The sequence below is a fragment of the Daldinia loculata genome, assembly GCF_022478755.1.
Source record: "Daldinia loculata strain CBS 113971 unplaced genomic scaffold F4817scaffold_27, whole genome shotgun sequence".
Classification (NCBI taxonomy): domain Eukaryota; kingdom Fungi; phylum Ascomycota; class Sordariomycetes; order Xylariales; family Hypoxylaceae; genus Daldinia; species Daldinia loculata.
This window is the reverse complement of record NW_026054881.1, coordinates 247-130153: the sequence shown is the minus strand read 5'-3', so window position 1 is coordinate 130153 and position 129907 is coordinate 247. Positions and strand designations below refer to the sequence as shown.

At 43.0% G+C, this 129907-nt stretch overlaps 43 protein-coding genes across 43 annotated transcripts in view; 20 read left to right on the top strand and 23 right to left on the bottom strand.

Annotated features, from left to right (window-relative positions):
* F4817DRAFT_359009 (formamidase) overlaps window positions 1–2852 on the bottom strand; it is a gene marked incomplete at both ends in the record, with an annotated part of 3743 nt that extends 891 nt beyond the window's left edge. The window contains 8 exons of the mRNA XM_049306096.1: window positions 1–419; window positions 478–535; window positions 592–610; window positions 665–748; window positions 1510–2242; window positions 2303–2475; window positions 2536–2642; window positions 2726–2852. The exon at window positions 1–419 is cut by the window's left edge and continues 204 nt beyond it. Of these exons, the coding sequence (XP_049158618.1) occupies window positions 1–419; window positions 478–535; window positions 592–610; window positions 665–748; window positions 1510–2242; window positions 2303–2475; window positions 2536–2642; window positions 2726–2852 (1720 nt within the window). The remainder of the gene's footprint in view (window positions 420–477; window positions 536–591; window positions 611–664; window positions 749–1509; window positions 2243–2302; window positions 2476–2535; window positions 2643–2725) is intronic.
* Window positions 2853–3209: 357 nt separating this feature from the next.
* Window positions 3210–5029, top strand: F4817DRAFT_118455 (RTA1 like protein-domain-containing protein). Its single transcript, XM_049297589.1, has 5 exons — window positions 3210–3328; window positions 3414–3531; window positions 3702–3861; window positions 3925–4071; window positions 4133–5029. The coding sequence occupies exons 3-5, from the start codon at window positions 3743–3745 to the stop codon at window positions 4908–4910; spliced, it is 1044 nt and encodes a 347-aa protein (XP_049158617.1). The 5' UTR covers window positions 3210–3328; window positions 3414–3531; window positions 3702–3742; the 3' UTR covers window positions 4911–5029.
* Window positions 5030–7474: 2445 nt separating this feature from the next.
* Window positions 7475–9043, top strand: F4817DRAFT_118404 (uncharacterized protein). Its single transcript, XM_049297588.1, has one exon. The coding sequence runs from the start codon at window positions 7885–7887 to the stop codon at window positions 8896–8898; it is 1014 nt and encodes a 337-aa protein (XP_049158616.1). The 5' UTR covers window positions 7475–7884; the 3' UTR covers window positions 8899–9043.
* Window positions 9044–11907: 2864 nt separating this feature from the next.
* Window positions 11908–15702, bottom strand: F4817DRAFT_365502 (PAS domain-containing protein; the record flags this gene model as incomplete). Its single annotated transcript, XM_049306875.1, has 2 exons — window positions 11908–12862; window positions 12916–15702. 2 exons carry the CDS (start codon window positions 15700–15702, stop codon window positions 12530–12532), a joined length of 3120 nt encoding a protein of 1039 aa, XP_049158615.1. The 3' UTR covers window positions 11908–12529.
* Window positions 15703–17123: 1421 nt separating this feature from the next.
* On the top strand, window positions 17124–19506 carry F4817DRAFT_118362 (uncharacterized protein). Its single transcript, XM_049297587.1, has 2 exons — window positions 17124–17468; window positions 17709–19506. Exon 2 carries the CDS (start codon window positions 17797–17799, stop codon window positions 19399–19401), a length of 1605 nt encoding a protein of 534 aa, XP_049158614.1. The 5' UTR covers window positions 17124–17468; window positions 17709–17796; the 3' UTR covers window positions 19402–19506.
* Window positions 19507–20871: 1365 nt separating this feature from the next.
* F4817DRAFT_316281 (glycosyltransferase family 25 protein) lies at window positions 20872–22255 on the top strand (the record flags this gene model as incomplete). The annotated part of the gene is made up of 2 exons (XM_049300654.1): window positions 20872–21287; window positions 21511–22255. 2 exons carry the CDS (start codon window positions 20872–20874, stop codon window positions 22253–22255), a joined length of 1161 nt encoding a protein of 386 aa, XP_049158613.1.
* A 230-nt stretch (window positions 22256–22485) lies between these two features.
* F4817DRAFT_338691 (large subunit of L-aminoadipate-semialdehyde dehydrogenase) lies at window positions 22486–26517 on the bottom strand. The gene is made up of 3 exons (XM_049303455.1): window positions 26155–26517; window positions 25092–26044; window positions 22486–25038 (listed from the first exon to the last, which is right to left on the bottom strand). The coding sequence occupies exons 1-3, from the start codon at window positions 26437–26439 to the stop codon at window positions 22746–22748; spliced, it is 3531 nt and encodes a 1176-aa protein (XP_049158612.1). The 5' UTR covers window positions 26440–26517; the 3' UTR covers window positions 22486–22745.
* A 220-nt stretch (window positions 26518–26737) lies between these two features.
* F4817DRAFT_365498 (FAD/NAD(P)-binding domain-containing protein) lies at window positions 26738–28169 on the bottom strand (the record flags this gene model as incomplete). Its single annotated transcript, XM_049306874.1, has 2 exons — window positions 26738–27260; window positions 27327–28169. The coding sequence occupies 2 exons, from the start codon at window positions 28167–28169 to the stop codon at window positions 26829–26831; spliced, it is 1275 nt and encodes a 424-aa protein (XP_049158611.1). The 3' UTR covers window positions 26738–26828.
* A 984-nt stretch (window positions 28170–29153) lies between these two features.
* Window positions 29154–31440, top strand: F4817DRAFT_338689 (MFS general substrate transporter). The gene is made up of 3 exons (XM_049303454.1): window positions 29154–30068; window positions 30238–30501; window positions 30647–31440. The coding sequence occupies exons 1-3, from the start codon at window positions 29469–29471 to the stop codon at window positions 31211–31213; spliced, it is 1431 nt and encodes a 476-aa protein (XP_049158610.1). The 5' UTR covers window positions 29154–29468; the 3' UTR covers window positions 31214–31440.
* A 782-nt stretch (window positions 31441–32222) lies between these two features.
* F4817DRAFT_316277 (uncharacterized protein) lies at window positions 32223–33547 on the bottom strand (the record flags this gene model as incomplete). The annotated part of the gene is made up of 3 exons (XM_049300653.1): window positions 32223–32809; window positions 32873–32962; window positions 33013–33547. 3 exons carry the CDS (start codon window positions 33545–33547, stop codon window positions 32223–32225), a joined length of 1212 nt encoding a protein of 403 aa, XP_049158609.1.
* A 1077-nt stretch (window positions 33548–34624) lies between these two features.
* Window positions 34625–36907, top strand: F4817DRAFT_118222 (cytochrome P450). The gene is made up of 4 exons (XM_049297586.1): window positions 34625–35183; window positions 35233–35765; window positions 35817–36051; window positions 36111–36907. The coding sequence occupies exons 1-4, from the start codon at window positions 34954–34956 to the stop codon at window positions 36784–36786; spliced, it is 1674 nt and encodes a 557-aa protein (XP_049158608.1). The 5' UTR covers window positions 34625–34953; the 3' UTR covers window positions 36787–36907.
* On the bottom strand, window positions 36907–40667 carry F4817DRAFT_118179 (Frag1/DRAM/Sfk1 family-domain-containing protein). The gene is made up of 4 exons (XM_049297584.1): window positions 40414–40667; window positions 39850–40350; window positions 39672–39795; window positions 36907–39206 (listed from the first exon to the last, which is right to left on the bottom strand). Exons 1-4 carry the CDS (start codon window positions 40505–40507, stop codon window positions 37028–37030), a joined length of 2898 nt encoding a protein of 965 aa, XP_049158607.1. The 5' UTR covers window positions 40508–40667; the 3' UTR covers window positions 36907–37027.
* Window positions 40668–42359: 1692 nt separating this feature from the next.
* On the top strand, window positions 42360–43965 carry F4817DRAFT_118126 (U3 small nucleolar RNA-associated protein 6-domain-containing protein). Its single transcript, XM_049297583.1, has one exon. The coding sequence runs from the start codon at window positions 42506–42508 to the stop codon at window positions 43730–43732; it is 1227 nt and encodes a 408-aa protein (XP_049158606.1). The 5' UTR covers window positions 42360–42505; the 3' UTR covers window positions 43733–43965.
* F4817DRAFT_118114 (DUF55-domain-containing protein) lies at window positions 43756–44979 on the bottom strand. Its single transcript, XM_049297582.1, has 4 exons — window positions 44602–44979; window positions 44325–44526; window positions 44096–44230; window positions 43756–44044 (listed from the first exon to the last, which is right to left on the bottom strand). The coding sequence occupies exons 1-4, from the start codon at window positions 44800–44802 to the stop codon at window positions 43779–43781; spliced, it is 804 nt and encodes a 267-aa protein (XP_049158605.1). The 5' UTR covers window positions 44803–44979; the 3' UTR covers window positions 43756–43778.
* A 254-nt stretch (window positions 44980–45233) lies between these two features.
* On the bottom strand, window positions 45234–45748 carry F4817DRAFT_316272 (uncharacterized protein; the record flags this gene model as incomplete). The annotated part of the gene is made up of 2 exons (XM_049300652.1): window positions 45234–45416; window positions 45461–45748. The coding sequence occupies 2 exons, from the start codon at window positions 45746–45748 to the stop codon at window positions 45234–45236; spliced, it is 471 nt and encodes a 156-aa protein (XP_049158604.1).
* Window positions 45749–47931: 2183 nt separating this feature from the next.
* Window positions 47932–49971, top strand: F4817DRAFT_338668 (uncharacterized protein). The gene is made up of 5 exons (XM_049303453.1): window positions 47932–48478; window positions 48532–48721; window positions 48775–48826; window positions 48885–49429; window positions 49484–49971. The coding sequence occupies exons 1-5, from the start codon at window positions 48289–48291 to the stop codon at window positions 49554–49556; spliced, it is 1050 nt and encodes a 349-aa protein (XP_049158603.1). The 5' UTR covers window positions 47932–48288; the 3' UTR covers window positions 49557–49971.
* Window positions 49972–54459: 4488 nt separating this feature from the next.
* On the top strand, window positions 54460–56018 carry F4817DRAFT_118039 (uncharacterized protein). The gene is made up of 3 exons (XM_049297581.1): window positions 54460–54743; window positions 54960–55601; window positions 56011–56018. The coding sequence occupies exon 2, from the start codon at window positions 54975–54977 to the stop codon at window positions 55494–55496; it is 522 nt and encodes a 173-aa protein (XP_049158602.1). The 5' UTR covers window positions 54460–54743; window positions 54960–54974; the 3' UTR covers window positions 55497–55601; window positions 56011–56018.
* Window positions 55814–57482, top strand: F4817DRAFT_118003 (uncharacterized protein). Its single transcript, XM_049297580.1, has one exon. It carries the CDS (start codon window positions 56131–56133, stop codon window positions 57163–57165), a length of 1035 nt encoding a protein of 344 aa, XP_049158601.1. The 5' UTR covers window positions 55814–56130; the 3' UTR covers window positions 57166–57482.
* A 3671-nt stretch (window positions 57483–61153) lies between these two features.
* Window positions 61154–62440, top strand: F4817DRAFT_316269 (uncharacterized protein; the record flags this gene model as incomplete). Its single annotated transcript, XM_049300651.1, has 2 exons — window positions 61154–61364; window positions 61908–62440. The coding sequence occupies 2 exons, from the start codon at window positions 61154–61156 to the stop codon at window positions 62438–62440; spliced, it is 744 nt and encodes a 247-aa protein (XP_049158600.1).
* On the top strand, window positions 61899–63616 carry F4817DRAFT_365494 (uncharacterized protein; the record flags this gene model as incomplete). Its single annotated transcript, XM_049306873.1, has 4 exons — window positions 61899–62703; window positions 62773–62863; window positions 62924–63457; window positions 63581–63616. Exons 1-4 carry the CDS (start codon window positions 62477–62479, stop codon window positions 63614–63616), a joined length of 888 nt encoding a protein of 295 aa, XP_049158599.1. The 5' UTR covers window positions 61899–62476.
* F4817DRAFT_338653 (GroES-like protein) lies at window positions 63497–65331 on the bottom strand. The gene is made up of 4 exons (XM_049303452.1): window positions 65131–65331; window positions 64587–65040; window positions 63949–64518; window positions 63497–63874 (listed from the first exon to the last, which is right to left on the bottom strand). Exons 2-4 carry the CDS (start codon window positions 64920–64922, stop codon window positions 63683–63685), a joined length of 1098 nt encoding a protein of 365 aa, XP_049158598.1. The 5' UTR covers window positions 64923–65040; window positions 65131–65331; the 3' UTR covers window positions 63497–63682.
* A 344-nt stretch (window positions 65332–65675) lies between these two features.
* F4817DRAFT_338651 (catalase) lies at window positions 65676–68400 on the bottom strand. The gene is made up of 2 exons (XM_049303451.1): window positions 67845–68400; window positions 65676–67790 (listed from the first exon to the last, which is right to left on the bottom strand). Exons 1-2 carry the CDS (start codon window positions 68064–68066, stop codon window positions 65796–65798), a joined length of 2217 nt encoding a protein of 738 aa, XP_049158597.1. The 5' UTR covers window positions 68067–68400; the 3' UTR covers window positions 65676–65795.
* A 1042-nt stretch (window positions 68401–69442) lies between these two features.
* On the bottom strand, window positions 69443–71143 carry F4817DRAFT_316265 (uncharacterized protein; the record flags this gene model as incomplete). The annotated part of the gene is made up of 4 exons (XM_049300650.1): window positions 69443–70291; window positions 70343–70426; window positions 70480–70605; window positions 70655–71143. The coding sequence occupies 4 exons, from the start codon at window positions 71141–71143 to the stop codon at window positions 69443–69445; spliced, it is 1548 nt and encodes a 515-aa protein (XP_049158596.1).
* Window positions 71144–73030: 1887 nt separating this feature from the next.
* F4817DRAFT_338650 (general substrate transporter) lies at window positions 73031–76376 on the bottom strand. Its single transcript, XM_049303450.1, has 5 exons — window positions 75730–76376; window positions 75275–75588; window positions 74468–75201; window positions 74279–74405; window positions 73031–74146 (listed from the first exon to the last, which is right to left on the bottom strand). The coding sequence occupies exons 1-5, from the start codon at window positions 75846–75848 to the stop codon at window positions 73764–73766; spliced, it is 1677 nt and encodes a 558-aa protein (XP_049158595.1). The 5' UTR covers window positions 75849–76376; the 3' UTR covers window positions 73031–73763.
* A 941-nt stretch (window positions 76377–77317) lies between these two features.
* Window positions 77318–78039, top strand: F4817DRAFT_117881 (uncharacterized protein). Its single transcript, XM_049297579.1, has 2 exons — window positions 77318–77840; window positions 77912–78039. The coding sequence occupies exon 1, from the start codon at window positions 77374–77376 to the stop codon at window positions 77740–77742; it is 369 nt and encodes a 122-aa protein (XP_049158594.1). The 5' UTR covers window positions 77318–77373; the 3' UTR covers window positions 77743–77840; window positions 77912–78039.
* Window positions 78040–78710: 671 nt separating this feature from the next.
* F4817DRAFT_338643 (glycoside hydrolase family 55 protein) lies at window positions 78711–82012 on the bottom strand. The gene is made up of 8 exons (XM_049303449.1): window positions 81350–82012; window positions 81214–81300; window positions 81112–81166; window positions 80968–81057; window positions 80745–80908; window positions 80461–80680; window positions 79100–80296; window positions 78711–79037 (listed from the first exon to the last, which is right to left on the bottom strand). Exons 1-8 carry the CDS (start codon window positions 81641–81643, stop codon window positions 78874–78876), a joined length of 2271 nt encoding a protein of 756 aa, XP_049158593.1. The 5' UTR covers window positions 81644–82012; the 3' UTR covers window positions 78711–78873.
* A 1589-nt stretch (window positions 82013–83601) lies between these two features.
* Window positions 83602–85242, bottom strand: F4817DRAFT_338642 (uncharacterized protein). The gene is made up of 3 exons (XM_049303448.1): window positions 85076–85242; window positions 84098–85020; window positions 83602–84007 (listed from the first exon to the last, which is right to left on the bottom strand). The coding sequence occupies exons 1-3, from the start codon at window positions 85094–85096 to the stop codon at window positions 83938–83940; spliced, it is 1014 nt and encodes a 337-aa protein (XP_049158592.1). The 5' UTR covers window positions 85097–85242; the 3' UTR covers window positions 83602–83937.
* Window positions 85243–85273: 31 nt separating this feature from the next.
* F4817DRAFT_338640 (uncharacterized protein) lies at window positions 85274–86505 on the bottom strand. Its single transcript, XM_049303447.1, has 2 exons — window positions 86483–86505; window positions 85274–86413 (listed from the first exon to the last, which is right to left on the bottom strand). The coding sequence occupies exon 2, from the start codon at window positions 86267–86269 to the stop codon at window positions 85439–85441; it is 831 nt and encodes a 276-aa protein (XP_049158591.1). The 5' UTR covers window positions 86270–86413; window positions 86483–86505; the 3' UTR covers window positions 85274–85438.
* Window positions 86506–90979: 4474 nt separating this feature from the next.
* On the top strand, window positions 90980–92625 carry F4817DRAFT_338630 (putative short-chain dehydrogenase/reductase family protein). The gene is made up of 3 exons (XM_049303446.1): window positions 90980–92056; window positions 92115–92390; window positions 92446–92625. Exons 1-3 carry the CDS (start codon window positions 91452–91454, stop codon window positions 92564–92566), a joined length of 1002 nt encoding a protein of 333 aa, XP_049158590.1. The 5' UTR covers window positions 90980–91451; the 3' UTR covers window positions 92567–92625.
* A 43-nt stretch (window positions 92626–92668) lies between these two features.
* On the bottom strand, window positions 92669–94396 carry F4817DRAFT_338628 (uncharacterized protein). The gene is made up of 4 exons (XM_049303445.1): window positions 94011–94396; window positions 93829–93936; window positions 93469–93778; window positions 92669–93410 (listed from the first exon to the last, which is right to left on the bottom strand). The coding sequence occupies exons 1-4, from the start codon at window positions 94294–94296 to the stop codon at window positions 92732–92734; spliced, it is 1383 nt and encodes a 460-aa protein (XP_049158589.1). The 5' UTR covers window positions 94297–94396; the 3' UTR covers window positions 92669–92731.
* F4817DRAFT_117737 (uncharacterized protein) lies at window positions 94379–95408 on the bottom strand. Its single transcript, XM_049297577.1, has 2 exons — window positions 95136–95408; window positions 94379–95082 (listed from the first exon to the last, which is right to left on the bottom strand). Exons 1-2 carry the CDS (start codon window positions 95259–95261, stop codon window positions 94540–94542), a joined length of 669 nt encoding a protein of 222 aa, XP_049158588.1. The 5' UTR covers window positions 95262–95408; the 3' UTR covers window positions 94379–94539.
* Window positions 95409–95839: 431 nt separating this feature from the next.
* F4817DRAFT_358995 (uncharacterized protein) lies at window positions 95840–97834 on the bottom strand (the record flags this gene model as incomplete). Its single annotated transcript, XM_049306095.1, has 5 exons — window positions 95840–96583; window positions 96637–96916; window positions 96969–97219; window positions 97271–97571; window positions 97632–97834. 5 exons carry the CDS (start codon window positions 97832–97834, stop codon window positions 95840–95842), a joined length of 1779 nt encoding a protein of 592 aa, XP_049158587.1.
* A 2601-nt stretch (window positions 97835–100435) lies between these two features.
* F4817DRAFT_117645 (uncharacterized protein) lies at window positions 100436–102321 on the top strand. The gene is made up of 2 exons (XM_049297576.1): window positions 100436–100923; window positions 100976–102321. Exons 1-2 carry the CDS (start codon window positions 100551–100553, stop codon window positions 102286–102288), a joined length of 1686 nt encoding a protein of 561 aa, XP_049158586.1. The 5' UTR covers window positions 100436–100550; the 3' UTR covers window positions 102289–102321.
* Window positions 102322–103494: 1173 nt separating this feature from the next.
* F4817DRAFT_338605 (rotamase-domain-containing protein) lies at window positions 103495–104911 on the bottom strand. The gene is made up of 2 exons (XM_049303444.1): window positions 104427–104911; window positions 103495–104315 (listed from the first exon to the last, which is right to left on the bottom strand). Exons 1-2 carry the CDS (start codon window positions 104427–104429, stop codon window positions 103788–103790), a joined length of 531 nt encoding a protein of 176 aa, XP_049158585.1. The 5' UTR covers window positions 104430–104911; the 3' UTR covers window positions 103495–103787.
* Window positions 104912–105092: 181 nt separating this feature from the next.
* Window positions 105093–106412, top strand: F4817DRAFT_117566 (uncharacterized protein). Its single transcript, XM_049297575.1, has 2 exons — window positions 105093–105376; window positions 105440–106412. The coding sequence occupies exon 2, from the start codon at window positions 105444–105446 to the stop codon at window positions 106182–106184; it is 741 nt and encodes a 246-aa protein (XP_049158584.1). The 5' UTR covers window positions 105093–105376; window positions 105440–105443; the 3' UTR covers window positions 106185–106412.
* Window positions 106413–106896: 484 nt separating this feature from the next.
* Window positions 106897–107934, bottom strand: F4817DRAFT_117555 (50S ribosomal protein L14). Its single transcript, XM_049297574.1, has 3 exons — window positions 107694–107934; window positions 107547–107631; window positions 106897–107474 (listed from the first exon to the last, which is right to left on the bottom strand). The coding sequence occupies exons 1-3, from the start codon at window positions 107706–107708 to the stop codon at window positions 107179–107181; spliced, it is 396 nt and encodes a 131-aa protein (XP_049158583.1). The 5' UTR covers window positions 107709–107934; the 3' UTR covers window positions 106897–107178.
* A 795-nt stretch (window positions 107935–108729) lies between these two features.
* F4817DRAFT_117551 (uncharacterized protein) lies at window positions 108730–111284 on the top strand. The gene is made up of 2 exons (XM_049297573.1): window positions 108730–109001; window positions 109074–111284. Exons 1-2 carry the CDS (start codon window positions 108903–108905, stop codon window positions 111087–111089), a joined length of 2115 nt encoding a protein of 704 aa, XP_049158582.1. The 5' UTR covers window positions 108730–108902; the 3' UTR covers window positions 111090–111284.
* A 448-nt stretch (window positions 111285–111732) lies between these two features.
* Window positions 111733–112712, top strand: F4817DRAFT_117532 (carbohydrate-binding module family 50 protein). The gene has a single exon (XM_049297571.1). It carries the CDS (start codon window positions 111990–111992, stop codon window positions 112509–112511), a length of 522 nt encoding a protein of 173 aa, XP_049158581.1. The 5' UTR covers window positions 111733–111989; the 3' UTR covers window positions 112512–112712.
* F4817DRAFT_117540 (NAD(P)-binding protein) lies at window positions 112713–114141 on the bottom strand. Its single transcript, XM_049297572.1, has 4 exons — window positions 113905–114141; window positions 113400–113851; window positions 113190–113349; window positions 112713–113132 (listed from the first exon to the last, which is right to left on the bottom strand). The coding sequence occupies exons 1-4, from the start codon at window positions 113966–113968 to the stop codon at window positions 112915–112917; spliced, it is 894 nt and encodes a 297-aa protein (XP_049158580.1). The 5' UTR covers window positions 113969–114141; the 3' UTR covers window positions 112713–112914.
* A 1832-nt stretch (window positions 114142–115973) lies between these two features.
* Window positions 115974–116704, top strand: F4817DRAFT_117519 (uncharacterized protein). Its single transcript, XM_049297570.1, has 3 exons — window positions 115974–116141; window positions 116209–116315; window positions 116394–116704. The coding sequence occupies exons 1-3, from the start codon at window positions 116108–116110 to the stop codon at window positions 116559–116561; spliced, it is 309 nt and encodes a 102-aa protein (XP_049158579.1). The 5' UTR covers window positions 115974–116107; the 3' UTR covers window positions 116562–116704.
* A 372-nt stretch (window positions 116705–117076) lies between these two features.
* On the bottom strand, window positions 117077–117346 carry F4817DRAFT_316248 (uncharacterized protein; the record flags this gene model as incomplete). Its single annotated transcript, XM_049300649.1, has 2 exons — window positions 117077–117104; window positions 117168–117346. The coding sequence occupies 2 exons, from the start codon at window positions 117344–117346 to the stop codon at window positions 117077–117079; spliced, it is 207 nt and encodes a 68-aa protein (XP_049158578.1).
* A 490-nt stretch (window positions 117347–117836) lies between these two features.
* Window positions 117837–118828, top strand: F4817DRAFT_316247 (uncharacterized protein; the record flags this gene model as incomplete). Its single annotated transcript, XM_049300648.1, has 4 exons — window positions 117837–117914; window positions 118043–118178; window positions 118246–118408; window positions 118498–118828. 4 exons carry the CDS (start codon window positions 117837–117839, stop codon window positions 118826–118828), a joined length of 708 nt encoding a protein of 235 aa, XP_049158577.1.
* Window positions 118829–118927: 99 nt separating this feature from the next.
* On the bottom strand, window positions 118928–120627 carry F4817DRAFT_338596 (glycoside hydrolase family 43 protein). The gene is made up of 2 exons (XM_049303443.1): window positions 119197–120627; window positions 118928–119128 (listed from the first exon to the last, which is right to left on the bottom strand). The coding sequence occupies exons 1-2, from the start codon at window positions 120170–120172 to the stop codon at window positions 119025–119027; spliced, it is 1080 nt and encodes a 359-aa protein (XP_049158576.1). The 5' UTR covers window positions 120173–120627; the 3' UTR covers window positions 118928–119024.
* Window positions 120628–129907: the final 9280 nt, after the last annotated feature.

Below are 129907 nucleotides of genomic sequence, written 5' to 3'. Positions count from 1 at the left end.
GCAGGGCGACCTGTCTCTCAAGTTTATTAGCCGAGATAAGCTCTGCCTCGCGCTTATTCCAAGTCGCTAGGACCTCGGCCGATGGCGCACAGCCCAGGATCCCCGGGTGGATTATTCCTGCGAACTTGACGTGCGGGATGTGGCGCGACGTAGCAAAGATGCCTTCAAAGTCCCATATAGCCTTTGCGGCCGACGGGTAGATCTCGTCCAGAAATCCGCCGCCGTTGTCTTTGTGGAAGACGCCGGTGAAGCCCCACGGTTGGTCTTGAAATGGCTGTACGTCCATTATTTCAACTAAGAGGATATCGCCCGGCTGGGCGCCTTCAATTTCAAAAGGGCCTGTGAGGCAATGGCACCTATTCAAGTCAACATTGCGGATATCGTCCGCACTGTCGTCATTTCCAATTTGACCTCCTGTCCTGTAATTACAATTAGTTTTTATATGGAGGATATAGTTTAATAGGTAGTGAGACTTACCAGTCAAGACATTCAATCTTAACTGTCTCCCCGTCCTTGATAGTACCAGCAAACGGGACTATGTACGTATTAGTAGGTAAGTTCCTAGTAATGATATTCGTCTTGGCGTTATACTATCAGGATGCCATCTATTCTTGATACGGTATTAGTTAGGAGGTATAGCTTTAGTTTACCTAATTTGACTTACATGAATGTTTCTATGCTCTGTTGCCGGCTTATCGAGGCTTACCTTGCCAGCAGTACGAATCGCGGTTTTACCCATAGTGACTTTCTAAGATTTGCTATCTTTGTCAATGGTGATATCACCAGGGCGGTTGTGACTGTTAGTACCAGCGAAAGTTCTGTATCTAGCCCTTCATACACATCCGAACGAACATCAATGTTCAATAGAAACTACATGTTAAGGTTTACATGAAGGTACCTTATATACCTCTTATAACGGAACTTATTTGGACGTACCCCGCATCGCGGTCTGCGGAGAGGCACCTATCGCAACAGGCATTATGATATCACAGACTGGGAGATATCAAGCAGCCTGCGTCATGTTAAGTGACAGCAAGGACGTTACAGCTCGGATATGTCTAATAGTTATCCCTAGCGTAGGTTGTCGTATCAAAACCTCCAACTATTCGCTCCCCCACTTAGGAATCTACCTTATCATAGGTACCTATCAAAGTCGACGAACGGAAGTGCAGGTATATGCATCCAGCTGATAAGGAACCCCAAGCAGTTGTTTAAGCTGCCAGATAAGGGAAAACATCTCCGGGAAACGTAATTCATATAGAGAACCCGGGTATAGCTTATCTTACTATTCTCTTGGCTTGCCTGATCCGGGTATAAAGTATTTGGTGTGATAATAGAGATTATAAACTATTTTAACTAAAATATCTTCGTATTTCAATGGTAAATACCTCTTAACTTGCAGTCGGTCTAATTGGGTTACGGAATAGTGAGTACCCCTTACAATCTAGTATTTGCAGTCTTTGGCAATAAATAAGACCATTATAATTCTTTCCTGCTTCCCTGCTTTACCGACTCGTCGTATGATGGCGGCTCATCTCCATGGATAGCATCCAAGTTCGCTAATGGGAGGTTGAGGAACTCATGCTTGTTCTTCCAGACTTGTTGGCTTGCTGCAAATTCCCGTATTTCGGAACGGGGCGCATTCGGCGATGGAGGGGGGTCCGTGATCTTAGTGATGAGGTACGCGGTCGATGCTTCGGCAATGCCATATATCAATACGCCAAGTAGCGGGACCCGGAGAAGCGTGTAAAAGCCAATGCCGAACCCGAAAAGAAGTCCTTCGCGGCTCCGGAACCAATTTCGCTTCTGCTCCTTGGTGAAGTAAATACGGGCAAAGTAAAGCTCGAGTAGTTCACGCACCAGGCTCCGCGAAGCGAAATAGGTCTGGAGGAAAATGACGAGGTAGCGCTTCGGGAGAAAAATTCCCGTACCAAAGATGACCGCCGCTGGCCCCAGGCCAACCGCCTTATTGAAGGTATAGAAACTGGCCGCTGGAAGTACCAACCGGCCGATGTATGGGACGTACGATAGAGCAAATACGGCTAGAGAAACGAGCGCCTTTCGAGCAAATTTCCATAAGAACATAGTAACGGCCTCGGCAGTGCTTCCTGACTGCGTACTCCCATCCAAATGCTTGAGTTTGCTGAGGTTCGGATAGTACATATCACGGAGTGTATCGGGATTCTCGTGCTTATGCTTGTGGACATAGGTCATATCTACCCATCGTAACGAGTCCATGAACCTGGTAGGTTAGGAGTTAAATGAGCACAAGCCGTGTTTTTATGAAGATATAACGACGTACAAATTGTCTAGTGTTGGTGTCATATGCCTCATGAGAGTCATGAGAAACAAAGGAACTTGAAGGACATGGTTGGCGATCAAGTCAAGGCCGTTTACCAGGGTGTCGTCCCACGTGGCTTTGTCAAGATCGAATATTAGAGAGAGGACGCCCAGAAGAACTTTGATCCCGATTATCTAGTGTTTAAGATGGTTACTTAAAAGTTGACCCAAGTAGATCAGGTCTTGGGTTCTTACTGGGACGGCAATAGCCAAACGGATCGCGATGCCGGCACCGACGGCTATGGCGGCTTGCCTATAGTGATCGTTCGTGAATATAGCGGGGTTTTGTAGAGCCCGGTGAGCTATAGGAGATATATTAACGACCTTATAGGAACAATTGAGTTCCTTGTAAAGTATAGATAGAACAAGTATAGATAGAACATACCACCAACGAGTGTCAATTGTACGCCACGTATGACGGCATTTAAGTCGAAGTGGGAGAGGTCGAATGCTTTCTTGAGGTCTTCCTTATCTAGCTTGTGAAGCTTGTCTAGCTTGGCTGGTTTAGACATCTTTAGTTTGGATGCCGTTTAATTCTTAGCTGTGAGAATAAAAGTAGAGTCGGAATTAATAATTGAGTTAGAAGAAATACAAGACCCATAGAAGCCGGATACCCGACTGATGAATGCATTGGTGACGACATCTACGTACCTAAGCTTTATGTTATCTAATCTCGACTTATTGTCTATCGATAGGAGTTCTAAGCCACATTTCTATCATTACGGCGATACGGCGATACGGAGACACGGCAATACGGGCAATACGTTTGAGTGCTACATCAGGTAATCTCTCCACCCCGCGTATTTCGCGAATGGTTTTGATTCGTCATTCTACTTTACTTCGTGAACACTGCCACAAGCTTTATACAGAGGATATGCTTATTCTTCCTCGACTTGACTTCAATGAAAAATGAAATACACTAGAGCTGAGATTCCGCCTATGTAGGCACTAATGAAGGAGACTAATACAATTTCATACAAGCATATAGGTAGGCCGAGTCCAGCCGCACGAACTTAGGTGTGCAATAAGATGGTGGAAGATATGGAAGTTTATTAATCTAGTGGTTATGCTAGGCCACTCTTCGTGGCGCGGCGTTGCATTACTTTTACGCCGTATTCCTATAAGCAATGCGATTGGTCGATTGTCGTCTATGAGGCTAGGATTGCTTCACATTCAAGAAATACAAAGCAGGTAAGGTATATTTCTATATTTCTGCTCATGAGATAGTTGTATATATAAGAAGACATCATGGACTTCCATCAGGGCCATGTAGATTCAGCATTCCGGATTCAGCGTGGACGGATCAATAGGAAAAATAGCACCAGTTGATCATCAAGTTATATTTTATTTTACCTACCTAGGTACTTATCTTTCCCTAAACGAGGACGTGCTGCTAGTAATCATGGAGGACGGGAAAAAGGTCGACGGCAGCTTCTATATATACGCTCCAAACAAGGGAGCGCCGGTGTTCTTCGCAGTCGCCTTTCTAGCTACCGGCGGTGTTCACCTTTGGCAAGCAATGTAAGTATTCTCGAAAGCGACATCCTAATAGTCTATCAATACAACTCTAACAACACGGACAAGTCATTATAAGAGCTGGAAGCTCACCGGGTTATATATTTTATGCGCGCTTCTATTCGCCTCGGGTTTCATTGTGAGAGAGTTGGGGGCTTTCGAGTATACGAACCTCGCCTATTATATTGCTAGCCAATGTCTCATTTACTTTGCACCGTAAGTTCAAAGCCCACCTACCTATTAGTCCTCGTAAGTTGCTTATCGAATTATGTACTAGGCCGCTGTACGAACTCTGCAACTATTACATCCTCGGCCGCATACTTTACTTCGTCCCCTATTACTCTCCAATCCATCCTGGACGAGTACTGACGACCTTCGCCGCTATTTCCATGGTCGTTGAGGCACTGAACGGCAATGGTATTGCCTATATGGCCAATAGGTCATTACCGGAGGAACAACAGCGGACGGGCGAGGCGCTAATGAAAGCCTCGTTGATATTGCAGCTCGTAGTTGTGTCGCTTTTCGTTGTGCTCGCCGGCGTATTCCAAACGAGGTGCCGACGAAACGGCATCAATCACGTCAAAGTAAACCAAGCACTCCTAACTCTTTATATCAGCACAGCCATCATTATGGTCAGATGCATATATAGAACAGTCGAGTACTTCGGTTCTACGAACGTCGACTTTTCGGACCCAAACTTTGACTTCTCGGCCTTAAGTCCGATTGTTCGCTACGAGTGGTTCTTCTACGTGTTCGAAGCGACGCTTATGTTATGTAACAGCGTGTTGTTGAACGTCCGCCATCCGCGCCGCTGGTTGCCAAATTCCACCAAAGTCTACCTGGCTAAAGATAACGTGACGGAAATCATGGGGCCAGGGTACAAGCAGGAGAGGAACTTTTTGGCCACCCTCCTCGATCCTTTCGATATCTACGGCATGATCAAAGGCAGAGATCAAGCAACGCGTTTTTGGGATGACAATGAACTCGAGGGGAGGAAGACTAATGTTGATCCAATGCTATCGACCGCCGAAAGACAGACTAACAAAGCTGTCTGAAAATAGAATGATTTGAATTTGGAGTTTCTGGAGCTTGGTGCATTCCGAAGGCTTCTGCATATATCCACATGATTAGTTTAGACGGCACAGTTAGTTGTGTCAAAGAATAGCAACAATACGTTTTTCAGAAAACATTATTGAACTTATTGAACTTCCATTTTGCTAGAAACATATGTATTATTTAGCATTCGCCACATTATTTCGTAGGAGTTCCGAATAAGGAGGATTGTCAGTTGGATGCACCGGGAAAGAGAGCCACATACACTTAGGAAGGCACTTTTATGCTTTTTGTTTCCGTTCTATGTATTCGAAACATGTCAAAACATACTAAACATTCAATCGTCCCCCGCTTGCGGGATGAAACAATCTTATGTGATGTGTCAAAACCCCGTGCAATCCACATTATTAGGGCTGGCATTGGAAGTTGAAGAATTCGGTGTTTCAACAATACGCCGTTTTGGGGAATCGCTTACGAGCGAGCTCATCTAAAGTGACCTGTGCCTTAAATGTTATGGCGCTATCAACGACCTTCCTCACGATTAACAAGCTAATTGGCAAAAATAGGATAACTTATTCGACAGCTTAATTGCGCTGACGATTAGTTCAAAAGTAATTACCTGATGTGTTAAATTATTTCCAACATTGGTATTTTGTTGTAGATAAGCGCCTGGCGCTAGAGGAAGCAAGGGGTTCTTCGATCTAAACGATAGCGAGAAGAAGTGGACAGGCATGTTAGGAGGTTAGCCATAGTGCAACATGTCACATGAGATGTTTAGGTAGGTTGAGAATTATGTACGTTTAAGCCACGTCACGGTGGACAATGCAAATAAAACCCGACTTATACCTAATTAAAAGTATGATGCTGTTTGTTTTGCTATGTACATACTGCTCTTCCATTTTTGTGGGTGGGCCGCGGCATGCACATGCAATGCGGAGGGGAAAGCTACATGATAAGCTGCATACGCTAAGCTCTGTGCGAGACCAGTGTTTCTATTTCCAGAAACATACCACCGAAGGCTATGCATTTAAGGCATGTACGCAATATTGAAGGTAATATTTAAGGTAAGGTACGTATACGACGGCAAATTGCAGTACACTCATATGCACATACCATATTCGGGTACATAGGCACCTATGCATTCTAGTATTGCACTGGTAACAGTGGAAGATAGTGGCGTCTCGGTAGGTTGTTTCTTGTTTAATCTCCGAATTTTTTGCAAAGCGTCCGATATTTCATTCAATATCTCCTATACCAGTACCTCGTCATCATTAGCATTATCTTATTATCCAAACCGAAATGGATGATGAATTAATGTTTAATATAGATACCTAGGAACAAAAGCCTCCCGAGGATCGACGTTTGGTAACTTTAAAGTTGCTTACGATAAGAGGCATTCCCAGATCCCGTCTTATGATTATATTTGGAGGTGTTGGTCGAGTTAAAGTAGTAAAAGGCGAGCAAAAAGAGGTCATAGCTTCTACGTAATGCGTATTAGTCGCATAGCACCGTACCTATGTATTACTATGCCGGTCATTCTTCGAACCCGGTAGTCCGCAAGTCATGATAATGTGGCTCGGTTCGGTTGTAGAACCCAACGGCTATTCCGAACGGCGCCTCATTTACCATCCAAAGGAAACATCTCTATTAAATACTAACCTAGGTACCTAGTTAAGGGGGAGAGCTATCATCTCCATATTGTCGGTAGCAGCGCTAGTCTATGCTCTAGAATCGCATCGATAATTTCCGACAATGTACTCAAGTTTTATATGCGGTAATAGTCTTCGCTATGAAAGCTAACGATATAGCTACTTTTATGCGAGTTTAGATCAATTGACAAATGATAAACCAAATGTTAAATACAGCCGCAGGGATCAACATCCTTCGAACTTGCCATTTCCGCACCAAAAACTGTCAGTTCAAGGGTCATTTCCAGGGGTCATCCAGGCGGATCTTCTAGTATTTTCCTTTTGGCTGGGGGTGAGGCGGAGCTGGAATGGATGTACATATTAGCATACCAACAATACATACATACCTATGTCAGGTATGCTACACTACGGAGGCAGAGAAGCAAGGAGCCATGGCACACCATGTACATCTCTGGGGATCGCTTCGCCATACAACATGATGTACATATAATACTAACCTACGTCTAACCGTCGTACACATGCTTGGATATGCTTGGACACCGCCGTTCGTCCTGTCAAGTTTCGCCAATGAGCTTGTTTGTCTAGACTAACCCGCTGCGGATACAGCAAATCATTTCGTCGTTCCGCCCCTCTTCACAGGTTACTGGCAGGTTAATCATTCTTATTCTTCGATTCTATTTGTCGTTTTCTTGCTCATACGTTACCGGCACACTTCTCTCTACAACCCTACCTCAACAGCTAGCCACTCACGACGTACACGCACTTCGACTAACAGCAGGATTACCTATCACTTACAACTTGCACATTGTACCTGTTCCTCAACATCTCCTTGTACGCCACCGTCTTTAAACCGTTCGTCTAGCCTCCGAACTACTCCTAGCGGCTTAGACGAACTTGGATTATTGGATTCTCTCCTGGATTCTTTCTCGAGGCTTATTATAATATAATACTCCACCGCACACCTGCTCAGATCATCTTAATTCCTCCTGTTACTTCTCTAACTAGAGGGCGTCGCATATTAGAGGAACAAACTCCACTACTGACGTTGGAAAAGTACACAATTTCAAGGATTTTTGGTATTTTTGGCTGGCCACACCCAACTGCCCTTTTCGAACGTCTCGCGTTGAGGGCCTTGGCACGCTTCTAGCGGCTCGCCCGTCATATTCTGGAGACAAAGCACCCATAGCCGCAGGTGTGCTCCAGGCTTGTTTCTCATCGAATCCCAACCAACCCTTGTCAGCCGAAGTGGTAGCATCCTTTATTAAGAACCGTCCTCTCTTTTTATTTCCCTCCTCTCCGTGTATTGCGGAGGCCGGTACCTAGCAACATGGATCACAATCGGAACAAGGCGATACGCAACGAACGTAACAATCTTTCCAAGCCGCAGGTTTTCGTCCAACTCGCATTTGGCGTATCTTGGTCTCAACGGCATACACCACAGACGCATACGATGACTTACATGTCTCGTAACTTGAAGAATGCAAGGGATTCCGGAAACTTCCCTCGCCAAGTACCCCCGCCGAATGCCAACTTCTTAGGTATCCCGGAATCGCGCCAGCAGCGGAGTCGAGAGCATCCAGGCCGACATCATCGTCAACATAATCACACGCAAGCCCGAGAACCCGGACGTTCCCGGGGTCAGAATGGTAATCAACCTGGCGAACAGGTAAGACCCCGGCCGAGGCGGAGTTCAGCGAGTGAATCTCGAGGGGAAAGGGGAAGGTCAGCGCCGCCACTATTTAATGACAGCCCGTGGGATGCTCCTTATGTATCTGCATCGTTGTTCCCACAACGTTCACAGACGGCTGGAGAGGAATCTTGGAAAGCATTGCCTGCAGCACCGAATCAGTATCGACTTGGTGAAGAAGGGCTACCATGGTCTGCATATGCATGGCCAGGGGATATCCACGACGATGGCGATGGCGAGGAATTACCTTTTGAAAATCGCCCAACGACCATCCCTCTCGACACGGAGCGATCTCGCGGCGAGGACCCCGAAAGAGTTAGGGAACTTGAGTCGCTGTCTACGGCTATGATGACGGTGGACAACGGATTTGAGCATCAATGGTGGTATCAAGGTCCTCGGGAGTCTATGGAACGTTGGTGGACGCAACGAGCCGCAGAGGAGGCGGACGACGCACGGTCGGCCGTTAGTGCCGAGGCGGTGCTATTATCTGACATGGCACCGCCGTCGGCCTTGGAATCTGGAGAGGATAATATTCCGAATTTTAGTGATATCGTATCGCCGATATCAGAAGCGTCAAGCCCGCCCCCGAGTTTCAACCAGCCTCTCCACAGATCATTAACGACGAGATCGGACGAACTATGGCTGGGAAGTTAAGGGTTGGACGACGATAGGTGTAAAGGAGTTTGGGTTAGAAGAACGGAGCATTGCAGGCGATGCTTGAGCATTGGATATGCCATGAAGCAGGCGGGACTACTACAAAGCATTTGCATACTATTGGGCGTTTGGATTCGGGAAATTACTACTTTAATAATACTATAAAGGGCATCAAGTGGAGGATATTCCCACGGAGCGCAATGGATTTAGCATCAAGCATTATAAGGAAATTTGGCAGCAGCCAGTGTGCCCAATATTGAGCATTAATCACTTCTTCTTTCTATGGGTTCATGATCGTGGTTGTTCATTCGTACCTAGGTTTACAATACATACGTCTAAGAGCTTTACCACTCATCACAACGACGACTTCCGCTACGACAAATCGGGTATGTCTCGTAACAGTTATAGGGGAGTACCTCAGCTACATATTATATCGTACAGGACAGGCTTAGCAATCAACATTCAATAGTAGTACTATTTAATATATTGCGATGTCGGTTAAACGGAACAGCTCTATTAGGAGTTAAGATAGGCTTTAAGTTATGTGGAGATTCTTATTATAACATTGCGTTGGCTTTTGTAAAGTGAGACGACTTGCTACGGTGATTTACAGCATGATGCGTTAAACCCCATTGTTTTTTTTCTTTTTTGCTTGATGCCTGATAGAACTAGGTTAAGTGACAAGCACCAGCAGTGACTTTCTTAGCTACCTTAACCCAGGTAGTATTTACCTCAGTTATATAAAAAAAAAGGGAGGAGGACAACTAGTTACCCCTTTCAAAGTATACTACACTTTACATAATACGACGATGAGACCCCTAAATATTGTCCATTTATTAATTATGCGCTCGTTAATAAAAATCTTAGTGGAGCTGCCACTAGGGGTAGCTTTCACCGAGTCGAAATAGGATGAGATCTGGGGTTAGTCTGTTTACGAGCGTTTTGATCCTCGAACGGCGAGACGGCCAATGTAACGTTGAACCTGACCCATCGTCGGGTGCCACCTCCACCTCCACCTCCACATACATATTCATATATTATGGGGGGGGGATCATTGTTGTTAATATGGATTGTGACGATTAGACCTGCATAGAGGAGGTCTACTTTAAATCGACAACTTTATCTAAATATAGGATGTGATGGCCTGCTTTGTGTACCTAATGCATTATATATACCTAGTATTTGTATAAAATAACGGAAACAACTGATAAACAACAACAACAACAATGATAATAATAACAAGGCCGAATTGTACATATGCACATATGCCGCAGCTGTCGTCATCACGAGTACATACGAAACATTGTGCGTCTCTTACACATATATATGCATAACAGGTACACATCCAAGCCCCTGGAAAAAATCAAGATCTACAAACTGTCCCAGGGGGGTTATCGACTTATCGACTTATCGACAGGGTCCCATCCGAGAAGGGACCGACGACGCTGCCGATTCGACAGCGGGCGCTTGTACCCCATCTGATCCGTAGAGCCGCCAGGGGTAATGCGTCTACGTCTTGTCTCCGCGGTCTGCGTCTGCTGAAGCCGCCCGCGCGCACACACACACACACACACACACACACACATCCTAGCAAGCTGAATCGGTGTCGTGGGGATCTACCTAAGACACACCATCATCATGAAACGATCTGTGTGCAATCGTCAACGTCGGCGACACGTAAAATGTTTCTCGGCGGTAATGAATACAACTTCGGGTAGGTAATCTGAGATTCCGATGAAAATTGCTGCGCCGCACCGACGTTGTGGTAGATATACATATACATATCTTGGATCGACAAAACTCATCGCTCGCTACCTTACCTTACCTTACCTTACCTCAACAATGCTACGGTGGTACCTATGTGTGATGCAGGGAAGTAGACTAATAATACAACGGTTTGATTTATATATTTAGATCATACATACCTCTATGTATATGTCCCCTACATATGTCCAGGTTCGATATGTTCCACCGAGCTCTGGGTGACAGAGGCTGAGGAACAACGTGCCAGCAACGTGCACTTCACATCCCAAGTACCTACCTAAGCATTGTATAATCTGCTCATCATCGCCTTGTAGTACTACGTAGGTAGGTAGTAAGGAGCTACTTCGGCAGTCAAGTTCTTGGTACGACACAGCATACATACTTACATACGTGCAGGGGTACATTTTAAAAATGCTAGTATATCAACTTCAAGGCTAGGGTTACAACGTACGGTCGAATCAACCGAAGAGGTAGGTCCCTAGGTAGGCTATGCGGCTTTCAGATACCGTCTGAACTTACAAAACGTCCCAACTATCAGGCCGTTAAAGCTAGGTACATCGTTTCCTGTACGTGACGATGCATGGGGTTGGTATTTGAGTTCTGTGCCGCACACATAAGGCTATAGTCCTACACACTACTACTATTTCCACTCCAATACCCCGTTGGTGCGCCCCACGCTTACTTGCTAGATACGCCTTCAAGTATGCCCCGAGGCTATCAGTCCTCGACGATACCTACCTACCTTGCAGGTAAGCAGCATGTATTATGACGAGCAGTTCTGCGTATTATATTCTGTATCAATATCTCCCGATGACGAAATAGAGCAGTAATATAAAGCAATGCAATCCGACTCATATAGACATGGCCCTGCTTACTCCCACGGTTGTAAACGAGTATAGAAAGAAAGCCGCGAGTCGGGTTGATAAATTAATTTACGCACTCCGGACGCAAGCACTCAGCCCCACGCTATTTAATGTCCCTTTTCGACTTATAATCCGTCTATAATACTACGCGTGGAAGAGCTGACTAACAGACCGGATGAAAGTTCTCTCGATCTGAGCGCTTACTACACTGCCCACTTCAGGTGGTATGCCTATATTCTCGCTACGCGCGGTGGCAGCGTGGGAGACATGCTACTTGCTTTGCTATCGAGTCATATGATTCTCCAGACATTACTTTACTACCCCAAGGCGCCATATATTGTCAAAATTGCTTTTTCATATTCGTATACGTCGTCTCAACATAGCAAAGCGCGCGGCTAACTGGTACTCATCGTGCGAACAAGGCAGAACGAGATCCATGACATGTGCCCTGCTCTGCTCGTGCTCCACCAATGTAACCGTATATTCCCAGCCAGATTCCCTAGCTAGACCTAGCAACATGTAACTCGTCCCAGTTTTCTCCCATCACATCATACCATTGCGACCAACCTAGCCGTCTTCCGAAACTTAATCTGTTGATAGCCCCGGCCCCTTTCACCTTTGCTCAACTATGCTCTCCAGATAGCAGCAGTTGCAAGGCCTTGATAATCTCGAACAGGGCACGATAGTTCTTAGCAACCTCATCAAGCCGAGAAGAGAACCAAAAAAAAAAGCAATAAACACCCAACCAGAAAACAGCCGACGCCGCGTATATGCATCCCCCTCTTCCATAACAGCCCATCAAGGGCACCCAGGTATCTCTGCAGAAGCCTCCACACCAGTCTATCAAATACTTGCATCGCGTATTACCGCTTAGGAAAGTAGAATGAGAGGAAATATAAAATCATGTAAGAAGTGTGATATGGTATATTTGCATAGCCGTGATTTGGATCGAAAAGAGAAAGAGAACCGAGATTGCTAAAAAGAAGACCAATAGAAACCCGCTGCTACATGCTGACCTCCCGCTCTTCCTGGATAGCTGTCATTTCGCTGCCAACGATACCGCCCCCAAGGAGGGGTAGGCTCGGCGGAGGCATCGAAAAGACCCGGGAGCTTGATGGTGTTGTACTAACGCTGCCGGCGCCAGTAACCACCTTCGAACCCGATGACCTGTTTGCCGTCGTGCTCGTACCTGTCTCGGAAGGCTGCTCGATGCCGCTCATCTCGCTCGTAGGGACTTCTCTTTGCAGGGGAGAGGAGTGCACAGGCGAGTTGGATTTCTTACTTGCACCATCGCCGTTGCCCCCACGAGAAGAATTTCGTGGAGAGACCCTGCCCGTCTACTACAGGTAAGTAATCCGCACGAAGGAATATGGAAAAGGGGTTCGCCAACCTGCTTTGCCCACCTAAGGCCGCAGCTGTTACACAGATCTCTTTGACCACTCGGGCCTCTCCGCCACTCAGGCGTGTTGCGAGTATGACAGTTAGCACAATCTCGGACGAAATTCCCAATTCCCTTTCTACGCTTGCGTTTCTTTTTGTTGGAAAGGAGGCCGTGAAGCTCCTCAGCTAATACCCGATTTACCTTTTCCATTTGTCTCAATTCATACTGCCAGCTAGTGCATCTTGTGGTCTTGAGCTCATCAAAAATATTGTCATCTGAGGCGAGAGCCTTATCTTGGTTACCAGGAGCCATGCCGCCACCTGCTGCAGCGGATAGGAGGCCATGACGTTGGTCGTCTGGAGTCTGAATACCTTGTACTACGGCGAAGCTGGACACTGGCTTCGGTTCCGTAGATGAATGGTTGGTAGAACTCTGTCTAGTAGACGGGGTAGACGAAACTGGCCCAATTGCCCGGGAGGAGGCCTTAACTAACTTCGTCTGGGCAAGCAAAAAGGTTGGTTTCTGCCCCTTAGACGCATCACCCGGATACATAATGGTATGAGCTTGTAAAACCTGGCCTCGACGATTTTGAACCTCGTGTTTGCACGTGACTATACGTCCTCTTCTAGCTTTCTCGATCGAACGCCCGAACTCGGCACGCGATTCCTTACGCATCAACTCCTGGATGCTAGTCCCTACAAGGTTTTCTGGTTGTAAATCTAATAGAGACCGAACGTTTGCGGAGACAAATAGAAACATCCCAGATGTAGAGAGCTTTGTCCATAACTCGCTATCACCTATGCCACCGTTAAATTCCAACTCACGTCGACTGAGCGTAAAGACCGGGCGCTTCCGACCAACAAGAATTATGCATTTCCGACCCTTTCCTTGCTCGACGAATAGTGAACCGTGGCTTTCGAACCAAGTGTAGCCACTTTGCTTTCTTCGTATGCGAAAGACTATATTCACCGAATTTCCATTGGTAGCATCCTTGAGCTCTCGGGTAACTGGAACAATATCGGAAGGATGTGATATAGATGAGATAGAATTTCCAACGAGCTCGGTAGCATCATATTCGAGTATGCGCTTACAGGACGGCGACAGATAGAGAAACAGCCCCTTCAAAGAGAGCACGTGGACGACATCATCGGTATTCTCGAGAAGCATCTTGTCCCAGGATTGCCGGTGCCAGTCAGAGGCAGACCCCTTCGGATTAAATTGCTGCAGTAGCGTAGATACGTCGTCAACCCCTAATGTTTGTCCGTTCTCCGGTTCCCACTGGCTTGAAGACGGCGGTGTCCAAATATACTGTCCGATATCACTGTGCTTGTAGTTGACTTTCATGGTTCCAGGGCCTTGATGTGAGGCGATGGCGTCGGGGCATTCCACCAGATCGATTTGGAACCCAATGATATATCTGATCTCGGAGGTGTCCCATGGGATAGGGATCATGGTTAATAAGTTCAAGAAAGGCTTGCCTCCTTTCCGGTAATTGATTAAACTTTGCTGCACTTCCTTGCCCTCAGCAATCTTTTGCTTCAGGTTATAGACGGCTCCATTGTCAACGAACTCCCGTTTCGTACCTGCTTCAACTTTGCCATCCGGGGCTTGGAGAAAACGGCAATTCTGACCAACGATGTCGTGCTGACTGTAACCAGTCAGGTTCTGAAAATTGTCTGAGACGTATATGATTGGACAGTCATTCATCGTAACATCGCAGACGACGAAAGCACAGGACATGTCGACGGCGCCGAGATTGACCTGCGGGTTTTTTCGCGTAGCCACAAGCCAAAGGGCCCTTAGCATATCAAATCCACTTTTAGAATATATAGTCTTCTCCTTCGGAGGTTGAGGATTGATGACGGCTGGGATGGACGGCTGGGAAGGGGCGGCACTCTCTGGCGCTGTTCCTGTTGTAGTCGCTATGGGTGACTCGTACGAGGGCGTAGAGGACACGAGGGTTTGGGGCAGAACCTGCGGAACAGGTTGCGGCGAAATATTGGATTGAAACCCGTTCATAGCAGTGTCCAGGCCGATATTTGTCTGGGGGTTAGTTTGGCTGGGCGGAGAGAACTGTGGTGAATTGGTCATAATGCTATCCTCGCCAGCATCCACGGGCATACCGGTGCCAGGGTTGTTTGCCACAGCATCAAGAGCACTGCTCTCATTCGACAGGTCCATACTAAAGTCGGCTGGCAACCCATCCATGGAATTTGATGGAAACGGGGTAGACATTGCATTTGCCGATGAGAACATGTTCATGGAAGGGTCCGCGCCCATCGAGTCCATGTTCATATTAGAGAAGGCAATCATGTTCCCTACCATATCAGGGGAGAGTGCTGAAAAGTCATTAACAAGCATGGTTGGGGAGGTGAACCCCGAAGTTCCCTGAAGGGATATATTGGTGTTAAGGGTAGGAAACCCGTTATGCATAGCATCAGCAGAGTTTTGCATAACCCCAAACTGATAGTCCCTAAAGGAGTCATCGCCGCCACCAAATTCCATCATAGACATTCTTCGATCAGCGTCTACTTGGGATATCTGACCTGGAAATCGTTGTGGTAGACTCCGTCGTCGCTGTAGTTCCTGAGAATTGCTACAAATAATATCATCGAGAGAATCAGCGCCCACCAAAGACGGATCTGGATTTGCAGCCGTAACAGGGACATGACTATATTGTGGCGGTTGAGCGGGCTGGCTTAGAGAATTCGCAACTAGGCGTCTCTGGTTGCGCTGCAGAGAATGGCGGCGCTGCAGCTCCTCTTGGGAGAGCCGGTTGCCGAAGAAGTTGTCCATTTCGACTGCATCTGTTACAACTGTAGTAGAACCGAGGTTGGATATTCGATGGCTACCGTATCATCCGACACAAGTTCCCTCACAATAAATAGTATAAACTAGGTACGGAAACAGGAATCGATTCGAATGATAAATCGCGGGAGTATCAAAAACGTTGGATAATATCGTCGACGATCAAATTATCATATGCGAAGAGTACTGGCGTTTGAGGTTGCATTAAGACGTGACTTGTAGGATGTATCATGCGTAGACGGCTGGAAGACGTTGGGCAATATGCTACGAGGGATAACACCGAGACTCGTGCGTCTGGGGTCGATTATGAGGGATAACGAACTTTGCTCGGATAATGCAGGAAGTAGACGAGGTATTTTAGGAATGCCGGGGTTCTATACAGTCGATTACTATGGCTCCATCGGATGAGTCAAATGTGTATTCGAGGCCGACTCCCAAGATGTTGCCGTGTAGGAAATGGATACTAGATGATGGAAAGCGAGCGGGTATATTCGAAGGGAACTGCGCGCGTAGTATGTAGTAGCTTCGCAGAGACACGAGAACATCGGTCGCTCCCCCAAGAGGGATATATTTGAGCAGTTGGCCGGCTTTCCGAGGTTGAAAGGCTTATCGCAGCAGAAACATGAATGAATGGGAGAGATTTCGAAAGATGGCATCCAGACGGCATCTAGATGGCCTGGTTTGGCTAGCTCTCTCGTTGAAGGTGGGAGGGTCGAGGATTGAATTCGACTGACCAGGGTCAAGTTGAAAAGAGGTACCTACATACATACATACAGGTAGTATGTAGGGGCCAAGTAATAAAGTTGTCGATCAAATCCATTTGATGGAGCTAGTGCAGGCGTTTCCTTTCCGTTGGGTCTCATACCGTACTTGCCACCGTCTGATACGGTTGAACCAGAGCGGGGGAAAACGGAACGGTCAATAAACCACGCAGAAACGTGCCTACCAGGTCTTTATTATTTGTGTGTGTACAGTAAGATGCGGCCGTTCCAATATGCGGTATGCGGAGGTCGTTCCTGGCTGCTCTCTGGGGCAGGTACAAAATGTTACCCAGCCTAATAAATTCGTATCTCCAGATGGTATTTTTACGAAATTCTACAATCTGCATCCAAACGTGAAACCCCGCCTTACCCACAACTCCGGCAACTCATTTACGTATGTACAAGTATTGAGCAACGGCTGCGGTAGTTCCTGGTAGCCAATGCATAAACCTAACGAACATCACATTAAAACTTTAGGTACCTTAGGTACCTAAGCAAAGGAAGCTCTAAGACAAGATTGTTGCATACATAGGCTCTTATCAAAGCATATTAAATAGATCTCTTGTAAGGCGTTGAGACACGTGACTTTATACTTTACTCCTCTTTAAAAGTACATGTACTTCGTACCTAGCATAGGTATCAGCTAGTGGAGACCGCTAGCACCCTAGGTTGAGGCTGACTTTTTCGCCTTTTTCGCCTTTTAGAAGCTTACCTAGGTACCCAAGTACCTAACCTACTTTATAAGTACAACGCCTCAACGCCTCCCCGGCAATGTTCGTCATTCATTCCACCATGAAATTGCGACCTCTAATCCGAAAATAACTACCATAACCAAATTTAAACACCGCTAGGTTTCGTCTTCTCGAAAGCCATCCGGTTGCCGTATCTTTGGCCTTTCAGGATTTTCCCAATAAACCTCATCTCGTACAGAATGGACGAACCTACAGAGCTTGTCAATCCATTACCTCTGCAGTCGATCAACGTCCTTATCTCGTAAGTCCTCTTGAGTCTTAGCTTTGACATCTAAAGTCCCCCCCGTTTCCTCTTACCTCGTTGCACTTACCGTAAAATTCATTTTTCGTTCCGAGATAAATATAAACCGGCTATTCAAGTTACTTGAGGTTTTGTGATCTTACGGCTGCACGTCAATACCTTTCCTCTTCGCACCTAACCAACTTCACTCCCCACCTATTAGTCACTTAACTTCGATAACACACCACTAATATCTATCAGGCTCCCGTCTCTGAATTCACAATTAATTAATAAATCACCAGAGTCTATACCCTGCCTCTTTATGCGATAGTCTTGTCCCCTTCTAACAATGGCTCTTGACATCACACATGACCAAGACCTTCGTGTGTCGAGAAGGCCTCCTATCATGAAAACAACTCCTCAACGACCTGGGCCTAATGGCCCGCGAGTCATCAAGAAACGGTCGTCACCTCAGCTTGGTGATGGCCTTTGTGATGTCCTCGCAGTTACAGATGATTCTCTTGCTTGGACGGAAGATACCTCCATCTCTTCTATCGATCATGAGACTAGTAGCTCTGTATTCACGCCATCAGAGAAGACTTCTATTATTATGTCATCGACGCCTGATTCGAGCACTGGATCCTTCGACTTCGATCTCCGATTGGATTCTAATGAACACATTGAAACACCCAAGTATCCAGCCTCTAGCATTGCGCATTGCGAGTCGTCTCGAGCCACTTCATACACGCCTAGCGGAGTGGAACCAGCATTGCACACGCCATCTCCAGTGTCTCTAGGTGTAAGCACCAGCGCGCTTACCAGTCCATCTCCAAAATTACTACAGCTTTCACAAATACTCGACCCTCTGGGATATCTACCTTATGCCACACCTCCTAGGATACCCAAAGAGCAAACTGCCAAGAACCCCCTCGTAACCGAGACAACTGTACATAAGGTCGACTCGTGGTTTCCTGATGGGAAACTACCGCTTTTAGAAGCCAAAGACTTAGTTGGGTCATCTCAGTATTTGGATTTATTGGACGCTCTTAATGTACAACAGAAGCTCCACGAAGGAGACCAAGTCAATGTCAACCAGTTGCCTCACATACCCCAATACTCAAAACTACCTCTGTCGAATCCTTTATATCGCAATGTTCAGTCAATATCTACATCGCCGATCGAAATTATGCGTGAACAATTCTATGCGAAGTTGAGGAGTCATACTGATATGAACCATACTAATTCATCCTTAGCTGAGGCTGACGTGCACATTTTTGTGGACATGTCTAATATCTTCATTGGATTCTGTGAGAGCTATAAAATCTCTAGGCAAATCCCGCTTACTCGCAGGATAAGCATGCCTCCATTTTCGTTCAAAACATTGGCACTTGTGATGGAACGAGCAAGGAATGTGCAGAAGAGAGTGCTCGCCGGGTCAATATACGGCGTAGCAAACAACAATCCTCAAACGTCTTGGCCACCTTACTTTCTAGAGGCAGAACAGCTGAACTATAAGATGAATGTTTTTAGTCGTGTTCGAAAGCGCAAGGTCTCACCAAGCAAGTCAAAGGGAAGGGGCCGAACACCGACCGAACGCCCTGATGAAGCAGGCGACATTTCAGAAGATGTCACGTACGAAGTGAGAAACGGAGAGCAGGGCGTAGACGAGAACCTCCATCTGAATATGATGGACAGTATGTGGGACAACATGTCACGCCCTGGCACGATGGTGTTGGCCACCGGGGATGCAGCGGAAGCTGAGTTTTCTGGAGGATTCTTGCAATACGCCATTCGCGCTCTCGAAAAGGGATGGAAGCTTGAGCTGGTAACATGGAAGCGACCTCTCTCATCCGCTTGGACCGACCCAAAATTTCTAAAGAGGTATAGGAGCCAGTTCAGCATCATCTTCCTAGACGATTTCTTGGAAGAGTTACAGACCGGCCTTCTTGCGTAGGATATTATCACATTTACATATGGCTAGGAAACTACTCCTAGTATGTTCTTAGAGAGATTTTCGGCTCTCTATTGCATTCGGCTACTATATTTCGTTGCCTACCTGTATTGCGGCACATCTCAAAATCCTTTTTTTTCCCCCTCTTTTCACTTCTGGTGCATATATGCATTTAACAAGCAGCATTCGGCGCACTACGGTCATTCGATTCACTACTTGTTGTTCAGACTACTTGATCTCAAGATTTTGTGGAATATGCCCTGCCGGGCGAGCTGGAACCATCTCGAAGCGATGGTGGAGGTTTGAATTATCTGGAGAATCGTCACATTCGACGTTTCCATCCATTTGACGGTAAATATTTGCTTTACGGACGGAATTATAAGGACTAGATGAGACAACGGCGAAACGACACATAACGACGTGGAAGGTTCCGGATATACAACAGACCTCGGAAGGATAGAGCTATGTTTTCGCATTCTGAGATCTGGCGTTTTTCACGAATGGGAACAGCTTTTCCAAGTTAGTCCTTGGTGATTGGATCCGGGTTGGTCCTTCGATATACCCTCCACAGCGCGGGGGTTTATTTACGTCACAAACTGTTGACGGGCGAATTAGGCGATACTATGATTCTTTGCCGGGGCGACCCTACGCATATGTGGAGTTCTGGTTTGCATAGCATTATTTACATGGATATCTCGAGAGTTGGGAACCCGGCTTAGAGGTACAGACCGGAAGACGAAGTTGGTGCCTATTTAGGTATCCCTGAGCAGCATATTGGAGCTTAGTTACTTGAGAAGTAATTAGCTTTGTTTTGATAATACGTTTAGTGTAATCCTACGAAGTATTAATGGAAGCGTTGCCTTGACAAGAAACACCCAAGTTAATATACAGCTTAAACGTAGGAAAATACAAGCAGCCTTTGACCTACGAAAACTGACGTCATGGTGACTATGCTAAATAGTGTAAATTGAGCTGATAGAAAATAAATGCTACCCTACCAGGCCTACATACCCACCGGACAGCCCACCTGGATTATGGATTAGGTGAAGTAGGTACCTAACATGTAATTTCTACATCAAATACACTACCGAATCTACCTCCTACACGCTTCATAACGTACCTAACCATAATAGCTGCGAGGCTAAGGTGTTAGGTAGGTACTACGTATGTAGGTACATGTAAACTATGTGATATATAATATGGAAACCTTTCAGTCTCGGTCTCGGTCTCGCTCTATAGCTGAAATGCTAAAGCTGCTCTTCCTCACGCCATGATTCGTTTTCTTGCCATTTGACCAATTCTTCCTAAATTGCTTACTCGATACCTACTTCTTTTTGCATTACTTACCTATTCCTAGACAGTTACCTACCTACCACTTCCTTTTCTGCCGATCGTGATTAACACCGATTTCCGAACCCGTACATAGAATTTATGGGTGCTCGGGCCCGGCCCGACGGGTACACCCGATCAAGCATGGCAGCTCTTATTCAACCGCCAAGACATATAATCATTGGCGTCGTCGCGTTCTTCCTCGTAGCCTGCTTCGTGCTGTTCACGCCGCGGTCGACATCATACCACACCCCGTCGTCGTCGTCGTCGTCGTCGGCTTTTCCCTCGAGGATCGACCGGTCGTCGCCGGCCGACGTCAACCGCGTGGCTAACGGGACCCTGGGCTTCGAGAAGATCTTCGTCGTGGGCCTCCCGGAGCGCAGCGATAAACGCGATGCTATTGCGCTTACGAGCACGCTGACGGGGTTCGCGGTCGATTGGGTCGATGGGGTTAGAGGGGAGTCGGTGCCGGATAAGGCGCTGCCGTTTGGTGCTGATAGGAAGAAGTTGTGGGAGACGAACTTGGGGAGCTGGAGAGGACATATGAATGCTATTCGCAGGTACGTCGAGTGAGGGGTTTAGTAAAGGGGGGCGAGTCTCGAATACCCGCGTGCGCCCTTGTGCACGACAGGGGGGCAATTCTGCTGGTAGCCTACATGCGTTGAGTAGGCTTGGCTAGAGTTAGATGCGACTCGCGAGCCATAAGAAATATTGGGAAACCCAGGAAAATAAAATACTATAAGAGAGGATAGTTTCGATATGGACTAACCTATCAATTCATAGGATCGTCGAAGAAGACCTTGGATCGGCTCTCATCATGGAAGACGACATGGATTGGGACGTACGGCTCAAACCCCAGCTAGAAAGAATCGCCCAAGGCGCCAGGGCTCTTCTCTCCTCCGCCTCGAACCCCAACTCTCCCTACGGCGACGATTGGGATCTCATGTGGCTCGGACACTGCGGCGAGGTTTTCCCCGAGACGCTTGATGAAAATAAGGAGAAACCCGCGGATGACGCTGGCATCCAATACATGTCGCGCAAATTCGTCATCGAGAACGACTCAACCGTGCCTCCCAGAGACAGAATCACCGGCCTCGTCGACTTCAAAAGCCACCCCGAGTTTACCCGCTGGGTCCACATCACCGGCGCCCCCATCTGCACCTTCGCATACGCGCTCTCGCAGAGGGGCGCTCGGAAAGTCCTCCTAGACCTATCCGTAGACCACCTAACAGGCGCCTTCGACAACGCCCTCGCCGGGCTCTGCCGCCGCGCCGTCTCAACATGGGGCATCCAAGACGTCGCGAAGGCCGGCGACCGCGGGCTCGACGCAAAATGCATCAGCGTGACGCCTCCCGTGTTCTTCCACCACAAGGCCCGCGGTCTTGTGAACGCCGACAGCGATATCCAGACCGTCCAGGACGGCGGGCAGGTTCGGGAGAAGGGCAGGACGGAGAATATTGTCTGGAGCGCGAGGAATAATATTAAAAACATGGTTATGGGAGCTCAGATGGAGAGTCAGTATGAATAGAAAGGAGTTCGACTGTGGCGTTGGCGTTGGCGCTAGCTGGGTTTGTAACACTTGGGTTGCGCATGGAATATATATTGGGACGGAATGATACCTACCTCAATTCGAAATATGAGGACTATAAACGACGGCGTTGGCGGGATTCGGCAAATTAAGAACGTGGCTCCTAGTGCAGATAGAATACTTGCGATAATCAGTACAATTATACGGTTCGGAACCAAGTCTGCTTCTTCTGTACCGTATGGGCTAAACGACGGTATCAATTATATTGTCGAGGATTGATGATATGTTCAATAAATGCTTCATCTCGCGAACACATAACTAAACCGATTCCCGTTTCGGAGGTAGTAACCCCCCCGATTAACTGTGCTATGGAAACTCAAATGACTTTTATATTTCCCCTTTTCTCTACCAGGTTAATCTAACGCCTAGAAAAGCATGGAAATTCAGCCATACATGCAGGTATCCCGGTGCACAACCCGAGAGTGACAGATTAGGAGGCACCACCACGACCTCCTATGCCCCCCACAGCCAGTGCTCGCACAATATCCGCACTAATATCGGGTAGCGGCCGACCCCTTTCGGTCGGCTGGCCGATGAACTTGATTTCGGCTAGATATCGCAGGTACCTTCCCACATCGTCCCTGCTAATGCCATAGCCAGAGCTCTCGTCTACGCCTGTCCATTTATCGCCGTCTGCTTTCAAAATAGCAACAGCGTTCCTGTCATCCAACTCCGGCGCTCGGGTATTGGCTGGGAGGTCGTTCATGCAGAAATGTGCTAGCGGCATGAGCGCATGCTGTTCTTGGTCCTTCTCGAGGGCACCTGCGGACACGAAGTTCTCCAGTTCCTGCTTCCAGGAATCGTAGCTGACTTCTGGAGTTTTGTAGCCGTAGTACTCTAGTATCGATAGATACTCATTCATGCGGAGACGCGGGTGGCCGGTGACGTGAACTACGTGCACTCCACCTGGGAGAGGATTTAGGGCAGCAGCGACGACCACCCTCGCAACGTGGTTCACGGGGACAGCGTTGACAGTGTTGATTATGCGCGGGCGCGCTTCCAACTGTATGCAACCTTTCAGCATTCTGATCAGGAAGTCATCGACATTGCAGACACCAGTCTGATAATCACCCAGGATATATCCAGGTCGGATAACCGACCCCTGGAGGCCTCGTCTTCCGGCCTCTCTAACGAGTTGTTCTGATACCCACTTGGTTTGTCCGTATCCCGTGCCCAACCCGGTACGGCTTCCATTCATGTCATCACTTTCCATTATCGAACCCTCTCCTGTTCTTGTCTGCTCCTCTGACAGTTTGATATAATGGTCTGTGTCAAGGACACTAGTCGAACTGACGAAGCAGAAAACCTTTGCCTTCCCTTCATTGCACAGCTTCATCGCATCAATAGTTGATAATACGTTCGACGCCATCATATCCTGGTACTTCCGAATCCAATGGACGGTGGCTCCGTTATGTATCACCACGTCAACTTCATGCGATAATTTCTGCCAGGCTGAATCATCAATACCGAGCTGAGGCTTTGATAAGTCGCCCACAACCGCACTTAATCTCTCCTGCCACTCATCCTTCCATAGACCATATCCTTGAAGAGAGCGGCGAAGCCGTTGTAGGGCTGCTGCTGAGTCCTTGGCGCCTCGCACATGTGCGATTAACTTAACCTCACGAGAAGTCCGGTCAAGGACATCCTTCACAAGGTATGATCCCAAGAATCCAGTTGCTCCCGTAAGAAATACTGTCAAAATTTTAGTGTCGTCGAGAGCTTTGAGATCGGCGGATTGATATTTGTCAGCTAACTGGCCCGTCAATTCGTCAAGAGACTTCGTGTAAGCCGGGGTGGCCTCTTGTGCATCGCTGGTGGTATCGGTACCGTTGGCGTCCCGAAGTCTCTTCTCTACGTGAGCGCTGAAACTCGCTAGGTCTGGATGTTCGTAGAATGTGCTGATAGAAACGTCTGCCCCAAAACTCTTCCGAATTTCCAAAAGAAGCTGTTGGGCCAACAGGCTGTGTCCACCCAGATCAAAGAAGACGTTTTCTCGTCTAATAGTTTTCGGGTTGAGACCCCGGATGAGATCAGCCCACTTCTGGGCCACCTTCTGCTCTGTCTCCGTCAAGGACTCCCAGCTTTTTAGATCCTCCTCCGAAGCGTCTTCAACGCGTTCGGTAACATCTGGGAAAGGAAGATTCGGCTTATCAACCTTGCCATTGGGGTTTAAGGGGAGCTTCTCGAGAACTATATATATGCTCGGTACCGAATAGGCCGGTAATCGAGACTTCAAGTGATCTCGTACCTCAGTTTCCATGCTTCGATATTTCTTCAAGAAGACACGTGTAGGTCCCATCTCAACACCGTCATCTTCGACTTCTTCTATCCCCCGAGCGGCAACCCATCGCCGCCACTCAGATGCTTCAGGGACTAGGTAGCTTACTAGTGTCGGTTCTTCATTACGATCTCTTCGTACAAGAGTCTTGCAGTCTCGGATAAGTGGGTTTTGGCTCAGATTGCTGTCGATATCGTTGAGCTCGATACGGAAACCGCGAATTTTGACTTGGTCGTCGGCACGACCGGTGCATTCAACGTCTCCAGATTCAAGGTAACGTCCTAGATCGCCCGTCCGGTAGAGCCGATCCCTCGGGCCCTTGTAGTACTGTCTCCAAGGTTCATTTTTGCTCGCCTTCGCGTCTGCCTCGACCCACTTCTCATTATCTACGAACCAATTCATCAAGAACTTCTGCTCATTCAAAGATGGGTCCCCAAGATAACCCCTAATAGCAACATAATTAGCACAAACGTGAGAATGTCGAGAAAATAGACTCACTCAGCAAGACCTGCGGCCCGAACGAATATCTCTCCCACTTCACCGACCTGGCATAATCTAGATCGGTTCTCTCTGTCGACAACTAAAAGTTGGACATTTTGCATTCCCTGACCAGCTGGGACTGTGTCCTTGAGCTTATCTAGAAAGTCCGGATCCCTCGCTCGGCTCGGGACTTCAAAGTAACTGACGGCTCTCTGGGTCTCCGTAGTGCCGTACATATTGATAATGTTAGCGTTCACGGCAAGTTGCCGGAGGGACCGGCATTGCCTCGTCGTTAGAACGTCGCCGACGAAAAATACGTGTTCCAAGCTAGGAAATTCAGCGGTAGCGCCGCCAACTAGAATTTGACCCATGGCTGGGGTAAGATGAGTAACAGTAGGTTTCATTTCACGCATCCACTCAGCAAGTTTCTCATGCTGAATATCCTCCCTAGACGGGACGAGGAGTTGGGCGCCAAGGAATAATGGTGTGAAAATATCCCTCTGTACGGGATCGTGAGCTAGACCAGAGAGAAGTGTAAATCGACTCTCGGTCGATAAATTGAAGCGCTCGGCCATCCATCCAAAGTACCTGGTCAGACTGTAATGTCTACCAAGGACTCCTTTTGGTCTTCCTTCACTCCCCGAGGTGAATGACAGGGTAGGGTTTGAATCAGGACCCACTATCACATCAGGGGGGGAAGATGCAAGGCTTCTAAGGGGCTCGAAGATGTCTTGAGAATCAACCTGGCCTCCAGACAGAGTTCCGTCATCAAGAAGGCGGAGTTCAGGGACTTGGGCCTTTAGCTGAAGCTCTTGGTCAATATAGCCTTGCACCAGATCGGCCAATGGGCCATTCTCATCAGTTGCGCGGCCAATTTTGATCAGAGCACGTGGCTGAGATACCTCAAGGTAGATCTTCTGCCTAGCTGGAGGATAGGCAGGATCCAGGACCGTCATCGTAGCACCAGAAGCCTAATTGGACAATTAGCGTTACCTGAAATTAGATGACAGCAGTCTTCGTATATAAAAGTAAAGTGAATTTAAGTCTAAAGTGAGTCTAAGTTTAGAAATCAACAACATACCAGGGTACCCATCAAGGCGATGACCAAGTCAACAGAGCGATGGGCCCAAATCATCACTACATCTCCATTGGTAATGCCAGCATTGTGAAGGTACCGGGCAAGGGTATTAGAAGCTTCATAGATCTGACGGTAAGTGAAGCGTCTCTCTGGATGCGTCGAAGACTTAGTTTCTAGCACACAAGTCCTTTCGGGATATTTCTCAGCAGAGGCCCGGAAGCGCTCATGGATTGAACCGACATAACCTGACCAGTCAAGGTCGATCGTCGGGTCGGGTAAGTCGCCCATGACGGCAGTATTCTATATCCAATTCCACACGAGAGTCAAAGTATGGAAGGTAGAGATTATTTCATCGTCTCTACGAACATTTGAAGTATTAATGGAAATATTAAAAAATTACGTTGGTGGTGGGGTACATACGGTACATGTATTCAAAGTACCAGCTGCCAATGTGCGATGCGTCATAGTACCTTTTACCGTGTAACTCTTCCGAGAGCGGAGCTACATATGTACCAAGTACATGTACTAAATCAAGTACCTTATGTAGGTACCTAGGTACATGCCTAATCTTCTCCTTTTCCTTAGATTATCACGAGAAGTCATACAGATACAAGAAGATTCATGGAATTATATTTTCATGTACTTGAGTGATATGGGTAGGTACCTAGAGACAGGAATCAAATATCCGTATCAACTGCCCCCTTAAATACAAAAACTGCAGCTTCAACATGGTCATTCAAGTCGACTTCATTTGTATACATGCCGCCCTCTCTCATTTGGCTTTTCATGCTCTGGATATCTCTCTCTTCCTCGTCTAGACTGTAAAGTCTGCCGAATTGCCTCGTGATATCAACTACCTTCTGGCTTCTTGGTCTACGAATCTGGTCGAAGGCTTTCAAAGCTGTGTCGATATGATCTTTCGACTTGACCTCAGCAAAGACTCCGGCGAGGACCGCCGCATCCTCGATGGCTTGGGCGGCACCGTTGCCAGCGTGAGGAGCCGTGGCATGTGCCGCGTCGCCAACTATAGCAACGTGACCACGGTAATAGGTGGATGCGTGGTCATGATCCAAGATTTCCCAATAATCATTTGGATATTTTTCGAGAAGCTAGAACGTAGTGATGGTTAGTTTATGATTCTTATATCTAGAGTAATGTGATTATATTTAACCTACCGATACTAGCGAGGTGACTTCAGGGCAGAAATCCTTCCATTCGTCTGCATGAAACCCAGCTCTCTCACGGTTACGTCGCTTGCTATCCCTCTGGTAGCAGGAGATGCTGTATGTCTTTCCTAGATCCACAGGAAGGCCGTTGACATACCCAATAGGCGTGCAGAACATTCGGACATTCTCGATTGACTCCTTAGGAACCACCTTCTTTGCTTCTATCATCGGGACAAGGATATTGAAGCAATGCCAGTTATCATGATTGACTGCTTCCGCTGTCGGGTGATCAGGGCCCAGGATGAATTTTCTAGTAATACTCTTGACGCCATCGGCGCCAAACACCAAGTCGAATTCCTCAACCGCGGAATCTGCAAAGGTGACAGCAACCTTAGATGTATTGGTGCCTATGTTTCCGTTCTCTTCCATGCTTACCGCGCGTTTCCCAAAATGAACGCGGTGTTCAGGGATGATGTCCTCGAGAAGGCCCTGGATAAAGTGTGCCCTATGAATGGTTCTTCTTCCTTTTGCTCTGCCCAGTTCTGCCACAAGAGTTCCAGCATTATGCCCGCTCCCAACGATGATCTGAGTTGCCATCTCTATGTCTTCCTCGTTGGCCATGAAATGGGACTTTTTGAAGTATGCCTTCTTGATCTCCGGTGAGATTGAGTCCATTGCTTTGATGGCATTTCCGTGAAGCGCAATGCCTGCGCCGCGAACACTAACATCTGGATAGGCCTCATAGAGATGTACATCAAGTAACGGGTTGCGGGAGAGCCCTATAGTTAGACAGCATCCCGCGATGCCAGCACCGACCACAGCTACCCGGAGTCTGGGGGTTTGGGTTTCCATGTTGACTACTATTGCTGTTTGATGGACGAAAATTCTGATGGGATCACTTCACTTTCCTATATCAATGAAATTATGGTGTTATTCGAAAAAAAAAAAAAAAAAGGGTAGACAAAGATAGGTGTTATATAGACCTTGAATGGATGAAATTCCACAGGGATGCTATCTACGACTGGACAAAGCTCTTGTGACTGTCAGCAAGACACTGCCCTTGCTAGTCAGGAAAACATTAGCCTAGCATTACGACTTTACGTAGCGGACTTTTCTATCCCTTGCCTTCCCCATTCAGACAAGTTCAGCTTGGTCAAGCAAACTCGCACCTCTGTGAGGGGCTGGAAGAAACCGACTAACGCGAACTCATACAGGCATATAATGCCTCACGATATGAGGCTCACAGGAAAGCGCCCTTGTTACTTTGGAGGTGAATTTAGGGTATTTAGTGATTCAGCTTGTGAGACGACAATGATATTGAATATACATACGATTTAGAGTAAAACTAGTTGTTTCCATTTACTACAATCTCCCTCACCTGGAGAAGTATGACTTGCTCTTAAGAAATTTAATGAGTTGTAGGACTATGACTACTTCGACTTATGTGCGAAGTCGACTCTTTTTCGAAGGCGTGATATCACGATTTCTTATGTGTTGTAAGCTCCCTTTACATCGATGCACGGTTGCTTTCGGGGTCTTGTGTTAAACTCTGAATCGCAAAAATACCCCCGTTCCGTCTGATTTCGTCTATTTTACCTATGGCTTACAGTTTTGAACGACTAGGTCTCAAAAATTCGGCTATTGCTCATTGAATGGTAATGTTCTTCTTAGCCTTACTGCGCTTCTTATATAAATTGTGAGATGGGTTGAGAGTCTGGGGGTTTAAACAGCTTTATTCTTAAAGCGGTACCGAGGCATACACACGAGCTTACTACATGTAGAATTATAAGCGTTCATCCTCTTGATAAACCTCGTTTAATAATAAATATGTTACTGAAAAGAGTTGAATGTAACTTACTGTAAATGATCATTCATATTTTATTTGTAACCTTTCAAAGATCTTGTAATTCTGATTCAATTTAGTTAACAGAGATGGGGCTTTATTTTTGCCGCCAAAGACAGCCGAGGGAAAAGTCACCGAATGTATCAGGGATCTTTACCGAAATCGCCGTATTCATAACGTAATTTTAAGTGCTGTCACGAAAGCACGAACCCAGTCAGAAAATTATTAACTTCCACACCTTATTCTTTGCCAAGTTCTCTTCAAGCATTCATCTATGAGCTGATAAGAGACTCAACTAACTACCTGTAATGGCAGCACATACCCAAGCAATCCCGCTTACAGCCCCACAGGCCGGATCCGAGTCGGACTCAACTCCAGCACCGGCCTTGCCGCCCATCTCACGCAGGAAGCAAGCCTCAGTCCTCCTCTCCGCCTTCGTGACCATCGCTCTTACGATAGGGTATAACCAAACTTTTGGCGTCTTCCAAGAGTATTATCTCTCGCCGGATCAGAATATTCTGGTGCCCTCCCCGGCCTCACAGGCCACACCGCCGACAGCACTGCTCGCCTTCGTAGGCACGCTATGTTACGGGCTGACTTGGGCGGGTGGCATCCTTGTCAATCCTGTGATATCGCGTATCGAGAATGGAACTTGGGCCCTAGCCACGCCTTCGAGTCGGCGATGGCGCCGTAGGATCCTGCGTTTCTTAACGCCAAGGACGATCACTATTTCAGGAGTGGTCATGATGTCTGTTGGCTTCGCGTTGGCTTCCCTCGCCAGTTCCATATGGCAGCTTCTGCTTACACAGGGTTTCCTGGTTGGCCTTGGAATGTCACTCTTGTACTTTCCGCTCCTTGCACCCGCGCCTGAGTACTTCACTAGCCATCGTGCAACCGCCATGGGCTTCGTAAGTGCTTCATCCGCAATTCTATTTCTATATTCTTTGGAACCAGGGCGTTGAATTATATTATACATCTCGGTATCCCGATGAAAATCATATCCGGCCGTTCAGACAATGTGGCATCACCCCTGAAACTCTTGAAGGTATTGCCACTAATCCTTGGTACTCCTCCTAGATCCTAGCCGGTGGCGGTACTGGTGGTCTCATACTCTCGCCTGCAATCCGCGCACTTCTTAGCTCCCTCGGCGGTCGTTGGACCCTCCGGATTTATGCTATCTTCAATCTGGTCGCCGGGCTACCAGTTGCCTGGGCTGTACCGCGGAGTCGGTTTGCAACAGTCCCAGCCGCAGAAAGACCTGAGAGGCGAAATACCCACGTTTCACGCTCCTTGGCCATAAAACCTACATTCCTCTTCTCTGTTGTGGCCGCATTTCTCCAGGTTAGTACTCAAGAGATCTCTGTCTTGCCAGTGGAGCACTATCAATTGTAACCATGGGATAACTTACCTCTGACATTCATACTTTAATCCCCCAACCCTAATCTATCGCATCCATCTTTCAAGATTCCGTAGCTAACCCCTGTAGTCGGCCGGTGCCCAACTTCCCCTCTCCTTCATCCCTTCCTATACAGTAATTCTCGGTCAAACCGCCTCTAATGGCGCCAATCTCCTCGCCGCCAGCAACGCCATAAATGCCGTGTCCCGTGTCGTCACCGGCTACGCTGGCGACCGTCTCGGCCGACAGAACACACTTTTATTGACACTCTTCCTTGCTGCATCTAGCGTATTTGCCTTTTGGCTTTCTAGCATTCTCGCAACTGCCTCGTCGTCGTTCTCGCTTTGGTTAGCCTTCATTGTGCTCTACAGCGTCTCAGCCGGTGGGTATTACGGGCTGTTCCCGGCACTTATTGCCGAAGTCTTCGGGATCCAGCAGTACGCTGCTGTGAACGCGTTCATACTTTTCGTAAGGGGGCTAGGGACTATGTTCGGAAGTCCTGTTGGCGGACAACTGTTGGGAAGTTCGGAAGAGGGAACAGGGGCATATGCTAGTATTGCGTATTGGGATGGCGCACTGTTGATGGGTGCTACAATATGTTGCGTTGGGGTACGATGGGCTGACGGAAAGGGGAAGGGGTGGAAGTGGATTGCTTAACGTCGACATGACCTAGACGTGTACAAGATGAAGAATGACATTCTTCTACTTGCACACTGCTCAATTGGAGCATCCGAGTAGTCTAGACTGAATGGTTTAAAGTCACACTAATTTTGGTATAACTAAGCCATGTTACTCCTAAGGCTTCTTGTATTATAGTAGTACCTTAGTAGTTTACTTACCACATTGCCGACTTTTAGGAGTATATTTTCTATAATATAATGCTGATCTAAAACCCTCTACCTTTCTAAACATAAGAATTGGAATAGACCAAGCCTTTTTACCATGGTTTGTACAAGCAAGGATTAAATATGCTCTTGTTTCCCATTTTGACTACTGACCTTTCTACCAACTTTGGGTGGTCGAGAACAGCAGTCCTATACAAAATAACTCTAGATATTTACTGTTAATCACATTTAGAGATATAGAACATGAAACAGGGCGAATAAAGAAACTGGCCTAGAAGACGGATGAACTACTTATTGAATAATACATGAGTAATATTATTATTTATGTACTCTTGGCTACAAAGGGGCGGGGTTAAGGGGGTTCGCTCCTCGGCCTCATCAGCTAGGTCTATAATTCAACAATATTGAAATAGCGTGTAATTTACCGATGGCGAACTTAAAGGTTTCTATACACTCATCTATACAACTACATCAATATTGCTATGTTATATTTAAATGGGAAATTCCAATTGCTTGTGCTCGGTGAAAGTTGGAACATATGATAATTCAGCCGTTCGAAAGCATCCTCTCTCGATGCGTTGGTAAATCCGATTGGTTGCAATGAATTAATTTAGACAAATAAGCAACGTATAACTCTGTATAAAATCCATGCCCTAGCCCTATCTATCAAGTAAGACTACCCAAACTGCAAAAACACGAATATAAATTGAGAACATAACTCTATTAATGCGTAAACTGCGAACCTATCAAATGCTGGTCTACTTATGAGGTAGCCCGAAGCTCCTTATGCTAGGTGCCCTAGCGGTCTCGTGATCAACTGGTCAGGCGGCGCCTGACGGCTGACCATGTGGTAGGTTGTTGTCACTGTCGGCTCGGTGTTGTATTTTAAGGGCTGTGTGATAGTCTGCCTCAAAAGCATCGCCTACAGAGTCTAGGGTAGCAAATGTAGCAGCGCTCACGCCAGTCCGATTGTTTCTACGAATGAAAGTTCGCAAGCCAGTGAAAATCGGAGAGGGTATCCTGGGGAGTTTGGGAATTGAGTTGTCTGAGCCTGATGTGGATTTCTCGTTGGGCTGCGCTCGAGCCAAAAATTGGAACGGAGTAAAGAATTTATGGAAAAGGCTCTCTACCGGGCTGCGAGGTATTGTATCGTCGGTACTGTTTGCCTGTTTGACAAAAAGCGTACGAAACGCCGTGATTGATGCCATTATGACTGAAACTGCACCTTCAATATGTTGCCAGAAGAACTCCCAGGTGTCATCCTCAAGCCCCTTGTAGTGAAAGCCAGCAAGCCTGACAATAGCGCAAATTACCATGAAGATCGAGAGACAGAGGAAGATTGCCAAACCAAACTTGGTAGACCGGCTGAGGAACGAGCCTCTGAGGATGATAATGGGGATACTAACGACTAACACGACGTGAGTTTTAAGGACAACGAGCTAGCTAATGCGCAAACATAAATAAAACGTACCCATTATATCCGAAAGAATGTCTAGGACCGTAACAAGCGCGACAAGACCCAATGTCTTTTTCTCATCTATGGTCGAACTGAAGCATTTAACTATAAGAAGGTTAGCCTCGGTCCAGCGTTGGCTGATAAGTTATACTTACTTCCTTCTAATCCAAAATATGGGCACACGATGAATGGTTCTGAGACGACAAACGCCCAAGACAAGATACAGAAACCCGCTATGAACCAGTAGTACCAATTTACTCTTCGTGATATATGCCATACAAGCGGGCGCATGAACGCCAGAAAGCACCCCTTGACGGCGAAAGTCGTTGTCCATATTAAGGCCAAAAGCGGGTATAAACTCTTCTGGAGGTAGAGAAGTTCGTCATAATTGGCAAGGAGGTAAGGTAGAAGTTGAGGGGCTAGTAAAGCAGCCGTATGCAGGTAGACGAAATAACAGATATAGTACAGAATGCCCGTGGCAGCACATAGAGAGGCGGCAGCGATGATTAAAAACGCATCGTCCAGATGTAGGCGCTTCTGGTACGTAAGACGTACAGCCAATCGACCGATGAAGCAGCAAAGTGCTAAGCCGGTCAATACTCCAATGGCCACTTGGAAGGCACGCATATGAATCTGGCTGGATGACTCGATGAGCCTTGTAGCCTCTTGAGGATCCAGAGAAGCATCCATGTTTCGCGTCGAGTTTGCCAGGTGTCGACTAGTGATGGTCAATCTTTGAAGAACAGGCCTGGGAAAGGAGGTCTTGGGGATCTTGGGAAGCTAAATAGTCATTTTTGTGCTGCAAGCCCACATGCCCGACTACAGCATTTTCACCTCTATTGGGGCCGCTTTGGGTTTCCATTTGCGTGAGATGCGTTATCTTTGAGCCTTTCTCTTGTGATACATGAGTTGGATCAGAATCTCACGGCGAGAGTGTTCTTTGGTGAGGTTAGGGTCGGTTGGGGGCTATCATACAATTAGAGATTGTTGCATTGGTGAGAAAATGTTTGGGGTCCAATGTAACCCCGAGCCCCTAAATATCCAATATAGTATACGTCGTACCTTCTTTCATTGTACTACTCTCATCCCGTGTTATGGCTATTCGTGACCTCCATGATAACTATACTTAGATCCCGTGTCTCTTTATATTCTTCTCGGTGCAGATGCTTTCTTGGGGTACCAAAATTGCAATATTGGTTGTGGGCCAGCGAGTCCAACAAACCAATTAAAAGCTTGACCTGACTTGGGCCTGATTTGACCGGGTTTGGGTAGATCCTTTTTTTGGCATATTTATACAAGTTAGGTATAAAATTTTTTTTTTGGTCAGTAATAAGATAAGTTGAACCTATATAAACCTACTAATAATTGAATTTTAAGTGATATGATTGGTTTAAAACAACCGGTAATGTATGATTAATGACGTTAAAGTAATGCGATTAAATTTTTTCTATTTAATTTGAAACGCGTAATGTAATATACGATATAAAACGCGTTAATTATACTACCACGCGTAGTATTTCGAGTTTATACGTACTGAGGCTGGCGGTAATCGTGTTTTCGAGACCACGATGATATTTTTGGTGTTTTGGTCAAAAAGTTGTATGAGAAAAGATTTAATAGGTGGTTTAGGTGGGGCTAAGTGGGTATGATGCTATCCCACCCCTTGTATTGACCAATTAAATAGCAGGAAATATGTACCCGAAATTTAGCCGGTATTGCCACCAGTGGTGCCTCAGGCCAATCCCACAATATGTATGGCCAGGTAAGCCTCAATTTACAACATGTTTGACTTGACTCGATAAGGTCAGATATATACGATTATTTGACTTGATTCGGCTTGTTGGACTTGCTGGTTGTGGAACCGTGACGGGAACTAATAATAGTAACAGTTGAGTTACTTAAAGGAGGTAGAGGTACCTACTTATCTGGAGAGTGGCTGTATTGAATACCGACCTTAACTCAGTCAACAGCCCGTGTCAACCTGTTCAGTTCAGTTCAGTTCTAATCCTCTTTGCCGGGGGCGAATGTGACAGTCGTCAATCTTACTCTCTAAGACATATTATTATATTAAGCACCTAGATAAATCGTTTTTAGAGATGCTCTTCAATCTTCTTCCACTCAGCCCGGCTAACCTGTTGGCTTTTTGTTTGCTGTTTATCACTGTGCTTTGGCGTCGGTATGCTACTAAACACGCCCGTCTCGTGGCGTACGAGAAGCGCGACGATGTAAAAGGTATCCCTTCAACGTTCCCCCATGTCTTCCCCTTTCTGGGAAGTCTACCCATTATGTACTTACGGAGCCCGAAAGACTTCGTATTGAACCCCAAGTAAGCACTTCTTATACCATTATCTATTGCAATAACCAACCCATTACAGGAACTTCTTCCAGAGCGCGCACCCAGTTCTAGTCAAAATTCTTACTCAAGAGTTCTACGTGATCCAGGGTCCAGAGAATATCAAAGCCCTCTTTAAGAGCTCTTCGGTGTGCACATCAATTCCCTTCGTCAAGTTCGCTCTTGGGTACGCTTTTGGCTTGCCAGCTAAGGCCCTGAGTTTATACGACAGGGACGACTCCGGCAGTAGCCATGTGCCTCATCCAGGCAGCACGGTGGAGGCTCGCAACCGTATTGACTACCGCGGGCACCAGTCTATAATCCAATTTCTAGAAGGCAAAAAGCTTCTGCCTTTCTGGAACAGGTTCGCAGACGATATTACACAGCAGTTGTATAGTTTGCATGATCGCATGGGGCCTGACTGGGAATACCGCGCTGATCTGATGAAGGTCATTGGAGATGAAGTAACGGTCTCAACCCTTAATGCTCTTTGCGGACCATACCTCCTGAGGCTGAATCCAAATTTCCTGCAGGACTTCTGGGACTTTGACCGCAACTTGCAGACTTATCTCCAAGGTAAAGCACCAGGAAACATATAGTAGCGCACTTGGCTAACCATGTTCACAGGGATCCCTTGGTTTCTTGCGCCAGGGGCCTACGCGGCTCGAAAGAGGGTCCTGAATGCTGTTAAAATCTGGCAGCAGCACGCAAGGGATCACTACGACGACTCCACCGTGGGTACTGACGGTGACGATCCATTTTGGGGGAGTAGCTTCTTCCGAGAGCGACACGAAATGTTTCTCGAAATGGACGGGTTTGACCACGCTGCTATCGCATCCCAAGATTTCGGAGCAATATGGGCGTAAGCTACAGTTTCGGCCCCTTAACGTCAAGATTGATACACGCTAACTTCTCGCATAGAGTAAGAAATTCTATCGCTACTGTATCATGGGCGGTTTTCGAAATATATCGGGATCCTGAGCTGCTTGCTAGTGTGAGGGCCGAGGTTGATACCTGTGCGACCAGAAGCGCGGATGGCCGCATCCGGTTCGATATAGACCAATTGCTCCGTTTGCCAGTCCTCCAAGCTGTATATGCCGAGACCTTGAGACTTAGGATGCACTTTTACATCATCAAGATGCCCGATAGGGTTGATATGAACATCCGAGACTGGATTATACCGAGGCGAAAGGTAACTGTCACGCTGACGACAGTTGCGCATATGGATTCTAAAGCGTGGAACACTGGTTCTAATAACGAGCACCCCGCCAACGAGTTCTGGGCTGGACGATTCCTTAATTATCCGTCTGGAAGTGAGCCCTCCAACGCTCAGGCGCACGGTTTTACCCCCGCGTTCTCAACAAAAGAGTACGAAGGATCATGGATTCCCTACGGCGGCGGACCACGACAGTGTCCTGGCCGGCATTTTGCGAAACGCCAGATATTACTGACTACTGCTTTGATGATTAGCTTATTTGACTGCGAGATATCGGAGGAGGGAAAAACTGTGCAAGAAGATTTGACCTTGAAAGGATTCGGCGGTGGAATATCGCATCCCATTAACCTAGTGCCAATACATATAAAACAAAAGAGATAATACCTAATGCCAAAAGGAGACTGGCCTTCTAGCCCTCCTAAATAAACGACTACGATTTACCATAATCTAATTGATTCATTAACTAGATTGAATTTAAAGTTAAAAGAACGCCCCCTTTTCATGCACAGGCTTTCTTACACATTATGGCATTAACACGTTTCCCTTATCCCCTTATCCCTTTACCCTTTACCCCCATATCCTCGTAACCCCGCCCCCTTACTCCCTTATGCCAATTATCCATTCATGATGGCTTGTAATACAGTGGCTCGTTGAAAACGTGATACCGGTGTCCCCTAACACCTTGTCCTCTGAATAGGGCCGGAAATCTCCATCCTTCAGGAACATCGTGCTCTTTGGCCCTACGGTTTCTTTTTTCCGAACTGGTATCTAAAGCCGCGACTTGAGCTTTTTCGGCCTCACTCTTAGGAACTACAAATTTTGCAACTTGTAGCTCGGTATCTGTGATAGTACTTCGAGACACCCTCGCGTATCCTACTCTCTGTAGGCGTTTATACAAGATATATTCGCACCAACGATCCCAATCACGCGGATCCACGTCGTGCATCCCTGAAATATCGGAGACGTACGTGTTATAGTTGCCTTGAAGAGGCCTGGTCACTAGGTAGGAGAGTAAGATCGACGGCCTTGGTGATGAACCCATCAGTTTGGACATATACTCAGTTTGCAGACGACGATCTTCTGGATCCTCTTCCTGACCAGAATGGAACACGAAGACATCCACTAATTCACCGTAGACATCAAGGGTCGCATGGATAGCAGGAGCCAGTTCACCTACGGGCGACGGAAGTAGATGGTGTGTCGAATTCATAATAGGGAACTTTGACAATAGCGCGGCGCCCCAAGTATGCTTGTTCGGCCCAGGACCATAGTCGACATACATACCTAGATCCTCGGCGAGGAATTGGGTCGTATCCCTATTACCCATTATAATACGTTGCAAGTCGGACTCTAGTAAACCGATAACGTCGATTTCAAGTTCTTTTACTAAATCACGTATGCGGTACTCAGAAGACCACATGTCGTTGTCTAGAGAGAAGTGGATGGTCCAAATTCCAGCAGTGATAAGTCTCGAGTCATTGTGGTAAGGCTTATAATTGTTGGTTGGAAAACGTCGGAACGCAGTAGCGACGAAAAAAAGGTGTATGATGCCCAGTACTAAAGTGTGATACTTGCGATGTCGTGATCGAGATGGAGGTTCACATGTTTCGCGTTGGCGCGAGTGTATCGACGTGATGTTGAATATACCAGCGCCGATGAGCAACATCATTGTCGTCATGATCCAATCCGTGTGTTCGCGAACGAGGGGTCCTCCAGGGACGAAAGCGTAAGCAACCACCCAGACGTGAAATAAAACCATCAAGTTGTATAGGAAAAACCCAAGACCAAAAGTGGTGGCGGGGTTCTTCTTAGAGGCCACGGTAATGAAAGGGGTGGCGATAGCTGTCAAGTAGAAGGCGGTAGTAAGACCGCCGAAGTACCCGAACCAGCCGGGATAGAGAGTGAGGATGGCCGCTCCGACGCACCCGATGCCATAAACAGACCAACTGCTGACTAATTTCGGTAGGCGAATTCCAGTCAATAATCCAGCTGTCATTGCCACTATTGTGAACCAACCATGGGGGCCAGAGAGGGGGCCCCGGGCTGGATAACCATCCCACACCCATAGAATCATGGTGCTGGTATCAGAAAGTAGTGAATGTAAACCAAAGAAGAGACCACCAATACCCAGGGCAGTTAGGAATGCCGAACCGTTCTGCCTGTCATCTTCGGCGACGCCAGTATTAAGAGGCGCCCTACGGGTGAATCTAAGCGTAGCAAATACTGCTAATACCAATCCAGTCCCGTTATAGCCACCGTTGGCGGCGTGCATGATCGGCCATATCGGGTTGTTAGTTTGCCATGCATATTTGACAGCGGAAGACATTACTAGACCGACAGTCCAGGCTAATATTTTCGACTCGAGACGGACCGGGTGAACCGATTCAGAGAACAAAGTGGCGGCCCACGCCAGACAGGACATCGCGACGCCAAAACCAACCGTAAAGAGTCTGTAGGCTGGATCTTTGACCTGCCATGCGAGAATTCCAGTGAGAGACAAGAGATGACAGGCGCGTAGATTCTGAGTAATGAGCGAGCGGACTGGTTTAATACCAAGAAGTAAGGGCGAAATTGTAGACATTACGAGTGCTTCGTAGCCTGAGATGCCCATGTGCCAAAGTGGGAAGTACCAAATAACCACGCCCAGACTTGTGAGCATAGACCAGAAGACGAAGCCATGGTAGACCTCGGCAGCAGTGTCGAATATTTCAGGCCAAGAAAATTCAGCATCGAAGATACCGGCAGTAATCTTTCTTTTTTCCTCTTCGAGAACGGCGGTTGCTTGAGACGATACGTTGACCCTGCGAAACCGATCAGAAAAAGTGACATGGTAATGCCGAGTCAACCGCATGATCGCGTCAAAACTCGCCCGAACAGATGCCGCTGTCGCCCCTAAGCAGCTATAACATATCTGCATTGGGAAGACCAACTATTTTCTAATATAGGAGCCTGCACAGTGTTTATTCCAGCAAACCAGTTGATTATCGAACTCATGACAGATTCCGCAGGGGATAATGTTCGTGACAGGTTGCACCCATCATGGAAGTCCCATAGACTAATCTGGCCAATGATAATCTCAGCGAAATAACGATGTCCGACAGATACGTAGAGAAAATCTACCTTATCTTGGCTGGTTCGTAATAATTGTCGACCTCGATTGCTCCATATATGTGGCTTCGTGTGAAAAACAAAATAGGGGCGCAGCATCTAGTCCCAAGCGAGTATGCACATCATATTAAGTCTACCTGGGGAGCCATTGTACATACCCCTTACTCAAACCTTTGTCCCTAACTACAATCTCAAAAGTATCGAAGTCGAGAGCAGTAACCGCGTCAAAGGCGACGTCAAACAGGATAAGAGACCACTCGAGGAGCGAATAAATAGTGTAAGCTACAAGTAGTGAGTATTCTCTCCACTCGAAGCTTTGAACTAACGTGTACTGACCTCCTGCTACCCGGCGGATCTTGTGCTGAATAAAGAAGTAGATCATCGGAGGTATCATGCCGAAGAAAGCTGTTGCGAGATACTTTCGATACTTGATAGCTTTCGGGTTCGGTGGGCTCAAGGCGATACAGCCAAAGGTCCACGGGATAGTAGCTATAAGATAGGAAATCATGAAGATATCATGCCAATCATGATCGTCGGTCGAGGTCACGTAGGTCCACCCCCCACACGTAAGAGTCCTAAAAATACCCACACCAGCGATGAACTTGGGGAGGGCCTTTCCGGGCTTCGCGGTAAGGAGATACCAAAGGGTGACGAGTGCAAATCTAGGTCCGGAAGTCAAAGCTATGAAGAGCATAAAGAAAGATCGCTCGGGATATCGATCGCCTATGGTGGCAGAAACGGAGGGGAACCATTCGTCGGGATAGCCGTAGAATTCATTCTTGACGATCTTATGGTAGTGAAGGTACATGCCCACAGACAGGGCACTCAGGAAAGCAGCTATTTAATCCCATTGATCAGTTGAAATCGTGTCTACCCAGGGAGGGCGTATATTTCACCAACCGTATGCGACAACAGTATGAACCCACGATACCCATTTCGCATTTAAAGTGGCTACCGTCGTCCCGGTATCCTTATCTTTGTACTTGGATGACATATTCGCATTCCCAAGTTGGGAGCCAAACGAGCCTTGCGTGGATGTTAAAGTTGAGTTGCAAGAACCAAACCAAGGGGTGAAATAAAATCAACGGGAACAGTCGCAACGAACGTCGGGGGGAAAGAAGGGGTTGAAAAAAAGAAAACTTGGAAGTTGCGTCAATGTTCTAATGTATATGGTTAGGTATGTACCTAAGGTACCTTCCCATTTGCTTCTCCGGATTCATCGGTGCTACGGTTGACCAGACAAGCCACTGTGCCAAAATGAAAAAAAATAATCGCACACTAAACTAAAGTTGGTAGGAGGTCACTTGCCACAATTTAAAAAATATTAAATGTATACTTCCAAGCCTTATTATGGTTTATTGTAATAAAGATATTGATTTAACCAATATAATGTAAAGGATTGGCCAATCAAATTAAAGGATTTAATTGTCAATTCAATTGTCAATTCAATTTTCAACTACCACATCTACACATTTAAATAACTTTACAATTACAGCAATTACAACATTACAATTGGTATCATTTTATAGCCTCAATTGAAGCGAAAATAATTATCCAGGTTGTATGCTTATACGATGTATTGTTATTAAGATATCTAAAGTCTTTTGAAAACAGTCGTCTCAAAGGGTATCACGTGTACGTACAGGTCTCTGGAATGATACATAGGTACCTAGGGCTGTCATACATATGTATATCGTCAAGTACCTCCCCCACCATACAAATTTACTACTATACACTTGTACTTTTGGAATACCTAGGCCCAACCTCCTAGGTATTCTTTTTAAGATGCGCGCCCTTCTATTGGCTAAATCTTACACCGCCCGTCTGGCAATATCCTTATCCTTACCTATCCTTATACACCACATATCTGTTACAGCTTCATGTTTAATCAATTCAATTCAATCAATTCAACAACGATGCAAGGCCTGTATGTCTTTATTCGATGCATTATTATACTGCTTTTACTTGGTCGCATACGTTGGTTAAAGACTATACGGTCGCATACAGTCATTCCGAGGCAAAAAGGCTGAAAACGAGGTCTTTTTAAATGATCTCTGATATATGTATGTATGTATGTATGTATGTATGTATGTATGTATGTATGTATGTATGTATGTATGTATGTATGAGGCTGGCTGGCTGGCTGGCCAATCAGGAGGCTGTATTGTATAAGGCTATTTGATTAACAGTTACCTTTTAAAATGACTGTTTTCAAAAGACTTTAAATATCTTAACAACAATACATCTTATAAACATGCAACTTGGATAATTATTTTCGCTTCAATTAAGGCTATAAAATGATACCAATTGTAATGTTGTAATTGCTGTAATTGTAAAGTTATTTAAATGTGTAGTTAAATCTTTTAATTTAATAAAAGATTAAAAATAAACATATCCTTTTAAAACATATTATTTATAACGTTATAACGTATGTATTTAAAAAGGCCAATTCCTTTTTCCCATACAAAAGTGCGAAGTACCGCAATAAATCGAGCTAATTGCGCTAACCTGTGGCTGACTACCCTTTTAAGCTAAGCTTACAGATTTTTTTCATTTTGGCACAGTGGCCTGTCTGGTCAACCGTAGGTGCTAAAACTTTTAGGTACCTATCTTTGTGTGGGTCGATGAGCCAAGAAGGTTCAATCCGTGGTTTGTCGCGTGTGTCGTGCACAAAAGTGATAGATCCCTGCCGCTAAGTGGTCCAAGCTTCTAAAGGCTCAAGGGTTTCATTGCATACCAGCGGACCGAATATTCAAGCTCCAAGATCCCACCAGCCCACTAAAATTTAAGTACATTAGGTACCTGTTCTGGGACGGGTACCTATCTTATCTTTAAGTCCCACTATAATTTTATTTACTTTCTTCTGAAACTTTTCTGAACTGCTGGATTCTACATAGAACCTACTCACTCCAAAGTCTTGGGACCACACAAAACCAATTCGCCTCCAGCCTAGTCGACCTGAAGGCTTCAATCTGGTGATCAGACAGTCACTATGGCAGGAGTCCCCGAGAAAGCTCGATTCTTTCTCGAGCAAGCTGTTCCCCAGCTACGCGAATTTGAGGCCAAGGGCATATTCACCACCGACGAGATCCGTTCGCTAGTGCGAAAGCGTACCGACTATGAGCACCTTGTACTGTCGCCTGGAAACAAACCGACCGATTGGTTAAACTATGCCGCTTGGGAGAAATCCCTCGAAACCCTACGCGCGAAGCGATGTCGTAGATTACAGGTTCGCACTTCATCCAAACACACGGGGCAAGGACGGGTTTTCGGGATCCTGGAGCGAGCAGTGAACAGGCACCCAGGGAATATCGAACTCTGGAGGGAATACTTGAATTATGCAAGAGATATGAAGGCGACCAAACGTTACCGAAAGATCATAAGCAGGGCATTAAGAATGCACCCTGCGAAACCAGAGCTCTGGGTACTGGCGGGTAGGAGGTCAGCAAATAATGGAGACATGCAGGGGGCAAGGGACTTTTTTATGCGCGGCACTAGGTTTTGCACGAAAGATGCGACAATCTGGCTTGAATACACCAAGTGCGAAATGCAGTGGCTAGAACGGATGGATGCTAAGAGAGAGAAGAAAGGCGGCGCCAAAAAAGCGATCCAAGAACAGGCTGAACAGAGTGATGATGAAATAAAATTCGCCGAAGAGAGGAGCGATGATGACGACGACGACGATGTTGATGAGAATGGCCAGCTTGTTCTCCCAGATCCAGGAAACTTCGCTGGGAAAATGGTTATTGACGAAGACACCACGAAGAAGTTGGAAGGCACCTCGGAGGGCAACCCTGCGCTAGATGGAGCTATCCCCTTAGCTATATTTGACATCTCAAAGAAGCAATCGTTCTTCAACTCTGCGGTAGCGGAGCAATTCTTCGACCTCTTCACTACTTTCAATACCGTTTCCGCTCAAGCTCGACTCGTCCAACATGTACTAGACAGTATGACAGAGCTTTATCCCAACGATCCCGCAACATGCTTCTGTTATATCCGACAGCCATTGGTTAATGTCGGCATAAATACACCTTCGTATCCTAAAGCTCTACGGGAAGCGCTAGCCAATCTCAAGTCATCTCTTTCCACCACCACCGACAAGACTAAACTGATCGAGAAGGTGGAATTGTGGATAGAGCCTATCCTAGCTTCTGAAGATCTCGATACGGGTATCCGTACAGTGCTGGAGTATACCCTTCGAACATTACCTAAGCCTTAATAAGAACAAATTACCCCCGAGACTCTATTTCACATCTTATAGGACCTTATTGGGTCTCGCCGCCTCGCTGCTTTACTACATCCATTAAATACTCAAATTCAGAAGCGCTCACGCGGCTCACGCTTAGCCGGCTCTGTTTCAGCATCTGCATATTCTCAAGCGGTTGACCTGACTGGCCCATCTCACGAAGTTCCTTCAGTCCGATCTGTTTGTTGAACTTACTGCGGAACTTGACGTGCACGACGCTCCATTTCGGGTTATCGGGTTTGGAAGAAGCGTCGTAGTATGGTGCCTTGGAGTCATGTGCCGATACTAACATACAATAAGGAGCAAATCCGTGCAATTGGGGCGGAGCACACTTACAGTCGGGGGAATGTTCTTGCACGATCTCCATTGTACCCACGATGCCCGGCTCTTTGCAATTAGAGTGGTAGAAGAAAGCTACGTCGCCTTTCTTCATGGCGCGGAGGTTATTCCGGGCGACATAATTACGAATCCCTGATAAGCTCGTAAGCATCTAGATGTCATATATAAAGCAGAGATAGCTGGTTACCAGCTGGAAAACTAGCTTATTATAAATATAAAATCTTACCATCCCAGGGTTCAGGTTCTGTTCGCGACGCCAAATCGTCAATAGAGAATTTGACATCAACGCCATTTTCAAACCGTGACTCGGGCTCAGCTTTTAACAGCCAATACGACCTTTCGGAAGAGTCGGGCGTCTCATCTGCCTCAGACTTTGTGGCTGTACTTGGCTGCGTGGTACTCTTCGCCTTCTTTGATTGTGGATTTTTCTACGGCACTCTTAGATTCATTTACTTAAAGTGCAACGATGATTTAATACTACTGAAAAAAACACAAATTCTTACTGGAGATGCCTTTGAATTAGGCAGCTTCTTGGAAATCTTCTTCTGGTCCGTTTTGGGGAGTTGAGTCGCGCTTTTTTCTGTCGACTTGTTCTCAATAGCATCGGTCGCTAGATCTGGAGCTGCTGGTTTGCGACGCGTCGATCTTCTTAGACCAGTAGCGTCCGGCGCGGTCTCGAGCTGGCTTGCTTTTCGTTTCACCATGTTAAATGATTTGATTTCCCTATACTGGAAATAAGTTCCGAACGAACGAGTAAAAATTAGGAACGTTTCCGGATATATTATTAAACAATCGACGAACGACGTGAAGTTTGATGTTGTTCTATCTGAAGTCCATACGAATTAACGGTTAGATGCTTAAATGAGAGAGGTGCGCACGGTCCAGATGCACGTGGGTATATTCAATATATCTTTTTACGAAAAGTTGAAGAGTCGACTCTATTGCTCTTGACCCCAAGAGACGTTAACTCCCTAGGTACATAATCTACATATATGCCTAGCGGTATATTTGCATATGAGCCCCCTTAATGGTCCTTGTCAAAGACCGAACTGTATATACCGCAGTTCCGTTATATGATAGTCGCCTGCATCTCTCGTTGCCAATATTGTCCCGCCAGTCCCAGCAAAGGCTGATACTAGGTGTAAATGACGGCCACCAAGGGAACAATATCGGATATGCCATGTTCTCCTAATGTTCGATGGAGCCGTATATTCCGATACTCTCCATCCACTTGTTCGTACAGGCATGGATCCATGAGCCGCAGACCCCCATGAACAACATCCGCAACGCGGAAATTCTTGGACTGCTCTATTTCGTCCTTCGTCGCCTTCGTCAGCATGGGTCATATGCGGTTAGACATACCATAACCTTACCAGGTAGACTTTTGAATCCATCTTCTTCGAGGTTGCGTGAGACCCAGGCGTTAGCGCCATAGCAGCAGTTGAGAAGCATGACGACGGGCCAGTCAATATTAGCATCATCGCTACGTGAGCCGCCCCGTCGAGCCACGCCAAAAGGCCGAGGCGTTGGCCTTCTGGAACTCCTATGCCCGTGGCTAACGTAATAAACTACTAACAGCTCGTCAGACTGTAATACTCGAGTCCAGTCCTTCAAAAACTCGGTAGTTTTCTCGACAGGGTCATCGGTCATGATATAATGATCTTCAGTTTACCATCCCCATTCAGACAATGTCGTCACTAGCTTGGTAGCTTCGTGCGCAGGTCCATAATGGCCATTGTCGAGCTTTTCGCCATGCCAATGGAGGATTATGGCCTTGATAGTGCAATACTTCCTTTCTAGTTCGTTGGTGTCTGAGCCTAGCATCGATGCCTCCTTTCATTTTTCTAATGGTGAGGCCGATAATGCAAGTGACATTGCCTTGGGGCTATCAATAATTAATGATAGTCTGTTTAGGAAATGATGGTATAATTAGGCTCGGTGTTCTATGAGATTTGGAACGAGATGACCATATAAGACATAATACTTGCGAGGTAAAGGAATTCCTTACTTTTGAAGGCTTAACGGCGGATCAAGTGTTGGCAATGAAGCAAGATTGGGGCGTTATGAGACTGTCTAATGACGCTGTCTAATGACGCTGAAAAATGGTATCGTATATGGGATATCGTATTTCGTAGTGTTTCTCACCCTGCCTCTCCTTACTATGACAGTGGAATGAGGGTGCCTCTGGGAATGATAGAGAACTACATGGCGACTGCACTCCCTGTAGTTATTTGTCGGAACCTAACCTTTAGGATAGGCATTTCACAGAGTGTTCTTGACACCATTGTGCCTTAGTTGTACGGGGTAGTTCAAGAATGTTTTACTCAACTTGGAGGTGCACTTCAGCCAACGTCAACTTCACCCCTATCAGGGGAAATTGGACATAATCTAGACGAACTGGTTGGCTCGGGTGCTTCTGTACTGCATAATTCCAATGAGGATGGCGAACACGATGCGAATCAAATTAACCGTCAACTACCGGCCATTAGGTATCAACTCACAGCCTAACAACACCCCTTCCAACAGGCTCGCTGAAAAGCCTCCATGGACTAGAACACAGCAAATCTCGATAAATATCCCCTCAGACGGCTTCCAATAATAGCCCCAATTCTACTAGGGAATCTCATAGTCATGTGCCTCATACCACGCAGCCGATACCAATTGAGGGCTTCCAGGACATTAACACGATACAGAATGTTCAGTGGCCAATATTTTGAGTGTTCTTCTCGGACTCCTCAATGTTTCCAGTAATAGCGGCTATAACCCGTTGTAGGTAGGAAAAGTGATGGTAGAGCTGCCTCGCGAGCTTTCTTCTTTAACTTTGACAAGTTACAAATGGGACTAGATTTCATCTTCGCATTTCGTAATTTTAAGTATACCTTTGTGCTTCAATTGGTTCTATATTCCTGTGCTTAGGTACCTAAGAGGTATGTTTTAGGTTTGTTTTTGAAGCTTTGCGATGGGTTGGACGTCCAGTAATAGTGTTGGCTTTCGCCTCCTCATACCCAAAGGGTGCTGCGCATTAATTAGAAAAAGGCCAGTAATTAAGGATTGATCCCAGACATTTCCAAATAGGAGGCGAAAGCCAGCACTAATGGTGTCAATATCTTGCCTCGTGCTATAGTTCTAGAGAAATTCACCAATTGCTAGGCCAGACACGATATTTCGCAGACAACCCCCCCAAGCTTTACTACTAACATTAGGAGGTACTCAGGATATGAGTTATATGTGTCTGTACTTTCGCTATTCAATTTTAACTGTTAACTACCTATATAATAACATATTGCAACTTTGCAATAACAATCCTTCGAAAGCTAAAATAGCCATTGTTTTATCCGAGTGACTCCAAATACGAAGATCTGCATTATGCAATTGCTTTCGTTTTCCGAAAAAAAGGAAAAAAGAAACCAATGGCGGCGAGCTATTAAACTTAGCGTGGAAAGCCAAAGGATAATTCCCAAGAAAACTATTAAATACCACATATAACATGCGTTCAACTTGCGCCTATAGGTAACCTATACTTTAAATATCATGAAGAAATAAAGGATCGTGGTATGACTGGGGAAATATTACGTCTGACGAAGAGGGAAGATACGCGCTCCCAAATTCAGCATTAAGAAGGTGAATATTGTTTATTGGTGAACTTTTGGAGGCTATCCAGCTGGCTGGGCCATCATCAGCCTTGTTGATCCTTAGCGCTTACAGAGATTCCTAGCATCTCCATAATACAAGGCTAAGCTACCCTATCATGTCTACCTTTTAAGAACGCATTTTGAAATTGGCTATGCAGCTATGGTACCGCTGGGCTGAGTAGACTACCAACACAGACCAAGGGTTTGCCTTATTGGTTTAGTTTGGCATGCAAGCTAAGCGAGCCAAGCAATATAGTAACTCATCCCGTGCAGCTCCAACGACGCATTGTCCCGTTAGGTGACCATTCAGCTGTTTGCGTTCGAACTCGACATCGCTTTTACCTAAGGGAGAACACGACAGAGAATGAGGAGGCTTGCAGCTCTCCACATGGAACGTACCAATCCAACATGCTGCCACCCATGCTTGGTAGCAACTGTCACTTACCACCCCGGGTCACTCTAATTTTCTTTTCTTTTCTATCTTCACATTCCGGGACTCTGACCTGCTTTCCTCTTGCAAAATTTCCGGCTTCGTGAAAAGCTAGGAGTATAGTCGCAATGAAGTTACTGTTCCTATTGTTAGCCGTGGCGGCCAGGTTCTCGCCCATCTACGCCCAGACAAAAACTACAGGAGGGGCCGAGCCCACGGCTACCGAGTCAAATGAGGCGGTCACGCATACTGTCCGGGTCGGATTACAACATGATTTTCAGCCTGATACGATAAAGGCGAATCCCGGCGATACGATACGTAAGTTAGACTAATACTTCCACTGAAGCAATACTTTAACATGTTCCTCTTAGGGTTTAACTTCTACCCCAAGAACCACTCCGTCGTTCGAGCAGACTTCAAGAAGCCCTGCATACCGTGGGAGTTAACCAATGACCCTGCCGAGAGCTTCTTCAGCGGCCCGGTGGAACAAGATACGCTGCAGACGCCAATTCCTACTTGGGACTTAAAAGTGAACAGTACAGACCCAGTCTTTTTCTATTGGTAAGTGTAACAGAGACCCTGAGATTCTAATTGTGATGCTGATCAAATGAAAGCTCCGCACCCGGGTCTTGTATTGATTGGAAGATGGTTGGCGTCATTAACCCGGTATGCGTCTAATGGTTACCTGTCATGTTAACAATATGTGTTTCTAACTTCGGTAAAGAATAAGACATTCACTTTGGATATCCAAAAAGAATTTGTCGCGAACTCGACGTTTCAACTCAGTCCCGGTGAAGAATTCCCAGACGAATCATCGCCCTCCAGTACAGCAGGGTCAGGCAGTAATCCAACGTCAACGTCAACGTCCGAAGACTCATCCGGTGGATCCGGGGGGACATCGCTCTCCGGCGGGGCTATCGCGGGGATTGCTATCGGAGGTGTTGCTGTCATCGCTGGCATTGTCGCCTTGGTCTATATCTGCGGTAGGAAAGGCGGGATCGAAAAGGGATACCGACGAAGCAAGTTGATCAATACGGCGCCGACGCAGATAGTCGAAGCGAACTACAACGACTATGGCGCCAAGAGTCCTCCCATGGGTTCGCCTTACGCCGTGTCGTACGCGGATCCGTACAGATCGCCAAGTCCGGGAGCCATAAGCTCTCAAGTTGGAAGCCCGCATAATTCGTATTTGGGGCATCCGAGTCCCGGGATTCCACCATACGGTCCTGCCAGCCCTCCTTTTCCTGGACAGGAACAATACCCATTGTTGTAAGGATATTCATGCCATTACGCTCCAAGACTTTAAAATCTAACATAGAACAGTGAGGCACCTGATTCTCAAAGAAACCCGCCAGTAGAACTCCCCGGGAGCATGGATCACTCGTATTTGCGTTAATAAATAATGTATATGATCTAAAGCATGACATCTACATAGATGACTGCTTGAATACCTTTGGGTTATTCCGTATAAACACTGTAATGGCGAAATAGAGGGTTGGATATTGGATATTGATATTGCATTAGCACGGCGCTGGGAGTTTTATTGAATATCGTTGTTTTCATGATACCTAAACACACTGGTGCTATATTCATGTCATAACGACGATTAGGTTGTCATGGCGGGGACGGGAAATGGGCGGAATATAAGCTTGTGATGTATATGGAAGTAAAACTAAAACTGTCTTACCTAATACGAAACGATACATTGGTGAAGTGAGCTTCGCGAGACCCAAAGAGAGATGAGAAGCCAGAAAAAGAAGACATGTTTTTCCTATCTTTGTTCTCAACGAGTTGATCCGTATAGATAACTGGGAGGTACCTAGAATTTTATATTCCGAAATGATGGTTTAGTGGATTGTTATCTATTCACCCAGAGAATACTTCGTCTTCTAGATATGTCGTTTACAAACTTATACCCGTGCATTCATAGCAACGAACAATACAGTAAGTATGCTGTGGAGGTGTGAGTAAAAAGAAAGGAAACGCAACTTTATTAAAACAGGAAGAACTGCGAGTCCAGCTGAGACTGGGCAGCTAATATAGCCATATGTTCTTGGTTCTATGTGTCTCTGTAGCTTAAACACAAGTTAATATCATTTTTAAGGCTCATACATGCCACGCAAGTGATATGTCAGAATATAAACTCTAGTTAAGTCAGTTTTCCGTAATAGACACGGATGACAATCTCATTCATCGGATGAAGCTACTATGAAGCGATATCAAACAGGAATCCAAGTATCGTCATTTTCATCCCTTACAGCCACACTATTGCCCACTTTACGCGATAGCGGGCGAGCAGGGTGTTAGAGAATAGAAAACGGAGGAGTATAGATTAGCTCAAAAGCTTTTCTAGATCATCCAATCTCTCATATTGTGAAGTCATGTTGCCTTACCACATGACGCCTCATGCTAGTTAAGATATTTATCAAAGAAATATACCAGAATGAGGCCGGTTTCATAGTTTATGTAATATAAGGTTTGAAGGTCGTAAATCCAATAACTACTTAGAAATGCGACGCGGTTTTCGTAGTATTTGACACGTATAGAGGTATACCCACGACGGTTCTATAGCAGTACTTACCTACTTCATCCATTCTCGGAAACGGGCATATGATAGAATCTACTGGCTGTGTTTTGAATATCACGACGAGTAGTCGAGTTGAAACACATTCAATGGTTTTATGGTAGTTACGGTATATTATCATTATTAGATCTCAACCTCTCCAGCAAGTGGCGGGCTATCCTTTGTTTTTTTGACTTTTACGGAATTTTGCCGAAATAATAAGGTAGCGAAAGGAACACGGCTTATTTGAGGTTTGCTTGACCTCTATTTGAAGTCTAATAGTATTAAACACTAGTGGCAACTTCGTACCCTCCTTCGCTAGGCGTAAAAGCTTGAAATTTGATGTTTAATACCAAGTGTGGAACGTACAAGGCCATAAGTGCCGTTTATAGAAGTCCTAGCTACGTATTACCTATTAATTCAATAGTATGTATCTCGACTGCTAGCCAAACTCTCGAATTTCGTAGCAGCTTGCTAGATTCTATTAATTACCTACATATCTAGGTAGTTGTGTAACCCACCAGATCATCGGAGAACAGGTATCTGTGTTAATAAAATTGGATCTGTCTGATATATCAGGTAGCTTACCTGGGCACCTGATATGATAGGTATTAGTTATCAGACTATAAGACGTTATTGGTATACCTGAAGGAAAACTGCTTAAGTCTCTTAGGTGAAGATTAAGAGTAGATGCCTAAGATATACCCGAGGTCATCAAGTAAACTATTATAGATTCAAAAAGAATGTTATGGTATTTCTTCGATAATAAGCTAGAAAATATCCGCGTACTTCCACGGAGACTGATCCGGGAAGCGCGTGATATAAAGGAGCCTCGGAGGCATCGCTCTAGTCAATTTGAGTATTTACTAGTCTAGTGCCCCAGTCACACCGGAGTAGCTTCTATTCAACAGCATACAATAAGTCCTACCATCTGGCTCACATGGTCTTAGTAGAGTGTTTTCATAGGCTACCAAGGTAGGCATAATAACTCCAACTTTATATTGCTTGCCTATCTATCATCCTGTTTAACGAACCCCATAATTAATGAAGACTTGTTTTGATCCTAATAATAGCAAACATATAAGAGAGTGTTAGCGGATAAATACATGTATATACTTAAGTAGGCAAATTGTACAGCTATTAAAAAAGTGTAAAAATCTTGCCCTGTAGATGATAAGGGGAAAAAGTAGATGCTTCTTACGGATATTTAGTCAAACCTGATTCGTGGTTTGAGTCGTGTGATCGCTCTTAGTTTCGATACGATCCGCATTATGCAGGTAGGGAACACCCAAGGCAGCCGACATGCTAACCGACTGCCTAGTATGTGCCATGCTACGATCAGTCGAAACATGAAAATTATTACGCAAGCATCGGACGATCCGATCTGAGTGGTAATCTAGGTCGCTGTGGAAGGCTTGGTGGCATGCTCTGGCGCCACAGGAAGTCCACCCCTCTCCTATACGTACACTCTCTTATACATACATGATGTACAGTATGTACTTGGAGTCTATCGGTACCTCCATCACGAGACTTCTGCTGCGAGCATGCACCATTTAATGCTGGCTGCGGCTTGCCCTTAGTATACTGTATGTAATCTCACCGCTACCATGTAGGCACATGCGGCCTCCGATGCCTCGCATGATGCATAGTCGATAATCAAGGCAGTGAGTCAAAAATTTAGTTCCAGCAACTACCCTTTTGATCGAGGCTTAGTTGTAATTGGAGAATTAAAAGCTGCATATTTCGGCCAATAATTCGTAGCAATTGATCGGAACTACCGTCAGATATCTTCGCTCCATTATGACAGCCTTCTATGTTATACTGCTACCCTGGAGATAAGGTGGCGAGACGAGTTGGGGGCTAGACTTGGTAGAGGACATATTGTACTTCCTGAGGCTAGCCTGAATTCGGATGCGTCCGCGGGGGAGTCATACAGGATTGATGCCTAGATAGCTTGATATCGACTTGTAGGACTTGACAATGGTCTCATGATATCACAAGTCAAGTTGTCGTTGTTTGTTCGAGGTGATGACGTTTGTGGTGAGGTCGGACCTGTCCGAATCTGTTTGATAATGAGCTCTTGATAATGGGTGTTTGCGGAGACTGTGGTCATTATCTAATATGTATGTACATACCTGTAGGCACCTACACAGCCACTTCAGCTAACTCAGCCTCATCAATTGAGGCCAAAGTGGGTTGTTTCGAACCCCCCCAGGGTTTTTTAGTTGGCGATGCAAATCTGCCTAGCGTAGGGCTGAATCGTGTAATTCGCTATCTTCCACAGTCCTAGGCGGGGTTTAACCCATCTAGGAAGACGGGATCTTTCTGCTTCCTGTCGTCATGACCGAAACTTCTTAAAATGTGACGAAATAATCCAAACTCTTGCATCAAGATATTGGAGATATAGTCGGTTGCCTCTCGGACGTTCTAGGGGCCCACTGAATCCTTTCCTGGTTTTTGTTCTTTCGAAGGCAAGTGTACGGTGAATGTATGTTACAGATAAGCGCGAAGGCCGTTGCCATGGGCCGTGGCACAGATGCCGTAGTAAAGTGGTGATACCTTTACATCACTGAGGACCAGCTCTAACGAAGTTTTACATACTCAACATTGATATGCTGACGCAGCGCGTCGTCCAAAAGTAGCACTAGTGACATGGCACGTCAGCTGTATTAAATATTTGGTTGCTCATTTCGCTGCAAGTTAATCCGAACAGCCGGAAAGAGTGGTGATAAAAGCAATTAAAAATAATTCTGACATTCTGACATTCTGATATTATTATCTACGTAAGTTGCGAATAAGGGGGAAAAATGGGGTGAAATATTTTTGGCAAGTATTGAACTTGTGACAATTTATTTAACCCGTACGCGTAATACCTATGGTTGTGTATGGTTTGTGTTGAATTGGGAAATATGTATTAATAGGTTGGGGGGTGCGGCAAATATTGCAAAAATCCGGAAGCGAGCATTGGGCATCGACAATCGACAAGCGACACGGAGATGAAAATCCTTCATCATGCAATCGAAACTTGTCAAAGCTGAGCTGAGCTGAGCTATGTTTGACCTGTCCCCCCTTTTCATCTCCCTTTGAGTAGGTAGGTATATTCTTGGGAATTATTGAGTGTGTGTCTATAACGCGTTGTTGATGATTACGAGCCCTCCAATTGATGTATGCACCAATTAGTGAGTGCCTATGTAGTCCTACATACCTAAGGTATCTTTTTTGCTGCCTGGGATTAGTGTACACATATTAGGGTAGTTTTTCTACATGTCTGCGCTAGCACGAGTACCTACATTAGCTGAATATTAGTTGATTGATAATAGGTAGGTACCTACCTGATAGTAAGAAAAAGCAATGTAGCCTAGAATTAGCACATAACACGTGATATACAAACCTTGGCTAAACTGTTAATGGTCAATTGAAGAAGAGGGGTTTTTCAAAAGAATGACTCTTTTGTTTTTACACTTCTACATTGTACATACAATTCATTGTACATTATGCAAGATTTGGCAGAGCAACCCCGGACTTTTGCGTCTCACAAAAAAAGACCAAATGATGAATTGCTAATTGTCGTGTTTCCCGTAAAGGTGTAACTTTCAACTTACACAGAGGGCACGTGTCCACGGGAAACATCAATGTTCTAGATCACCAGCCTTCGAAGTCAGATAGTTCTCACTTCTACTGTTGGTACAAATGCTTTTGCCGGTGTAAAGTGGCTGAGTGTTTCCGATCGGGATAAGTTAATTCTTGATGCTGTACCAGGTAAACTACCAGGTAAACTACCAGGTAAGCTACCCTGGTATCTATCGCCGACTTTGCAGCTTTGCCACGATGCGACCAGCTACCCTAGGATTTGGAGTCTTGGGGCCTTGCATCGATGTGCGGGAAGGCTATGTCCTCCACATTTGACGCCAAATCACATCGAGGTCGATGACTCTCTCGGAACCCATTTGGTCGACGAGATGCATCATAGCGGGTGCAAACCTTCTGCAGGTCACCACCTCTCGCATTGGTAACTACTAGGTAACTATCAATCTAGCACATCTAGCACATCTAGCCCATCCTACCTAGAGCTTACCTTAGGTTGTCACCCCATTACCGCACACTGCATTCCACAGAATTGGACATGTAGCAAATAGGACGAGTCGAGAGATCCGTTCATGCATACCTACCTTTTAGTTACTACCTATGTCCCAGAGTTCCTCCCCGGCAGAACTACTTTCTTATGTTGATTCTTAGAGTCACTCCCCGCGCATGTCTCACGCCGCGCTTTGTATCATGCAAATCACTATCCTATTTGCTTGGTCTACAATTCTTGTAGCAGTTGTAACAGAAATCTCTTTACGCGCTGATATAGAACGAACTCGTCTTTCCAGCCTTATGAGAGGGGAAACGTTCAAGGGTCGTTCATCGGCGGCCTCTATTTGGGTTGCCTCTTGCGCATCCTCCCGTCTCGAGTCTATCAGCAAAAAAAAAAAACTCAAAAAAAAAAAACCTCGAGTGAGTGGCCGAAGAGGGCGATCAAAACTGGGATCCCTCATGGAACGAACCCACGCGGTCGACCTTGCCATGGGTGGTACCGCGTCCATGGGTGTGAAGCTACACACTCAGCTACACACCCATCCAAATTCACCTTGTACCCCAGTCCGGTCACCCGTCTTCCTTAGGCCAAACACTGCCTCTCTCGGCCGTGAACATTATTGGCTCCGTCTGGAAACATACCATTCCTTTCTGGTGTGCAACCGATACGGAAGAATGATTCATCGGCCCTGGTAACGCAGGCACCCAAGGAGTGAACATGGGTCAGAAGGAAAGGGATGTCGAACCCCTGCTCGAAATTATTATGTACACCACAAGACGAGGGGAAAAAAAAACCTACAGGTATGTACCTACAGAAAGTCCTGAGAATTTCGATACTCCCATACTTAAAGCACCGAACCCTACCCCCCCATTCCTGTTAGTTTTACCTCTTTACAGCACATCTCGTTGGATCGTCTATCTTGAATCACCTTACGGAATTCAAGAAGGTGTCAGTTACTAGGCACCAGTCACTTCTCGAAAGCATACAAATTCCTCAGGCTTCCCCTTCCATATCACCCAGAGAATTCCTTTCCCGATGCCCTCATGTCTCTAGGCCCAGAAGCTGAACTCCCTATTAATCATTCCGTCTCTGACACTGCCGACTGACCACACTGTCGTGGCATCTTACCCAAGGATTATCGTCAACAACTCTGTCTACAACCACAAACATTCACCTGCATTAGTCTCAACTGAAATCATTCCGGCTCAGGCCAGCGTATTGCTCGGATCGCATTCTATCAGCAACTTCCGAAGTAACCGTCCGAGACCTCAGATTATTCAACCTAACCCACCGCGCATTAGTCGCATTATCAACACACCAACCGACACGATGTGCCACAAGAACATTTTCACCTACGTTTACCCTGACGGGCACAGCGCTGAGCAGATCAAGCACGACTTATGCGACAACTCGCGCCACAGCCTACCATGCAAGCTCACCAAGACGTTCCAACACCCAACGGAATATGTCCGATCCGGTCAATTAAGCCCACCAGGATACAGCTTTGGCCAATTCCCGCCCACTCCACCACTCTCGTCTCACTCCGCTTCTGACTCGGAGCACTCTTCCAAGGGGCGATCAAGTGTCTACATCAATGGCGAAAAGGTCGTCGATCTTAACAGGCGCTCGTCGCGACGCGACAAGGGTGAGCGCGCCGGTGACCATACAGTCTACGTTGACAGCCCGCCACTATCGCGCACACCACCCCGCAAATACGACATACCGCGCAGCATGCCTTCTAGTCCCCACGAAGAGACTATCCGCGTGCGCGAGTCGCGGCACCGCGAAACGAGCGCAGACGAGCGCGACAGGTCTACTTCATCGCACAGCCGACCTTCTATCGAAGTCAAAATAATCAACGAACCGCGACACCGGCGACACGGGTCTAGCAAGTCGAGCTCGCAGGATGGTGATGAGGAGGAGCGTCGCCGAAAGCGCAGGAACAGCCACGTTCGATTCGAGGACGAGGAAAAGAAAGATGAGAAGAAGAAGGATGAGAAGAAAAAGAAAGTCCAATCCGAAATTGAACGCGCGAATGAGGATATCGCCAACCGGCCTCCTATCCCGACTACAACGGTACCAGCCAACACACGATACCGCCGAGGCTCAGTAGCCGTTGATCCCAACGATGCGGCGCTTGTACTTGCGATGGACCAGATAAGCTTGGAACGCGAGCGAAAGGCCAATTTAGACCGCGAGAGGCGGCGGCGCGAGAAGCGTGAGCGCGATGAAGAAGAGGCGCAAAGGCAACGACTGAGAGACCGTATGGCTCCCAGCCGCCGGGCCACTGTTAGCGACTCCCGAAGCCTAGGGCGAGCTCGACAGAAGATAGTTTACGATGATGGAAGATACCGCTGGGAGTAAAACAACCGAAAACCCAACAAAAAAAAAGGTTCAGAACAGTGTAAAACTTTTGCATGTAAAAGGATACGACTACGGCGTTGGATTAATGATACCTGGGCACTGCGATGATGACGTGGTTTGTATTGGATTTATTTGGTTTGCTTTTTCCCTGTTTCGATAGACAAATGCATGGCTGTTTTTTTCTCTCTATTATTCACTGTTCAAGCCTGTATTGGTATCGCTCATACACAATCGGTTCATCCCCTTTGGTTTATGAGATTTTAGGGAATTGGCAAACCCGATTTTTTTTTTAGAAACATTTATCTGTTTTCAATGCTTATACCATTTATACCTGTACTTATCGTACCCGCGATATCACTGATATGTATGTAGGTAGTTACCGTAGTTAGATAGTATTATTAGATTCGAGATACCCAATAGTTAGAACTACATAGCTTAGCTGACTTAAGACATCCAATAGATTACTAGTATGTACATTGTTCGCCTGGTCGACGTGGAGAAGTTGTTGATATTACTATTTCTGTGCGACAAATAAATTGGTTCGATGGTATTCGTCAATGAATGTTACTGTCTGAGTACCTAGGCAACGAGCTACCCCTCCAAATCTCCAAAGAGTAAGGCAAAGGCGACTCGAAATGGTCGAAGGTCAGAAAAGACAAGGGGAGGGACAAAAAAAAAGTTGTGCGGGACACACATTTCGCTCTCCCTATTCATCCAAACAACCCCCTATCCCACACACACCACATACTACACGCATACACCCCCTAGTTCAACTCTTTCAACCCAATTCCCACTCACGGATATTGCTCACGGCCGATTGCTGCCTGATTGGCCCCTCCTTGACTTTCTCTTCCCGGTCCAGCCCGTCGAACCCGTCTTACCGATCTAGGTATTCTTCATCACATCTTCCCTGATCTTCCCAACATCATCGTACATTATCGCATTAGGTATCGCATTATCGCATTATCCCACATTGAGGCCGAGAAATACTACTAGTAGTTAGCGATCGACTCCCGCTCGTCCCGTAGATCCCTCACCTTTGGCTTGGTTCGGAATAGTGGCTATCCAATTCCAATTTTTTTTTGTCCTTTTTATTTTCTTCTCTGCCCCTCCGAATGAGTACCCCTCAATCTGTCCTCAATTTGGGTTCCCCAGTCAATCATAAAGAACAATTCGCAGGCTGCCTACCTATTGGTCAGTCCACCGCCTACCTACATTGTGCTAGATTAGGCAGATCTAAGACTCTTGCAGAACCGGAGTCCTATTCTCCTCGTGGGACTGTATCTTGTTTATCACGGCATAATGCAAGTACTTGGCTACAGGAGGTAGGTATGTAGCATACGGACTCCTATAGGTTTCCATCGTACTCGACGCATACCCTGGCAAGGTATCTACGATGTCTTTGTCTTAGGTAGCTGTCAAGTGGTTGCATATTGGTATCGTAGGTTAGTGGATAGCCTGAGAAGGCAGACAGATAAAACCACATGATACCGTCGTAGGAATGTCCCCGCGTCGCATTCCGCTTGTCGATCTTGTTGGCGAATGCCATCTTCGGGTCTAGACCAGCGCCGCCGTATTGTCTGTTGTAGGACTTACATGGACCGTCACTCACTGACATCGTCAACGAACAGGCAGCGATCTATGTGACGAAAGGAATCATATAATGATAGAATGATCTTCTAGACGGATAGGTCAAGTTGGCTAGCCGCCTTTTACGTTCGGGTTCGGGAGATCCCTTACGTCGCTATCCATATCAACTTTTACCTATATATTTCATTAGTACTGCCACAATTTTTTCGACCAATCAGATACTTAGAATCGCCCCGCAGTTGGCGACTTTTTCCTCTGCCATTCTATCGCTTAAGGTCTAAAACACATGCAAATAATATAGAAATGTCATGCAAAACGAGCTCTATCCAACGATATTAATTATTATATCTTTTACGCAATAGTAAAGCTATTCAATTGATTCTACAAAAGATTTATCGGACGTGCGCTGAGGTGTGGCTAGCCAATCAAAGGCCAGACTTATATGTGGCGTAAAAGGCACTCTTGAAGCTAAGCACTCCCCGTAAGCGCTTGCGCGAACGGGTAACGCAGCTAGTTCTAGACAAACTTTTTTTTTTACCTTCATAAAACCAGCAGTTCTGCCATTCCCATCGCCGGCGACGTTCCCACTGGCCAACGGTATGTTGCATCGACCGGCTTGGCGGCCTGAACAATTTTATAGAAATGATGGCATGGGATTGTCAAATTTCATGATACCGCACCCACTCGCAGTCATAGAGAGCGGTGTCCCCATCGTCTTCTCCCCCATCGCACCACCACACCCAACCCAGGCCAGGGTAACTAGTAGGACTCGAAGGGTCCCGTGGCTTGATACTCACCCACACTTGGACTTCTAGGTGGGGTGGAGTGGCGCATGTTCGGCGAGAGACGAATCGACCTTTGCTTGCTATCGGTCTCGGCTCGGGATCCGGGCTGTGACGCATGGCTACCTGCAGCACACCTAGGATTAGGTATACAACCTTGCTTATCCGCTATATAGGTAGATATACCTATGCACACATTCGGATAGCGGTAGTGGGAAAGTCTACCTAACTCTACACGATCAGACGAGCACCGGCTCCATGCGGGGATGTGGAGAACGTCAGAAATGGAGCTTTTGTGTGTCTGTGTAGTGGTGGTCTGCTCTGAGACATGCGTTTCTGTCGAGTCACGCTGTGCGTCGGTACGCATACTTTACATATCCATGCTGAAGATCTTGTCAATCTTGCGTTATGCTCCGCGTTATTGGCCAACCCTATGGAAGCAGGTTAGGGTTTGGAGGAATGGGTTGAGTTTATAGTATCACACCGTAAACTATACGAACGGGTGAGTCATTCTAGCAGTCAGATGCTGGTTGGATAGTATTGTAAATCATCCTGCACGATGCCATCAACTTTACCATATCAACACATAGTTATCTCTGTTGAAGAATTTTGTGGTAGCTATTAAGGAGTAACGTATGTTTCTATGTAACAGTAGATTGTCTTACAAAGCCTTAGTAGTTAGTATAATGGACTCACAAGTCTCACTACGAACCCTTTGATATAAGTATCGATCTCTATACGGACTAGGTATAAGTGGTTAAGACTAGTGCTAGGACTATACTACTGAGCTACTAGATCAAGCAACTACCGTAGGTGCCAAGAACGCTATACTATTGAAGCAGCATCTCCCTGTAGAATTTTTCGGTGAGTAACCGTCCACATGACTCCAGTTTACTAAACTGTCTTAGCCACTTACATCCTTACCCCGGGGAAGCAGGTTGTTAGAAACGCCTCGTTATTAGTCGAATTATTCCTGGATTGCCCATGAAGCTAGCTATAAACTAGTTATCATTACAGAAGCTTAAACATTAGTAGCCCCGCCGGGTTTATAGTATTGTGAGGGCTCCTATAGAAATGTAGTATAGACTGGACTTATGTCATTGCAACACCAGAATTTACTATTGCGCATTATACCTAAACTGTCGTTTACTCAAACTTAGTGCTGGGCAGTGCTAATTAGGTGACATGGGTCAACTTTCAGCTTCATTCAATAACCTACCATCTCCTTGGTCTTTAGTATATACTATACACTAGTTGAGCCCCTCGATGCCAAGATAAAATTTGGTCCAAGGAGGCTCAGCCGCAGAAGGGTGACCAATTAATTCAACTCTCGTCCTGTCGTATAAGCAATATAAGACCAGAATGCGTTGGCCGTTTATACGTAAAATAAGAAGTTAATCTTTCAATTTCATTTCTAATAACGATGGACTTATTCGTATTTTTTGATATGTTAGTCCGATGCTTTTTATAGGTACGTCTCAAGAGCGTAGAATGCAGGGACAAAGTTATAGGTAGAAGGAAATTGGAGCTATCTAACTAGACAGGATTGTAACAATGACTTCTAAGGACCCTGGCGCTCCTCACAAAACTTGTTTAATAGTGTGTAAAAAGATACTATGGTTCGAACTCCAGCCCGAAGACGTGCTCGCGACACCACACCATGCCTCACGTCGCATGAGCCGAGTGGCACTGACGATACGACCCATCTGCGACTTATGGGAGTAGGAGCTCGATTTGGAAAGACTCAAGGTCAATTCGATGCTTTCAATAGCAGACCTGACCAGGTTAGCCTGCGTGGAAGCTCTATGGGCATCTGCACTAGCGATGGTAAGAGGTAGATACTTAGATTCCCAGTCAAGGCTAAGAGTTAACGAGCTGACCCCTCAAAGACAGTATGTTCAGCTCGATACCGGGTCGCCTACGTGAGATAGAATCAGACTTTAATATCGCGATTGGACGTCTTAAGAAATGGATGAAATACTGCGAATTGAATCATCCCTTCTGCGGACGTCCGCACTTAAACCCCTTACTCCCAACGCGTGTAATAGATGTGTTTGCTTCCAACCGCAGGGTATCAGTAGTTGAAACCAATGGTCAAAATGGGAGATATATAACTCTCAGTCACTGTTAGGGTACATCGTCAACGTTAATGGCCACTAAGCAGTCTATTCAAGATCTTAAAGAGGGTATTGCTGTATCTTTTCTCCCCAAGACGTTCCAGGACGCGATCAAAATTACACAGCGCCTCAGAATCAAGTACCTCTGGATAGACTGTCTATGCATTATCCAGGATGACCCTAATGATTGGGGAAAAGAGGCGTCCGCGATGAGTCAAAGTCTATCGTAATTCCCACCTAACGATATCGGCAGCTGCTTCAAAAGACAGTTACTCCGGTTGTTTTCCAAAACGCGAGAAGGATTCATACGTCACCCCTGCAAACATATCGCTCGGGTACAGCACTCCAAGAGAGGCGACGGGGCCGAGGAGCCACGAACTAGTATACGAACACACTTCTCAGCCCGGGAAAAAGAACTTGGTTCATCTATTCGAGGAGTGGTTGCCAGGATCTAGCTTCCACTTCCCTCAAAGAATGGGGATGGGATCGTTCAGCAAACGATACGACCCGATCGCCGACGAGCCTCTCAGCTCGCGGGCATGGACTCTGCAGGAACGTCTGCTTTCTCGGCGTCTTATCCACTACGCCCGCGACCAGATGTACTTTGAATGCGAGACTTGTATCCAGTCCGAAGATGGATTCACGTTTGGTGACATCTACTTCGGGATGAAACGCCTTCTAGAAACGCAGCGTATATCCCATAAGCAGCACGGACTTTCCCAGACATCCGGAATCTCTTCCATCGTCGGCCAGGAGGCTGGGGGGAAGTACCCTGGAATTAGGTAGCAAGGGGGATAGCTCTCCTTGGTCGAGAACTATACGATGCGCAATTTGACGGTGCAGCGCGATAAGCTCACTGCGTTGGCTGGCGTGGCGAGAGCGGTGGCAGAAGAGACTCGGGATTGCTACTACGCGGGCTTATGGCAGAAGCACTTCATGGAAGATCTATGTTGGCGGATGTACCCCTATGAAGAGATAGAGGATCGGAGGGATGCGAAGATCACGCCGCTAACGGGAAAACAATTGGGGACTGTCCGTAGGCCAACTGAGTATTGAGCGCCTAGTTGGTCGTGGGCATCGCTCGACGGACCTGTCAAGTATATTCCGTTATCTTTCAGGAACCTAGTCTCCTCGATTATCAATTGTTCAACTGTTCCTGCCGGTAAAGACCCCTACGGTAGGGCATCGAGTGGTAAGCTGGATATAGAGGTAAGGCGAATTTTTCCAATAATAGTAACTCAGGCTTACAGCTGGCTGACACTTTAATAGGGACCCATATACGAAGTTAAACCCCATACGCCGAAGAAGAGGTGGGATCGACACGGCATCCCGGTGGAAATCGATCTAGAAGATGACCGCGGTATGTCGGCCGGGAGCTTGCATCTAGACGTACCAGAGGAGTCGATCTCGTACCCCTGCTACGCTCTGTTCCTGGATCCCTCGAAAGCGTTAATCCTGCGAACTAATGAGCTGGAAGCCAAGCGGAATGAAGACGGAACTAAAGATCCAAATACTCTAGTCTCTAAGCCGGTTCTGACGGCTCCTGATGTCAATCATAACATAGCCGAGCATCCGGAGACGAAAACTTTCGTTTTCCAAGCCATGTACCAAGTTGTTCGCATCGGAGTAGGAGTTTTTATCAAAGAACCGACGAAGAATAAAGAGCAACTTGAAAATGAAGAAGAGAAGGAACCGGAGATGTGGGACGAGGCGAAGCAGGGAAAGCTGACACTAGATAAGATCCTACACGTCGAGGGAGACCAGTCGTGGGGGCCGGTTACGAAGGATGATCCCCAAATATGGGTAACGATAGTGTACCTAGGTAATCATATTTGGATTTTGTTATATATTCCAATTACCAAAGCTCATTGGTCAAAGTGCCTAACCCCTTGCTAAGAGTAATTGCTTTCGCTAATGTGAGGTAAGATACTCATAACCGTACTCAAGATTGAGTATAGGTAATCAATCCGTGTATTGCATTGAAACTCGCTCAGAACTAAGTAATAAGGGACCGCGTTCATCCATCCTTCATTCCTCCGAAACTCTCCAGACGAGCTTCTCTCCGCTCACCCCTCCCGTCCGAAGCAATTCCAACGCCTTGGTAGCCCTCTCCAGCAGGGTACGTCCTTCAACCACGCGGATGCGATTCGGTACCACGTGACCGGCAGCTAGCATCTGAGGCATAATCTCCAGTTGTAGTTTCTCCTTGAAGAGTGGGTTCTAATTGGTAAGTTTGTGGTTAGTTCATGCTGGCCTTTCGGAGACCTAGGTCCTAGGAAGGGTTTAAGACTTACTCTCCAGTAAAAGAACGTCCGCACTCCGCGTACATTGACGCCTTCTGCCCACTGAGCGCTGGTGCTTGCATCCATCGAGTACTCGGGTACTTCTGTCTCCGTTGCGTGCTTCACGATGACCGGTAGCATAATCGCGACAGTCGTACCGCTCTGGGCGATCTTGGAAATCGGACTAACCGATCCATCTTGTGAGCCGATGCAGTCGACTATCAATGGAAACGCTGGGCCGTCCCCTTTCTTATATGCCTTTAGTAAGTCATCAACTATTGTTGGACTTTTATAATCAAAGGCTTCTTCGAGGCCTAATTTCTTCAAGAATTCGTGATGGCGTGGCGATGCGGTCGCAATCAAGTGACGGTAACCATAGAACTTTAGGACTTGGATAGTAAGTTGTCCTACCGAGGATGCAGCACCCCAAATCAAGATTGGGTCATCAGCCCTAGGTGGGACGTAGCCTTCAGGCTTCGGCCACGGAGTAGGGAGTCCCAAGTCAGTGGAGATGGTATTAAACGCTGTGACGAAGTTCTCCGGCAGCGTAACAGCCTCTTCCATCGAGAACTTATCAGGGATCTGTCGAGCTATTAGTTTTTTATACCTACCATGATAAGTATGGTTTTGTCTTCAAAAATGTCGCAAACCTTTCCAAAAACCCATTCTGGAGCAGTGGTGTACTCCTGATGAGCCTTCCACTTCGGTTGCTGATGAGCAAAGCCGAACACTCTATCACCAACTTGCAGGTGCTTCACATTGGGACCAACTTCGACAACAATGCCAGCTGAAGTTGATCCAGTTCTATATGGCGTTTCAATCAAGAGCCCACCGTCTGCCTGATGAAGGTCCAGGGGTGTAGAAGCTGTCCATTTGACATGGACGCGGATTTCATCATCTACTGGTGGGATCGTTGGGAATTGATGGATTTCATAAGGGGCTCGGGGAGCCACTATGACAAGACCGTTATGTGTTGGAGTCGTCATGGCGTATTTATTATATTCGTAACAATGTATCAATAGGATATTGAGTCAGTCAATGTCGCTGCCGCCAAGTGGTCCATTTCAATTCTGCGAAAACAGATTCGATTTTATATTCGAAGGCCTGCTTACAAATGTTACCCCCTTTCTAGAACGAGTGAGTGTATTTATAATCGATAGTATGGGGCTGTTATATAGAACCAATTACACTAACCTTGTTTTGGGTCGTAGCACTATTAATGATGCTAGCTAGGTACCTAACAAGTTGTTTGGAAGTTAGAGGGTTTAGGTAATGACACGATTAAATAGGAAGTATTGCGCGAGGATGAGGATTTAATTACGTTCAAATAGAGTAAAATAATTATAAAAAGGTCATTTACGCTGGGTATGTTTTATTACGGGTAGATAATGATGTTCCTTGAATATTCTACAGGTTTCGATTGTTCTCTTGACCGGTCGATATATGATGGCCCCACTCTTGCTTGTTAACACGATGGGAAAGATTGGATAGTGAATTTTTGTTGTTTAATATTGGTATAATCAATCACCTAACGTAATTTATTTTAATTTAGATCATTTCAGACGACTTATGCCTATCGTTTTGGTTTACTCTGAAAGATTTCATGTGTAAGTTGGGGATAAGTGTTCTGGCCGCCTATACCAATACCATGATAACTCATTGATGTTATCAATAGCTATAACTACTTGAACTCTGTAATACAACTCGAATGCGTGCTAATACGCCGCTTGGAACATGGATTGGCATAAAAGAGTTAAGATATTATTATTCCTTATTATTAAACATGATTTAGTAGTACAGGTGCTATGAGAGGTACGAAACATTTTCCCTGGTTCCTAAACTCCATTCCATATTTTTTCTTAATACGCAACCTGTACATTGAGCCCAGCCAATTCTCTTTCAAAGTTCCTATGTTGCGAAACTTGGTACCAGAACTTCTCCAAGAGTCCTGCTCCCTCCTTTGCGATCGTAACGGTCTCCTTCAAACTGTCAGGGGACACATTTCTCATGGTGACAACGCCATATGACTCAACCGCCTGCTGATTTCTTGACACTTGAATCTCTGGTAACGCGAACGCCAACTTGAATAGCTCAACTGCCTCTCCTGTGCCTCCAATGGCCTTAAGATGTCCAAACGCTTCGCGGAGCCAGTGCAGGGCACGCCCGCTCTTAGAAAGAGCCTTGATCGATTCAGCACCACCAGGAACGAATATTGCATCGAACATGGTGGATCGCACGCCTTCGAGGTGGTGGTCGGGTTTCACACCACTACCTGGTGTCTTCGATGCACCAGCTGGGAATATCTCGGACCTGCGTGTTCCGATGGTGAAGGGCAATGCGCTAGACGCTTTGATCGTGGTCTTAACAGCGCTGTAGACAGTGTTGTCAAAGCCGTCTGCAATGATAATAGCAATGCGTCGACTAGCAATCGTCGGCTTCGCTGGCGGGAATTCAAGCTGGCTAAGTTTACTAGTTTTCTTGCCGTGGTTCGGTCTGGTTCCCTTCTCGGGCTTCGGCCCTCCGACCAACTCGGCTACAGTCTGAGCAAGTCCCAAATCGATATCGGCTAATCGTTGAGTCATGCGCTCGTAGACAATGGGATCGTCGCAGTGGTCTAGTTCGAATGAGAATGCGGCGGCAACATGATTCTTCTCCGGTTCGGACAAGCTGTTATAGAACAGTTGGGCCTGGTTGTAATGCTCTCGGAATTTTGTACTCTTGGTTCGCGCCTTAGTACCTTGGACATTGAAGGGGGGCTCTGGGTATGCCCCTTCTTGCGCAGTGGCCGGCGGCCGTGCCTCAAACCTGTTGGGCCAGTAGTTAACTTGTCCTTTAGTGATAGTGTGTCTCCCTTGGCCATCACGGTTGAAGTTCATAACGGGGCAGACCGGCTTGTTAATAGGAAGTTCTTGCCAGTTGACTCCAAGACGGGATAGCTGTGTATCGAAGTAGCTAAAGCTACGTCCTTGCAACAGAGGATCGTCCGAATGAGCAATTCCCGGAACCATGTGCGCCGTGCAAAATGCAACCTGTTCGGTCTGGGGGAAATACTCGTCCACGTTCCTGTTAAGTTCGAGCTCGCCAATGTATCGGACCGGGATGAGGTCCTCGGGCCAAAGTTTCGTCGCGTCGAGAATGTCAAATTCAAATTCGTGTTCCCGATGCTCTGGGATCACCTGAATGCCGAACTTCCACTTTGGATAAGCGCCGTTCTCAATCGCCTCCCATAAATCCTTGCGATGGAAGTCGGGATCTTGACCTGCTATCTTCAAAGCCTCATCCCAAACTAACGAGTGAACACCAAGGTCGGGCGTGAAGTGGAACTTGACGAAGTGACGCTCGCCCTTCTTGTTAACTAGAACAAAAGTGTTTACGCCAAAGCCCTGCATCATCCTAAATGACCGCGGAATCGCTCGGTCTGACATCGTCCACATAAACATGTGGGTGGCCTCGGTATGCATAAACGCGAAATCCCAGAAGTTGTTGTGAGCCGACTGAGCCTGCGGCACCTCATTGTGAGGCTCAGGCTTCACAGAGTGAATAACATCCGGGAATTTGATAGCGTCCTGGATGAAGAAAACCGGCATATTGTTTCCAACGATATCCCAGTTGCCCTCTTGCGTATAAAACTTGACGGCAAACCCGCGCACATCACGTACGGTATCGGCGCTACCGCGAGACCCTGCCACGGTGGAGAATCGAACGAAAACAGGCGTCTCACGAGAGGTATCCGTAAGAACTCCAGCCATTGACACGTCCTCGGCGCTCTCGAATAATCGGAAGTTGCCGAACGCACCAGCACCTCGTGCATGGACAACCCGTTCGGGAATTCGTTCGTGGTCAAATCTGTGAATCTGTGGTAGAAGTTAGTGATAGTTATTAAAGTAATAGAAGTGGTCATAACCGACTCTTTCTCTAGAAAATGAGTCCTCTAGAAGCATAGGGCCCGTCTTGTGGTTACTGGTTATTCGTAACCATTCGTCGACATTGCCCATCTTCACGCCAAAGTCGGAAGTAATCCTATCCTTGGGCGACACCGCCTGGGTGACGGTGTCAAGGTCAGCGACCTTGCGGCCTTTCTCTCCGCCGACCATACTTTTCACTTTGCCCAACAGGGTGCTTGATGACATAAGTAGCAGTTAAGCAACGCCAGGCCAGGAGAACGTAATAAGTTACAGTGAAGAAAAGCAAGAAGAGAAGCTGGAAATCTTGTGGATGCGTCTACATCTCCTTCTTGTACTAGAAATGTAGGTTTCCTAGTGCCGCATCTGTCCGCGGACCTCAGTGGTCACCACCTCACATAGAATCGTGTGGCACGACATATCATTGACGTCAAGAAACCATCACGACCGCGAAAAGGGCTGGGTTAAGAGGGCTTGGTGTGGATATGATAAAGCGATATAGTGGATTGATTTCCCAATTTGCGAGTGAACCCCGAGTGCTTCATGGAATAGTCAAAAGTGTTGATGTAATATATGATACCTAGAGTAGGTAGCCACCTCGTCATATCCTTGTCATCTTAAGCTAGACCGTTGCAAGAATGAACCAATCACAAAAGCCATATTAGAACGCGACCACCACATCGGGAAAGCTCGGTTATCTACCGAGACTACGTAGCATCACGATCAACCAGTCGCCCAATAACTCGGAAGGAATTAGTGATGATGGAGGATCTGGACATGACTTTCACATACAATAAACGTGGCGTTTTCGGGGGCGAGAGCTCCTAACGTATGGTCCAATTGACTATTCTAATTGGCCAATCCCTGAGTACGCAGTACGCAGTACGACATATTTGTCAAAAAACATTTCGGAAAAAACCCTGGGGAGATCTTGGGCTCTTTTATATCCGATGCCGCGTGGTTGAAGAGACCTCTACAGTATACCTACTCCCTTGCATTGCGTCTTGTCTATTCTCCAGCTTTGCTAGAGTAGGTATACTACCTAGTTATAGGAGGTATATATGAGAAATGCAAATGTATATTTTCTAGGGCGTGTGAATTATAGTATTTTGAAGCAATTCGACTAGTTAATACGATTGAAGAATCTATGTATAAAGACTAATACCTGTCTCATAAAGCGAGGACACTTATTTAAAGAACGTTGGCCATTAGCACTCAAGGCAGGTTAAGAATCAACCATCAGATATAGCACGTGAAAAGAATAAACTTAAGTCATAAGACGCCTATTTTCACGGAGTAGATATTAAATCTCCTACGAGTACCATGCGAAAACGCCGTTCGCCTCCTAAGCCTTGCCCGGGTATCATAAGAAAACTAAAGCCATTGATCCGGATTCATTTATCCGTGACGTCCCTACCCCCACCCCATCCTAATAGTCCTCCTAATGAAATATCATACACCATCATCGTCCCAGCTTCCCGGCGTAACCATCATGATGAAGATGGCTCTTTTAGGACCCACTCATATTTCCGCTCTTGAAGCCGCACTATTGTCCAGACTTCTCTGTGACTACTAGCAACCACTGGGTTCCAACTAGCATAGCTTTAAGGTTGTATATGATAACCTGAAGGGCCCGGGGTATAAAACTGATTCTGGGCTAGTGGATCCACCTGCGGTACGAAGTCGGGCAAGTCAGGTTGCCCCTGAGCCATCACGTTATTCGGCTGGCCACCGAAAGACATTGGTACCGTAGGATTGAACTTGTACAGATTCGCGGTATTCCGAATCTGGCTGAATCCATCGGGTTTCATGGTCTCGGCTTGCGGTAACCCCATGTCTAAATTAAAGTCCATTGGTATATCCAGGTTACCAGCGGTCGGTGTTGGATTGGGGTGCCATCCGTAAGGTGTATAGGCTGACGAAGCATTGCTGTTGCCCTGGAGAGAAGAAGGTAAGGGTACGTCAGGTCCTATAAGTGAGTTAGGATCTTGGCTGTATAGATCTTCCGTGGGAGAGAGTGTAGACTGCATCAGGAGGGTATTCATGTTATTGGGAGCATACCCCGCTGGAGCCTCCTGATGTCCCTGCGACAGATCCTCCGTATATCCAGTATATCCGGCATAACTTGGATCCAACTGCAAGTTACTCTCTCCCGTCTCTATGTTCTCCGCTGTATCGCTACCCGTCTGGCTGTCTTTTTTTCTTCTGTCCCTTTGTGAGTCTAACTGACCGGAAGTCTTGTTACGCTTCGGATCACGGCCACGCTTCTTGGTATTCGATATCTTGTTCTCGAAAGCTGTAGAACGTTTCTTAACGCTTCCGTAGATTTGACCATTTCGATCTACAAGTTCTCCGCTCTTGGTTGCCTTGATGCCGTTCTCCTGAGCAACTCGAATCCCAATGGCGTTCTGAACGTCGCGCTCTCCGTTCAGCTTTCGGTTTGTAGCCTTTTGCTTTTAGGACGTCAGCCGTGTTTTCCTTGATTAATCTTGCATCAGACTTACGTTAAGCTCCGTTCTTGGGCGCCAAGCCAGACGGTGTTTGAAAGTAGCATCTTTAAAGAGGGAAATAACGACATCCTTAGACAACTAAGCCGGTAAGTGTTAAGACAATAACGATTTTAGGGGATCATGCAACATACTCTAAGGGCGTCGCACACTGCTTGGAACCTCTCCATAAAGGATCCGTACGAGTTATAGGGGGGCTCCTTGCAATAAAGGTAGTTTGGAAGCCTACACTGTCCTATCTGTGCGTCGCGTGTCGACATCTGGACTAATATTAGCATGGGGACTTGATTCAAGGTTGTATACTCTTACCAATAAAGGCCAGAGAGCCAACTCAAACTCCAAGTCAGCGTAATTCCCTTGCCGGAGGCGCCTGACGCTCTGTGAGCCTTCGGGTTCGTATGTCTGGCTGCAATCATGTGCAGCTTCGAATAGCAGCTTCACTAGTTGCTGCTGTGTATGGGCATCAGGTGGGAAGTCAGAACAATCACCCCTTGGGCGATTGTGAATTTTTAGGTACTGATCGTTGACTTGGCGGAAGTGCCCAAAGTCTCGGATCAATCCTTGATAGGTGCCGCTATTTGAAGACATCATCTGCTCCATTTGCACCTGGGTAGCTCCATGCGTGTCTGTACCCGAAGTAGGTGGCATAGTTGCGCCCACACTCGTTGACATTGTCTGGGGCATTTCGATCTGCGGGTACATGTTGTAGTTGTAGGAGGAAGCCGAGGTAGGATACACAGAACTTCTGTACTGCTCCTCCATCTGAGTGGTATAGCGAGCCTGGCCGTTGGAGAACATGATTTTAAATTAAAGTGGTAGCAAGTCGGTGAAGCGAATTGGTGAAGCAAGTTGGCAATGTGTAGATGCTAAAAAGTGAGGTAATGAGTGGGAGGAAACGGTAAATACGAATTGGGTAGGGTAGAATGGATATCAGATGAGTATCGGGGTATTTGTTCAGAGTATGAAGGGAATGGGTAGCCTCTAGTAAGGACGGGGGTTGAGGGCTTCTGGTTTATATTAAATTGGAAAGAGAACGACTTACTCTATGGAATTGTGACACGAGTAGCGGTTATGCTGTGTCGTGTGAGCAAAAGCAAGGATAGGAGCAAGTGGGATAGCAAAGAGCAAAGAAGAGCAACTGGTGATCGAGCAAAGTTGTGGATGATGAATTAGAAGATAGGATGAACAACACGGGACTTGCCTAGGTTTATATGTGCGACCTTAGTCCCCACGAAGGGGGTAGAATAGAAGACACGCCTCCCAATTCGGAAGTTATCGTGAGTAACTCGAATAGTAGAGAGATGCTAGTAATGAACATGACGCAGGGAGGTTTTGATGTCTGCCAATCACAAGGCTGAAAATCTAGTAGAATTCCTTCAATAGATAGTAATTGGACCTGATGGGAATTCGAGCAGAATAGATATTATCTGGTGACTTGGTACTTTATCTGAACAAACGGCATCATGTTCGATAATCTAAGAGAGTAAATTTGCGCTAAGATCGTGGACCCACGTCTTCCGGAGGCTGTGATTTGACAAGGTCACATACTAACGGGATGAATCCAACAGAGTTGAAGCAGGACTCAATAGAAAGAAGGAACATATCGGTTACAGCAGCCAATGGAACGACAGTGACTTTGGTAGTAAGCAAGGTTTATCATCTACGGCGATCTGATATTCTGGTCCACGATGGGGAGATGCTGAGGTGTTTAGTTGATTGAATGAGTTTTTCGTCAATTCTAGGGAAGAAACTGAATTGCAATGGACTACCATCCTGATGAGGGCTGTCTGACGAGGAGGGATACCCGACAGGTGTGTGAAGACGAAGTATTACACAATCCTCAACAATCACTAGCCTTGTGATTTAGTTATCAAAAAAAGGGGGACAAGGCTAAATAAACTACGAGCATATGGACCAAGGCATAGCAAAAGTTCCCCGGTGGGAATCTGAATTCTGAACGTGTTGGAGAGTTCTACTTTTCATAAACAAGGAAATAATACGTGAAATGGCATTTTAGTTATTTTTACTAGTTATATTAGGATATGATACTTGGCAGTGGCACAAGAGCCCTTTTTGTAAGAAAAAAAGCTAGGACGAAAAAGACTGAGGGGTACTGAGAAGCAATTATTTCACGGTACTGGCATATGTACCTTAGGTATTATATGTTCATTTGGATTCTGGGGGCTAGGCAGTAGTAGATCTCCTTCAGTGATCTTGAGGGGTGAGGTTAGTAATTCTATGTCGACGATATTATGTTTGCTATTTGTGGTATTTACCCCTTTATGTTTACCCCTTTATTTATCATCCAACCAAATGAGTCAGGCAGGACCATTAGCATTATTTAGCTTTATGCCATTTTAACAATCTATCCATGAAGCAAGAGAAAATGTATTCGGATTGAACAGAGAGGGCCTTCTAATTCCCCTTTAGGGCTAGGTATCTGTTCACATCCTAAAATTCTCAATTCGAGTCCATGAGTTGTCGAAGTTGTATTAGTAACTAACTAACTAACTAACTAGCATTTTAAACTTCACTAGTTGTGCACGTGTAAACACCTGTCACCACCTGACGTGTGTGCAGATCCACTCGGCCACTGCTAGCAACACTTCTAAACTTGAAATCGATCCATATTGAAAAAACTTTGAATGTTTCACATTTTTAACTTATTTTGTTCTCCATTGAAAACCTAGAGCAATCTTCTGAGTTTTCACGAAAAGAGTGTATCTCTCTAGCACGTAAAGGCGTCATTCTTCTTCCAATTGCACAGAAACATGCCTAGATAGTCACGGAAGATTCAAACAGACAAATAGCCACGATATCACAAACGTAACAACCTATACAGCATAGAACTCAGCAGGCCCAATTTATTCACTAGAGGAATCTATCGAAATCAATGGCTTCTGACGTTGGGTTTTGCTAAAACAAGCAACAGATGCAAGCAAATTAATAAGCCGATTTATTTGACAGTTACCTACCATAATCGGCTCCCAGACGGTTTCGTAAAGGGAATCTGAGAAGTCCAAGTCAAGTAGGGTTAACTTTTGTTGTAGCCACCACTGACAAAAAGGAAACTCGTCTTAGTTTGATATCGTCACGATTCTATGCGGGTTCAACCAAGTAGCCTACATGCCAGTTTCTTGGGTGTTATAAAGAATGTACTGACTATCAACGTTTTGCGTTATAGCAATATGGGTATCTTGCACCTTCAACCCCCATTTAAGTAAGTGTAGATCTATGAAATCTGGTTCTGGGCGAATCCAGGTCTATCTGACCAGTCTACCATCCAAATTGGTCTGGAGCAAATCTGGCTCCAGTAACTTCGTTAATCGAAGTATTATCAAGTTTATGCACCAGTGGTTGTTGTGGTCAACCATATTATTGGTACCAACCAGAAGCAGTACTAGGAGTCAATAATCTCCTAGTTCTCAATCTCCTCGCGACTTCCAGCCTCGTCGCTCTTCCCGCTCTTTTCACTGAGAGCCTTCTCTTGAACCACGCCAGCAGGGCCAGCAGAACGCGCCGCACCCCTAGCGGCAACATCGATAAGTCCGTACTTAAGAGCTTCTTGTTCGACCTCCTCGGGACTGAGAAGGGGTAGTTCTTCCGCAGCCTTGACGTAAGACTTCTTCTCCACGAATCCCTTAGCGAAGATGATGTCAATCTCTTCAAGCGATCGCTTGGCTGTTTCGGGGTAGAAGAACCAGATGATGGGCAAGAAGCAGGCATTGACGACGGCAAAGAACAGATAAGTGCCCCAACCGATGTTGCTGATCATAATTGGCGTAATCATGACGATAAGGACTATAAAAACTGATTAATTACTGACACTCGTAGAAAGAGGGAAAGGGATTGACAAGCTTCGCCCGACGACTATTCGGGAGACGACCTAATGTCATAAAATACGACAAAGGGAGATATTAAGTCAATACATACAGTTGAATAGCCAGTTTGTGCAAGTCGAGGTAGCGTTTGCCTTCGCGCGAGTCTTGATGGGGTTGATCTCAGCAGGATACAACCAGGGGAGCGGGAGCCAAGTCGCGCCAAATGAGGCGATGTAGGTCTGTTAATAAACCATTAGCAAATCTCTTGTGGTTAACAGATCCAATGAACTAGAAAACTTACGAAAAGACCAACGGCTGCACCCTTGGCCGCGTTGGATGCTTGACCGGGAATATGAGGACCAGGAATAAGACAAGCGAACGTGAGAACCATCGACAGGCACTGTCCGATAGTTCCGTAAAGGAATAGCTTTCGTCGGCCAACCCGCTCGATGATAAACCAAGAGGTCGTAGCAAAGATTGCATAGACGATCATGTTCACGCCACCCATGAGCAGTGCCAAGTTCTCATCGCCCGGAGTGATGCTGTCCTCAAATAGAATAGGGAAGTAGTAAATGACTGCGTTACAACCGCCTATTTGCTGCATCAGCTGACTGCTAGAGCCAAGCAGCATACGTCGGAAATGTTGGGTCTTGCCGCCAGTAAAGAGGGCTTTCATCGGGGTGCTCTTCTGGCCGGAGAAACCACTGGCACGAATGGAATCTAAGATGATGTCTCTTTCCGTGTGAGTTTCTTCGCTGCCCATCTCAAAACCTCGCAGGGCCGAGATGACAGTCTCAGCATCCTCATACCGCTCGTGGGTGAGAAGCCAACGAGGACTTTCGGGCAGGAAAATCATAGAAATGCATACGAAGAGACCGAAAATGATCTGGAAAGCGATAGGGAAACGCCATGAAAGATCCTCGCTGCCAAAGCTGCAGCCATAGTCGATCCAGTACGCAATCACAGTACCAAATGCGATAATACCGCCTTCGATACAGATAAGTAAACCTCTGTTGGAAGTTCTGCTACATTCAGCTTAAAGAATGTTAGAACTGATATAAAAATAAAAATATAAAAATCCACATAGAGCCGCGCGGGGGTTACGTACCTTGATAAGTCGGAATAGTAGAGGTGTTGATACCATTGCCGACGCCAGTGACGACTCTACCAATGATAAATTGAGCTAGCGGTTGGTGGCCCGGGAACGAAGTGACTTGAATTGTGGCGCCGATAATCATGATAAATCCTCCCAGTATCATTGCCTTTCTTCTACCCAGTAAATCACCGACTCCGAGAATGAACATGGCGCCAATGAGACATCCGATCTCGTAAATGGCGGTGACAAGACCTTGCATAGTCGGATTGCCTTTTACTTCTGTGAAGACATTTGAGAAATGGGTCGAACCAATGATACCGCTCATTCTGAAACCGAGTCAGCAATTTTGAATTATGCTAGAGTATCGCTACTGAGACATGATACGAGCCATGCGCGACAACGTCGTGGCCGATGAACATGCGCAGGTAGTATCGTAAGGGGGGACTTTAGGTGGTATTACAACTTACACTCCTTGATCGTAACCGAATAGCAAAAATCCCGTGGTGGCCACCGTACTGACCATTATGGACAGCGACCGGCCCTGAAGGCCCATGTACGTCGGCGTTGTCCCCGTCGCCGCCGCCATGTTGAATTATACGGTTCGGAGTTTAGTATAAAAAAAGAGAGCCAACGCGTTGTAAAATCCCGAGGGTTCACAATTATGCAGGCAGATCCAGGCAGATCTTGTTAGATCTCTCTACAAGATCTCTCTAATGGTGGCCTCGGCGAAAATGAGGGGTGAAATTTGACCGACTCCGGATTTTCAATCTAGTACCAGACTGAAGGGACGTATGGAGGTGTGGGAGTAAGACCTGGAGAGTCCGGAGAAGGGCGGGCCTGACCCTCATATAAATGATGGAGAAATACTACCTAGACCAAGTTTGTTTGCTGACAAAGGTCATTACCTGACATGCAGACACTTTGACACTGTATGCAGACAAAGCCAAGAAGATCAAAAAGGCTCGTGAGAGGTGGAACTGGACACGCAGACCACGCTAGACTGAACCTTTGCAACGAGGAATACAGATGGCTACAGATGGGCTACGGCTACGGCTACGGCTACGAAGGTGGTACTACTAAGGCTGGCTCTAAGACTCATCCTGGATCGTTGAACCAAGCTTGAACCAAGCTTTTTGTCCATGCGTACCAGTTGGCCAGTCAGCCCAGTTGGGATTACAACTCTGCAAGGCCCTGCATGCCTATGCCTGTTGGACTGGGGCCGAGCCAACCGCTGATCTTGCCGATCTCTAAAAAAGTTTCCCTTTGGCTACATTTGGCTACCTTTGGCTACCTTTGTTAGACATGGTTGTTGGTGGAGTCGAGTCCCAGTGCCTACCTACGTTTATACATACCTCCTACGGCTGGTTTCCGTGTTAGGCATGCTTTCTACCTGTCATGGTATGACGACCGGAGAGATGAGGTCATATCCTTAGTATCCTAGCACGTCCTAGCATTGTCCGGCCATTGTCCCATTATTCCCTCGGTTCGGCTAAGAGGATGCTAAGAGTAAGATTTCGCATTGGGCTGAGCTAACTGGTTGAATTCAGGGGTCCAGCGGCATTCCCCCATGGTAAGGCATGCAAGGTAACGGAATGGCTTGCCTTAGATACCTAAAAATCACACGCTAGCATCGGTCTAGTCCTCAGTCCGTTTAGTCTATCTTCAGTTCCTTCACCCAGTTTGGCCAGTCAAAATTCAATTTAGCAAAAGTCGCCGATAAAGCTTTGTTGCAAAAACACACACACACAAAAAAAAAAAAAAAAAAAAAGGATGTTGTAATGTCATACATGACACACGAGATTGTGTGTTGTTTTTCTTTACCGTGAATGAATATATGATGAAAAAGCTACGTAATAAAAGGAATCGAGGCGTCGTATGTAGTCCACCTATAGGTAAGAATGGCTTATCAACAAAGATTCAAAAATCAAAAAAGGTGTGCGAGATCCTAACTGCTAAGCTGACGCAGAACTATTACCTATATACAATATGTACAATCATTATACATTGTGGCGTTTTCGGCTTTCCCAAGTAAGTAGCACCGGCTAACTGATGTCTGATCGTCACCGACTATTGCCGTTACCGTTCCTTGAATCCTTCAAATCTCCAAATCTATGCGGGGGTCAGTAACGACTTTTTTTCCCCTCGAACGGGTCCTTGCAACTTCTTGGGTGTACCCCAGGCTTTTCCACATTTCCCACCGTTCCCACCTCGCCTCGAGTCCCAAGAACCAAGGATTGCCAAGGCAAGGGGGCCCTATCTACCACAGTAAAGACCCCCGCTGTAACCCTGTAACCGCACACCGTGGTTTTACGTGGGGCTCCAGAGTGGAGGATGATAGAGTGGATGATAGAGTGGATGATAGAGTGGATGATAGAGTGGATGATTTAGTGGAGGTTTATTTCCACTACACGCGCAATATCCAACAATATCCAACGATATCTAGCAATCCTCTTCCTTCAGGGTCCACTATCGCCATCTAATAGCCCTATTACCCGGCCAGAGTTCGGTGAGATATTCCAAGGTCTTACCTCGTTGGAAAGATGCAGCGCGGATGGATATAGCCTGCATGAATTCTCAGGTATTACAACTAAAAAAAAAAAATCCCATGCGCGTGACATGAGTGAGAACTGACGAGACTTTGTGCACGAGAGATTCTGGTTGGAAGAGATTCGCAATCAGATACCTACCCTCCTTCCCCAAGCGCACCAACAATCGCCTACTTATACTCAAACAGGAAGATGATGTTCAAAAGCTGCTCAACTAGTAGAGACGCGGCGCCGCTGCGTGTTGACCCGAAGGCTGGCTGGCTGGCTGTATATAAGTCCACGCGGGCTGCATTGTTCTTCCAAGTCTACGGGAGGAGCTAAAGCACGATTTGCCCCGGCCGGTATCTCGCGTCAGGCTGCAAGCATGAACTAAAATCTAAAATTCATGCCGATCGACATCAATCATGGTCTGTGGCTTTTCTGTTTGCCAGGATCGAGTTAGTGTAAAACATATAATTAGAAAATAAATTCCACAATATTAGCTAGGCAAAATCTCGAAAGACATGATAACAATGAGTAATCAAGCAAGATCACGAGGGTTGCAAAGATCCGTATAGGTATAGCAGCCAGTAATAATAGGAGTGGGAAATGAAAGACACGATTCCTGTTGAAATTTGTAAGAAATATTCGCCAGGTCCGCGAAAAAAAACTCGCGTTTACATATTTGGAGAACAGACAGGCAAGTTTCAGCTCTCCAAATCTCTCGTTATAGTAAGCCGGAGGATAGGTAGATCTTCATTCTAACCAACGGCGATAGAAAAGGGGTAGGTACACATGGTATATATAATACGAGCACTCCAATACCTACGCGGCGCTTAGGTGGCTCGACAACGTGAAAATGAAGTCATTATGCATACGAAGGATTCTTGCGAACATTAAAAATTCGAGCTATCACATGCTTTAGGTAGGTAGGTATCTTAATGCTATTTTACTAACTATGTACAAGGGAATGATATGCGGATAAGGGTTTGTATGTAGTATAGTGTAGGTATACACAGATCTAGATATTACGAATACAATGCACGTGGAACGGAGGTAACTGTCCCCCCTTACATCCTTACATCCTTACGACGTGTAACGAGCCACCAAACTGCCCCAAGACCCTGTGAAATCTGGCTGTGTGGGGATGTTAGTTCCGTCCCCGAGGCGGAGAGCCGTCCGAGTACTCTTGGAGCATATGCCGTATGCTTGGAGGTTTGCGGGTGTCTGGGCAATCCAGTGCATATAGTCTGCCGTAAAAATATTAGTAGCTGACGCAGGGAATAGGAAATTAAATAACTTCTTAACTTACCTTGGCAATCTCCCGAACATCCCTGGTAGGACGGACCGCTAAAGAAGGCCCAGGATGCGGATGCGTACGTGTAGATATCGGAGCCGCCTTGGATGTAGTTCGCGAACCCCATTCGACATCTGGTATCTCCGCCACCACACCATGAGAAATCCGGGTCTCCCCAGTTCTTCACGTCCGCTGTCCAAGGAGCTGGCGGTGTTTGCTGAACATTATCGCCCTGGTCATAGTTCGTCTCCGACTGCAGCAAGCTAACCATCACGTTTTTCGCGTTCCGCAAGTTGAGCTGATACAGCCACCAATGTTCACTGCCGAGCGCGTGGAGCCAGGTGCCTTTGGTAGACTCGACAAGCGCGCCGCCCTTTGCAGCTATACTGCAACCGCCGCTCCCCTCGGTGAAGTGGTCGGCAACCCAATTCCAAACATTTTCAACGTACACCGACGAGCTAGGGGCGAGATGCAATCCGATGAAAGCTGCCTGGCATTCGTGACTCGGGTCACCGCAAGCGTCAGCAAGCGCAGATGCTCCAAGCGTGCCACCGACGGTAATTAACGAGTTCCACAAGGCCACATCCCCGGGAGACGAGCCCGCAATGTTAAATTGTAGAATGATGGCACCAGGAAGGACATCGGAAACGGTGAACCGCATGTCTTGGATTTGAGCCGTTCCCACGTCGCCATTTTTGCCGACAGAGACAACCGGTCTCGGATTAGCCGAGTCCTTGAACTTAGCGCCGTTACCAGTGATCGTCGCCCAAGCTTCGCCGACAATACGCGAGCCTTTTGGTATGGTTAAAGTATCGTCTACTCTATACTTGCCGAATGGGAAATAAGCAATCTTGTTATTGTCTGCCGCATACTGTAATACTTGGTTAAGTACCCCCGACTCGTCCACGGTGCTGTCTCCCAGTACTTTGTGACCACCGTTTTGGGCTGAATCTTTCACGTTGATGAAGTCCGAGACAGGGTTCTTTGCATAGTTGGGAGCGGGGATAACTGGATACTTGCCATTCGGCGCCAAAGCAGCGGGTCGGTTCAATGTTGAGGACACCGGGCCGTAGATGGGATTGCCATTCACGGTGTTTCCATACGAATAGTTATCCACATGACTTTTAGGACCCAGTGCTGTGTCTCCCCGCACATGGGCAATATCTGAGTTGGTATCTTTGTCCAGGTTCTCAATAAGGAATGATGGGTATCCTATTAGCTTCTTGTTAGTCTCTGTCAATCTGACACTGTGTTATGAAGGGGTTGCGATCGTATTTTCGGTCTCGCGAATAAAACGCGTTGAAAGTTATGGAGTAGAGAAATTATAAGGGCCAACCCCGTGGGGTCGACCTTTAGTAAGGACGACGATCACTGACCTGAAGTTATGAAAGTCACGCCAGAATTGATAGATTTTGTGTCAATGAGTGCAATCCACGGAGAACCGCCGTCATGGTTAACTGCAGTTCCAACGGTGTCAAACGTCGCGCCGATAATACTAATAGTATTCCCGCCGTTTATCAGCATACCGACCGTGTTTTCGTAAAAATAAATACTCTTGTAAAGGGCTTGCTGATGACCATTATGCCAAATTCCATTCTTGATTGATCTTATTAGTAACTTTCCCACCATGTCAATAGGAAGAGGATGCTATGCTAATTACCTGACCGCGTTCGACTCGAACGTCAGCTAGACCGAGAGTAGAGCCCCTCGCAAGTTGGATACCAGTATGTCCCTTTCCGTTAACAGATGATGCCATAACAATTTTGACATTCTGCAACTGAGCTGCTTGAGCAACTCCCCAGCCGAGTGCAGTGAATTCGTTACCTGGTAATCATTATTAGCAACAGATCCGGGCACTCGTCATTATACCAAAACAATATTACCTCCTGGAATACTAGTAGTGTCAAGTATTATATTCTTTATTCCAACCGCAAAGGAAAGTTCCCCCTTCCCATCAGTTCCCGGATCCTGACCTGTGACACAGTTAGAAAAGTCCACACCCTCTTCTTATGGTAGGGCAGGCTTACCGGATAGGAGGGTTTGCTCTCCCGAGAAACCGGCTGCGGCTTTGATTGTAGGCGGCTGACTGAAGTTAGTGGGTATAGACTAGAGGTAACTTATACACTCACGTTTGTAGCGTCGCCCATAAGAATAGTATCGGTGTTCATGCGGATGGTCTCGCTGACTTCGTACGTCCCAGGTGGGATATAGACTACCTAGCTATATCTTAGCCCGCGATCAATGACCTTCATAGTAAACTCATACCCTTGGCTGAGACGCCAACCATTGAGAATGTCGCGTATTACCACTGCCCGCGTCTTTTATGGCGTTAGCAATACCAGGGCCATCGCCAGGGTTTACAGCAATATATACGGGATAGCTGTAGTCATTGCCCAGGTCCGGCGCATAGCCGCGACTCGGGCCTGTGTGGTCCATATTAGCATACCAGAAGCTGGTAGCCCTTTTGGAGATGGTTTCGGTGTCTCCTGTACCCCACGGGATACTGGAGCATGAAGCCCTCCCTAGCAGAGCAGCAACAAGAAGCTTGAGGACAGCCATATCGAATATTCGTCAATGTATGAAGCCTATGTTGAGACTCAGCAAGCTAAGATATTTACCTCGCAAAGCTAGCGAGTGAAGCTATATATATGTGAAGTGCATTAGGCCAGACACCGGCGGCATTTCTGACGGGGCTTATGAGGATGAGGTCCGCATACGGTACTTCGCTTTCGGAAGCTACTTTTGATGACGCCAGCAACACCTAGGGCCCTGAATATTCATACAATCTAGCAGTTGAAATTATGCTAGAGGTTCATGATAGTCATGATAGTGCCGGATTTATTCGATCACAAAGAAGTCGAATGGAGTTTGACGTTTATCCTTACCTACATATGTAAGACTTACGGCAATTGAAGATGACATTTCGCCTTGTGGAGGGCGATTGTTGCATTGTCCTTTCCCATTAGCCGTATTTATGGTTGTCCATTATTGTTTCCATAATAGTTAGCTCCACTATCCATTAAGGAGGGCACATTGCATCCGGTGAGCATTACATCTCACTTTACTTCTCACCGTGGCATTGATTACACCACCCCCTGAATCTTATGGGAGATTTTGACCTTGCGTAAATTGGCCAATAGTTCAATAATTTATTCAATTCTTCACCTTGAAATATTAATGCAGATCATATAGAAATGGCCTATTTCACGTCATGATGGCATATCCCGTGAAAGACTTCAGTCGGTTATGGTTGTACATCGCAAAGAGAGCCGCTATATTCTTCGGTCAATTTAGCGAAAGAGTTACCCCGAGTCTACTACGTTTCAAGGTAGCGGCTACTACGTGTGTAGCTATTATAAGGTAGGTAGGTGGATTTGCAGTAGCCCGATATAGAACTAGACCTTCCCTTTTGAAGATGGTCAAGGTAGGGGAACGTAGCAAATTGAGCTAACTTTAGATTTGAACTCGATGATACTCCATACCCAGGTAGGTTAGGTACCTAACCTAGGTATTCATGCGATCCTCTGTCGATATTATTCGAAGTTCTTTACTCTGCGAACCCTTCAATTCTAATTTCTGAGACTCAAACGCAAGCACTATGTTATATCATAATAGACAAATTTATACAGGCTAGGTAATTATATTTGATTGAGTACTTGATATATCTTATTAATTACCTACCTACCTAGCCTAACCTATATATTGCCTGTCTTTGTTACTTACTATCTTGTTCTAATAATGTTTAAACTTGTAGCAATCAACTTACTAATTATGTATTTAACTTATATTAAACCAAGATAATTAGTAATCAGTCATTCGACCTGTTGGTTTATAGTGGTTCTACTATTATTGAGATACCTCTCTTACTAAACTTACGTAACCGATGCGCTATATGGTCACCTATTATACGACTTGACAAATGAGGCAAACTGGGTCAATAGAGCGTATTGAATAGTTGCCTTATTAACTAGTAGTTAGGAAGTATTCTCCCGAGAAAATCACCATGCTTAAAAGTTCTGACTCAGATACAAAACTATGCACACATGATCTAATAAGTTTGAGATCGACGATGAGCTTTATGATTAATAAAGACTAAAGATACATACATAATACTGGGTTCTATCAAGTTGCCACGCCGATCAACTTAGGTAATCCTAGCTGCCTGATAGATTACACGAACCCTCGACGGCAGTTTTTACGTCCTCAAATTGTTTGCTTTTCTAGCAAACGTGTATCCGCTTGCCCGTTTTGATACCAAGAACCAGCAATTCGGCATCGCCCCGTTCTTGGTTTCCTGTGTAACAGGAATGTGTTAAGTATACTAGCTGTTAGGAATTGATCTGCTTTATGTCGATCTATGCAATCTGAAAATGTAGTGAGAATCTATTAGTCTGGGAGAGGTCTGTTAGGTAGGTCATGGGTTGGTTAGAGGGGAGGAGTTTACAAGAGCCTTTCTTTTCGACTCCGACTGAAACTACGCCTACGAAAAAGAATCGAACGGTCCATAGTTATTTGGGCCCATATACCGTTAAAAATTAGTGTTTTCTAGCATATAAAAACGTCTTTCATTTGTCCTTGTCGTCGGGTTCTTGTTGAGGCATTCATATCAAGCTTGAGACTTTCCTCGGAATCTACTCGACTCTTGTCACTCGATTGACGTCCTCAATCCCCCCCAGTAGTAATTACCTGGATTAAGATAAAATAAAGATATTATTTTACAATGATGTTGCCATCCTCTATAGTATATAGCAGGGACCCGTCCTAATTTTAGAATTGCCCTCCAACTCGGTCACCATACTGTGCCATAACCCGTCCGTCACCCGAAAACCAAAAAAATGGATACCTATTGCGGTTTAATCTCGGATGGGATAAACCAGCCCGTATTGATCCATACAGAGTGGCTTGTCAGATGTAGTTAGGTAGCTGTATACTTAAGTTAACATAATGAATGACTAGTAGCAACGGGGAGTACCTAGGAGTAAATAGAGCAAAAAAAAATTCATTGATACTTACGCAAATCGTCCGTCATGCTCGCGGTCAAAGCCCCCCCTCATGGCCCAGATGCTCTCCATTTTGAGTCGATGCTGGCTCTCCGGTTTGCCCTCGGCAATTCGTTTCTTCTCGAAGTAGACATAAGCAGCATAGAAGACCGGGCTGGTGCAGCCAGCATTGGCACCTTTCTTGCCACGGAAATCGGCAAGTTGCTTCGACTGGAAACATTTACCTTTGGGCTGTCTGAGTTGCGCATATATGTCACGGCAAAACTGTGCGGCGGTCAAACCCGGCGTTTTGAGATGCGCGTTGATCTTCTTGCGAACCTCGTCACATGTGTCGTATACTGGAACAGAATCGGTCTCTTCGCCAGGTAGAGAAATGTTGCTAATATCCGTCCCGGAAACTGGTGGTATTGTGGCCTTGCTGGCGCTACTGGACCCTACGGCAGCGGCAGCGGCAGCGGCAGCTTCGGTCTTCTGTCGCTTTTTCACATCCGGCATCTTGAGACTAGCGATCTCTCGCTGTTTGAACCATTGCCAAGCGCTAGTATAAACGGAACTTCCGGCCCCATCCATACTTCCTCTCTTAGATAGAAATAAGTTGAGGCTTCTAAAGTTGCTGCCGATGGCATCGCAGAACTCGCCTTTCTTCATCATGTCGCTATCCAAAAGCTTGTTGATTTTGCCCCTCACTTGATTGCAACTCATATCCATAAACAGATGATCAGTTTCGATGTCGGAAAGGTCCTGCTTATATGCGGCAATATCATCGTCTAGCGACGTCTCTGATTTGCGTTTCTTGCCAGCGGTAGCAGCGACCTTCGGGGCCGGTACAGCGGCTTCGGTTGCGGGAGATTGTCCGGCAACTTTCTTGCCCAAAGGCGGAAGAATGGGGGTCTGGTTTGCCCGACTACTAGCATCTTGAAGGGCTGGCCGCGCCGCCTATATTTTAATTAATATATTAGAACTATCTTGTTAGATGCGGGGCTTACTTTACCACAGAGTCTTTAGTTGCCATAATTATAACACCTGAATTTTATCTTTTTAGGCTTTATTCAAGATTATAACTAATCATAATTCTAAGTTGAAAACCTGTATCTTTCGTTGTAAAATCACAAAATATAATACAAACATAATACAGAGACGCGATAGTTTACATCGAGATCACTATCACTACGCGACAACGCGGTGGTTCGTGCTGAATAGGACCAAGCTTTAACGCTAACGATGAATTGACGTCACTTAAACGTCACTAAAACCATCTGACAGGTACCTAAGACGATAATTCTAAACCTCCCCCCTATCTATAGCCTAACGCTACCTAATCTTCATCTACCGTACATAATGATTCTTGAATCATTTATCTGAGGCGGCGGTTCTGCTCGGCGCCGTTACGCTTCTTCAAGCGGTAGGTGATTGCCCGCTTGCGTGCAGCAGGGGACTGTGTAAAAGCCGCCGAGCCTCCAAACGGTCCTGCAATTGCGTTGTTCCGAACTCTCACGATGCACACGTTCTGAGCGTCGCCGACAGTAGCGTCGCAGGTCATTCCCTCGGGCATCTGTACGGTCAAGGGAAAGTCCGTATTGGTGGCCGTGGATAGTCCTCCGAACCCTATGCCCGGAACATCCTGAGTTACCTCGGCGGTCTTGAACGCGGCAGGGTCCTGACCGCCCGAGGTTCCGTCAACGGCGGCCTCCATCGGACCGGCACCATCTTGGTTGATTTGTCGGAATGTCATGGTGATTGAACCATCATCAGCACACGTGGGGAGGCCCGACGTGCTACCCTGACCAGCAGTAGCGGCAACCGAGGTTTCTTCAGGCGTCTCGGTCTTTTGGCCCGCGCCGGTCTTGGCTTTGTTACCACCAGTAAGACCACCAGTGAGACCCGAAAGCAAGTCGCTCAGTGCTCGGGGGAAGGAGGTGCTCTTCTTTGCTACGTTCCCCGGGATGTTGTCCTCCACACCGGTAGCGGCAGCAGAGCCGTTATTGGTTGGAGCCGTTGTGCCTGCTCCCATGAAATTTTGGATCATGGTAGAGGCGTCGATAGGTCCATTGCCTTGGGTCCGGCCCAGAGCACTCGCCTTGCCCGATGATATCTCACGATCTCTGATGATTGCTGTATCGGCCTGCGACCCACAAGAGTTGGAGCTGCAGTCTCGGGGCGTACCATCGGCAACTAGTTCTATCATCAGTACCTTGTATACAATATCGAAACACGGGATGGATTTTTAACATACCGCTAAGTCCGGGCATCACTACTCCATTTGCTCCTTTGATAGATGTCACAAGACCGTGGCTATAAGCAGTGGCAAGAAGGCCGGAAGTAGCAATGAGTGAGTACCGCATCTTGACGAATTGGGGAATTAATAAACAGGAATGATGATGTTAAAATATGCCACCAGGGCTGTCCTCGAGAAAACAGAAGGGAATTGTGTTAAACGGGTAGTAAGTTGAAGGTCTTGGTGTAGTGCTGACGAGAGTAGAATCATCGTTGAACTGCGATTCATCTCGAGTCTTATATACACACCATTTTGGTCGAAGTAAGTTATTCGACCTGTAGCAGGTAGTGCGTCTCAATATCGAATACACAGCCATCTCGTCGACTTCGAACTAATAGCCTCTATGTTGCGTGAAATCTCATCCGAAGTTTCCGAAACGATGGACAAAACACAGAGAAACAGTTTCGTAGCCAATCGCATTTAGCATCTGGGTATTCCCACTTTTCGGATCTAGCTAACTGATACTGATCACCTCCTTGGCTTCAAGACAAGCATTTAGACTCATTGAGGCTTAGCTATGATAGTGTGTGAAGCTATCACGTTTCGAACTCTCCGAGTCTTGGTAGGTCTCCCAAGGGTGCTAGAAAAGACATGGAATCTAGCAACTTTCTAGAATCGCGTTTGGCGTCGATATACCTACCTGCGTATGTAGAACGCCAAGTCCCTTCGTTTTTGGAGAAACAAGATGACTCTAATTAAACAACTATCGAAATCATCTCTTATTTATGTCATACAGTTATATTTAATTGCAGAATATAATAGCTACCTGACCTTCATGTTTTTTTTTATCATTCTTTTTATATTTTTGACGCTTTTACGGCCATGTCCCGACGCAACTATCGCTCGCCAAGAGAATGCTGGGGCTCCCAGGTTGAGGCACTGCAGCAGGGGCTCAAACATCCCCTGGGAGAATCTGTTTTCTGGGGAGACTGAAACGAAGATGATTGGCCAATCGGCGAAAACTTCTTTATTCGCATCAAGACCTCTTTTGGACCTTGTTCCGAATAATGTTATCGGAGGAGGGTGATGTTATTGGCAACCCTAAGCAAGTTACATCATCTCCTTGTCTTCTACGCATAATATGATGTGCGGCTACCGATGCGGTTAACGGGAAGCTGCCCTTGAGGAGATCTTTGCGAATCCCGAGAATCATTTGAGATTGTTGGGCTCCCAGCCAATATGCATCAGATGTCCCCAGCCCCGTCCACCAGCCAGCCAGTCACAGCCTTAGTTAAGGTCTCATGGTCTCTAGGGACTTGATTAGGAATAACTCACTATACACGATGGTAGTCTAGATTGTACCAATCGCAACACTTGCCAGTTTTTAGTTCCTCGCGCATCGTACTCGGATCTGTTGCCTCGGCGATTGCCACCGTAGCACAAAGTAGAATATCGAATCGGATATGACACTTGATATCGGGAATACTACCTCGCCGTTAACTTGAAACTGCAAGTGAGCTGAAAGATCCGTACCTTGCTAGGTAAATGATAATATTCTACCAAATGTGTAACGCATGCGCAATACGCCACAAAAAGGGGAAATAATACGAATATGCTATAATGAGGCGAATTTAAAAATGTTTAATTGTTTTTTACCCCATTAATTTTATAATATTTTAATAAAACCTTATATTTTTAACGAGTTATTGTAAATTTAATTTTAGGTTTTTTATTTTTTAAATTAAATAAAACGATAGTTTAAAATTAAAGTTTTTTAAAAATATTAAATTTAATTAACTTAATATTTTATATATTATTTATTTGTTTTAATAATTGCTTTTAATCTTTTTTTTATATTAAAAGTTAATTGATTTAACATTTTTTTTTAAAATTTATTTTATATTTTATTTGTAATAAATATTAGCAATTTTAATAATATAACGTTTTTAAACATGTTTAAAAGTTTAAGTTTTTTATTATAAATTTTTTTTTTTAATAATTTCCAAAAATTTTTAATAAAGTTAAAATTAAATAAATATAATGGTTAATTTATTAACATAACTTTATTGTTTAAAACTTAATTTTTTAATTAATTTATAATTAAATAAATTTTATATATAAAAGTATTATTTATAATAAATATAAATTTTAATATGTAAATTTAAAGTAATATTTTTTATAAAACTTTTAAAATAATAAAAGATATAATTTTATAATACCGTATATTAAAATTGTTGTATAAATTTATTAATAAAATACAATTTTCCCATTTAAATATATTTTAAAACATTTATAAATGTTTTATTAATTTACCTTTTAATTAAATATATTATGTTAATAATTTTTTGTTTTATTATATTATAATTATTAAGTTATATATAAATTAAATTAAAATATAAAAAACAAATGTTAATTTATCCGTTAATAAAATACCCACGTTTAACGTTTACTTTTACCATAAACCATAATTAACTCGTTTAAAAAAACTTAACATTTTTAATATATAACAAGTTTTTTTTTATGTTTTAATGTAAAATTTAAGCATTTTTCGGCATATTATAATGTTAATTTTAACTTTTAAAATATTTTTTAATACATTATATTTTATTTTTTAAACCAATTAATAATAGTTTTTACATACATTTATAACTTAATCTTAATAATTAAACGATTAATTATAATAAAAAAGTTTTATATAATAAACTTTATTATATGTTTTTTATTTTAATTTAATAGTTTTTTAAAGCGTCCGCGGCTAAAGCGTAAAAAGTTTAATTTTTAAATCTTATATTTTAAATTAATTTTATATACACTTTACCACGGCACTTTTTTTAACTCCTCGATTTTTTTAATACTTATTTCCGTTAAAAATAAAACTGCAATTTTCGTCTTTTTATAAGGAAAATAATGCATTTTAAAGGTTTTAAAATTTGGTAGTAATGTAAGAGCTATTTTTAAAAAGATAATGTAATTATTTACATATAAAAAATTAAGGTTTATGGGAAAGATTGGACGTTTTTAAATTCGCCTTACTGTACACGAGCTTGGCGCGCTATAGCCCCCTATCGCATACCGGCTCATGTGTGCCGAAGAGATCTATGATATATGGTTCCCAAGTCCCGATAGACCATGCATAAGGCAATAAGCATGAGGCGGCATTGACTAATGTGTGAATAATCAAAGCAGACTCGGGCTCCGTATCTAAGGGAATAACTACCTATGGATAATATTGTGTAAGGGGTCGAGAAACTTATATCTGAGTGATCCTCCGCACATCCAATAACGGTAATCCTCAATCGTAATTCTCTCTGCTACACTTAGCATATGATAAGTCTCGCTCTTATTCGATTATCAGCCAGTTTAGGCATCCGCAACCTTGGAATAGTAGTTGATCTTGACAGCATCGCTATCCGAGCTGGTAATTCTCATACTCGTAGCGCCTGATATTATACGTACGTCAAGACATCACTGGAGACCAAGGGATGTTGCCTTGTCAAACCCCTATTTTTCACAATGAATTTACATCCGCCCCCGTCGAACTGATTCTTCGATCATCTCTAGGCTGTTGCAGTTGACGAGAATGATATGGGTGGGTTCCTCTTTGAATCTACGCCAACTCTTAGAGATCTATTATGGCTTAGGTACATTTGTCTGTAGGACTAATACGTTAGCATGAGGTTGTTATTTACTACGCGAACAGTGTCCATAAATATCTCCGAGCTGTCGGATATGGCTTTGATAGTGGCTCCGTCGAGGGTGGCCATTTAGATTATGTCTAGGTGTATAGCGTGTCCAATTCATCGTGTATAACGGCAATTTATTTATACCGTTCCTTTTATATGTACCTACCATAGCGGAGGAGGGGGGTTTGGGAGAATGATTCCATAAATATGAAACTATTCCATATAATGGTAACAACGGAATCAGCTTGGTGCATTCCAACATCGTGGAATGATTCCAAAATGTGGAATGGTTTCGTAAAATAGAACGATTTTGATATTCACGTGACTTTCACGTGATTTCCACGTGAAAAGTGGGGCAAAGGTAAAAAAAAGTCGAAAAATTAGAAAGACTGGTCCTCGAACCCATAGCTCTTGCGTTTCTGTTTCTATAACCATAGAACCCCACAATTAATAAGGTTTAAAGTTTAAACGTTTGAGCTAATGGGATAAGGTGGCCAATCTCATCGAATTATTTCGGAATGGAATTTCGTCTGATTTTAGTCCTTATAACCTTTACTTCGGAAAAAGTAAAAAAGTAAAATTTTGACTTAGAAAAAAAAAAAAAAAATTTTTTCGAAATTTTTATAAAAATTTTTTTTTCTCTAAGTCAAAAGTCGGGCAACCGTTCCCAAAATGGGAACGATTGTATGGGATGGAATGGTTTTACGGTTATAGAACGGTTTTTGTAAAATAAGATTTTAAAAGCGGGTCCAAGACCCACTATTCTCAAATTCTGACCAATCAGAGCCCTTAAAACCCAAAAACGTTGCGCCGTACGGAACCATTCCAGTTTTGGAATCATTCTCCCAAACCCCCCTCCTCCGCTATGGTAGGTAGGAGGTAGTTATTAACTTTGCTCTCTTTGCCTCGAAAATACTAATTTCTTATGGGTCACTAGTATGAGATGAGTACCTATCTATCCATCATCCCTATGGTCCTTGCTAAGTGGTAGGTACATGGACGAGAGAAGCCGCGGACTCCGAACGATGTAGGTTCAGTCTTCGAATATACTGGTAAAATTTAGCAGGATTATCTTATTGCACGAATCATCAGATCCTACCGGTGCGGCTTGCTAAGGGGAACCCCCCTATTGCTATTGGGTCTGTCCCAATTAGGAAACCACTCTCTGATTGGTTCTACCGCGGCTGGAATCCATAACACCACTCCATGTCCCTATTCTAGAGGGCAATACATCTAAATGTATGATAAACGTAGACTGATAGAAGAAGACCGAAATTTTCACTTGATCTTCCCGGGCTTTACGGAAGCCGATAGCCCAAAGTCCGTAGAATAGGAGGCTAAAATGGCGTATTTCTCCTATCCATCTCTACTGATTGTCATGGACGCTACCTGTATCACTTTCACTTAACAACCTTCCATTATTTTAAGCTACCGATAAATATCATACAAGAAACCCCCTTTCAACAGATATGAAAATGGTATCCGTTTGGGAATTTGTATCTGAGCAATGGCAAAAGCTCCCTGTCCTCGCTACGACGGAGACTTGTGCTGGGAAAACGTACATTGTTACAGGCTCTAATACCGGCCTAGGGCTTGAGGCTGCGAAACATCTAGTCCGCGTCCGAGCTAATAAAGTGATCATCGCAGTCCGAAACCTTAAGGCAGGTGAAGCGGCAAAGGCCGAGATCGAGTCCGCAACGAACAATCGAGGCGTCGCCGAGGTATGGCATCTCGACTTGGCAAGCTTTGAGTCTGTCAAAGAGTTTGCGAAGAGGGCTATCGAGAAATTAGATCGCATCGACGGTCTAATCAAGAATGCCAGCGTCGCGCTTGACAAGTTCGCCCTTGCAGAGGGATACGAGTCGACTGCCACTATCAATATTTTGAGCACCTTTCTTCTAGCGATCCTCCTCCTTCCAAAGATGACCGAGACGGCGAAACGCTTCAACATCCAGCCTCACTTGACAATCGCTACGAGCGAAGCTGGATTTGCAGTCAAGGAGGCCTTTGATAGTGTAAAGGATAATCTAATGACGAAGTTGAACGACCCGAGAACGTCGGATATGAGACAAAGGTTCGGAATTCTTAGCTTTTAATGATGTCTAGACGTCTTCTAATGTCTTGTATCGCAGGTATCCGGTCACCAAGCTCATCCAACAGTTCGCAGGCCGCCACCTCGCAACCCTTCTACCAGTTTCAAAAACAGGGGTTGTCCTGAACCTTGTGAACCCTGGCCTATGCAGGACTGCGCTTAGCCGACATGTAGGATTCTTTTTGCGTCTGCAGATTGTCATAGCCATCTTTTTGATCGGGAGAACTGTTGAGATGGGTAGCCGCACGCTGCTACACGCAGTGGTGGCTGGGGAAGAGAGCCACGGGTGTTACGTCTCGGCTTGCGAGGTTAAGGAGTGAGTACCTAGTCATTTTATCCTATACCTATTATATTACTGACGTGTTGTTAAGAGACCAGGTACCCAGCTGGGTGAAAGGTGAGGAGGGTAGGAAACAAGGAAAGCTTATATGGGGTGAGATAGCAAGGGTTCTAGAAACAGTTAATCCAGGTTGTCTGAGTAAAGTATTGTAATATGGGCGGCATTTGATGTACGGATTAGGAGTTTTATAAACATGATTTTTAAATACGGAAAACAAATACAGTCCCTTATAGTTTGATGATAAACATTCATAAGGAGCCTAGCAAAGAGTGGTTGTATACTTTAGGTATGTAACCCTATTAAGATAATTTACGTACCTAGGCACACTTTAAGTTATCCCATAATAATCTTCCTGGTTTACCATGAAGAGAGTTGATCCAGGGAAACTTGGAGAAAATTTGACAAACGTCATCCCAACTTTGGAGACCCAACAATAGGACAATCTGCCTTATCCTCTGCATCAACTGCTCATCCTCAGATCTTTTGAATATTGTTATTTCTGCCATGAATAAAGCCCAGAGGATGGCTTCCTTGTTTTCTGTATCCTCGGTAAATTCTTGGACGAGGACTCCTATTTTCTGGCGGAGAAGAGGTAGTTCAGGGAGTCTATGCAGAAGGGAAAGTAGGAAATTAGCCATTATCATTAATAGCCCCATGTGAATGATATTCTCGAGACTATCAGTTGGGTCTGTGTTAAGGGGTCTGATGTGAACGAGTCGATAGCCAATGAGGATGAGGGTGTCATGATACGTGTACCCATCCATCTTAATACTATCGTCGGTATTCTCGTTGAGAAACCAGGTAAGACTCATAATGTCTGTCCAGACCTCTTTCATACGAGGGTTCAGCTGCACGAAAGGCTGCGATGCGAGTAAGCCAGATATTTGAGACGTCCCAAGCCTCTCACGGAGCCAATTCAGAGTGGCAACACCCGGCACTTCGTCGACGCTAAACCGTGTAGACAATCCTAAATAAATAGCAAACTCGAGATCGACCCTAATGTGATGTTAGAACACAGTCATATATAGTAGGTATTTATGGCGACGTTTCTCACCTGAATATCTTTTGAGTAAGCTCTGGTTTATCTTTCATAAGCTGGGAGATTCCGCCGCGGAGCTCAACCATCTGCTGGAGCCCTCTGAAATGGATCAGGCCTTGGTCATACTGACCACACATCCGCTCGTACTGGAGCATAGCAACTACCGAAGCCAGTGTCATGTCTGACAACGCCTCCCCCCCGGATAGTCTCTGATTGACTAGGCGGAGGCTATCTGATAGGTGGCTCAACCCTTCCGTAGAATCCTCGGAGTTTGTAGTTAATAAGTTTTTGGCAGCGATAGACATTGCTATAGAGCAGTGAAAGTCTTTGAACCGTTAGCTCGTTCTTATACGCGGGTTCGGTAGGGAGACTTGCATGCTTCATCTACAAACCAGAACTGGATCCATATCGACCCAGCTGCAGAGAAATCAATGGCATTGCCGAGCCCGGGCATATGAGGGACGCTGATAAGGAATGCGAAGGCTAGATTATAGTAAGAAGTATGCTCATGTGTATACCTAGGTATTTATGAAAATAGTCGTGGGTTCGGCCGCTACCTTTCTGAACAAGAGTTCTAGATCCAGGAGTTAACTCGACTGGTAGGGAAAAAACAGATAGGCTATCGCCAACTTGAGGTTTCATCGTAGGTAATGCTATGTGATGGTGCTGAGAGACTAAGTGTTTGGTTTTATAATTAGATTTAGCAATATCAACTTTGATCGCGGCTCTTCTCCCCCGCGATGGGTGCTTTTTGCCGACATTTCGACCCTTCGCCGCTTGACTGCGGATCAACTTTCTCGTGTTGCGATCAATTATAGTATTGTCGACGAATTCAAAGGGCATCTTTCCTTATACTAATAGGTTTGTTCAATGTATCTATAAATCTTAATCTGGATTCATGATGGAATCAGATGAGATAACTCTAAGAATAATGAGACTCATGAGTGCGTTCTTATTAGCGACGGACGTATCGGAGTTAAATCGCGGTCGTCTCGATTAATAGAATAAGTACGAAGTACGGAATACACTGTGCTTAAACCAATGTGAAAAATGTTTGTACATTCCTTCTCTACAATCCATGTCTTCTTAAAAGGTTTCAGAAATGATATCCTCTTGACTGTCCTCATCTTCCTCTTGATTTTGTTTCCCGTAATAATTTCGCCTTAGACCCTGGGTCATAGATGCCACCCTGTGAACCCATTCATCACGATCTGCTCCTTGCAATGGGGCATTATCGAGAGCCGCGTCGACTTGGGACCCGAATGGTGATAGCTTATAATACTGAGATGCTGGCGCGTATGGTTCTTCTGTTGCCCAATCGCGGCGAGGCGACGCCATAGGCGTTCCTCTCCGTGATAACTCCGATCCAGCCCTGCCACGTGCAGCTGACCGGGCTTGTCTTCGCCGTTCCTCTAGCTTCTTCTCTTGTCTCTGTTCTTTTATCCTCTCTTCCTCTATTTCTCTGTCCTCGTCCCACATTCTTCGGAAGAGCTCTTGGTACTGGACTAATGTAGTCACTTCCTGGCGAAGGCGGATAAGATGGGCAAGTAGGAAAAGTCCGAGACAGATGGATATGAGGGTCGAGGTCCAAAAGAAAAGTCGTTTAGTATTGTCTTTAATGTCATCTAGCTAAATGCGACCCGTGTAAGATTAGTCCGGGTAGGCGCATACATAAGTTTTACTTTTTTCCAACTCACCGAGCTCTGGAGATGGGTTACGTATTTGATAGTACCATGTAGAGCGGCTGATAATTGATCTTCAATATTCCTCCCTTCGTACGAGATGTCAATATTAGATTGTCCACTCATGGCTGCTTTGCTTCATCAAACAGACTAGCACTAAAGCTCTTCTTGTTTATTGTAGCAGCAACGAATGTAATGTGAGTTTTTCTCTTAAAAAGTTCGTGCTCATAGGTGACAATACGCGGATTGGCTCGAGATTCCATAATAAGTCCTTGTGGTCCGCATTGGAATGTAGTGTAAACAAAGACCCGAATTGTTGAACTTCTCCTAATAGAGCTTTCGGCTAGAATTAGAATCCGTTTTCAAACCAAATAAGTTTTTACACTACTGATGATAAGGATACAACACTGAAAGATAAAGCTAGACATCGAGCCATAGTGTTTACCATTTAGTATCCACAAGTACACGACTCTTAACGTCTAGTTGTGACCATGTGCTTTCAATACGACAATAGGGGGTTCTTTAGGATTGTAGCGCACAAGGACTTACTAATCTTGTTATAATTTAGATACTCTGGTATACGTACCTAATATAGGCCGAGGCTTTGTAAAACCCCAAGTCGCGATCGTGTATTGAAGAGCTAACACGAGTTAAGAGTCCTGGCACCTCAAATGGACTTTTCCATTCTCAGATCATCGGAAGACCTAGTGGGCAAAATTTACCGAATCGCCCCAGTCGTGGATGAGAGCTGCGAATTTAGGACATTGTTCTTGGTCCTTAGCGAGAGAACTGCCTTCACCACCCTTGTAGGAGAGTTGTTTCGCTGCCTGACTGTGAGCATATGCGATAAAGTCAGGAGCCGAGATCGGGGGATCAGCTGCATCCTGTCGAAGTTGTCTAAAGACCGTTTGGATTTCCTCAGCTTGGGATTTCAGTGTAGCAACTGAGTCCTCAACTTGTTGATCCTCATAGACATGTCCACCCATTTGAGAGCTGGCGGCGGCGCTATCAGCTATTATGGAGTCTAGGAGGAGTTGGGATCCGAGTTCTGCATCCGTAAGCTCAGCCTTGGCGGCTTTCTCGAAGAACTGGTGTATATTTTTTGAGAGATCATCGCCCTTCTTCTGTCGCGAGGTGACATAGTGATCAAGCTTTCTAATTTGCTTGTGTGGAGTGAGCGCATTAGCTTTATCAACGTCTATCGGGACGGAGCCGTAGAGTTCCATCTGACGCCGAATATTCTCAAGCAATGTGCGGTCCTTTACTTTGCTGCTTCCCTTTTTTTGGTCTGAAGGGGGATTCTTGGCCAGTCTTTTAGTTACGTCCAACTCTGGTGTGTTTATATGGGTAAACGTGCTGAGAAGGGATTGGTGATGGTAAGCTAACATCTTAATACGATCTGCTAGGAGACGGAGGCGTTCATTCATGAAACCAAGAATAGCAGACGTCTATATCGAGTCAGTTATAAGTTTAAGTGTTGGAAACTGAAATACCAACTTACATAGCGAGAAACGGTTGCATCACGTACAGTCTGACGCTCAGAGCACGTTTCGACCTTCCCCAAGATGGGCTTGAGAAATTCTTTCTCTACCACCATATGCGCAAGCGGCACCATCTCATCCCACAGAGATTGTATTTCGGCATATACATCGTCACGCTCATCATTGATGGCCTGCGCATTGCCAGGCGCGAAAGAAACGCGTTTATTAGGAGTAGAAGAAGTCTCCAGAAAAACAGTATCTAAGGATGCGCGGCATTTTGTAGCTAGCGATAAAACAATCCTATCGTCTAGTTAGTAGCAGCGTAGAATTGAAGATACGGAATATGCTTAACTGATTGGCATGGCGTCTGGCTGTCCGAAGAATCGCATCCTCATCGATAACATCGTCGCCTAACTCGCAATATAGGGCATTTAATCTACCAAGGATATGATCATAGGATACAATGGTGGTTTCGAAAACTTGCTTTGGGGCAACGGATTTTAACCTTTCATTGCTATCTGTCTCTACCGAGGTGGACTTGCTTTGGCTGATCTCTTCAAGTTGATTCGTATGGTGGCTGATTTTATCTTCTAGGGTGTGGATCTTTCTAATATTAGTATCAGGAACTATTCAACCTTTGGAATTAGTATATACCTTTGATTTGAGTAAATCCTTTCTGCGAGACAGAGCAGAGATCTTCTGCTTTACCATAGATACTTCATCATTGGTTTCTGGAGGTCGTTGTAAATTAGCAATGCTACGGCGAACATAATCTTTGTACTTCACCAGAAGTTTTTCAAGGACATTATTATACTGGTTAATGTCATGAAGAGCAGCCTTAACCATGTTATGATCAATAGTCTTCTGACTAAATGGCATCTCGGAAAATATGTCCACATCCCCACGGGATTGAGTTGATCGGTGGCCACGACTAGCTGATTGAAGAGAGTTTAGACTGCGATGTATGTTAACAATAGATGCCTAATGTATATCAGATGAAAGTGGTCTGACGTACTACTTCAACTCGTCCTCCGACAGCACACTCAACGGACCGTTTGATTCAGCTAATGACACTAAGCGGGCCCATTCAGGAGATAACTCGTTACAGATAAACGACTTGAGTAGGTCCTTTTGACTTTCGTTCGTGGCATTTACAGCCCCGCAGACTTGATTGAAGAGACGCATCTCGGTCTCCGACAGGGCCGAAAGACTAGCCATCTTGAAATATGGCAAAGTAGACTATCTACGAGATATCAACTGTCAGACATCATATGCAGCTATAGTACGAGATGCAGGTAGTACAGGAGAGAAAGGGGGCAAAAGGGGCAAAAGGGGCAAAAGGGGCAGAAGGGGTCGAACGCCAAATGAACGGGCACTGATTCAAAAGACCTAGTGCGGTGTAGTTGAATAGTTTAGTCCTCGTATTATTGAAAAAGTAAGGCGATATGGCTAAAAACCCATCAGTGTTTCTTATAGATAGAATGAGATGATGTTAAGATGGCTGTATAGAGTAGTAGACTCCGGCTACAAGATGACATACTGACCTGTGATGTTGGCTCGTTCCGGTGGATGGAATCGGTGCCGCGGACAATCCGGTGACCCCCCGCTCGTAAATCAGCGATATTGGAAACTGTAGCCGGTACGCAGCGCGGCAATGGCACGATATCGAATCTAGAACGGCCTAGACAACTTCAAAGATTGAGCATGAATCCTTGACTCTGAAAATTGTGATATCCTCATTTGCTAGTATGAAAAGGCGGTCTTGGGCTAGATAAGTCTAGCCGTAGGCTAAATAGGTTGTGACATGAAGCTTATGGAGTTGATGTATGGCAAGTTTGACCGCTTCCGTTGAGAAGGTTGATCTAAACTAGGAAGCCAGCTTGAGTCGAAGGGATTATTATGAGTAGGTGAGTAGCATTGTAACTTCTGAAGAATTATTTAGCCGCTTATAGCTTCATGTAAGCTAGGATATAGTATGTAAAGGGGAGGGGATAAGCTTGTTGCATTGGCGCACTGATTCAGTCCAATAACTTGTGGCTTGTTTCACGATATCCGAGATAACATTGTATGTACGGTACGAAGTAGACGCGAAAATATTGGGGACTTTTGTTTACATTTGACCTGTACTTTGTACTTCGTACTTTGTAGAATTTGAAATGCCCCACAACTGCATAATCATAGCTATTATAAATACCTTAGGTACATATCTTCATACAAATGCATTTTGGCTTGGCATTAGTTACGTTAATTGCATTGCAAGTTCTTATCAACAATCAACAAAGATGGAAGATTTCAATCACTCAAGTTCTTAGAAGAAATAGTCAAGTTCTTATTTCGACTTGCTTTAATATACTTAAGGTATCACTTCTCTTTTACCTTATTGTACGCTTGTATACTTAAATCAAGCTTCGGCAAAAGCTTAGAGGGATTCCTTCACGACGTCAAAAGCCAATGGTCAAACGGCAATTGGGAGGTCTTTTAAGACAAGGGTCCTTCTAGACCAGAGCCGCAACCAGCCGCTGGACAACCTGGACTTGCAGCATTGAAGTTCCAGGTACGAAAATTAGAGACAAGCCATACTTAGGTACACGTGGGCAACGTTAGCCATGATTCTGAGAAAGACATGATATTCGGGGTCTTCAGTGAAGGGGTCTTCAGTGAACCCTTATATGCATGACTACCGAATCACTGCAAATGACGTCCGCAAGGCTGTTGGTCATAGTTACCATGCATCGTGTTTCTGTAACAAAATAGAGACGATATGCCATGTCCGTCTGTTCAGAGGTAGACAGACAAGGACGTACAGCAACATCAGTCACGATGCTTCAATGGTAGCGCCGTCGGAATGATACGGATTCACTTATGCTCGAAGATGAACAAGTCCAGATTGACAGAGTTCTTCTGACTTTGTCGCGTCAACGCCCAGAACGGTTCGCATCGCTGCGCTTGTCTCATACGCTGTGTTTGCAAGCAAAGGGTCCTGAATGGTCCGCCTCCAAACTGTACCACCTTAAGTCCAGCGGTCAACCATTCATTTCCTAAAATGGGACATGGGACACGAGCTCTTCTTTATCATGGCCTTTCCTGAAGTCTGGTCCCAAAGTGCACTGTTACTCTTCCTTAAACCTCTTCACAACCTCTTCACAGGTTAGCCCAAGGCCTGCTTTCGGATAAGTCCTACTCTCTCTGGATAATCTCAAGTAATAGTAGTGTCAGATCTAGAAGATTGCAAACTACCTAAACGTACATGATATAAGATCTAATTCCTTGTCAGGATGGGACGTCCCAACGATCTGTTTAGACACCGGCCATGCGTTTGCATGCGCATGTGGCAACCCGTTTCCGCTATCCCTCCCCGTCACCATGTCAAAGTGACAGCGGCCGAATGTACCGACATTCAATACTTCAGCAATGGTAGCAAATGCAGATTAACATTGGGCAATGCTGCTGTGACTGAGCCGTCCTTTTTTGGCTTGTGCTCATGAGTCTGTATCCCATTCTCGTCGTCGTTGTACCTACTGGGACCCGCCCGGTTGCCCACTTGCCCACTTGCCTGGCTAGATACGTGAGACGTCATGGAACCGTATCTCCATGCCATCCTAGCATGGTTGCGATTGACCTCAATTCCTCTGTGCTCTTCGGATACTTCCCAGGGGCTTGTGCAATTATGAATCTGCCATGCGTTTCGGCCGTGGAAACATAAGTAACTTTGATCTGGCTAGTCTACGTTGAATACCCGCTCTCCGAGTCACAGAATCTTCCGTCAAACGAACTGTATCTAGTATATATCCTAGTTGTTCCCAAACAGTCTTTTCGATCTCTTTATTACTTCAAGACATATAATCTTCTAGAACTCATCTCTACCCCGCTGTATGTCTTTCCATCCCGGAGGCCCCTTGTACTTCATACTCTTCGTACCTGAACAAACTAGACCATGAATTCAGTCATCCAACAGTTATGTAGGGCTCTACATAAACCAGCAACAGCCAAAAGATACCGGGATGCCGGGATAGGGCTGGCGTTTATTGGATTGAACCAGGTTCTGGTTGTTCCTATCCAGATCACCCTTGATCTCTACTCCATAAACCTCCCCGCCTCTATCCTGGTGATGCTTCTCTTCTCTCTCCTCCTCCTCACCGCTAACTACATTCATGGGGGAACTGAGAAGCTATACTCCAAGCATCTACGCGGGCCGACTGACTTCCTTGGCCGGCACATGTCTTTCGGGTTTGTAGCATCCTTCATAATGCTCAACAGAGACCACATATCCAATGTCATAGACGTCCCTAGGATTGCCGGGGCTTTTTGTAAGTTGCCAGATAGCATTGCCCCCTGAAGAACTTAACTAACTAAAACTAGTCATTACCACCCTTGCAGGCTATATTAGCACATACTTGGTTGCTTTCGGGAGTTCCAAGCTAGAACAGCGACTACGAGGTGTACGAGAGAAAATTTCCGACGTCGAAAGCCGCCCTAAATGCTGGCCTAGCCCCTCCGCAGCATGGCCGGCTCCGCCAACAGATAGGAGTGCTAAGCGGATATCTCAATTGTCTCGGCTAAGTGTGGCTATATCGAACGAGAGGTCTCTTATTTTGGCCGAAGCGGTGAAAGGAGGTCCAGTCTCGCAACTTATAGAACAGATCGTACGCACAGGTCCGCTATGGATTTGCATCTTTCTACTTGCCGTTGTCGGGGTTCCGGTATATTTCACGACTAGGTACGAGGCACCATTTGAGGTTCTATGCTTCATCCTATTCTGGATTTTATCCGTCCAGTTTCAGAGGTCATTAAAGAGTTCATACCGTCTACTAAGGTTTCCGTACCTAAGATCGGTAATGGTCATGGCTGCGAATCCGGTGCTCGTGACTTGGGCAATTGGAACAGCTTATCTCTGGATTAAGACAGGATATAGAGGACAAAGTATCGATGTCACTATCACCGAATTTCACTGTCATCAGACTTTGGCGGAAGGCATAGTTACGATTGTAAAGGGCGGGAGGATATCAAATAACATTGGTGCTGGTGACCTATCTGGACCGGTCTTGGATGCTGGCATCGTCTGTATGGGGTTCAAGATGTTCGAGTACCGAAAAGAGCTATGGGAAAGTGTATACACAGTGTTAGCCACATGCGCATTACTTGCCGTGGCGAACGTCTCCCTCAACGTTATGCTCGCCCGCGCATTGGGATTACAGCCCGCCGACGCCCTAGCCTTTGCCGCCCGATCTGTTACTATTGCTCTTGGGGTGCCGGCGATTGAAAGCTTGGGCGGTAGCACTACGCTCATGAGTGCACTTGTTATTTTTGGCGGGATCATTTTCCAGATGGGCGGAGATTGGCTTTTCTCACTCCTGCGGATTAATGACCAGGAGCGCCAGCTGAAATCTAGCGACTCCAATAACAGTAGTTACACGGAAACTACAGGGTCTACGGATATGTGGAACGAGAAAGACATGCAAAAGCAGATTACTAGGACCGACAATGAGGTGATCGCAGTCGGTGTGACTGTAGGCATCAACGCAGCAGCGATGGGCACAGCGCATCTGATAGAGCGGGATTCGAGAGCTACAGCATATTCCGCATTGTCAATGACGGTGTTTGGGGCCATGACGGTAGCACTTACGGCGGTCCCTAGTGTCTCGGAGATTATTGTATCTCTAGCATCGAGATGAGGCAAATGCCATATTTTAGAGTCCCTAGTTAGCGATTACGAAGATATATGAGATATGAGACGACATCACGTTGCATAGAGATTTCGGGCATAGCGAATGATACCACTACATATGTTTCGATAGACATGGATGGGGAATAGGAGCATGCCACGAGTCAAACTTTTCTTCTCGGAAGGTTTACAAATATACATTAATATTCCTTGTAGCTTATTCTCACGCAATGATATCATAGTCGTAACCGTACTCCCAACGGGATCGTGATTGTTCAACCGACTATCCTACTAGCATTAGAAAATTGGCTTGCCCCTTAGCCGCCCTACGCCGGATACCGACAAGAGAGATGTGAACTCGGACCGTAATTGGGATCGCGATTGAGATTCGGTATCTTGCTAGCTGAATCACGATCCGGTGCGAGATGAAATCCTGTAAAACTACCATATCGTCGTTCCCACGGCGCACACATACCTTAGGTACCAACGCAGGCGCTATCTCGGGTCCTCGCAACGTCGCACGGCACGGCGCGTCCCATAAGTTCCTGGCTTCTATTGCCTTCTAGAAGATATTGAGAGAAAGTCATGCCCCTTCGTCGAACGCATCTCAGTCTACATCGGTCCGTCCTGCTGGGTCATAATTTGTATCTAGTGTAGATCAGTCTACATCACCATTGAGGGGCACTATAGTAACCGTAGTACTAGAAGCTGAAGCCATCAATATGCAGAGGAATGTGGAGACCTCTAACATGGTAGCAATACCGAATCCGTAGAGGAAAAATCATACTCGGCTCACTTACCTCCCTAGTGACATCCAGTCCTTTGGAATGTAACATCGCATATGTAAATATATTATTACTATGGTTCCTATTGCTTTTAGATGTACCCATGTTACTTATCTCTCAGAAATCACGACGAGCTCGATATGGCTTACAGGCCGAAATGAGCCATGACTCGGAAGACTTGTACTTCTCACTTTGAATCATAGGCTAACATAGTAATCGAATAAGTTGTAACTTTAACGTAATTCTTAATGAGGGCCTCGACTATATAATTACCTGTTGATAGAAATAAATATAATACAGCATGTCTACCTTTCATCAAGTGTAGGTTGATGTTAAGAAATATAAAAGGGGTAGGGCGTGTAACCAAACTGGAATAGGACGAATAAAAGGAGCTAGCCATGGCATATACGGCAACTTCTAAATAATATAACTAAATATAACAAGATCTATAAAAGAATTCAGGATATCTACTTGGAATCGGTTCCTGGCATAGAACTATGTGAGGTATTGGGGGAGAAAGGCTCATTGAGCTGCACAGAAGCGTCACATCACATGGTAATTTTTAGTATATAGAATCGAGCTGTTCTTGATGTGCCTCTCTGTTCTAGGCTAAAGAATTATGAAATTCTAAGCAGTGGCTTAACATCATGTTCGGTGAACCTCATATAGAGGCAGCCATGCGCGTGAGTAGCAAGACTTCTCACCCCTAAGAATACACAGGGACTTAAACTAACCTTTCGATTAGATGCAGCCCACTTGCGGTTTCTACAACACCACTCATCTGGCCAGGTTGTAGTGCGAAAGCAGCCTCTTCAAATTCCTTTTGCATGTCTCCCTTACCGAAGTATCCTAAATCTCCCCTCTTTCTGGCCGAACTGCAGTCGCTTTCAGTCATGGCGATCTCTCCAAGAGACACGGTTCCACTCTTGATCTTCTGCTCATGACCCTTGATAATAGCCATTGCTTCCTCCTTGGTTCGGGTAATCTTGCTCTCGCGCCAGCTCGCAGGTCGTCGGCTGTCGCGGTGTTTGACTAGTAGGTGGGCGGCACGGATTTTGCCCTCTGGGTGGCTGACGGGAGCCATCTGAGACGAAGTAGAATGGTGGATCGCCATATATTGTTTCAACTTCTCGGTATCGGTCCCAGCAGGCGGCTCCCAGCGCGAGATTTTCTCGCTCGCGTTGAAATAGTATGGAAGGTTCTTGGAGTTGCTGTGGCGCACCTCCCAGTTAGGTGGTAATCCCGAGTCATCCTGACCGCAGGAAACGTTAGTGGCTGTTTTAATATGAAGATGAAAGAATGAATGAATGGGTAGAACAGATTTGCAACTCTAATCCCTCTGGCGAGCTCGAGGCTAACTTACCATGCTGGCGGTGTGATACGAAGACTACTATTTGGCTGATGAACAGCTTTTATAATTTATTTAATAGCTGTTTAAGCTAGGCTGGAGAAAGGGTATACTACAGTCCGGAGTATGCGTCGATCAAGAAGAAAGAGTGGCCGAATTTTTTGATGTTTACCTCAAGGGAAGCCTTTTCAAGCTCAGAATTGAAGCTATAGCTTGTTAATTAATTGAAGCTTGCTTAAAAGGCAATTAAATCTAAGGAAGTGACAATATAAGCTTTGCTTTTTTATCCTTCCCAAGATGTATGAAAAAGCGAGTGGCGATGACGATGGCGTTATGGTGTTGTGTGTTGATAATGTAGTGAGTTGCTAGGGAAGAATTGCGTCGAATACGTAAGTACCTTTCCCTGACCTTAGGTAAGAAAGATCACGAGGATACTGTCGGTTGAGCGGGGCAACGCTGACCTGACGATGGAATGAGTTTGAAACGCGGGGTGGTGAATGGATAAATCTAAAAGTGATTGGTCTACAGAATCTGTATGGGCCATTGAATCATACTATCCAACCTACCAATCAGGTGGTACACTGACCATGGGCTCGGGCCACATCCATGTTAGTCATCGTTAAGAATACTTTCTCCGATGTTCCGAACCTTCACTGCGCACCTGCGCAAAACCAATTAAAAGTTAGCGCTAATATTACTGCTGAATCTAGAATACACTAACCTAATTCTTAAGCGGTCACTTAAAGCTTGACAAGAAGTGACTAAGATCTTTCCACCTTTGATTAACAAACAACCACCAAACGGCATCGGTCTTTCAACATTTCATCTCACATTTTCAACGCCGTATTACGAACAACTTTAGGTAATCTTCAATCTTGGCCACAGCGAAACTGCAATAAAATACATAAGCGCAGCTTCATTTCATCAAGGATAAAACTGTCCCACTGGAATCATCATCTACCTAGGTATTTGACAACCATCAATTCCCAAGGTCTCGTCGCATCCCACTCATCAGGAACCTTGCACAGCAACATGTCGTCGCCGGCGCCAAGCAACGACGGGGACGCCCCCAAGAACAACCAGGAGCAGATCACTTTCCGTTTTTGCGCAGAGTGTTCCAACATGCTGTACCCCAAAGAAGATGAAGACGCCCATAAGCTTCAGTTCACCTGTCGCACGTGTCAATATACCGAAGAGGCATCGTCTTCCTGTGTCTTCCGTAATATTATCAACAGCGCGGCAGGCGAGACAGCTGGTGTGACCCAGGACGTGGGATCGGACCCGACGGTTCGTAATCATATTTCTTCTTCCACCCAGGCTTCTCCCCATTCCCACCCCCATCTCCCTACTTCTACCGATTGCAGCCTGGCTGTCTGTCTGAGATGTGGCGTGACGCTCCTCCATTGTGATCGGTGTAAAGACCCTGCATCAGTCGACGAGTACAATCATTTCGTTCGACACAACCCGGATTACGCCGTTACAAGAACCTTGGACTCCATACGATTCTCTAGCTACTGGGCCTCCCAGGATGATGAAGGAAAGGCTGCTTGGGCCGACGAATTTGCTTCATGTAGCGAACCAGCGATTCCTAATCTCTCACAAGATAAGGACAGTCTTGCCTATTACATTTCTAGCAATAACTTCCTTATGTCACTTGATGCCTTGGATGCCGATCCTCCCGAAGCCCTTGAAGATCCTCCGGAGTATGGTGACATATGGATGCCTTACTCTGAGCTCATTTCTGCCCAGTCAACAAAAATCGCATCGCAATGATCTTGTTTTCTAGATTTGATGATTATATTCTCATTTCTACGTCTTGTTTATTCCTATTTGTCACGTATTTTGGGCAACAGACAGACCAACAGACAGACAGCCGGGCAATTGCATGCACACAATTCTCTGGATTTCTCTTCGGCACCGGCCACCCAGCTTTGGAGAGCATGCATTGTATATTCTCTCTCGGGGAACCTAGTGCTAACGCCTTGTTTTCTTGGCATCTAGCTTCCGCGGTCCAACAAAACTTGCCCCATTTGCAAGCATGAAGAAGCTGTATTCTTCCAGTCCCAGCAGCGAAGCGCGGAAACCGGCATGGTCAGTGCTCTCCCCTGTCTTAAGTAGCGGATTGATGAGAACTAAATATCTAACTATCTTCCGACAGAAACTTTTCTACGTATGCTGCGAATGTGGTCACATTTTTCAGTAATGAAGATCATGATGGTTTATGATCATGAAGGTTAGGTTGCAGCACATATGCAGGGACTTTCATCTGGCAATTAAGGCCATTTTCGGTATTGCATGACTCGGCGTTTGGAAACGATTCCGCGGAATTTCTTAAGGAAATTTCCCTGGCAAGGAAAACTGCACTCTGATTTGGTATCAATACACTTTAATTTCCCGTTACAGGGTCACATCCACATATTGTACCTGCTGCCAAGTGAAGAGCCGGGTATGACTAGGGTTTCCGTGATGTAATGTAGTACTTGGGGATTTTGTAAACTGGATCGCGAGAATAACGCGCGACTTTTCATATCGTGTACTAGCTATTTAGTACGACGCTGGTATGTCTTGTCAACGTCTATTATATGCGTGCTTAGTATATATAGTACATGATATTTATGACTTCTGGTGTGTTGACGCTCATTCTCTTGACTCATCCTAGAACGCCAGGGCTCTTGCAGTTGGCATAAATATGGTTTGCCTTTTAATACCGACCGCATTCTTATAATGCATTAGGTAGATACAGCCCCTCTCATAATGTCGCCCACGCCTACGCATGTGCGGGTGCCATACTCAAGATCTTGCTCCATCCGCGTCTCCTTAATTCGGCACCTACTACGCCGTTCACGCGAGTGCCGATAGGATCTCCGGCCTTGTTGATAAGGACGCAGGCGTTGTCGTCGAAGCGGACGACGCTGCCATCAGGGCGCTGGACCTGCTTCCTAGTGCGTACAATGATAGCGTGACGGATATCGCCGCGCTTGACTTTATTTGCTGCTGAGGCTGCACCCATACCAGCATCACTTGCGCCGCGCTGCTTTTGGACGATGGCCACTATTCTGTCACCTGACGTATCTAGTTTAGCGGCTGGTGGTCCTCGAGGGATGATTGATTGAGATGTATGAGATCTGAACCTACCAATGGTGGCGTGTCTTTTCTGGCCAACTACTAGGGCACATTCGACTATGGCGGCACCCGAGTTGTCGATGCAGTTAAGCATCGTCTATATTTCCCTCGAAGTTAATATACGAACACACCATGGGCTTTTAAATGGTCTGATAATACCTTGAGTTGAATCATCTTGGCCGGCTGATACCCTTGGTACCGGGTTCCAATCCTAGATAATGCGATGCGGTGGCACGCCGAGGTATTAAAGTGCTTGAGTATTTTGTTTGTTTGAGGTCGAAAATTCGAGGCTCTACCAAAATGATCTAAGGCTGAATTTGCCAAGATGAAATATTATTGGTCACTATCTTAAGGTCCTGACCCTAGATCTGGTTAGTGGCTTTTCATGATCTTTCTAAGTGGCCCCGGCGTCTGTAAATAAGTGGCTTATTTTTGGTATATCCAACATGGTTCCACCATCTATTAGATGAGGCTTATAGGATGTGGTGGCTAAGCTACCTATATAAGTTAGATTAGATAGGTGGCACACCCCCTGGTATTGTTAATCTGGCTAGTGACTTCCCTCCCGAATTGATCGACTGATTGCATCAGAGGTCTCCCCGGGGTCCGGGCTGGTTGACGCTGGTTAACGCTGGTTGACCTGCCACCCTCTTTTCCCACTTTTCTTGCGCTCTCACTTTTGCGCCGGCTCAACAGGGGGCGGCACTTCACCTACGGTTCCTGATGGATTAATTAGAACTACTCTTTGTTTCTTTTTTTGGTTTTTAGACCCGAGCTCACAAATAGATCATTCCAATTGGTTTTCCTCTAATATTCAACGACGACTACTTCAATAGTTTCTCCTCATCGTATGTCAATGAGAATTGCCGTGGTCAAAAGCCAATATACCCTCTTCTCCCATTTCATCGTCTTTCCCATCCTCTCTCATTCCCTTACCCCGGCTCAACTTTCGCATGACAATATATATCATAAAACTCGCCCTTCTTGTCCATACCATCCCTCTCGCTCGAAAGGCTTGTGACAAGAACTCTAAACGGCATTGATAAGCGTATGCGCTGGCGCTCGGAGGCACTTGTCAACTTCAACTCGGCCCCCCCTTGACTGCATTTCAGCCCAGAAAATCATCCCATTGCAACTAGGTGTCACCCTTCCACCTTACTCACATCTTACTTGCATGAAAAAGTCAGACACTTCTTGGGGCCGGAGAAAACTTGTAAATATCCACCTGTCCGGGGATTACGTCCTGCACATCCTGCACATCCTGCACATTACTTCACAGTAGTCCCTTTAGAGCTTTTGTTTTGGCTTTATACGTACTATTGTATTGCAATTCCTCCTTGGTCTGGCTGGGTAAAGCTGCGTGTCGCAATGCCTCCCAACTCATCTACGGCATTGAAGAAGCAGCAGATTACTCTCTCGCAATTATCATCGTACGATGATATACTAACAGATGCCCTTGTCGACCATGTGAGTGGAAAGACCTATCTCTAACAGCGATGGTGCATTGTAATACAAGGAAGAACTAACCGTCTTCTCTAGGCATACTACTGGACCGCAATCCCCAAGAACCGCCCGTCTTATCACCCTTCGCGAGGTGTAAAAGAAGAGGAAATCGCCAAGATTATCCAATCTCATCTTATTGTCGACCCTAATATCGAAATTGCTGAGTCTAAATTACTTGCGACAGACGGATTGCGTAAATTTCATGATGCGCTCAGGACTCCAAAAGAAAAGGCCGACTTCCGCGCCCATCTTCGTCGGTACATGCAAATCTACCTGCCCGACTGTCCTTTCGAGGTTAGCTCGACAAATCGATATACCATCGTTACTCACGAAGCAGCGGTGACTGCGAGGAAGTTTGTCAAGAAGGGTCAGCCAGTCAAATACTTGTCGGGTATCCAGGTTTTGATCACGGAGAAGGAAGAGAAGGAACTCTCCAAGAGGAAGAAAGATTTCAGTATCGTAGTTAGTGCAAGGAACAAGTGCGCAAGCTTGTTCATGGGACCTGCGAGATTCGCAAACCATGACTGCGAAGCCAATGCGCGTTTGATGATCACTGGTCAAGCTGGAATTGAGATCATTGCTGCAAGGGATATCGAAGTAGGGGACGAGATTACCGTCACATACTCTGAGAACTATTTCGGAGCCGACAATTGCGAATGTTTATGCCGGACATGTGAAAACAACTTGGTAAACGGATGGGCACCAGCCGATGGTACAGTAGCCCTAAAGAAGAGCATTGAAGCAACTACTGCGGAGGGATACTCGTTACGTCATAGGAGGCGAGATGATAGTTGCGCGTCTGCATCCCGAACCCCCTCCGTCACGCCGGATATCCGACCCCGAATTTTAAAGACCCGATCCAGGACGTTGAAAGGGGATTCTGAGATGGGATCTGCATTTGGGTCTCCAGCACCCCAGGGCATCTTACGCCAAAAGCGGAAGCGCGAGTTCGAGTCGCTACAATCACCGCCGGTTACTCCTGACAAAAAATTGAAGTTGTTGCAGTATGAAGTTGAGGCTATACCAGCTCCTCTAAGCTTATCTAGACAAAGTAGCGACGAGGGCTCAACCAGTACCAACTCTTCAGAAAGGGAGAGTATAGATATGGTTCTAACGGATGCAACAACGCCCGAAGAAGATGTTAAAGAGCCCATCTTAAAGTCACCGACCCTGACGCCTGCGAAATTATTAACTGATTCTCTTAAACAAGAAGACTCGGAGGCATCTCCACTTTCTGAGATCACCTACACACCTTCAAGTCTTGAAGCCCAAGACTCAATAGCTGTCGCACCATTACCTATGGTTGAGAGCATTGTTCAAATCGATAGAGCTATACTGACCCCTCCAGCTAGCCAAGTTGAGGAACCGCCATCAGATATCGTAGTACTTCCAGCCCCTATCGTTGCTATTACACCCATCTCCACCTCGACGCAAGCCGTTGCCCCCGCTCTTGAGGAGACGGAGTCCTCGATTTCAACCAAACAGCCTAGCCCCAAACGAGGTCGCCCTAGGGGTAGACCGCCAAAGAGCGAGATTCCAACTGTCAGCCACGCAACCGAGGAGTCTACGCCTCCATCTCGTACCCGAACTCCAGGAGATTATACTCTTACCCCAGTGCTACTTTCTGAGCCTAACACCGCCTGGATACATTGCACTGTGTGTAGTGAGCCATTTGTGCAGTACAATGCCTATTATACGCGAAGTTCCTGTCCACGATGCGAGCGTCACTCTAAGTTATACGGCTACCAGTGGCCTAAAACTGAGAAAGAGGGTAAACACGATAAAGAAGAGCGCGTCCTAGATCACCGTACAGTCCATCGATTCTTAACGGCGGAGGACGAAGCGAGAATCCGCGGACGAAAGTTACCTTCGGTGACTACTACAGCTACTCCCGAGAAGGAGACTCCGGAGAAGAGGGGGAGAGGCCGACCTCGAAAAGTACGCCCTGAACTAGGCCTCGAAGATGAAATGCACAACGAAGAGGACGATGAACTTGGTAACATCAGACGAAGTACAAGAAAACGGCAACCAAGTATAAAAGTTGCATGTTAGTATACCGGCATATAGTGATTTTGGCAGCATGGGAATGGATTAATTGGTTACTTCTACCAGTCACTATCCCAATATGGGATATGTAACATATTTCCCCCAGGCATATTCCCGGCGTTATTTGCCACAGCGTTTGCATCATTTGTCGAGTTCAATTGTATATCAGACAGACAGATAGGCAGGTAGGTATCTTACATATCCTATCTAATATGTACACTGCAGCTTGGCTGCTTAAACCTCTATTTTTCTAATTTTCTAATTTTCAAGATTCTACATGACCCGTTCGATGTATCCGATTGCCAGCTAAACACATAATAATTGTGGACTTGTTGTCGATCATGTGTACAAGAGAGGTGCTGTGATGTCGATATGTAACCTTTTACTGTACTGTGTATGTGTATGTACTGTGTACTGTGTATAGAAGATCTTCAGGAGAGTGAGTCTCAGCCACATTTGACGTCATACCATATGTCTAGACCCATCTCTTTAGCCGTCTCTCGTGTTTCCAACAGCACATGCAGCGATACACGTCACAATGTACAATAGGTACCTATCTACGCAGGTACATGATATTAGACGTTTCAGGGGTCTCCCTTGAAACAGCTTTCTGCGTAATAACGTACCTAAGCTTAGCTGCTACTAGGCCCTAGCTGCTACATGTACATAGTATGAGGTAGTTAAATAAATGCTTCCTGTTTCTTCCGCGTGACACCTTACGACGTTGGCTTGACTTTATGTACATTTCGCATCCTCTAAGCGAACCTATTTCTTGAACAAAACCGCTCTTATTCTAGTTTACTTAAATCCTAGCTTGCTCTAAAATTATCATACTAAAGTTCAGTACCCCGTTTCACCAGTTCAAGTCTATTCTCAACGTAGTTCGTCTTCACTTTGAACGTTACAATGAGCCGCTGGTCGCAGTACGATACCGACGAGGAACGCCTCCCGGAGGGCATGCAACGTATTGGCTACGATTCCGATACCCAAACCTACACATTCCGCGATGCCGAGGGCACTATCTGGGAGAGCGCACCCGGTAACCGGTACGGTGAACTCCATCGCGTCAATACAACATACGCACCTTACGGTGACGAAGAAGCACACGATGCGACAGAGCCACTGCACACAGCCTCGAAGGGACCACATACTTCATGGCGACATGAGATGATGCCCTTGCTCAATTGGTTCTTGTTGGTTGGTCTATTCCTGATCCTCATCTTTTGGATCATCAGCGGTACGACTAAGCACATCGAACCGATTACCTGCGGAGAGCACAGCAGTCCATACAAGATCAAACCAGGCGACACATGCTGGGCCATTGCCGAGGGACATGATGTCCCACTTGATTCTCTCATCCACGAGAACGAAGGTCTTGATTGCGATAAGTTGCCCATCGGTAGTACGGTATGTATACCAAGGGTCTAGATCGTCGCTACACCAAGGGTTGCAGGGTCTTCTGGTTACTCTGGGGTCCTTGACACAGCAGTATTGGCTTGTGGGCTTTTGTTGTCGGGATCAAATCATTTGCTTCGCTTCGTTGGCGTTTACAGATAGGTACAGGTTGCTGTGCTACCTTTCCCAGTTTAGATTCGCGTCTCATGCTAGGTTTATTTCGGTCGCTATCTTCACTATCCACCAGAAGAAACTATGTACAGCTTCCCCAGCTTTGTGAACGGTTCCCTCTGTCTAAGCTCCAGACAGTAATACAAGCCGACACTTGCCTACTCCGTGGAACTCATCTATGAGCTGTCGGGTTCTCTTGGTCGAAGTCAGGCCTTGAAAAATCAGATGAACAAACGCGAGCCGCGGCAATACTTCGTTACAGGTTTCAATAATCGGCCGGCATGGTCGATAGCTTTCCGCCATCATTAACGAGGATGAATCCATTACAGAAAGAACCTGCCTTGCTGGCCAGATAGAGGACAGCGCCAGCCATTTCATCATCACTTCCGAATTTTCTAGCCGGAATAAATTTAGGGTCGTCGACCGACTCTGTAGCTGGATCGCGTGATCCAATCAAATTCGCTGCTAGCTCAGAAGGGAACACTATAGATCTATTAATCTTTGGGTCGTCGAGGTGGTTGAGAAGGTTAAGAAACTTACGCCCTGGGGCAAGTGCATTGACTCTAATACCGTGCGCGTTGAGACCTGTACTTGCGTGCTTGGTGAGATGGACAAGCGCTGACTTGCTTCCCGCATAAGCAGGCGGAGACATGAATGATCGACTGAATCCCGAGATACTACTGGTGATGATAACCTGGCTCTAGGAGTATCTTAGCAAATGTAAATGGGTGTTTGTCAAGACTTTCATACCTGGATTGAAGGAACATCACTACTTTCCTTTATCGGAGCTCCGAATCCCCCTTTCAAGGCCCGTTTGTTACCCGCATCTAAGAGCTCGAGAAATGCAAATATGGAGAACATGGTACCAGTCACGTTTACGTGGAAGGTGTTGTTGAACTCCTCCATGGAAGTTTCTTCAAATAGATTCTTCCGAAGCTCTGAGATGGATGCTCCCTTGGTCCAGGATGCCCGTGGACCGAGAGCACCGGAGTTGGCGATAAATAGGTTCACATAGCCGATGTCTTTTGTTATGAAGTCGACTGCGGATTGGAGGGAATCCTTGGTCGAAATATCACATTGTACAGGAATAATACTGGGATGTGCAGTGGCGGCTGTTTCGAGGGTCTCCCGTCGTCGTCCTAGAATGTAGACTTTCTTCGCTCCAGCCCCTGCGAACGCCCTGGCCATAACATGTCCAATACCTATAGACAGATTAGATGAGATCAGAGAAGAATCGGAAGTGTTAGAGCCTTACCACTTCCACCACCGGTGATGACAGCCACCATGCCATCCACCCGAAATAATCCAGACGAGTCCATTTTTAGTTCCTTGGATATAGAAATCAACGAAACCAGTTATATTAGCCTGCGGCTGGGTAATTCTGCTAAGGATATCTTGGTGAAAACCATGAACGTAGTTGTCTATAAGAGGTACTATCTTCCTACAGTATGAAGCACTCTCAATTGAGATACATCCGAGATGTATTTATAAAGTCCGCAAAGTCCGGTACGTAGGGGATGTCCGTAACCCTTGGGACGGGCCAATGATGTAGCCGACGGGTAGTAACAAGCTCACCCGCATTAAAGGCCTATTGCCGCATTTCCACTGGTACTATTCATAAAATTGGTAAGGGACTATTACACCGGCCTGGTTACCAATACCAATGTCAGCCCAATGTAACCGTTGCTTTGAAATCAAGGCGAGTAATCATCCCGAGATTTAGAATATAACCAAGAATAAGCGCTACTCTAGTATGGAGAGCACTAGCTGCGTTACCCGTTCGCGCAAGCGCTTACGGGGAGTGCCTAGCTTTAAGAGTGCCTTTTACGCCATATATTTAGAAGTCTGGCCTTTCTGATTGACTAGCCACACCTCAGGGCACGTCCGATGAATTTTTTGTAAAATTAATTAACCTACTATACTATTATATAAATCTTTTAATAATTAGTATTATTAAATAAAGCTTATTTTGCATAACCTTTCTATCTTATTTGTATATGTTTTAGACTTTATGCGATAGAATAGCAAAAGAAAAAGTTGCCAACTGCGGGGCGATTTTAAAGATCTAATTAGCTGGGAAAATTGTGGCAGTACTAATAAAATATAGGAGAGTTGATGGTAATCAGTATAGTGAAGTGGTCGTATATTCAACAAATGGTATACGAATGGCATTGTAGAACCTTAGATTCGAATCACGCTCTCAAGGGGTTCAATGGGCCTTTAATATCAGCTGCGAAGTGCGGTGGTCTTAAAAATGGCGTATGTATACTCCCGAAGATGGAATAAAAGCATCGCAAGTGTTTGCGGTAAGTTGCTAAGATACAAGAGTCTTGATATACCATATACAACGATGAAGATATAGTACACATTGTAGAAGTTCTAAGCTGGAGTAACAACACTCTAGGTAAATTTAAGGAGACGGTCCGTACAATCACGAATCTGGATAGGTACTTAGCTCCTGTTTAAAAACGATGAGCTATTTTAATTCCTTTAGGCTGGTTTAGGTATTGTATTGAAAACCTACCGGTAATAGGTCTTTGCTAGCAGGTAGCTAGATACCCAGCTGCCCGTTCGCTTCTAAGTTGGTATCATTCGTCTATATTCTAGTAACTCGAAAGTAGATATATGTTATTACTACTTTGCTACCTAAGGGACTAAAGTAACACGTCGTCAACCCTGCATTAATATTATAAGATATTAACAGAATACAGGTTAACGGAGATATAGCGAATTCAATATTATACTTAAACCTCTATACATTATCCTCTAAGCTCACGAATATTGGAGTGGGGCAATTGCGTAACACGATGCGAAGCATTAACCGCCAAGTCTATTATGTAGAGCATAGATCTACTCTTGCGTTGACATGTTCGTCTAAGAGTTGTTTGATGGGACAAATATGAAACGCAATTCCTAGGCTAGGTTATCTGCCGAACCCACTACATCGTCCAAAGCACGTCGCAGATCATCAGATGATCGGAGCAGTATAGCAGTAACACACAGAGAACCCATTGGCTTGGTCAGTCTGGGGTGTGCCGATCTCACTTCCGGCTGAAGGACGTCAGAGCGCATCTTACGAGGTTGAGCCGCGTCGACTTTCGCCTGGCGTGTCTCCGGCCCCAGGAGTATCACCATAGTTCTTCTCGGACCCCACATGTCAAGTCGAAGCGCGTTTGATCTACCTTGGGGGTTTGGTATAGGAGCTTGATTGACGTTTATCGTCCGTTCGTTAATGGGTAATTGGAATGAGACCAGTGTAATACTCAACTGAAGAAAAACTACAAATAGACACACGTTCCGGATGAATAGATGCCAGAATCGTGAAATCCATCTCGCACATAAACATTTCTTCTTTTCTTCACTGTATAAAATAGTTCTTACGACCTGGCGTCGCTTGGTTTACATTTAACTATTAACTACTGTATATCCAATTTACTCTAATACCCTACCTCGTCAAAATGGTTCACATCAACATTGCTGTACTCCTGACGCGTAAGTCAAGTTATAACTAAAGTTCCCTGTCTGAATTACGTAGATGTTGACCATTTATACCTCTTAGTCGCCGTTGCAGCTTTGGCCCAAGTTACGCCTAACAATGCCGGCGCTAAAGATGTAGGCCAGGGTAACGGACAACAGTTCATCACCGGTGGCTGCACTTCCGACGCTGTAAGTGCTGGTTCTATGCATTCGTGAAGCAACGCTTCGATAGCTCTCTTGATCGCTAATTTAACACCAAACGGTTAGGACTGCTCGTCTGCATGCTGTGCCCAAGTTAAAACCACAGGCCTAGGTGTCTGCTCCGCAGAAGCTGCGTCGCTTCAAAACGGGAAGTTGGGCTGCGGTTTCGTCGACCCCAATGCCGCCCAGACTATCGCCAATGCTCAGGCCCAGGTCAAAAAGCAGGGTTTCTAGGATGGAAATTTCTAGGAAATTTTGTCGTTGAGCTAGGTAAAGGATTTTGCTTAGGGCTACTACCTATGTATGGGAACTTAAGTCGAACATGAGCTTTGAGAAGTATATATCGCATCAATCAATGCGCGTTATACACTATGAATGTCAGCACGTGGCAGAATACCTCGCGTAATATCCCACGTCTTGATGGCAAACAGTGGCGAATCCTAGAAATCAAGGGTTAGATAGGGGCTCACGTCCCATCTGGACGCCCGGCTTAAGGAATGGGCTCACCCCTAATATCGAGTGGATGTTTTTGTTAATCCTATCCAACCCGGTTATGATTTATACTCTCCCGGCCCACCGGCATGTTAACCGGCCGCTCTCTACAGCTGCACTTTGTTTTGTTACCAGGCCTTCCGTCCCGCTTAAGGCATCTACCACATCTTACCTTAACTACCATAAATATTAGATATTGAGAAGTATTTGAAGTTATTTCTAACGTTCACTATACAGATATAACAGCATATGAAGTATTAAGTACCATCAGACTCCGTTGTGTACCTATACTTGTAGATGATTAGATTCCTAAGCCACTTTCTTATTACGCCATAGCCCTGAGATTACTCGTCATCATCATCATCTTCTTCTTCATCTTCATCTAAATCTAAATCTCTACATGCATCTTCTTCTTCTACCTCTTCGTCCTCGGCCTCGCCGGCACTCTCCCTATCCATATCATATGTTTCGTGTAAGTAATCTAAGTCATCTTCCGATAATGCGATACCACTAAGGATATTGCACATGTCCTCTGGCTTGAAAAAGAAAAGGGTTTCTCCTCGAGGATGATGGTATGGTTGTATCTGTATTGAGAGGGGGAAAGAGGCTTTACCTGTCGTGTAACATTCTATTAATTATTTTTCTGTCAATTCCTTTCATTGTTATTCATGCCATCTGCATATAGGTGCCTTGCCTGAAATGTTAGCTTGTGACTGTCCAATAAAATCAGAGGCAATACCCCATTTAATATACCTGCAACATGCACAGTCTTTGCCTGGTTTTCTTCCACTGAATTGTACTTGGTTGGATAACTGGAAGGTGAGAAAAGACTGGCTGCGATGAGTTTCCTTTAGCTTCAACGCTGGAAGCCGACGAGGGCAAACAAATTTTCCGCTGCGTTCCAAAGATTGATAACAACAGTAAGAAAACTACATATAAGACTTTATGTATATCTCCATACCAAGTGCTAATTAGTGTATTGGATGACCAGGTCAGGGCGGATAAGTGAAAAATGCCATGAGAAATAAGGACCTCTGCATCAAATTCCCGTGTAAATTTAGCTTCAGTTTCGAAGGTGCGAAGTCTTATAAATACGTAAGTAAACCCCTAGCCTAATACTATGAGCTCTGTTTCATAGAAGTCAAGAGGAATTTCGATCCTTAGGTATAGCACAATCCTAAGAATCGAGCCCAAGTTTCGAATTTGTTAACCGGAAATGATAGTGTGCTAGCAAACCCAATTGCAAGAGCGACGGCAACTTTTTCACTAAAGGCAACAAGCCGGTGAAGCGTGACCTCGAGCTGGAACCAGAGGTTGAACAGGGTGGATACTATCAACTTCGTAGTGGCGCCACCATCTGTATGTACTCTTAGTATTCATTTATTAAGCTGTATCTAGATATCTCAAGCATCTAACAATAGGCTAGACTCCCCCAGCGACCTCGAGATCGGAAGTTTTGCTGTGCGCAATGTTTACGCCAACCAGACCATCGACGAAGCCGAGGTGGCTCATCTCGAGGCTCGCGGGTTATTTGAGGGTGACGATGACGAGGATGAAGAGATGATTAAGGACGAGGTTATGCAGAAGCTGTAAGCTTAAGAAAAGATTCATTACTTAGTATCTATCTTACACGCCAGTCAATACTGGGTTTGGCTGTTCCATCGGACTACGTAAACAGCCTAATGACAGGAAATTCAGAAACGGCACTCATGTTTCGCTCCTGGCTAGACCTCTTCACTTTGCAACAAGAGGATCATAGGTTGGGAGGAGATATCAAAGAGCTTTATAAAAATCGGAACCTCGAGCTTGCCGGAAAAGAGTTCTTCATCACCAAGCAGGGCTGGATACATAGCGCACCAGTTTACCTTGTCCTCAGGGACGTAGAAAATCCTGGCCCAGACGGTACGCAAAATCATCGGATTGTTGCGCGCACAGGTATTTCCGAGAAATCATTAGACATGACGGAAAGGATCAAGTCCTTGCCTCCTTGTCGTTTCCAGATTGTTTAGCGAGTCTCTTAAACCATGCTGATGCTGAAGGATGGGATATTCAGGTTGGTCCCAAAGGCATATGAGCAGCTCAATTTCATAACAATATACGGCAGGGGTTCTAGTAGCTTTATGGTTTTAAGGCGAAGATTAATATACTCTGAATATCATCACAGAGACATACATGGTGATACTATAAACTACAGAATTAAATACTTCAGGACCCCTTAACAACCGCAGGCCATCCAGAGCTGAAGTCGAGCTTATTCCAACCAAAGCGGAACTCATTCGCAGGAGTTTTGCTTTGAACGTCGTATGGCACTGAGACCGTACTGGGTTAGCTTATGTCCTCGTTGTCATATAAAGAGTAATCGTGAAAAAGTACTTGCCGTAGTGATAGTATATGATAGCCCCCCCGGCCTCGTCGTCGACAAGGACCCCTTGACCGCCAGGAGCCCATATGTTATTATGGGTTCCCAAAATCTCCTTACCGCCACTGTTGTTAGCACAGTCGACCCCTTTGTCATCGACGTAGCCGGTACCCGGTTGCTTAGAGCGGCACACCATGACTTTGTATACGTCGCCCCTATCGACCCAGTGGCCATCTGGTTGCTTGCAGCATCGGCCAGACGAGAAGAATAGGTAGTACCAATCCTGCCATTCGAAGATGTAAGCCGCCTCTGTCGGACCGTTTGGAAATGCCGACGTCTTGTTGTTAGCGAGGTGGTTGATATTATTGTTAGCACCATCCGCGATCTTGATCGGCGGGTCTGCTAGTGGGAGCTGGAAGAGACCCTGCTGGTACGAGCCAAATGTGAGGAGGTTCCGACGATTCCCTCCGTCGTCGATAGTTAGGAGAGCGGCGTCGAGGATATTATACCTCTTCGCCCAATCGATCTCAAGGCGCCCGTGCCACTCCCAGTCACCAATCTCGAGCGTCTTGGACGAAGCGACAAGGAGACTGGAGTTGTGTGCCCACGTGTGTATGGCAGGATCTGTCACGCCAACTGTAGAATAGTCGAATTCGTGATTGTTGATATAGACGTAGTACGTGTCACCCACGCGATGTATCGAGGGGGCACCGCCATACTCGCGGAATTTCGCTGTGCCTTCGTGCGCCCAAGGGCCATACAGAGAACTGGCCGTCCAGACGCTGCCATTCTTGCCTGTGGTATATAGGAATAGTTTATTGTCAGATTGACGCCGGATTAAGGCAGGGTCTAATGTCTGGGCGATAGGGTTGTTGGGAATTGTGCCTTTCATAACCTCGGGAGCTGGCCAACCATTTTGAGCCGAGGCATACTCGGTCAGGAGACCAGCGATGAGGCCTGTTGCGAGAGTAACAAGTCTTTTGGAAATCAACATTATGGAAACCAAACACAACCGTCTTAGAACTGTGCTTCAACCTATTGGCACTGAGAGAGCAAGTTATAAGGTCATCAGGCTCGTCCGAGAATCAGAAGGTTGCGCCCCTTTAATAGACAACGGCAATATGCTTCTTACATATTGAAACCCACGCTATAGATAAATCCTATGTAGTCTTCTGTTGTAGTCGTATTTTATCACCATAGAACGCGGCGGAGGCTGACGCACTGCCACCTTTACAGATTACTATCAAGGATGATAGTGGGTAAGAAATTCAGCTTTAGCTTGGTATATTACATTCAAGTTGTTGACGCCGTGCATCTACCGGCATATGGTTAGAAAAGGTACCGCTCTACTATTTTCTCTCCTCCTTAGAAGAACGTTTACGGGAATTTCAAGTAAACATAATCCCCTTAACGAAATGTCATAATATTCCGGACTTAAACTACAGAAAGATCAATTCGTTGGATGCTTGTAAACCTAGCCTACACGGCATACGCTATTCTTATCCCTGCATTAAATATACTAAATATAGGAGGCAACCCCCCGGGGCTTTATCTCAGTAAAGCTTAAACCAGTAATGCGAAATTTTTTTCGTTTATCTCGTTATACCCTTTTTAGCCACACCAATTTTCAACCAATTATACTTTTAACTTACTTTTAAAAAAAATTTCGCATTTTTAATTTAAGTTAATTTGGTTTTTTTTACTTTTTTTATGGTATATTAAATTTAATAGTTATAATTATTAACATTAATGTAAATAATAATTTATTTATTAAATATTTTTTAATTTTATTATTAAGTTTATCGATTAAATTTATGCGTTTTAAGTCTTTTAAAGTGTTAAAAGTGGGGTTAAAAGTGGCTAATATTAACTGTAATACCGGTCGTAACACGGTACGTAATAAGGTTGTATGGGTATAAAAAAAACCGGGAAAGTTAAAGTAATTAAATAATAGCTTTTAAAGTATTTTATACGTGATTGCGGGTGTTATAGGTGTTATTATAAGTATTGTTATTGGTGTTATTATAGGTGTTGTTAATGTTAATTGCGGTATATTACTGGTTGTAATATTATTTTTACGTTAAACGTTAAAGCTTGTAATATTATAACGCAATATTGTACGGGTATATAAAAAAGATGGAAAGGTAAAAAAAGTAAAATATTAGCCCCGAGTTATAAAAATAAAAAGCATTTTGTACGTTATTATTAAATATTAAGTTATTATAAATTTATTATTGTTAAAAAAATTATGCCACGTAAGTTTTTTTAACGACCAAGTTAACTTAAACCAAAATTTAAAAAACTTTTAACTCGTGACCTATAAATACAAACACATAAACCATGCGTTTTGTGGCGTTGGTAACGTAAGCCGTTAACGGGCAAAACCCGTTATTATTTCTCGAATTTTGGTTTAAGTTATTAAAATAACCGGGGCTGTATAATAGCCTAAATTTACAACCAGTTAAATTAAATAACCTTTTTATATAAATATATATAAAAATTGTTAAAATATATTAAAATATTACGTTTTTTAATTAATTAAAAATATATTTAATTATTTTATTTTTTATATTATATAATATAACCTTTTTAATAATAATTTAAATATTAATAAAAATATTATTTATTAATTTTTTAAATTAATAACAATTTTTAATTAAATATAATATAATAATAAAAATAAATATTATTTATTATTTTTAAAAATTATTTACTTTTATAAAAAAGTTAATATTAACGTTAATATTAATTAATTTAAAATTATTTTGTTTTAATTTTATTATAATATTATTTACATTTTTTATTAATTTTTAAATAAATTTAAAAAGTTTAATTTTATTAATTTTAATATTTTTTATAATTATTTTAACAATTTTTAATTTTTTTTCTATATTTTTTAATTTTTTATTTATTTTTTTTAAATATTTTTTAATATTAAATTTATTATTTTTATTATATTTTTCTTTATTTAATAAATTAAAAAGTATATTATTATTATTATCTTTTTTTTCTTTTTTTTTTTATTAATGGCTTTATTTTATTATATTTTAAAATTTAAAAACTATTGTTTTTATAACGTATTAAATGTAAAAATATTCTTTAAAATATGTAAAATTAATTTTTTATTTTAATTAACTTAAGTAAAATATATCTTTAAATTTATAAATAATATTAATATATAAATTTTTAAAAATTAAATTATATAAAAAAAATCTTTTATAAAAATTAAATTTATTTATTAAAAATAAAATTTAATTTTTTTTAATAAATTTTCTTTATAAATTTTAATAAATAAATAAAAGTAATTTTATATAATTATAATTAATTTTATTTAATAAATAATTTTAATAGTTTTAATAATATTAATTAAATATATATATATATTTAATTTTTTTTTAAAATATTTTTAAATTTTTTAAATATTAAAAAGTTTATAATTAAAAATGTTATTTATATTTTTATATAAATATTTTAAATTAAGATATTTATAATGTTAAAAAATTATTTTATAATTTAATTTAATAAATTTTTACATTATTAAAAAAATATATTATATATAAAATATATAATAAATATAAACTTTAATATTTTAATTTAAATAAAATATATACATTTTTTAAAAATTATTTAATAATTTTTTATTAAAATTATTAAAAGTAAAAAAAATAAGAATTATTAAATAAAATATATTATAATAAAAAATAAAAATTACGTTAAATAATTTTAAATATGGTTTATTAATAATATAATTTAAACCGATTAAATAAAAAAATGGGTTTAAATTTATATTATAACGTTTTAAATTAATAATATATTTTAAAATAATATATATTAATTTTCGTAAATTTTTAATTTTAATTTTTATTTTAATAACATTTTTACCTTTTACTTTAATAACATTATTACTTTTTATTTTAATAATATTTTTACTTTTTACCTTAATAATATTTTTGCTTTTTACGCCAGTAATATTTTTAACTTTTTTAATATTAATATTATTAAAACTTTTATAAAAAATAATTTGTTTACGGTTATAATATATAAGTAATATTATTTAATATTAAATAAATTAAATTATAAATATTTAAATTTAAATATTAATTATATAAAGTTATAAATTAAATATAAATTATATAAATTATAAATAAATAATAAAATAAAAAATATAAATAAATAAATATTATTAATTTATATTTATTATAAATAATAATAATATATATTATTATAATATTAAAAAAAAAATTATATTATATTAATAAATAAATAATAAAAAGTTAAAAGTTAAAATTATTATTTTTATTATAATATAATTATATTATAAATAAAATATATTTAAAACATTAAAAATAAAATTTAATTTATTTTTTAATATTAAATTAATTAAATTATTAAGAAATTTGTTAAAATAATTTTTTTTATTATTTTAATTAATATATATTAATTATATAATATAAATTTATATAATTAAATTTAAATAATTGGTTACATTTTAATTATTATACTTTTTATATTTATATAATAACTTTTTTATATAAATAATTATTTTTATTTTTTTTATTTTATATAAAATATAAATAATTTTTATTTTAATTATTTTTTTTTTAATCTTTTTTAATTTTATTAATAATTATTTATATAATATTTTATTATTATTTAATATATTAAACGTTTATAATTATCTTTTTATAATTTTATAAAGTATTAAAATTTTAAATATTATTTTTAAACGTAAAGTTATGTATTAAAGTTATTATAAAATTATGGTAAATATGCGCTTTTTTTAAAAAAATAATAAATTATTAAAGGTAATTTATTATAATTTATTATATTATATATTAAATAATTATTATTTATTTATTATAATTTTTTAATTAATTATTTTTTAATATTAATAAAATTTATTATTTATAATAAATATTATAATAAAAAATTATTTAATTATTATTTTATTTATATTATTACGTTTTATTTATTTTTAATTATATAATATATATTTAATATTAATATTTTATAAATGGATTATTTTTTTTTAAAATTTATTATAAGTAATTTTTAAAAATTATATCGAATTTTTATAAAAGCTGTTAATAATAAAGTTTTTAATTTAAATATTATATAAAATAATTTTATATTATTTTATAATATTTGGAAAAAAAGAAGTTAAAAATATAAATAATATTATTATATTTATAATTGCGTTGTTTTATTAAGTAAATAAGTTATAAATTACGGTAGTTTTATTTTTATAAAAGATTTAAATAAATTTTAAATTATTGAATAATTTTAAATTGTTAATAAATTTTAAGTTATTAATAACATTTAAATATTATATTATTTTAAATTAAAATTATAATTATTAAAGTTATAATTATTAAAGTTATAATTAAGTCGAAAATTTTAAATAATTATTATTTATAAAAAGGTTATTTTATATTTATTTTTTTAAATTTCTTTTATAATTTTTTTTTATATTTAATCTTTTTTATTTTGTATTTTTTTTATTAATGTTTTATATTTATATTGGCAAATTTAAAAAGTTAAATTTAGTTTTTTTTTTAAAAATAAAAAAAAAGGAACTATTAATAATTAAATTATATTATAATAAAATAATAATTAATTATTATTATTTTATTAAATTAAATTAAACGGTTAATATTTATTTTTATTTAAAATAATAATTTTAATAAGGTTTAATAATTTTTATTAATAAATAATAATAATTAAAATTTTTTAAAATTTATAATTTTTAAAAATTATATATAAATTGTTATAAAATTAGCTTTTTTTTTATTAACTTCTTTTTTATTAACTTATTTTATTATAAGATTTAAATATATTTTAAGTAAAGTTTAGCCTTAAGTTTTAAATTTTATAATTGTAAACGTTAATATAAATATAAAATTTAATTAATTAAAAGGTTTAATATATATAAAAATTTTATTTTTATTTAATATATAAATTTTATTTAAAAATAAAAATAAAAAACCTTTATTTAAATTTAATAAGTAAATTTTAAATATAATTAATAATAATATTAAAATTATTTTTAATAATTTTATAATAAGAAAAATATTTAAATTAATTATATATATAAAAAAATTTAAATTAAAAATAAACGTTTTTATTATATATTTAATATTATTAACCATTTTTAAAATTTAATAATTATTTATTATTAAAATAATAAATATATTTTTTATTAACGTTAAATAAGTTAATATTTTTAAAATTAAATTATTTATTATTTTAAAACTTTTTGTAAATGTTTTAATTTTATTTTTTTTAAAAATTTTAAATATATATTTTAATAAAAAAATATAAACCTTTTATTTTTATTTTTTAATAAAAAATATATAAATTTATAAATTTATTATATATTATATTAAATTTAAAAAGGTTATAATTTTATATTTTTTATTTAAAAATATATATTTTAATTTTATTAATTTTATATTTAAAACGTTAATATTATTATTTATTTATAAATTTCTTTTTAATTATTTAAATAAATTTAAAAATTAAATATTTATTATTTTTATTTATTAATTTAAAAAAATAATTATAATAAATTTTTATTATAAAATATAGTTTAAAAAGTAATTATTATTTATTATTTTAAATAGTTTTTTAATTTTTTTGTATTTTTTTTAACTTATTATTTTTTTTTTAAATATAATAAAAAGATTTTTTAAATTGGTTTAAATTAATAAAAATTATTATAAAAAATTATAATTAATATTTTATTAAAATTTTTATTAAATTTATTTTATATTTTTTAAAATTAAAAATATATTATATTAAAATTAATTTTATTTATTATATTATATTTATTTATTATTAAAATATTAATTTATTTTTAAATAATTTATTTTTTAAGTAAAAAATATTAAAACGTAATAATAAAAAAAAAAATAAAATAGATAATAATATTGTTAATATAAACTTTTATAAATTTTAATATAATAATAAATTTAATTTTTTTATAAAATTTTTTATTTTTAAAAATTTTAATTAATATTTTAATTATAACGTTTTTTTTAATATTATTTTTACTTTTTAAATAAAAAAATAATTAATTATTATTTATTAAAAAAAATTTTATAATATTATTATTATTAGTAATTTATATTAAACATATTATATTAATTTTATTTAAATGTTAAAAAATTATAATTAAAACGGTTAATTATTTTTTATTTAATTTATTTTATTAAGTTAATATTTAATTTTTATTAAATTATATATAATTAATATAAAAATTAATAATTATTATTATTAAAATAATATATATTAATAAAATATATATTATTATAATAAATAGTTATAATTAAATAAAGTTTTTATTTATTTTAAATAATTTATTTATTTTTTATTTTTTAAAACCTTTTTTAAAATTTATATTTTAAATATTTATTATATTTAATTAATTATTTTTAAAAGTTAATTTTTTAACTATTTTAATTAATATTTTTTAATTTAATAATAAAAATCTTAATTTTTATTTTTTATTTAATTTATAATTATATAATAAAAGAAATTAATATTTTTAATAAAATTAATTATGTTAATATAAAAATTATTAATTATTATATAATAATAATTAAATTTATTTTTAATTAAAAAATTTAAAACTTTTTTTAAATTATTTATTTAATAAATTTATAATAATTAAATTATAAAAGGTTTAAATATTAAAACATTTTATATATAATTTAAAAATATTTAAAAAAAAAATAATTATTAAAAATTATTTATATTTATTAATTTTTTTTTTTTATTATTATTATTATTATTATTATTATGAAATATTTTATTTTTATTTATAATTTTATTTTAATTTGTATAAATATTTTAAGTTTTTATATTTTAAATAATATTTTTTTTTAATTTTTTAAAGAAATTAAAATTATTATTAATAAACTTTAAATATTTATTTAATTATAAGTTAAAAATTTGCTAAAATTTTAATAAAATATTAAAATTTTTTATAATAAATTTTTTTTAAGATATAAAAAAAATAAAGTAAATAATTATATTTTTATTATAAATTTTAATATTTTTAAAATTAAATAAAAATTATTTAATTAAAAAAAGGATTTTTATATTAATTTTATTAATTAATTTTTAATAACATTTATTTTTAATTAATAAATTATTAAAAGTAATATACTTAATTATTTTCTTTTATTTTTTTTTATTTTTTTAAATTTTTATAAATTAAGCGTAATAATAATTTTAATAATAAAAATGTAATTATATAAATATATATTTTAAAAAAGGACATTTTAATGTTAATATGCTTTAAAAAAGGTTGGTTTAACCTTTTTAATATTATTTAATAAAATAATTGGTTTTAATTTTTATTTTTTATTATTTTAAAATATATTTAACGTTAAATCTTTTAAATAAAGTTATAATTATTAAATAATTTAATAAAAAGTTTAATAGTAAATTTAATGTTATTATATTTTAAAATTATAAAAGATATTATATTTAAAAATATAATTATATATATTAATTAAAAAGATTTTTTTTTTAAAAAAGATTTTATTAAATAATTTTATTATTAAATTTTAAACTATTTTATTTTTATTTTTATTATTTAAAAATATAAGGTTTTATTTTAAAATATTTAAATAAATAATAATAAAAGTTAATTTTTAATATATAAATATATTTAATTTTATAATATAATTAATAATATAATAAAAAAATGTTAAGGTTTATATTTTAATAAAAATTAATGTAAAATTATAATTATATTATAAAATAATTGTAATTATTTTATTTTAATATATATAATTTTAAAATTGTTTTTTTATTTATAATATATTTTTATTATTTATATAAATTTTTAAAATTAATAATTATAATTATTTAAATTTATATTTTTTTATTAATTAACGTTTTTTTTAATGTTAATTTTTTTATATTTATAATAAATAATTATATATTTATAAAATTAAATAATAATAGTTATAAATTATATTTTATTTTTTTATTTAAATTTAAATTAGTTTAAATTTTTTTATAAATTTTTATTTAATTAAAATCGGTTATAAATTTAAAATTTTAATTTAAATATATTTTTATTAAAATCTTTTTAAAAATATTTATTTATTTATTTTAAAAAATGTTATATTTTTTTAAGTTTGTTTATTTATATATTATTAATAAGGTTTTTAATATTTATATTTTTATAAAATTACAAAAAGTTATATAAATGGAAAATTTTATAGTTATTTATTTTAATAATATTAAAATATTAATTTATTAGTTTAAATATATTATTTATTATATTAATGTAAATAATTTTTTTAAAAAAGGTATTTATATAGTTATAAAATTAAATAATTATTATTATTAAATTTTAATTTATTTTTTTTATAATTATAAATTATTTATTAAAAAAAGTTTTTTTTAAATGTAATTAAATTTATTAAAAGTATTGGTAATTGTGGAATTATTATTTTATTTTAATATAAGTTAGTAATAATATATTATTAAAATTAATTATAAATTAAATAGTAAATATATTATATTTAATAATAAAGTTTTTAATTATATTTTATTAATAAATCTTTTTTTATTAAAAAAAGGTTATTATTAGTTAAAAATTGCAATTTTTTTAAATAATTTTTATATATTTAAATTATTAATTAATATGTGTTATTTAAATTTATAATTAATTTAAAAATGTTAATTTAAGGTTATTAATTTGGTAATTTTATAAATTTAATAAAAGGATAATTTTTTTATTTATATTTTATTAATTTTGTTATTATTATTTTTTATAATTTTGTTAAATATTAAAAAAAAAAAATTAAATGTGTAATTATAATATTGTTGTGTTAATAAAGTTTAATAAAGGTTTATAATTTTAAATTAAAATTTTATTTATTATTTTTATTGTAGTTTTGTTTTTAATTATAAGTTATTATTATTAGTTTATTTTATTTATATGGAAGAATTTTAATAAAAATTAATGTAAAATAGTGAAAATTTTAAATATTTAAAAAATAATTATTTAATGATATTTGTAAGTATAATTGTTTTTTGTTAATAATATATTTTGTTATATTGATTTTTTAATGATTAAAGTTGTTAAATTTATTATTAATTTGTGGTAAATGTTTAATTTAAAGTAATTTTTAAATAAAAAAAGTTTTTTAAACGTTGTTTGTTTGGTTTTTATTAAAGGAAAAAAATTTTAAAGATATAATTATTAATAAAGTTTTAAGTTTTTTTTTTATTTTAAATATTTAATTGGTAAAAGTATTTAATATAAGTAAATTATTATTATTAATAGTTTTGTTAAATAAGGTATTATATAAGTTATATAATATTTATATTTATTTATTATTATTAAAAGTTATATTAAATAAAACGTTGTATAAGTTATAAATTATTTGTATTTATTTATTATTATTAAGGTTATTATTATTTAAAAAAAAAATTTTATAAAATAGTTTATTAAATGTTAAATTTATTTTATTTAATTAAGGTTTTAGTTAAAGGTTGTAAAGTGTTAATATTTTTAATATTAAAAAGGGATTGTTTTGGTAAAATATATAATTAGATTTTTAAATGGTTTTTTGTTTAATATTTGATATGTAAGTAACGTTTTTAAAGATTTATAATAGTAAAATTTTTTTTTTATTATTTTATATTTTTTAAAATTAATTATTTAAATTAATTTGGAAATATAAATGGTTATTTTTTATTAATT

Excerpts from the sequence above, each read along its gene's own strand:
- F4817DRAFT_117566 (XM_049297575.1), top strand. The coding sequence starts at position 105,444 with ATGTCGTCGCCGGCGCCAAGCAACGACGGGGACGCCCCCAAGAACAAC.
- F4817DRAFT_118003 (XM_049297580.1), top strand. The coding sequence starts at position 56,131 with ATGTGCCACAAGAACATTTTCACCTACGTTTACCCTGACGGGCACAGC.
- F4817DRAFT_117737 (XM_049297577.1), bottom strand. The coding sequence starts at position 95,261 with ATGAGTGGACAATCTAATATTGACATCTCGTACGAAGGGAGGAATATT. Across the intron at positions 95,083-95,135 it reads GCTCGGTGAGTTGGAAAAAA|CTAGATGACATTAAAGACAA; the intron begins GTAAAACTTATG and ends GGTCGCATTTAG.
- F4817DRAFT_117551 (XM_049297573.1), top strand. The coding sequence starts at position 108,903 with ATGCCTCCCAACTCATCTACGGCATTGAAGAAGCAGCAGATTACTCTC. Across the intron at positions 109,002-109,073 it reads CAGATGCCCTTGTCGACCAT|GCATACTACTGGACCGCAAT; the intron begins GTGAGTGGAAAG and ends CGTCTTCTCTAG.
- F4817DRAFT_118039 (XM_049297581.1), top strand. The coding sequence starts at position 54,975 with ATGTCTCACGCCGCGCTTTGTATCATGCAAATCACTATCCTATTTGCT.
- F4817DRAFT_117555 (XM_049297574.1), bottom strand. Across the intron at positions 107,475-107,546 it reads GAAAAGACACGCCACCATTG|GTGACAGAATAGTGGCCATC; the intron begins GTAGGTTCAGAT and ends TAGATACGTCAG.
- F4817DRAFT_118179 (XM_049297584.1), bottom strand. The coding sequence starts at position 40,507 with ATGTCATCCAAGTACAAAGATAAGGATACCGGGACGACGGTAGCCACT. Across the intron at positions 40,351-40,413 it reads TCATACTGTTGTCGCATACG|CTGCTTTCCTGAGTGCCCTG; the intron begins GTTGGTGAAATA and ends GGGATTAAATAG. Across the intron at positions 39,207-39,671 it reads GACAAAGGTTTGAGTAAGGG|GGTCAACGTATCGTCTCAAG; the intron begins GTATGTACAATG and ends TCGGTTTCGCAG.
- F4817DRAFT_118404 (XM_049297588.1), top strand. The coding sequence starts at position 7,885 with ATGGATCACAATCGGAACAAGGCGATACGCAACGAACGTAACAATCTT.
- F4817DRAFT_117532 (XM_049297571.1), top strand. The coding sequence starts at position 111,990 with ATGAGCCGCTGGTCGCAGTACGATACCGACGAGGAACGCCTCCCGGAG.
- F4817DRAFT_117519 (XM_049297570.1), top strand. The coding sequence starts at position 116,108 with ATGGTTCACATCAACATTGCTGTACTCCTGACGC. Across the intron at positions 116,142-116,208 it reads CATTGCTGTACTCCTGACGC|TCGCCGTTGCAGCTTTGGCC; the intron begins GTAAGTCAAGTT and ends TATACCTCTTAG. Across the intron at positions 116,316-116,393 it reads GTGGCTGCACTTCCGACGCT|GACTGCTCGTCTGCATGCTG; the intron begins GTAAGTGCTGGT and ends CCAAACGGTTAG.
- F4817DRAFT_338642 (XM_049303448.1), bottom strand. The coding sequence starts at position 85,096 with ATGGCAACTAAAGACTCTGTG. Across the intron at positions 85,021-85,075 it reads TGGCAACTAAAGACTCTGTG|GCGGCGCGGCCAGCCCTTCA; the intron begins GTAAAGTAAGCC and ends ATTAAAATATAG. Across the intron at positions 84,008-84,097 it reads GAGCATGACGGACGATTTGC|CTACCTAACTACATCTGACA; the intron begins GTAAGTATCAAT and ends TTAAGTATACAG.
- F4817DRAFT_338668 (XM_049303453.1), top strand. The coding sequence starts at position 48,289 with ATGAAGTTACTGTTCCTATTGTTAGCCGTGGCGGCCAGGTTCTCGCCC. Across the intron at positions 48,722-48,774 it reads GACCCAGTCTTTTTCTATTG|CTCCGCACCCGGGTCTTGTA; the intron begins GTAAGTGTAACA and ends ATCAAATGAAAG. Across the intron at positions 49,430-49,483 it reads CAGGAACAATACCCATTGTT|TGAGGCACCTGATTCTCAAA; the intron begins GTAAGGATATTC and ends AACATAGAACAG.
- F4817DRAFT_118126 (XM_049297583.1), top strand. The coding sequence starts at position 42,506 with ATGGCAGGAGTCCCCGAGAAAGCTCGATTCTTTCTCGAGCAAGCTGTT.
- F4817DRAFT_117645 (XM_049297576.1), top strand. The coding sequence starts at position 100,551 with ATGAATTCAGTCATCCAACAGTTATGTAGGGCTCTACATAAACCAGCA. Across the intron at positions 100,924-100,975 it reads TAGGATTGCCGGGGCTTTTT|TCATTACCACCCTTGCAGGC; the intron begins GTAAGTTGCCAG and ends AACTAAAACTAG.
- F4817DRAFT_117540 (XM_049297572.1), bottom strand. The coding sequence starts at position 113,968 with ATGGACTCGTCTGGATTATTTCGGGTGGATGGCATGGTGGCTGTCATC. Across the intron at positions 113,350-113,399 it reads GTGATGTTCCTTCAATCCAG|AGCCAGGTTATCATCACCAG; the intron begins GTATGAAAGTCT and ends AGATACTCCTAG. Across the intron at positions 113,133-113,189 it reads CAATGCACTTGCCCCAGGGC|TGTTCCCTTCTGAGCTAGCA; the intron begins GTAAGTTTCTTA and ends ATAGATCTATAG.
- F4817DRAFT_118362 (XM_049297587.1), top strand. The coding sequence starts at position 17,797 with ATGGCTCTTGACATCACACATGACCAAGACCTTCGTGTGTCGAGAAGG.
- F4817DRAFT_338691 (XM_049303455.1), bottom strand. The coding sequence starts at position 26,439 with ATGGGCGACTTACCCGACCCGACGATCGACCTTGACTGGTCAGGTTAT. Across the intron at positions 26,045-26,154 it reads TCGCCTTGATGGGTACCCTG|GCTTCTGGTGCTACGATGAC; the intron begins GTATGTTGTTGA and ends TTGTCCAATTAG. Across the intron at positions 25,039-25,091 it reads CGGGCCGCAGGTCTTGCTGA|GGGTTATCTTGGGGACCCAT; the intron begins GTGAGTCTATTT and ends TGTTGCTATTAG.
- F4817DRAFT_338640 (XM_049303447.1), bottom strand. The coding sequence starts at position 86,269 with ATGATAGAACTAGTTGCCGATGGTACGCCCCGAGACTGCAGCTCCAAC.
- F4817DRAFT_338653 (XM_049303452.1), bottom strand. The coding sequence starts at position 64,922 with ATGACGACTCCAACACATAACGGTCTTGTCATAGTGGCTCCCCGAGCC. Across the intron at positions 64,519-64,586 it reads CAGAATGGGTTTTTGGAAAG|ATCCCTGATAAGTTCTCGAT; the intron begins GTTTGCGACATT and ends ATAGCTCGACAG. Across the intron at positions 63,875-63,948 it reads GGACGTTCTTTTACTGGAGA|AACCCACTCTTCAAGGAGAA; the intron begins GTAAGTCTTAAA and ends CTTACCAATTAG.
- F4817DRAFT_338630 (XM_049303446.1), top strand. The coding sequence starts at position 91,452 with ATGAAAATGGTATCCGTTTGGGAATTTGTATCTGAGCAATGGCAAAAG. Across the intron at positions 92,057-92,114 it reads ACGTCGGATATGAGACAAAG|GTATCCGGTCACCAAGCTCA; the intron begins GTTCGGAATTCT and ends CTTGTATCGCAG. Across the intron at positions 92,391-92,445 it reads TCGGCTTGCGAGGTTAAGGA|AGACCAGGTACCCAGCTGGG; the intron begins GTGAGTACCTAG and ends CGTGTTGTTAAG.
- F4817DRAFT_338643 (XM_049303449.1), bottom strand. The coding sequence starts at position 81,643 with ATGGCTGTCCTCAAGCTTCTTGTTGCTGCTCTGCTAGGGAGGGCTTCA. Across the intron at positions 81,167-81,213 it reads TTATGGGCGACGCTACAAAC|CCGCCTACAATCAAAGCCGC; the intron begins GTGAGTGTATAA and ends AACTTCAGTCAG. Across the intron at positions 79,038-79,099 it reads ATGTTCGGGAGATTGCCAAG|ACTATATGCACTGGATTGCC; the intron begins GTAAGTTAAGAA and ends TTTTTACGGCAG.
- F4817DRAFT_338596 (XM_049303443.1), bottom strand. The coding sequence starts at position 120,172 with ATGTTGATTTCCAAAAGACTTGTTACTCTCGCAACAGGCCTCATCGCT. Across the intron at positions 119,129-119,196 it reads TATCATATACTATCACTACG|TGCCATACGACGTTCAAAGC; the intron begins GCAAGTACTTTT and ends GTACGGTCTCAG.
- F4817DRAFT_338689 (XM_049303454.1), top strand. The coding sequence starts at position 29,469 with ATGGCAGCACATACCCAAGCAATCCCGCTTACAGCCCCACAGGCCGGA. Across the intron at positions 30,069-30,237 it reads GTGCAACCGCCATGGGCTTC|ATCCTAGCCGGTGGCGGTAC; the intron begins GTAAGTGCTTCA and ends TACTCCTCCTAG. Across the intron at positions 30,502-30,646 it reads TTGTGGCCGCATTTCTCCAG|TCGGCCGGTGCCCAACTTCC; the intron begins GTTAGTACTCAA and ends TAACCCCTGTAG.
- F4817DRAFT_118222 (XM_049297586.1), top strand. The coding sequence starts at position 34,954 with ATGCTCTTCAATCTTCTTCCACTCAGCCCGGCTAACCTGTTGGCTTTT. Across the intron at positions 35,184-35,232 it reads GACTTCGTATTGAACCCCAA|GAACTTCTTCCAGAGCGCGC; the intron begins GTAAGCACTTCT and ends AACCCATTACAG. Across the intron at positions 36,052-36,110 it reads GATTTCGGAGCAATATGGGC|AGTAAGAAATTCTATCGCTA; the intron begins GTAAGCTACAGT and ends CTTCTCGCATAG.
- F4817DRAFT_117881 (XM_049297579.1), top strand. The coding sequence starts at position 77,374 with ATGCGGGGGTCAGTAACGACTTTTTTTCCCCTCGAACGGGTCCTTGCA.
- F4817DRAFT_118114 (XM_049297582.1), bottom strand. The coding sequence starts at position 44,802 with ATGGTGAAACGAAAAGCAAGCCAGCTCGAGACCGCGCCGGACGCTACT. Across the intron at positions 44,231-44,324 it reads AGAACCTGAACCCTGGGATG|GGATTCGTAATTATGTCGCC; the intron begins GTAAGATTTTAT and ends CGAGCTTATCAG. Across the intron at positions 44,045-44,095 it reads GCAAGAACATTCCCCCGACT|TATCGGCACATGACTCCAAG; the intron begins GTAAGTGTGCTC and ends ATTGTATGTTAG.
- F4817DRAFT_338650 (XM_049303450.1), bottom strand. The coding sequence starts at position 75,848 with ATGGCGGCGGCGACGGGGACAACGCCGACGTACATGGGCCTTCAGGGC. Across the intron at positions 75,589-75,729 it reads TTCGGTTACGATCAAGGAGT|AATGAGCGGTATCATTGGTT; the intron begins GTAAGTTGTAAT and ends ACTCGGTTTCAG. Across the intron at positions 74,406-74,467 it reads GTGCAGCCGTTGGTCTTTTC|ACCTACATCGCCTCATTTGG; the intron begins GTAAGTTTTCTA and ends GTTTATTAACAG.
- F4817DRAFT_338628 (XM_049303445.1), bottom strand. The coding sequence starts at position 94,296 with ATGCCCTTTGAATTCGTCGACAATACTATAATTGATCGCAACACGAGA. Across the intron at positions 93,937-94,010 it reads TAGAACTCTTGTTCAGAAAG|CCTTCGCATTCCTTATCAGC; the intron begins GTAGCGGCCGAA and ends ACTATAATCTAG. Across the intron at positions 93,411-93,468 it reads CTTACTCAAAAGATATTCAG|GGTCGATCTCGAGTTTGCTA; the intron begins GTGAGAAACGTC and ends ACATCACATTAG.
- F4817DRAFT_118455 (XM_049297589.1), top strand. The coding sequence starts at position 3,743 with ATGGAGGACGGGAAAAAGGTCGACGGCAGCTTCTATATATACGCTCCA. Across the intron at positions 3,862-3,924 it reads GTTCACCTTTGGCAAGCAAT|TCATTATAAGAGCTGGAAGC; the intron begins GTAAGTATTCTC and ends AACACGGACAAG. Across the intron at positions 4,072-4,132 it reads TGTCTCATTTACTTTGCACC|GCCGCTGTACGAACTCTGCA; the intron begins GTAAGTTCAAAG and ends ATTATGTACTAG.
- F4817DRAFT_338651 (XM_049303451.1), bottom strand. The coding sequence starts at position 68,066 with ATGTCATCAAGCACCCTGTTGGGCAAAGTGAAAAGTATGGTCGGCGGA. Across the intron at positions 67,791-67,844 it reads ACTCATTTTCTAGAGAAAGA|ATTCACAGATTTGACCACGA; the intron begins GTCGGTTATGAC and ends CTTCTACCACAG.